The 132551-nt window shown below is 45.6% G+C and overlaps 1 protein-coding gene across 1 annotated transcript; it reads right to left on the minus strand.

Moving 5' to 3' along the window:
* Window positions 1-5045: 5045 nt before the first annotated feature.
* On the minus strand, window positions 5046-53958 carry PNPT1 (polyribonucleotide nucleotidyltransferase 1). The gene is made up of 28 exons (XM_065400983.1): window positions 53759-53958; window positions 51159-51219; window positions 50800-50874; window positions 50442-50547; window positions 47175-47224; window positions 46241-46304; window positions 46109-46156; window positions 44676-44789; window positions 43114-43300; window positions 40448-40499; window positions 39828-39885; window positions 38148-38244; window positions 37949-38051; window positions 36716-36786; window positions 34691-34727; window positions 31969-32035; window positions 31785-31874; window positions 31271-31324; window positions 31055-31164; window positions 30041-30112; window positions 29873-29936; window positions 21661-21744; window positions 20150-20233; window positions 18223-18329; window positions 18085-18140; window positions 7611-7689; window positions 6262-6309; window positions 5046-5898 (listed from the first exon to the last, which is right to left on the minus strand). Exons 1-28 carry the CDS (start codon window positions 53956-53958, stop codon window positions 5743-5745), a joined length of 2394 nt encoding a protein of 797 aa, XP_065257055.1. The 3' UTR covers window positions 5046-5742.
* Between the last annotated feature and the right edge of the window lie 78593 nt (window positions 53959-132551).

Here is a 132551-nt window from a genome sequence, read left to right on the forward strand (position 1 = left end):
ACTGGGGGCCTAACATACGGGAAGAGATGATCCAACCCCTTAAGGAATCGGCCAGTCATAGCATGGGAGAATACCATGTGGCCCTGCACCGGCGGATGGAAGCCCGATATGGCCACCAGGTGCACCTTGACTGACGAGGGCACCAGGCCCTGGGCTCTAAGGTGAAGGAGGTAGTCCAGAATAAGATGGATCGGGGCGGCCACCAGGAAAACGCCCCACTCTTTCGCCCATCTGGAAAACCGAGACCACTTTGCCAAGTAGGTTCAGTGAATGGAGGGCCGCCTGCTTTCTAGGAGGATGCACTGAACCCCTTCCGAACACGTCCTTTCCTCTCTACCTAACCATTGAGCAGTGACGCCGTGAGGTGGCGTGCTGCTAGGTTGGGGTGGAGGCGGCGGCCCTGGTCCTGGGAGAGCAGGTCCGTGCAGGATGGCAACGGCCACGGTGGGGTGACCGCCAGGCCTGTGAGGGTCCCGTACCAATGCTGCCTAGGCCATTCCGGGACAATCAGAAGGACCCGGGCCTTGTCCGTCTATCTTTTCCAGGACCTTGCCGATCAGCGGGAACGGGGAAAGGCATAGAGAAACTGGCCTGACCAGGACAGGAGGAAGGCATCGGAGATAGCGCCCCGTCCCAGCCCCCCTCAGGAGCAGAACCGGGGACAGCGACGGTTCTGCCGAGTCGCGAACAGGTCCACCTGGGGAGTTCCCCACACTTGGAAAGGTCTGTGCACCACCTCTGGGTGGAGAGAGCACTCGTGCTGAAAGGAGAAGTCCCTGCTCAAGCGATTCGCCTGTGCGTTCCGGGCGCCCAGCAGATGGAAGGCCTGTAGGCAGATGTTGTGGGCTATACAAAAGTCCCACAGCCTGAGGGCTTCGCGGCAGATGGCAAAGGATCGGGCCCCCACCTTGCCTGTTGATGAAGAACATCGAGGCCATGTTGTCCGTGAGGACTCTGACCACCCGGCCCCTCAGGTCCGAGTGGAAGGGCATGCACGCCAGCCGTACCGCCCTGAGCTTCTTGACGTTTATGTGGAGGGTCAGATCCTGAGCCGACCACAGACCTTGGGTCTGAATGTTCCCCACATGGGCCCCCCATCCCAGGTCCGACGCATTGGACACCAGTTCCAGCGACGGGGCCCTGCCCCTGAATGGGACTCCTTGTAGCATGTTTCTCGGGGAGGACCACCACCGTAGGGAGGTGATCACTGGTTCAGGCACCGTGAGGACTTTTTCCATTCTGTTCCTGGCCTGGGAGAACTCCGAGGCCAACCAGAGCTGGAGGGGTCTCATCCTGAGTCTGGTGTGAAGGACCACATACGTGTACGCCGACATGTGACCCAAGAGCTGGAGGCACACACTGGCTGTTGTCACCGGAAACCTTGTGATCATGTCGATGAGCCCCTTCAGGGTCTCGAACCTGTCCGGTGGGAGGGAGGCTCTGGCTGACAAGGCATCCAGGACCGCCCCATTAAACTCTATGCGTTGTACCGGGACTAACGTGGACTTGGTGTTGTTTACCAACAGGCTCAAAGTGGTGCATGTGGACAGAAGGAGCGCCACGTGATCCCGCATCTGCGACCGGGAGCTGCCCTTCACCAACCAGTCGTCCAAATAGGGAAAGATCTGGACCCCCCGGCGCCTGAGATAGGCCACCACCACCGACATACACTGGGGACACTGGACAGGCCAAACGGGAGGACCGTAAATTGGTAGTGTTCCTGCCCCACCATGAAACGGAGGAAGTGTCTGTGCCCCTCGACTATATGAATGTGGAAGTACGCATCCTGCAGATTGAGGGCAGCAAACCAGTCCCCGGGATCCAGAGAGGGAATGATGGAGGCCAGGGAGACCATGCGGAACTTGAGCTTCACCATGTACCAGTTCAGGCCTCACAGGTCCAAGATGGGCCTGAGCCCCCCTTTGGCCTTCGGGATAAGGAAATAGTGGGAGTAATACCCCTTGCCTTTGAACTCCCCCAGAACCGCTTCCACTGCTCCTAGGCCCAGGAGCCACCCCACCTCCTGCTTGACCAGAGCCTCGTGCGAGGGGTCCCCCAGGAGGGATGGGGGCAGGGGGTGGTTGGGCAGGGAGGAAGTAAACTGGAGGGTATAGCCCCGGGAGATGGTGTTGAGGACCCATCGGTCCGAGATCAGCTGCGACCACTCCGGGAGGAAAGCACATAACCGATTGAAGAAGGGAAGCTTTATGAGGGTGGATCCCTGATGAGAACTGGCAGGGCACCCCCAGGCGTCCTGTCAAAACTGCTTTTTCCCCGCCTGCTTGCCCTTGGAGGACCCAGGCTGGGGACAGGCCAAGACTGCCTCTGTGGGTGCCTCTTATAGTCCCGCGACTTCTTATAAGCGATCTCGTATTTTGAATGGGTGGCCTGAATGGGAGTCTGCTGTGGCTTGAACTTAGGTTTAGCCGGAGCCGGAACATAGAGACCCAGAGTCTGGAGAGTCATGCGGGAGTCTTCCAGGCCATGCAGCTTTGTATCCATTTGTTCCGCAAACAGGGCTTTGTCGTCAAACAGGAGGTCCTGGAAGGAGGTCTGCACCTTGCCTGACAGCCCAGAGAGCAAGAGACATGACGCCCTTCTCGTGGACACCGCGGAGGCCATGAACCGCGCGGCCGTGTCCCCTGCATCCGAAGTTGCCTGCAGGGTTGCCCTGGTAGCCGCTGTGCCCTCCTCCACCAGCGCTTTGTACTCCTTCCTGTCACGCTCCTGGAGGGAGTCCTCGAACTTGGGCAGGGAGCCCCACAGATTGAACTCATACCGGCCCAGGAGAGCCTGGTGGTTCGCCTCCTGCAACTGGAAGCTCAAGGACGAATGAATTTTTCTTCCAAATGAGTCCAGCCTCCGCAAATCTTTATTTTTCGGGGTAGGGGCTGGTTGGCCCTGCCGTTCCCTGTGGTTGACCGACTCGACCACCAGGGAGTTAGGAGCAGGGTGGGTGTGTAAGTATTCATGCCCCTTGGCGGGCACAAAATACTTGCGTTCCGCTCTCTTAGAGATGGGGGTCAATGAGGCTGGAGTTTGCCACAGGGCATTTGAAATTTTCGCCACCCCTTGGTGGAGAGGCAAGGCCACCCTGCCCGGTGCTGAGAAGGACAGTACATTAAACAGGGAGTCCGCCGGCGCCTCCATCTCCTCTGCTTGGAGGTGGAGGCTTGATGGCACCCTTTTTAAGAGTTCTTTTTCAGAGTATAACCACACTTCGAGGAGTTAGATGATCTACAATAGACTAACATTTCATATTAAATTAAAGCACATTAGTCCTAGCCATTCAAATGATCTAATTATTAACCTTCACAACCGGGTGAAGAATTGGATTCAGGTCAGATTCCAAACCATCAACTACACTGGACATCTAGTGGAGTGCCTTATTAAACCTCTGATGTTGAAACACAGTTCAGAGCCTTATGAACAAAATCAATATATTCACTTTAATAACCAGACTACTTTGTTGGCCAACTGTTAAAAGAAAAATGTAAAACAGAACTTCAGTGTCCATTGAACAGAGACTGTACTACGAACTGTGGGCACATTTAGACCGAGGTTATATTTCCTAAAGGAAGTCAATGAAAAGCTAAAACATTTCTCTGCTCAGATTCTGTTTAGGGCTGATCTGCGATCATTAGCATATGATACTCTAATAATATTACCCACTGAGTGTGACCTCATTGGTTACCTGTGCTGGTAATTCGTAGTAACAAAACCAGGAAGTGAAAGGGTATCTCACTGGAAATACTATAATAGTGAGAGAAGTGGACAAGCAAAAGATTGGTAGGGAAAAAATTATATTTCAAGCTTACACTGTGAGGAACAAAAGACTACAAATATAACTGGGTCAATGTTCTTTTAATATTTATTAAGAATAAAAAATAGCAAAATAATTGTGGCTGTATATTCACACTCAAGTGTTCACATTTGCCCTCCCCAAACACAAGTGTTTATTTTGTACTAAGAGATAAATATTTCCCTGTATGTTGCTCCACTTTTTTTTTTTTTTTTATTCTGGGAGCTTCAGAGCCTACTTGCCACTGACCGAAGGCTTGGTTTTCTAGTGTTAGACAAAGTTTGAGAGCAGCATGGGAATAGGTGCTTTCTTAACTGGTTTTGGAAGCCTCCACACATGGCGGCGGACAAACAGTTAATTCTTATAACCTTTTAAAAGTGTCCCTTTGAGTCTAAGAGAATCTGATGAAATCATCTTAACTGAACATTAAAAATGTTAAAACTCCTCCACTGAATTAAGACAAATTTTTTGAAAAGTATACCAGACAATGGTTTAACTCAGAGCTGGAAAAAAAATGTATCATCATCTCAATACTCCTAATTTGTTCTTATATTTGTTATATATTTTATTTTTTTTTGGGGGGGGGGGGGGGGTGGTTCATCAGCATTTAATTCTCAATTATCAGGAATGCCACATATCTTGCAGATTGCTGAAATTTTTTCCTTATGTCATTCATTATAGGGTTGTGTCCTGCAGTTGGGCTTTGACTAACAGAGGTACATTGTGCTAATTTAAGTGCTAAACTAAAAGTGGAACATCCCCAAAATCAAAAGTTGTGGAGTTTGTTTTGCCTTATGTAAGTGAAAAAGGGCTTCTCACTTTTACCATTTATGTTGGAATGCTATCAGATATTCCTGAAACATTAACTCTGAAAGTGTCTATTTTAAGGAGCTACAGAGGTCTGCTCTCCAACCTATGCAACTGGAGGTTCCTTGATTCTCACCATTCTTACTCTGAATAGCAGCATAAGATACTGATGGAATTTTAGCCAAATTTTCTAACAGCAGCTTAAAATTATGACACTTTACATTACCTCTTAGCTTTGATAGTTTCTGTTTCTACATATTTATTTGATTCACGATTGTCAGTCTATAGGTTCTAGAATAGTATGCTTTTATTAAAGTTGGATTATTTGGTACCGTGTTATGTTCCAAAGAAAATGCAAGATACCATTATTTTCCAGGGACCAACTGACAAAATATTAGTTAAATCAAAAAGGTTCCACATTCACAAATGTTTGTTAAAAATGCATTAAGTTTATTTTTGCATTCCTCTAAATCAGCATATAGCTCCACCAATCTAGAGAATAAGATTGTTCTAAACCAGTGACAATATCTTAAGTGATTATTACTAAAAAATTTGATTTGCCAATGACATGGCATGCTTTTGCCTCCACTTTATAAACAGTCACGTTTGTCTACTGTCCCATTGGCTTCTGAAGAAAAAACGCACGTAATATTCTTTTGAAAAATCTTAAACTAAGACTACAATCAAATGCATGTTAGGGAGACACAATGAAAACATTTTTGTGTAAGGGTGACAGCTTCAGGCATTCCACTGTGCAGGTCAGAACTTCCAAGAAAGCAGCAAACTTTACAGTTCTTTAAACAGGGTTTGTATCTGCTCTTTGGCATTATGAGTAAGACTTCTTAAAAATAAAGATAGTTCTTTTCTGATAGCTTACATACGGTAGCCGACCCAAAGTCTAGAATTGTCAATTTTTCCTTGGCAATTTTACATAATTTGTAACAATACTACAATGAAACTAAGCTTTTTGTGACACAGAATGAAATAGCCTATGAGATAGTGATGAAAAGTTCAATAGCAACCAGCATCAAACAGTATTTATACAAAATTAAACTGTTATCTGTACAATATTTGTTCAGTCGTTAAAAAGTTCAGTACTAATATGACCATAACAGTTCTTATGATCTTACTAGTCAACAGGATGAGCTAGATGACTCTGGAATTGCACCTCCCATTACAATACTGTTTTTGTCACTTAGAGTTTTAACTACAGTTGTGGCTGGTGACTGAAGTACTTTACGTGAAAGCCTCATTCGGCCATCAGTTGGATCACGTCCGAAGTATTTCACCTAAGAAGAAATGAGATTGCTTTCAGACTGTAACACAGTTACATTAAGTTTCAGTGTAAGAATTAACCATATCAAACTGAAATAAGTTTTCATAGTTTATTAAATCTATTTTGCACAATCAATTCCTACTCCCACTGAAGTCAATGGCTAAAACCCCATTTATTCCAAGGGAGCAGGATTAGGCTTTTAACCAGGGCACAAAGCTATCAAGTATGATGGACTGAAGTTTTTCATAGCAGATGTAGCCATATTCCTCCTATGCAAACACAAAACAAGGATGATATGCAAACTATTACACCTTCAGATAATAAACCAAAATCTACAATGATTTTTTTTCAACACTTTCAAGGTTTAAATAAATACCTGAATTTCTTGGCCAACATCTAATCCCAAGGCACTAGGATGTTTAATCTAGAACACAATATTTACATAATTAAACAAAATGTTCTTAAATTCAGAAAGTTATAGAAAGAGTTAGTTAGCTTTACTAAGAGTAATGGGTACATAAAAGCTTTTTGTAAAGCCTTCTGTTTTACTTAGAATATAGCATTGTGACTTAACAGGAATTAAATGGAGTCAAGTTTCCAAACTAGAATGGAGGATTTAAACTGATCAGGATATCCTGGCAGAATCATGTTTGTTTTACAATATGCTATGGTGAAAAAAAAAGTTAAATGCCAAACATTCAGTATCTCTGAGGGCAATACACTTCTCTCAGTAACAGGTGATCTCAATGGAGCTGTACTTCAGTATACAAGGTAAGAACTTGGTCCTAAATACTGAACTACCCAGTCTAAGAAGGGTATTCAGTACATACATAAAATTATTTGTTTATTGAAACATCTCTTCCACCGGGGCTGTCTCTTGTTGATGCAGCACCAGTATGCAGCATGATAGGACATTGTTGGGACCACTAATCCCTGTTGGAGCATGCAGTCAGCTCATAGAAAGTTCAGAAAAATAAGGAAACTGTTTTTCATGGTAGCCAATACAGGAGATAAGATTTTCAGCAGTATATCACACATAGGACCTGGGACTGATCTTTACCTGCCAGCTACTAACCCAAGGTACCCAAGATATATTGGTTAGGAAGAGAATAACTTTGCATCTATGCCCCAAGGTACACCACATGCAATTAAATGAAATAAAATCGTAATGTACAGTTTATCATATTATACTGATTTTTAATATTGTTAATTTTATATTATATAATCCTTTAAAATTCTATTTACTACGTCTGTTTTTGTTAAACACGCTTTTCCCTCATACACAAAACCTACAGGTCAAGACCAGCATGAAGGACAGGGAAGGAGCTTTACTATCCAAGGGCAATGCCAGCCTCCGCCACCCATACATACCCATGCATAGGTAAAAGTCAGATTGCTGGGATTCTTACCAGGATGATGACCCTGGACCTTGGCTGTGCCTCTTTCTTTCTGATGAGCTTCCGGCTAGTAAGTGTCTGAAATTTGAAGCCCTTACCCTCTTCATCTCCACATACATTTCCTTATATCTGATTGCTATTAGGAAGGGCAATATAATCTCCCTTTAACGCTACAGACCGGCGCTGCAATGAAGATAGATTGCTACACTATCCCCTCTCCCAGCTCACTTGAACAACTTAATTAAAAACAACAGGAGGAAATCTTGATTGGACACCCAGAAGTACTTTGCCTCCTTGTTTTCCTATTAATTTGAACAACTTTTATTACCTTTCTTTGATCAAGTTGTGAATTATGAAGTAGCACTGGAGACATATTCGGATACAGTTTTACCATCACTCCAATATCTCTGCATCATAAAAGAGTTTGGTTATTTCAAAATAACATGTCTAGACAGCTGTACATTTATTCTGGCTCATGGTTCCAATGGAAATATAAATTGAATTTCCTTAGTAAGATTTTACTGGTCCTTTTATTTTCTTGTTTACCTACCAAAGGAGGTGCACACATTTATTTAAACTGTCTGTCCTGAAATGCAAGCTTCATTTTCAATAACAAATGACTAGTACGTATTTTTCTAGGTTTATCTTTTAAATGGATATATACCATTGTAGTAAACGAAAGGGCACTCTGATGTAGTGGGAGTTTGCAAGTGTTAGAGGCCTTAAAAATACATAAGACAGATACAGCAAAGTGTACAGAAAAGCTCTGTTGAGAAAAGGAGAAGAGGATAATTTTTTCAATAGAAAAATACTAGGAGAGGAGCTGACGGCAATCTCACCAGCAGCACAGTGATTTTCTACATAAGTCTTGGAGGGTAGTACATCTGTCCTGCAGTGGTTTTACAACTTTTTTTTTTTTTTTTGAACTTTGTCAGAAAGGAAATATATATTATCAAACAGTATCTAGTTTTATAAGGGTTCCCACTTATAAAAGGGTCTGCTCCTCTACATTCTTAATACCGCCTAACAATCTTCTGCAATGAGTCTACATAGATGAACCGGCACTAAGTTACTCTACATTCACGTCTGCCTGGCTCGCCTGCTCCTTGGGAAGAGAGTCCCCTTCTGGTGGTATCACCAGAAGATGTATACAAGGTAGGACTTGAAATCTCCTTTCCTAAAGAATTAGTAGACAGTCCAAACTCTTCCCAAACAATAATCCTTCCATGACCCCTGAGTTCTCAAGGCCAATGCCTCACCGAACCTTTCAGTTTCATGTAGCTGTAAGGCCTGGTCTACACTACGAGTTTAGGTCGAATTTAGCAGCATTAAATCTAATTAAGCCTGGACACGTCCACACGACAGAGCCCTTTTTTTCGACTTAAAGGGCCCTTTAAACCGGTTTCTTTACTCCACCTCCGACGAGGGGATTAGCGCTGAAATCGGCCTTTCCGGGTCGGATTTGGGGTAGTGTGGACGGAATTCAACCGTATTGGCCTCCGGGAGCTATCCCAGAGTGCTTCATTGTGACCGCTTTGGACAGCAATCTCAACTCAGATGCACTGACCAGGTAGACAGGAAAAGCCCCGCGAACTTTTGAATTTAATTTCCTGTTTGCCCAGCATGGAGAGCACAGGTGACCACGCAGAGCTCATCAGCACAGGTAACCATGATGGAGTCCCAGGATCGCAAAAGAGCTCCAGCATGGACCGAACAGGAGGTACGGGATCTGCTCGCCATATGGGGAGACGAATCAGTGGTAGGTGAACTCCGTAGCAGTAAACGAAATGGCAAAATATTAGAAAAAGTCTCAAAGGCCATGAAGGACAGAGGCCATAACAGGGACGCACAGCAGTGCCGCGTGAAAATTAAGGAGCTAAGGCAAGCCTACCACAAAGCCAGAGAGGCAAACGGAAGGTCCGGGGCAGAGCCGCAGACATGCCGCTTCTATGCGGAGCTGCATGCTATGCTAGGGGGTGCAGCCACCACTACCCCAACCGTGTGCTTTGACTCCATCAATGGAGAATCACGCAACAGGGAAGCGGGTTCGGGGTACGACGAAGATGATGATGAAAACAATGAAGATAGCTCACAGCAAGGAAGCGGAGAAACCGGTTTCCCTAACAGCCAGGATATGTTTATCACCCTGGACCTGGAACCAGTAATCCCCGAACTCACCCAAGGCGTGCTCCCAGACCCTGAGGGTGCACAAGGGACCTCTGGTGAGTGTACCTTTGTAAATATTACACATGATTTAAAAGCAAGCGTGTTTAATTATTAATTTGCCCTGGCAATCGCGGTCAGTACAGCTACTGGAAAAGTCTGTTAACGTGTATGGGGATGGAGCGGAAATCCTCCAGGGACATCTCCAGAAAGCTCTCCTTGATGTACACCCAAAGACTTTGCAAAAGGTTTCTGGGGAGGGCTGCCTTATCCCATCCGCCATGGTAGGACACTTTACCATGCCAGGCCAGTAGCACGTAGTCTGGAATCATTGCATAACAAAGCATGGCAGCGTATGGTCCCGGTTTTTGCTGGCATGCAGACAACATCCATTCCTTATCTCTCTTTGTTATCCTCAGGAGAGTGATATCATTCACGGTCACCTGGTTGAAATGGGGTGATTTTATTAAGGAGACATTCAGAGGTGCCCGTTCCTGCTCGGCTGAACAAAAATATTCCCCGCTGTTAGCCACGCGGTGGGGGGGAGGGGTGAAGTGATCATCCCAGAGAATTGGGTGTGTGGGGGGGAGGGGGGTTAGTTGGGTTTGTGCTGCATGTTAACCCGGAAACCGCAGCCCCTCCTTTTACATTGCAAACCCATTTTAAATGGCCAACCCAACGGGTGCTTGGTATGGGAAATGAGGGCGCTGCTGTTTGAAACCATTCCCACACGTTAGGAAGGTTAAAAAAGCCAAAAGACTGTGGCTTACCATGGCTGCCTGCAAGCCGAATTCTGTTGCCTGGCACTGCGTGAGTGATCTCTCACACCAAACCGGCAGGCCCGCAATATAAGAGGAAAAATGCGACCTTGTAACGAAAGCACACGTGCTGTGTAATGTGAACAGCAAAATTTAACGTGAAAGAGTGTACCCATTGTTCTCTAAAATGTGTCTTTTTTTAACCACCTCACCCTTCTCCTCCACCAGCTGCAAATGTTTCTCCTTTGCAGAGGCTAGTGAAGATTAGAAGGAGAAAACGGCGGACTCGGGATGATATGTTCTTGGAGCTCCAGATGTCCTCCCACGCTGACACAGCACAGCAGAATGCGCGGAGGCAGTCAATGTCAGAGTGCAAAAAAGCACAAGATGAACGAGAGGAGAGGTGGCGGGCTGAATCGCGGGCTGAAGAGAGCAAGTGGCGGGCTGAAGAGGATAGGTGGCGTCAGCTTGCTGACAGAAGGCAAGAGTCGATGCTCCGGCTGCTGGAGCATCAAACTGATATGCTCCAGCGTATGGTTGAGCTGCAGGAAAGGCAGCAGGAGCAGAGACTGCCACTACAGCCCCTGTGTAACCAACAGCCCTCCTCGCCAAGTTCTATAGCCTCCTCACCCAGACGCCCAAGAACGCGGCGGGGGGGCCTCCGGCCCCAGATGATTGCCCAAGCATCAGAAGGCTGGCCTTCAATAACAGTTAAAGTTTTAAACTGCAGTGTGTCCTTGTCCTTCCCTCCTCCCCCACCCCTCCTGGGCTACCTTGGCAGTTATCCCCCTAGTTGTGTGATGAATTAATAAAGAATGCATGAATGTGAAGTAACAATGACTTTATTGCCTCTGCAAGCGGTGCTCGAAGGGGGGAGGGGAGGGTAGTTAGCTCACAGGGAAGTAGAGTGAACCGGGGAGAGAGGTTCATCAAGGAGAAACAAACAGAAGTTTCACACCGTAGCCTGGCCAGTCACAAAACTGGTTTTCAAAGCTTCTCTGACGCGCACCGCGCCCTGCTGTACTCTTCTAACCGCCCTGGTGTCTGGCTGCACGTAATCAGCGGCCAGGCGATTTGCCTCAACCTCCCACCCCGCCATAAATGTCTCCCCCTTACTCTCTCAGATATTGTGGAGCGCACAGCAAGCAGCAATAACAATGGGGATATTGGTTTCGCTGAGGTCTATCCGAGTCAGTAAACTGCGCCAGCGTGCTTTTAAACGTCCAAATGCACATTCTACTACCATTCTGCACTTGCTCAGCCTATAGTTTAACAGGTCCTGACTACTGTCCAGGCTGCCTGTGTACAGCTTCATGAGCCATGGCATTAAGGGGTAGGTTGGGTCCCCAAGGATAACGATAGGCATTTCAACATCCCCAACGGTTATTTTCTGGTCCGGGAAGAAAGTCCCTTCCTCCAGCTTTTGAAACAGACCAGAGTTCCTGAAGACGCGAGCATCATGTAACTTTCCCGGCCATCCCACGTTGATGTTAGTGAAACGTCCCTTGTGATCCACCAGGGTTTGCAGCAGCATTGAAAAGTACCCTTTTCGGTTTATGTACTCGGTGGCTTGGTGCTCCGGTGACAAGATAAGGATATGGGTTCCGTCTATCGCCCCACCACAGTTAGGGAATCCCATTGCAGAGTCACTACCCTTGATATCAGCAGGTCTTTGATTGCGTTGGCTACTTGGATCACAGCAGCCCCCACAGTAGATTTGCCCACTCCAAATTGATTCCCGACTGACCGGTAGCTGTCTGGAGTTGCAAGCTTCCACAGGGCTATTGCCACTCGCTTCTCAACTGTGAGGGCTGCTCTCATCCTGGTATTCTGGCGCTTCAGGGCAGGGGAAAGCAAGTCACAAAGTTCCATGAAAGTGCCCTTACGCATGCGAAAGTTTCGCGGCCACTGGGAATCGTCCCACACCTGCAACGAACCAGCTGAGCGGTGAACAGCAGAGGCTAACAGAGGGAGTTTGCCTGGGAGCTGTCCAAGAGGAGGTACGCTAAGTGCTGCATTAGGGGGGCTGTGTTGGTGAGTATCTGAGTGTCTGTTGCTGGGACAGTTTGTCAGTTTGACCGTGTGCTTGATTGCTTGCTTGCTTGTTTGTTTGAAAAGTGTGAATTGGGAGTGCTTTGTTCCAGGTGGGCCTTGAGTGGGCCTGACTGGTATATAAGGGCAGTCAGCAGCGAACCAGCTGAGCGGCGAACAGCAGAGGCTAACAGAGGGAGTTCGCCTGGGGAGAGCTCACTGAGGCTTTCATCTGCAGGTTTCTCTGAGTAGTTCCTGCAACAGCTGAGGAAGCTCTTAAGAGGAAGGTGATATGGAAGGTGAGCGATCAGCTGTTGTAACCTGCACAGGTTGTGCCATGTTTGTCTTTCTTCCACAGGACAGAAGCGACTTTGTACAAAGTGCAAGCTGGTCTCCATATTGGAAGAGAAGGTTCGAGGTCTGGAGAAACGAGTATCGACTCTGCGTTGCATAAGGGAAAATAAAGAGTTCCTGGACAGACGTCAGGAGATGCTTCTACGGCCACAATGTTCTGAAGATTCAGAGCAGCCGCAGCAGGGACAGAAGGATGGTGAAGAAGTTTGGCAGCATGTGACCTCCAGAAGGAGAAAGAGGAGCGTCCACGTACCAGCAATGTAGAAACAGGTGAGCAATCGTTTCCATGTTCTCTCTACAGGTACTAATGCGGAGAGTGGACTAGATGACCCATCTGAGGGAAGGGAGCAGAAGGAGACTCCACCGATTGGAAGGCAAAAGATGCACTGTCCTAGGGATGGGGGTTCCACGACCACCATTCCCAAGAGGAGGAGGAGGGTGGTGGTGGTCGGGGACTCCCTCCTCAGGGGTACTGAGTCATCTATCTGCCGCCCCGACCGGGAAAACCGAGAGGTCTGCTGCTTGCCAGGAGCTAGGATACACGATGTGACGGAGAGACTGTCGAGACTCATCAAGCCCTCGGATCGTTACCCCTTCCTGCTTCTCCACGTGGGCACCAATGATACTGCCAAGAATGACCTTGAGCGGATCACTGCAGACTATGTGGCTCTGGGAAGAAGGATAAAGGAGTTTGAGGCGCAAGTGGTGTTCTCGTCCATCCTCCCTGTGCAAGGAAAAGGCCGGGGTAGAGACCGTCAAATCGTGGAAGTCAATGAATGGCTACGCAGGTGGTGTCTGAGAGAAGGCTTTGGATTCTTCGACCATGGGATGGTGTTCCAAGGAGGAGGAGTGCTAGGCAGAGACGGGCTCCACCTAACGAAGAGAGGGAAGAGCATCTTTGCCAGCAGGCTGGCTAACCTAGTGAGGAGGGCTTTAAACTAGGTTCACCGGGGGAAGGAGACCAAAGCCCTGAGTTAAGTGGGGAAATGGGATCCTGGGAGGAAGCACAAGCAGGAAAGAGCAAGAGGGGAGGACTCCTGTCTCATACTGAGAAAGAGGGATGATCGATGAGTTATCTTAAGTGCCTATACACAAATGCAAGAAGCCTGGGAAACAAGCAGGGAGAACTGGAAGTCCTGGCACAGTCAGGGAACTATGATGCGATTGGAATAACAGAGACTTGGTGGGATAACTCACATGACTGGAGTACTGTCATGGATGGATATAAACTGTTCAGGAAGGACAGGCAGGGCAGAAAAGGTGGGGGAGTTGCGTTGTATGTAAGAGAGGAGTATGACTGCTCAGAGCTCCGGTATGAAACTGCAGAAAAACCTGAGAGTCTCTGGATAAAGTTGAGAAGTGTGAGCAACAAGGGTGATGTCGTGGTCGGAGTCTGCTATAGACCACCAGACCAGGGGGATGAGGTGGACGAGGCTTTCTTCTGGCAACTAGCAGAAGTTGCTAGATCGCAGGCCCTGGTTCTCATGGGAGACTTTAATCACCCTGATATCTGCTGGGAGAGCAATACAGCAGTGCACAGACAATCCAGGAAGTTTTTGGAAAGTGTAGGGGACAATTTCCTGGTGCAAATGCTGGAGGAACCAACTAGGGGCAGAGCTTTTCTTGACCTGCTGCTCACAAACAGGGAAGAATTAGTAGGGGAAGCAAAAGTGGATGGGAACCTGGGAGGCAGTGACCATGAGATGATCGAGTTCAGGATCCTGACACAAGGAAGAAAGGAGAGCAGTAGAATACGGACCCTGGACTTCAGAAAAGCAGACTTTGACTCCCTCAGGGAACAGATGGGCAGGATCCCCTGGGAGAATAACATGAAGGGCAAAGGGGTCCAGGAGAGCTGACTGTATTTTAAAGAATCCTTATTGCGGTTGCAGGAACAAACCATCCCGATGTGTAGAAAGAATAGTAAATATGGCAGGTGACCAGCTTGGCTAAACAGTGAAATCCTTGCTGATCTTAAACGCAAAAAAGAAGCTTACAAGAAGTGGAAGATTGGACAAATGACCAGGGAGGAGTATAAAAATATTGCTCAGGCATGCAGGAGTGAAATCAGGAAGGCCAAATCACACTTGGAGTTGCAGCTAGCAAGAGATGTTAAGAGTAACAAGAAGGGTTTCTTCAGGTATGTTAGCAACAAGAAGAAAGTCAAGGAAAGTGTGGGCCCCTTACTGAATGAGGGAGGCAACCTAGTGACCGAGGATGTGGAAAAAGCTAATGTACTCAATGATTTTTTTGCCTCTGTCTTCACGAACAAGGTCAGCTCCCAGACTACTGCACTGAGCAGCACAGTATGGGGAGAAGGTGACCAGCCCTCTGTGGAGAAAGAAGTGGTTCGGGACTATTTAGAAAAACTGGACGTGCACAAGTCCATGGGGCCGGATGCGCTGCATCCGAGGGTGCTAAAGGAGTTGGCGGATGAGATTGCAGAGCCATTAGCCATTATTTTTGAAAACTCATGGCGATCGGGGGAGGTCCCGGATGACTGGAAAAAGGCTAATGTAGTGCCCATCTTTAAAAAAGGGAAGGAGGAGGATCCGGGGAACTACAGGCCAGTCAGCCTCACCTCAGTCCTTGGAAAAATCATGGAGCAGGTCCTCAAGGAATCAATTATGAAACACTTAGAGGAGAGGAAAGTGATCAGGAACAGTCAGCATGGATTCACCAAGGGCAAGTCATACCTGACTAACCTAATTGCCTTCTATGATGAGATAACTGGCTCTGTGGATGAGGGGAAAGCAGTGGATGTGTTATTTCTTGACTTTAGCAAAGCTTTTGATATGGTCTCCCACAGTATTCTTGCCGCCAAGTTAAAGAAGTATGGGCTGGATGAATGGACTGTAAGGTGGATAGAAATCTGGCTAGATCGTCGGGCTCAACGGATAGTGATCAATGGCTCCATGTCTAGTTGGCAGCCGGTTTCAAGCGGAGTGCCCCAAGGGTCGGTCCTGGGGCCGGTTTTATTTAATATCTTTATTAATGATCTGGAGGATGGTGTGGACTGCACTCTCAGCAAGTTTGCAGATGACTCTAAACTGGGAGACGTGGTAGATACACTAGAGGGTAGGGATCGGATACAGAGGGACCTAGACAAATTGGAGGATTGGGCCAAAAAAAACCTGATGAGGTTCAACAAGGACAAGTGCAGAGTCCTGCACTTAGGATGGAAGAATCCCATGCACTGCTACAGACTAGGGACCGAATGGCTGGGTATCAGTTCTGCAGAAAAGGACCTAGGGGTCACAGTGGACGAGAAGCTGGATATGAGTCAACAGTGTGCTCTTGTTGCCAAGAAGGCTAACGGCATTTTGGGCTGTATAAGTAGGGACATTGCCAGCAGATCGAGGAACGTGATCGTTCCCCTTTATTCGACATTAGTGAGGCCTCATCTGGAATACTGTGTCCAGTTTTGGGCCCCACACTACAAGAAGGATGTGGAAAAATTGGAAAGAATTGCCCAGCGGAGGGCAACAAAAATGATTAGGGGTCTGGAGCACATGACTTATGAGGAGAGGCTGAGGGAACTGGGATTATTTAGTCTCCAGAAGAGAAGACTGAGGGGGGATTTGATAGCTGCTTTCAACTACCTGAGGGGGGGTTCCAAAGAGGATGGAGCTCGGCTGTTCTCAGTGGTGGCAGATGACTGAACAAGGAGCAATGTTCTCAAGTTGCAGTGAGGGAGGTCTAGGTTGGATATTAGGAAAAACTTTTTCACTAGGAGGGTGGTGAAGCACTGGAATGCGTTACCTAGGGAGGTGGTGGAGTCTCCTCCTTTGGAGGTTTTTAAGGCCCGGCTTGACAAAGCCCTGGCTGGGATGATTTAGTTGGGAATTGGTCCTGCTTTGAGCAGGGGGTTGGACTAGATGACCTCCTGAGGTCCCTTCCAACCCTGATATTCTATGTTTCTATGATTCTATGAACACGATGCGGTCCCACCAGTCTGTGCTTGTTTCCCGGGCCCAGAATCGGCGTTCCACGGCATGAACCTGCCCCAGTAACACCATGATTTGCACATTGCTGGGGCCCGTACTTTGTGAGAGGTCTATGTCCATGTCAATTTCTTCATTACTCTCATCGCCGCGCTGCAACCGCCTCCTCGCCTGGTTTCGCTTTGGCATGTTCTGGCTCTGCATATACTCCAGGACAATGCGCATGGTGTTCATAGTGCTCATAATTGCCGCGGTGATCTGAGCGGGCTCCATGATCCCAGTGCTATGGTGTCTGGGCTGAAAAAAGGCACGAAACTATTGTCTGACGGAGGGAGGGAGGGCGAGTGACGACATGGCTTACAGGGAATTAAAATCAACAAAGGTGGCTGTGCATCAGGGAGAAACACAAACAACTGTCACACAGAATGGCCCCCCCCAAAGACTGAACTCAAAACCCTGGGTTTAGCAGGCCGTTGATTTCACAGAGGGAGGGGGAAGCAAATGAATACAGAACAAATCTGGTCCAACTATCTGTTACATCTTAGGCTGGCAGCAGATGGTGCAGCATGACTGATAGCCATCGGCATCTTCTGGGTGCTTGGCAGAAGATGCTGCATTACGATTGCTAGCCATCATCGTCAAGACGGTGCAATAGGACTACTGGCAGGACTGAGTCTCCAAGAGACAAAACATGTCTGCCCAGGCGCCGGACCGAACTCACTGAGGAGTACGACGACGATGGATACCAGTCGTAATACAGCATCTGCTGCCAAAAGGCAAGGAGCTGCTGCTGTATAGCAATGCAGTCCCACGTCTGCCAGCACCCAGATAGCCGATGACGGCTACCAGTCATACTGCACAGTCTACTGCCAAAAGGCAATTAGCTGCTGCTGTGCAGCAATGCAGTACCACGTCTGCCGGCACCCAGATGACATATGGTGACGGTGAGCTGAGCTGAGCGGGCTCCATGCTTGCCGTGGTATGTCGTCTGCACAGGTAACCCAGGAAAAAAGGCGCGAAACGATTGTCTGCCGTTGCTCTCACAGGGGAGGTGGGGGGGGGGCTTTACGACATGTACCCAGAATCCCCCGCAACACTGTTTTTGCCTCATCAGGCATTGGGATCTCAACCCAGAATTCCAATGGGCGGCGGAGACTGCGGGAACTGTGGGATAGCTACCCACAGTGCAACGTTCCGGAAGTAGACGCTAGCCTCGGTACTGTGGACGCGGTCCGCCGACTTAATGCACTTAGAGCATTTTATGTAGGGACACACACAATCGACTGTATAAAAACGATTTCTATAAAACCGGCTTCTATAAATTCGACTTAATTTCGTAGTGTAGACATACCCTAAGATAACCCTAGAACCTGGATTTCTGGTTTCTAAAGGGATATATATATATGTAATGAGTTAACATAAGTCTCTCTAATTATATTGTAAGTGACCATTTAAAAAAATATTCCAGGTATCAATTAGACTTCCTGATATAATAAAATGTATGTACATATGTATGAGTTCATCTCTACTTCAGAAGACAAGTATATCTTACCTAATTTCAGTTATTATGGCTGTATAAACTGCTCCAAATTCCAACTGATGCTCCTGCTGCAGGAAAAAAAAAAAAGGTATAAGACACAGGTTCATTAAATAAAGAAATACAAAGCAAATAATGGAAGTCTGTCCTTACATCATCTTTGCAGATTTCGTTAATAAACTCTCGTGCTTCATGCATAGCATTAGGCGTTGGGGCAAACACAGAAAATGTCTCTTCATCCAACTGACTCACTGTTACCCCTTAAAAATAAAAATGCACATGGGATTAAACACTGATGAGAAACATGAAATTAGAATTTCCTCTACAGCTAACCCAATAAAAAGGAAATTCATACCACTGCAGACCCATATTAAGACTTATGGGAGCATGTGACCTTGTGTGGGGGCATGGTGTTTTATAGCGAATTTTACCTGAAGGCTTCACTTACACCAAAACTGTAAATCATGTCAATGTACTGTCATCAGAATATTAACACCCTAATCAGGGCTTACACTCATTTGTTTATATTGTGGCTAGACAACATTGTATAGAACTGCTCTGTTGAAGCAACAGATTTCCAGGCAGGCTGTAGTCACAGTAACTGGGTGGCTCAAAGTGTTATGCTGTGGTCATAGAACCCAAGCTGTACCCAGGGACTGAGCCCTAGATGTATGCTATCCTGCAACACAATCTAAATTCTGTCCTGTTTCAGCAACACCTAATATGTCAACACCATCCATAGTAGCATTCTGCCCTTACAGATGCTACAGAACATTTTAGGAACACAGCACATGACCACTGAAGGACACAGTAACAAATTCTCTTTGCTACAGCAAAATCGGGCTTAGGTCAGGTCTAGCAAACAGGAGCTGCTTACATGTAAAACACTGAGGCCTCGTCTACACTAGAGTTAGGTAGATGTAAGGCAGCTTATGTCAACCTAATTGTGTCAGTGTCTACGCTACAGCCTTGCTCCAGGCGATGTTAGCGCCCTACTACACTGACATAACTCCACCTCCACAAGAAACATAGGGCTTATGTCAGTGTAGGGAGTAGAGCTGAGAGCCCAGGCAGCAGCCAGTCTCCCTGCACCTAGCTCCACGCAGAGTTGGGAGCCCGGGCTCTCAGCCCCCAACAGTGCCTCCATTTAAGTTGGTGGAAGTGCTCCTGACAAGCACACCACTGATATAAGGAGGGTAGTGTGGACATGAAAAACTGCAGTAATTACTGCAGTGGTTGTAAGCTGAACTGAACATAGGTTGACTTAATTTTGTAGTCAATACATGCCCTGAACCTACTAAATACACCCCACCCCAAACCTGCTAAATTTTATCTTCCCGTCAACCTTGTTCCAAAGATTTCTTCTGTGACGCTGCCTTCAATTATCCCCCAGTGAGCCTGGGAGTCCATTGGCATGTATGCTGCTGGACTGCTGACAATCCCCATAGCAAAAAGACACCCTCGTGTACCTCTGTAGACACAACATACAAATCTCAGCACTGAAATAAGGCACACTTGATCCTTCAAAGTACACATGCACCTCTCCTCTCACAGTCCGAGTTCTGCCACGTTGCTCCAACTCATCCCTCCACCATTCAATTCAGTTACACATAACAGTGAAGGCAGTTGGAATGTGCACAGACAAATGCTGAAATTCAAATCTTGGAAGCATAACACTATAGAACATTCTCTTAGAACTTCATCGTGTCTACTTATAATGACAAAACACCCCACATCCCACTCCATTTACTGAACCATTCCCAGAGACTATTGCCAGCTTCAGGGACAGAGTTAAGGTTGCCTGGTGGGGGAGAAGCTTACCTTCACTATATTTCCTGGTTTTCTGAGGTTTACCTTTAGCCACTCCCAGATATCAGAAGGGCACAAGACATCACTGGGCAATGTTAACTCTGCATTAACAAAGTCTTTAGGCATTTAATAATCTAGTGTGCAACTACTGTCAATAAAATGAAATCCCACAGAGTAAGGGTTTCCCATACACTGAAGAGAGCCAATATCACATCTATACAATTTCAATAAAAAAAAATAAATAATAAAAAAAAATAACACATTCTCTTACCAGTTTCAGCTTGAAGTTTTTTTAAGTTATAGCCACCTGGGCCAACAAACCTCACTCTTTTTGATAGGGGTACCTGAACAGTTTCTGAAAAATAGCATGTAAGTCACAGTCTGAAATGCAGAGTTTATAAATTCTTGTGGTATTTCTAAAATCAAGTGATACTCATTTATATTTTAATTTTAGTGGCCTGGTTTGTAAAGATTTGCTAAATATGCTAATGAAATATGTTTCTCTCTCAATGACTGAATGAAGTTTAACTACAAAGAAAATCAGAACCTGGGTCAGTATAAGTTTTTGATCAGGAATTCTAAGATATAAAACACACAAAAGGTCAAAGCCAGCACTCATATACATGTACATCTCACTCACTAAATCTGTGTAAGTTAACAAACAGATAGAACTGGGAGTTTAAAGTTCCCACCCTCAAAACAACTTTTGAAATCCTTAAATTTAACCAAGTTTCACAAATCTTGGGGGGAGAGAAGGAAACACTGAGCCAACAAAAACAAAACCACCTACATATAACTGAGGACCATTATAACAAAATATTTTAAACAGAAGCTTATTTCAAATATCTCAACTTAAAAGTTAGCAATACACAATTATGTACAGTAAATCCCCACTTAATGTTGTTTCGATGTTACGTCCCTGCTCCATTACAGAACATGGTCGTTTAAAGTTGTGCAATGCTCCCCTATAACGTCGTCTGGTCGCCTGCTTTGTCCACAGCTGGCAGCCCCCCTATCAGCTCCCTTATGCCGCCCCCCGCCCCCAACGCCTCCCACCCGCCAGTGGACCCAGCGGACCAGCGCCTTCTCCCTGCTGCCCCCGCCTCCTGCCCGCGGCAATCAACTGTCTTGAGGCATTCAGGAGGCTGGAGGGAGGAGCGAGGACATGGCAGGCAGCCTCCCCCGTCCCTCCCCTGCCTCCTGCCCGCGGCAATCAGCTGGTTTGCGGCGTTCAGGAGTCTGGGGGGAGGGGGAAGGCTGCGTGCTGCATCCTCGCTCCTCCCCCCAGCCTCCTGAACGCCGCAAACCAGCTGATTGCCGCGGGCAGGAAACTGGGGGGAGAGGGGAGGAGCGAGGACGCGGCGCAGAGTATGGGGTGGTGGGAGAGAAGAGGTGGAGTGGATGGGCCGAGGGTTGAGCCCCCCGCCCCCGGCAAAGTCGATGCCTGTGCTTGCAAGAACAGCAAGAGGAGCAGCCGGACAATCCACCCTCTTCCACTCTCTGACTCCACCACCTCAACCAAGCTTCATACTCAGCAATGATAATTGTAGTATTGTTTCTTTAAAATTGTTTAAATCTTATACCTGTATTAAATTGCTTGTTTTAAAATGTATATAAATGCCTTTTGTCTGAAAAAAAAAATTTCCCTGGAACCTAAGCCTCCCATTTATAGTAATTCTTATGGGAAAATTGGATTCACTTAACATTGTTTCACTTAAAGTGGCATTTTTCAGGAACATAACTACAACGTTAAGTGAGGAGTTATTGTAAATGCAATATTACCTACAACTGGTCCATTTTCTTTTCTGTTTGGTCTGGGTTTCGCAATTGTTTTGTTCATAATTTGCAAGATTTCTCTCTTTGCAACTGTGGAAAAAAAGACAGTACTATGTTTAAAGTGAATATAAACTTACATTATGTTTGCTTTTAAATTTGAGAGGTAGGATACAAGGAGGCTGTCTAACCTAATGTGAGCATCTAGCATGACAAATGTAGTATTTGCCATTGATGTGGCATAAATTATAGAGATATTATAGGCTCCATAATGACCTCTTATTCTAGAGGGATTTTTCTGTAGTCTCTCTTCTTTATAAGAGCCCTGCACCTTCAGCACAATTTATTGGTACACAGCTTCAAATCTGAAGTGTCCAAAACAGCACAGTGTGCTAAAAATTATATAAAGATCCTCAGGTCAAAGGAATTAGAAACCTTCAAAGATTATAGAAGCTCTGGTGTACCACAAAAATAATGTTCTTGTTTGATTCTCTTCATGTTATTTGTGTAACACTTCCCCCGCCATTTTTTCTTTATATTATCTATTAATAAAATGTTTCAATGATATTTTTAAAATGTACTTTTTTGTTTAATCCAAGCTACTAGTTAGGAAGGATAAGCTACTCTATTTGGGAGAGGCAGTACCATGCTTTTAACTTTTATGATCTACATAAAGATGCTCTAAAAAAATTCCTTTCACAGAAAGCAATTTAGTTTAATAAAGATGTTCTCTCAGCATTAGTCACACCTTTAGGCCAAAGCAAACATTTCTGTTTAGACAATGTATTTTCCAAAAAACTATCCATCCAAAGCAGAGTAGTGAAGGTTTCCACAAGGAGGTTGGGAGAGTCCTGGCTACATGCTTTAGGAAGAAGGAAGGCTGCGTGGCACAGTTGACAGGCCATGTGTAACAGTTAACATGATTTAGTCACTTCCTGTGAAGTGTTTGGTTAACAGCTTTAAAAGCAGATTCTCAAAACCTTGAGTTAGCAGTTTCAGTCAAAAATGCAAGTATCCTTGTAAAGGGGCATGAACCATCCCTGTCTTATGATGCCCAGAAACATCTCAGGCTCTCCACTGAATGGCATCTTCGTGTTATTTATATTCCCACTGCCAACATCAATACAGTCTTGTGCAGCAAAGTATTTAGAGAGCTTCTTTGCCCTGTCTCATATGGCCAAAGAAGTCCAAACACAGGTGATGGCCCCTAGGATCAGGGCAGCACGGCCTAGCGACCAAAGTTCAATAGAGCCACCCTTGGAATGCAGGGCAGCGTGACCTAGCGGCCGGAGGCCAATGGGGGGGGGCGTGCCCACCAAGGGGTGTGGCAGCCCCAGTAGGGGGGCCCGGGCCCACCCGACTCCACCAGACCCCAACCCAGGGCCCGAACAGTGGTGGAGCAATTTGCCACTGACTCAGCGGGGGGATTCTACCAAAACATGCTGAGGTTTCCTGGGCAGGAGGTACTGCTCCGTCACCCTCCCTGGGTCACTTCCTACCAGTCTCTGCGTTGAGGTCTTGCATGAGACTTCGGCTTCTCTGTGGTCTGTTGTGCCGGTCGCCTCCTGTGGCTCCTCCAGTAGCAGGGGTTCAAGCGGGCCCGGGAGGGCTCTGGTTCCCGGCGCAGACAGGGGCTGTGGCTGTTCCTCCGCTGGAGCTTCCCAGACAGGTCCTTCCCCTGCAGCCTCCAGCCCAGAATGAGCTGGGCTTCCCCCCTTTATACTGCTAGAGCATTTGGAGCATGCCCAGTCCCGCCTGGGAGGCGAGACTTCCACTATCAATAATATAACCCTGTCTGGGCTAGTGCGGAGTAAGCAGACCCCGTCACAGTGTACATAAGTGAGGTGTCCCACTGGATTAGAAAGGCATCCCCTAGAGATCGGGGGCCGAGTCCTGCTCTGGAACAGAACCCAGTACATTTGCGGTTCTGGGACATGGCAAATAAGTTGATGGAAGGGAACCTCCAATGTCTGAATATTCTGTGGACGGTTGTGGGGTTCATTTCCCATTCGTGTTCCCATGAGAAGTTTGTGCTGAGGGTGTCTGTGGTGGTGTTTTGGCATCCAGAAAGGTAAGAGGCTAAGAGGTCTATATTATAGCAGATGCACCAGTTCCATAGCATCATGGCTTCGGTGCAGAGGGAGTGGGATCGGGCCCCCCCTTGTCTGTTGATGTAGAACATACATGCTACGTTGTCTGTCATGACTCAGATGGATTTGTTCCTTATTAGAGGGAGGAAGTGACAGCAGGCATTTCTCACTGCTCTAAGTTCCAGGAGATTTACGTGTAGGTGTGGTTCGGCTGGTGACCACTTGCCTTGTGCTGTGTGGTGTCTAAGTGTGCTCCCCAGCCCAACAGAGATGCGTCTGTTGCGATCAGTACTGAGGTTGGGGGTTGTTGGAAGGGAATACCCATCGTTAGATTTGCCGATGTCGTCCTCCACCTGAGAGAATCCAGGATCTTGGGGGGTGGTTTGACTAGCCTGTGTATGTTGTGTTTGGTGGGTCTGTACATTGAGTTCAGCCAGCTTTGAAGGCACCACATGTGTAGCCTGGCGTGCTTTACCATGTATGTGTTAACAGCCATGTGTCCTAATAGCTGTAGACAAATTCTTGTTTCGACTTGGGGACAGAAGGAGATTGTGTCTACCAGATGTTTTATGGTTAGAACTCTGGTGTTCGGAAGAAACGCTCTGCCTTGTACTGAGTCGAGGCATGCCCCGAAGAATTCCAGGTGTTCCGTCAATATTAGTGTGGACTTTTTTATGTTTATTTGGAGTCCCTGGTTCTGGAAAAGATCAAAGGTGAGCGAGTGAATGTCTCTGTCTCTGCGTATGTGCGTCCTTTGAGAAGGCAGTCGTCGAGGTAGGGGAAGATTATGATCACACATTTGTGTAAGTGTGCTGTGACAACCGCTAGGGTCTTGAACATCCTCGGTGCTGTGGAAAGGCCAAATGGGAGTACACGGTATTGGAAATGTTCGTGTCCGACTGTAAATCAGAGGACTCGTCTGTGGGCTGGATGAATTGTGATGTGGAAACATGCGTCTTGTAGGTCGAAGAATGAAAACCAGTCCCCCTGTTCCAGCGTAGGAATTATCATGCCTAGAGTGATCATCTTGAACTTTTCGGAGTGAACGAATTTGTTGAGTTTTCGGAGGTCTAGAACTGGGCGCCATCCCCCACTTTTCTTCTCTGTCAAAAAATAATGAGAGTAAAACTCCTTTCCCCTGTATTCCATTCGTACGGGTTCCACGGCTCCTAACTGTAGTAGGTGCTCTTCTTCCAGTCTGAGAAGGTGCTTGTGACAGAGGTCCCTGAAGAGGGATGGGGAGGGTATGGGGACAAGAAGTAAAGGGGATGGAATAGCCCGATTTTATTATCTCCAAAACATAACGGTCTTGGGTAATGAGCTCCCAGGCTTGTTGGAAATGCTGTAGATGATGGCCAAATACGGTGGTATGCGCTGGAGTCGTGGGGAGGTCGTTCAGGCCCTCGACCAAACCTTAAAAATTGCGGCTTGTTACCTGAAGGTTGGGACGCTGCGTGTTGTGGCTGCGTCTGTCTCCAGCGTGGCGGTCTGTTTTTCTGTCTGTTCGCCTCAGAAGGTCTGGATTGCAGGCGATTAAATTGGGTGTTGGTATGACTGGTACCTCCTCTTTTTGTGGGGAGGAGTATAAATGCCTAACGTGCATAGTGTGGCACGAGAGTCTTTCATTGTGTGAAGAACTTTTTCCGTTTTCACCAAGAAAAGTTTGTCTGTCTTTCTCGAATGGTAAGTCCTCCACTTTTAATTGCATCTCTTTAGGTATGCCGGATGCTTGGAGCCATGATGCTCTCCACATTGTGATGGCCATCGCAGTCGTACGTGCAGCGGTATCGGCCATGTCCAGGGTAGCTTGTAATGCCGTCCTGGAAACTAACTGACCTTCTGCAAGTATGGTCTTTAGTTCCGCTCTCTTGTCCTCAGGAAGTTCCGAGGCAAATTCAAAGAGCTTATTATAATTATCGTGATCATATTTAGTGAGAAGGGCACTATAGTTCGCAATGCGGAACTGTAGCATGGATGAGGTGTATATCTTCCTGCCCAGTAAATTCTGTCATGTGTGTGTTTCGCCCTGTGGGTTGCGGCGTCCACTACCAATGAGTTAGGTTGTGGGTGGGTGTATAGGAGGTCCATGCCCTTGGCTAGTACATAGTACTTCCTTTCTGCACGTTTGCATGTTGGAGGGGTAGATGCCGGTGTTTGCCATACTGTGTCAGCAGGTTCGAGAATCGCATCGTTTATAGGGAAATTTATCTTAGAGGTGGCTGATGGCTTTATGATTTGCAGTAGTTTGTGCTGGTTTTCCTGGACTTCCTCCAGGGGGATGTCCTGACTGGCTGCTACCCTTTTAAACAATTCTTGGAATTGTTTGAAGTCATCTGCCATCATTGGTGGAGGTGGCATGATGGCTTCATCCGGAGAGGAGGATGAGTTATGTGCAGGTGAGGCGTCTTCATTGCCCATGTTCCCCTTGGGTTCTTGTGTTGTGTCGTCTGGTCCCAGTGATGTAGCAGGAACTGGTGATCCTGGTGGGGACCGTAACTCTCCCCTTTGTGGTGAGGAGGGTGCGGTGTATTGGGCCTTATATGCTGCCCATGGGTTCCACGCAGGCCACTGAAAGGGGAAAGGTATGGGGGGCACATACCATGGAAAGGGTGGTTTCACTTGTTGTGTTTTGGTCTTCAGTGAGCTCCGCACCTCTTTCCCTTGGGATATGGGCGAGAGGTGTGGCGAGAAGACTCCTTCCTCTTGCTCATCTGACTCACTATCCGTAAGGGCTGTTGGAGAGGTTGGCTGCGTTAAAACTGGCGATCCCTCGGTGCCAAGGGTTGTCTGTGGTAGCGATGGTATGGTGATGTCAGTGTGCATGAGGAAGTACTGCGGTACTGATGGTGTCGGCACTGTCGTATTGCTTTGTCGACTGGGAGGCTTGTGGTTCGATTTGGGCAGTGCCAGCCATGGATGTCAGTGCCAAGGTAAATGTCAATAGTAACAACGTGGACAGTACCGGGGGCGGCGGCATGGTCCGTGCTGGCTCAGTTGTCGGTGCCATATGCGTCGGTGCCATGAAGGAGACGTGGTGGTTTAGGTCTCAACTCCTCCTTTTTGTCTTTCGGTTCCGCGGCATGGCTGGTGCCGGGAGAGTCATATGTACTCACTCTCTTAGCCATCAGCACCGGAGGGAGAGACCACCCAGGGGACCGTTTCTTTTTCTGTGGTTCCTGCTGCAAGAGAGATCGAGGCTCTCTTCCTCTTTTCTGAGGAGGATGGAGCCGTGCTCATTGATGATTTAGACCGCGTTGGTGAGCACTTTCCTGAGGAGCTGTGGTCGTCCTTGTCTGATCCTGGGAGAAGCGATTTCTCCATTAGGATCATCTTCAGGTGGAGGTCCTGGTCTCAGCGGGCTCATGTCTTCAAGTTGCTGCAATGAATGCACTTAGAAGGAATGTGCATCTCTCCAAGGCACCTCACACATTGAACCTGGCATAGTCGTTAACATGAGTTTGCGTGGCCTGAGGGGGAACTATGAACTAGAGAGAACTAACAAAGCTAAGAATACATTTTTTTTTTAAACGAACTAACTATGCCTTCAAGTTGCTGCAATGAATGCACAGTACGATTATATACAGTAAGATTATTTAACTACTAATTTATATTTTTTTAAACTCTAGAGGGCTATTGAACTGCGGAGAGCTCCATCTTCAGCTGAGGACGGTTAAGAAGGAACTGAGGGGGGTGGGCTGTGCACGCGTGCTCAACAGGACAGATGCCGCAAGACAGCTAAGCATGCGCACAGCCCAACTGAGCACTGCTATGGAAAAGCCTCCGATCAACGGCGCCGGGACGCACCGTCATCTGAAGTGGAGCACCCACAGGGACAGCACTCAAAGAAGAACTGGGGAGCTGGTGAAATGAGGGTGCTAGTACTGCTGGGGTGGGAGAGCCTGGTGCTCCCACAAGGGAATTGCCTAGGTGCTGCTGAGACAGATGGGGTTACTCCCTTTCCTCTCCTTGTGGCTCTGTCTGACCAATGCTCTACTCCAGGGTAGGGGCAATGCGGCTTCAAGGGGCTGAGAGGCTGGCTGCTTAGTGGCCAAGTGGAGCACAAGTGTTGCTGTGTAACTAGATGAAGGACAGAGGCGGGGGGGGGGGGGCGCACGGGGGGGGGGCAGCAAACTGCCACTCCTTCCTTTTCTCTCCCAATGGGTGCAATCAACTGAGACCTTCTAAAAATAAAACTTTTTTTGTCAGTAGTGTATATGAACTTTCCATACAAGCTTACATACAGTAAGGCCTGGTCTACACTGGGGGAGGGGTGCGAGCTAAGTCGGTCTAAGTTACGCAACTTCAGCTATGAAAATAGCGTAGCTGAAGTCGACGTACTTAGGGCTACTTACCGCGGTGTCTTCACTGTCATAGGTCGACTGCTGCCGCTCCCCCGTCGGCTCCGCCTACGCTTCTCACTCCGGTGGAGTACAGGAGTCGACGGGAGAGCGCTCAGCGGTCGACTTATCGCGTCTTCACTAGACGCGATAAATCGACCCCAGCTGGATCAATCGCTCCGGAGGTAAGTGTAGACATGCCCATACTTTCCATACACATACTTTCCATGTACTGTATGTGTCACCTTCAAAAGATCCATGTGTGTTTGGTCACCTTTTACTATATATTTATTTGTTCAAATTCCAAAAATGATAACCATACATTATGAAATCTACTTGATCCTGATATAAAGCTGTCTGTCCATTAAAAGGATTTTCCATACCTTGTTTTGAACACCACTAATTTTTGGAGTGGGGATCTGTCTTTTTCCAAAAACTAAGCCATCACACACCTGGTTGTTCATAGTAACTGTGTCATCAATAGGTCCTTCCCAAAATAAATAATCTCCTTCAGACTGTAACCTAACAGAATCACTATGGGTTCTACATGTAGCCTAATTTTAGTTACCTTGAATATTCTATTTATTTTCCTCCAAATTATCATCTTAGGGCATTCCCATCATAAAGGTCCCTATTCATCCACATTCTCTTCAGCATTTATTAGTCCAATTTTCCTTAGCTTAAATGGAATAAGGTATTTTGTAACAAATTTCCTTAACATTTACAGAAATAGATGAAGTTTTGTCCTTTCTTCAGATATCTTCCATTGCTCCAAAGTGGTATCTGTTTTCAGATCCTTTGCCCATTGCCCCAATGGTAACCTTCTAGGTCAATCAGGAAGAATTTGTTGCATCATTTAGTGATCAGGACCTCTGAGTTAGCCCTTCCTGTAATTAGCATCTCTATCCTTCTTAATTGTCTCCTGAAACTTGGGTTTACTACATATGATTTGATATAATGCTCTGGGAGTTGATATAATGATTTAGTTGCAAATAAGCTAAAACTGGAGTATCAATATTCCACCTTTCAGAGTGGGTCCACAGAGTTTTCTTATTTACTCTTGGGAACCTATTTTCACACAATTTTTATTTGAAATTCCTTTAGAGTTCCTTTTGGTATCTGGGTGATAGGGTCTGAAATGGGATTGGCTGCCAAAAATTTCATTTTTCCCAATGATATATGGCCAACTCAAGACAAATTCAGTTTTTTTCTGATCCAACAAGTCATTTTTCAGTTTTGAAATAAAGGGAGGAAAGTTCATTTCATATAGCCAATTGAGAGTAGGAGAAATATTGATTCCTAAATCCTTTGTTTAGACCAGCCAAACTCAAATGTAGGCTGCAATTGTTTAATTATAGATCTTCCAGTTAAATATTTAATATTTCAAATTTAGTATTAGTTTAATAGTCTGATATATCATTGAATTTCTGCCACAATATATGATTTATATTGTGATGGATTGGTAACCATTAGTATCCCATTGTCTGCATGCAGTACACTTTTACATTCCGCTTTATTAATTGCAGCCTATGTGAGTGAGTAACAAACATTTTCCCTAGCTCTTGACAGGATTTGGAATTTATAACAGTGCTGGGAACTGCCTGACTTTCTTGAGATAGTATGGGAGTTCAAATATTTAACTCTTTTTATACAGGAGCATGTACAGAAGTTAAGTCTTAACAATCCACAGCACACTGATCGTTCAGATAGGATGGGAGCTTTGTATGCAACAAAATATTAAAAAGTTAGGAATTAGTCTGTTAAAATTGGTACAACATATAAATATGAACTTACCTGTGGCTTGTTGGACGGCGTCCATTACAATTTTTAGTGGTATCCCTGGTAGTTTTATATCAGCCTAATGTGGGGAAAGAGTTAAGTGACATCAATATGTAAGGAAGGGCTGCTGTCTAGTGATATTTTCTATATTTCATTTTAAGGGGATTTAATAAATTAAGATACCTGCAGAGCAGTTATTCCTTTATTAGTACCAGACATTTTGAAGTCCATATCACCATTGTAATCTTCAATTCCCTATAGGGGTACATGAAAGAAAGTATTTTAAACAAGCCAAATTAAATCCACATTTGATACTGCAGTAAAGGGCCATGCTAAACATTTCCTAGGTCACACCCTTATACCTAAAAGCCACAGAGTTTTTTGTTTGCTAGATTCAAAGTTGCTTCTCGTAAGACTTCAATGCCTTTCTTTAGTACTATTTCACTGTTCTTTATTAACTCTGAACGTTTCCCCCTTGGATTCTATGAGCTATTGCAGACTCACTGAATAACCAGCTATTTGGGGAGAAGAAAAGGTAGAAGCCTTACTCAAAATACATTGCTTATCAGTCAACAAACAGATACCTACCTTCAGTGCCACCCTAAAGCCATGTCTACACTTACAAGCTTATAATGGCACAGCTGTACCAATACAGCTGTGCCACTGCAAGATTGCTCATGTAGCTGCGTTATGCCGACAGAAGAGAGCTCTCTTGTCAACATAATAAAACCAGCTCAATGAACGGGAGTAGCTATGTCACGGGAGAGCATCTCCTGCCGACATAGCACTGTACACATGAGCACTTATGTCAGCAAAACTTATGTCACTCAGGGGTGTGTTTTCTTACACCCCTGAGTGACAGAAGTTTTGTTGACGTAAGTGCTAGTGTAGGCATGGCCTAAGTTGTGCCTCTTCTTCCCCCAAATAGAAGAGGCAAACTCACTAGAAGTGAAGAAGTTAATTGAGCTTAAAGGAAACACATAAAATTAAAATATGGTTAATAGATATGCTTAAGGAGATCTTCCCCCAAAAGGGCAGGGGAAACCCCAAAATCAGAAAATATATCCATAACTATTCAGTAATTCGGTATTACATGTTCCCAAAGTATTCTGGAGAAATACTGCAAGAGAGAAATTGGAAGCCTTATCTGACAAGAGGAAACAAATTGAGGGGGGGAAACCTACTATAAACACTCACTAGGATGTCTGTCAGCAAACGATAATCCTCAATTTCTCCATTTTTCTCAGGATGACATCTGGTAACCAGTCCTACTGCAACACCTGCCACAGCAGCTGATATTGGAACTCCTAATAGAAATAAATTAAAATATTTGTATTATCCTGTCATGCCCAAATGTATAGCCATTTAATGAATAAATGAATTTATCCTTTGTATGCATTTTACATATTGTACCTGCATCCATTAATGCCAAACTTCCACCACATACTGAAGCCATTGAAGAAGATCCTACAGAGAGTCAGAGAATGGAGATGTATCAATCAAAAGTAACAAGCAAAACTAGCTAGAGAAGTTCTTCAGTAATTCTAAAATTAAACCCCTTACTGGCCAGGTAACAGGGTTCCCCAGAAATTCAATGGACTACACTTGCTATCACAAAGGGTTTAGAATAGTGAACTTCATCAGAAAAATTTGTGGGAAATATGCCATTTATTAATCTTCAGTTTATGTCTTCCCCTTTTATTTCAGGTCTACTGCTTTGCAAGTTAAAGCAATTCTCTAACAACCATAACTGAGGTTCAGAAACATGCACATCCTTGTCATTTTCAGAATTTCAACTAGCACCATTAAATAGCAAACCAAATTAATTAGCTAGTACTGCTAGCATAGTTTATCTAATACAAGGAATTTAAAGAAGCATATTTGGTCTTTGCCATTAGGTAAAAAAATGAAAATGAAATTTTAATACCATTTGACTCCAAGACTTCTGAAGTAACCCTTATTGTGAAAGGGAAATCTTGGGGAATAACTGGCTTCAAAGCTTTCTCTGCAAGCGCACCTGCATTTAAAGGTGCAAAATACTCTATCAATACAAAAAGTGATTAAATGAAGTACTAGAATAATAATGTTTAACTTCTCTAGGTATCACTCACCATGTCCAAGTTCTCTTCTGTTGACACCAGTAACTTTGCCAATCTCATTAGTTGCATAAGGAGGAAACTAGAAAAATGCAATTTTCATATAGCAAGTAAAGCAGCATGTGGTACCCTTTCCTTCTTTGATTGCTTGTTTTGAAGCAAACAAGCATCAATACCCTCCCAAAAGCACGAGTATCAAGAAAAAAAAATACATTAGTCACTTGTATAAAGCAAACGTACAGTTGTGCAACTGCATTTGCTCCAATCCCTCAGACAGAGATAAACACCTACAAGATCTTTATCAAGTGTTCTTAAAACTACAATAACCACCAGGGGAAGTGAGCAAACAGATTGACAGAGTGAGACGGGTACCCAGAAGTCACCTACTACAGGAGGGGCCCAACAAGGAAAACAGAACACCCCTGGCCATCACATACAGCCCCCAGCTAAAACCTTTCCAGCTCATCATCAACGATCTACAACCTATCCTGGAAAACGATCCCTCACTCTCACAGACCTTGGGAGGCAGGCCAGTCCTCAATTACAGACAGCCTCCCCCCCTCCCCCAACCTGAAGCAAATACTCACCAGCAACTACACACCAAACCACAGAAACACTAACCTAGGAACCAATCCCTGTAACAAACCCCGTTGCCTACTCTGTCCCCATATCTACTCTAGCAACACCATCAGAGGACCCAACCACATCAGCCACACCATCAGGGGCTCATTCACCTGCACATCTACTAATGTGATATATGCCGTCACGTGCCAGCAATGCCCCTCTCCCATGTACACTGGCCAAACCGAACAGTCTCTACGTAAAAGAATAAATGGACACAAATCAGACATCAGGAATGGTAACATACAAAAGCCAGTAGGAGAACACTTTAATCTCCCTGGACATTCAATAACAGATTTAAAAGTAGCCATCCTTCAACAAAAAACCTTCAAAAATAGACTTCAAACAGAAACTGCAGAGCTACAATTCATTTGCAAACTTAACACCGTTAATTTAGGCTTGAATAGGGACTGGCTGGCTCACTACAAAAGCAATTTTCCCTCTCTTGGTATTGACATCTCCTCATCAATTATTGGGAGAGGACCACATCCACCCTGACCGAATTAGCCTTGTCAACACTGGTTCTCCACTTGTAAGGTAACTCCCTTCTCTTCACGTGCCAGTATATTTATGCCTGCATCTGTAATTTTCACTCCATGCATCTGAAGAAGTGGGGATTTTTACTCACGAAAGCTTATGCCCAAATAAATCTGTTAGTCTTTAAGGTGCCACCGGACTCCTCATTTTTGTATAAACTTTAAAAGTCATCAGCCGTAAAATTCTTTATCAACTAAAATTCCATTTTATACATTTTCTATTTGGGGGATTTTTGCACTTTCCTCTGAAGTGTCTGATACTAGACATTGTTGGAGACACAATAATGAACTAATAAATATTAAAAAAAGTAAAATATGGAGATATACCTATCTCATAGAACTGGAAGGGACCTTGAAAGATCATTGAGTCCAGTCCCCTGCCTTCACTAGCAGGACCTAGTACTGTCCCTGACAGTCCCCCCCCAATCCCTAAATGGCCCCCTCAAGGATTGAGCTCACAACCCTGGGTTTAGCAGGCCAATGCTCAAACCACTGAACTATCCAATTTATGTTCCATAGCTTTAGTTAGCAGGGGTAATCTGATTTACTTCATAGTGATCTAGTTTGCTGTCAATTTCACTCCACCAAGCAAATGATACTAATTTTCTGAAATACACAAACTTTAATTTATTATGTATGATCATCAGTGTTTAATGCCTTAACTGTTATGTCCTCCATTCCTGTGTTTGCCTTTTCTTGTTGTCTCTACATCAGTCTTGTTTCTTCCCATCTATAGACTTTTTGGGTTGTTGTTTTTTTTAAACTTCCTGCACCTTCTTTTTCTTTCTTTCTTTTCTGCAATCTCTCTACTTTTAATAGTATGTGCTAGAAAGAGGCAGTGAGAATTCAGCCAACGCATTTCCTCTCCGGCACCATTACTCCCTGATAGTTGACCACCCCAGTTGTATCCTGGATTTGCATTTAATAAATGCAAAACAACATTTGTAGTGAGAGAACATAGTAGAACCTCAGAGTTATGAACGGACAAGTCAACCATACACCTCATTTGGAATGGAAAGTACACAATCAAGCAGCAGCACAGGGGAAAAAGAGGCAAACACAGTACAGCACTGTGTTAACCATAAACTACTAAAAATTAAGGAAAGCAGCATTTTTCTTCTGCATAGTAGTTTCAAAGCTGTATTAAGTCAATGTTCAGTTGTAAACTTTTGAAAGAACAACCATAACATTTTGTTCAGAGTTACAAACATTTCAGAGTTACAAACAACCTCCATTCCCAAGGTGTTCATAACTCTGAAGTTCTACTGTAATGCAGTTGCAAGATAACAGAGGACCAGGGGAGGCAAGCTAACCACAAGTAAACTTGTGGAACTATATCTTCATTTCTCTATCATACAATCACAAACTTGTTCATAAAGCAAAAATCACCAAAGGTACTTGTAATATAACAGATTTGGAAATTATATCTGCTTTGTGAAATATTTTGAGCAAATCACAAAGAATGAGAAATGCTTATGGTATAAGAGAGCTTGCTTAAAATTTTATTAATAAACTCTTAGGCATATTCATGTTTGTGAAAGATGCAACAAAACATGTGGAACACAGAAAAGCTATCTTACCTCATAATGCAGCATAAAGTTTTTATCTTTTATTCCACTAGAAAGTAAAAATAAGACATCATCATACAGGAGCAACTGAAGATCAGTTTCCATTTAGAGTAGGATTAAAAGGTTACAAAGCTCCATTATCACTAAATACAGGTGTCTATAAAGCAGGAGAAGTGTTTCAATGAACCAGCTGGACAGCAAGACCGTTTTCTATTGCTATTTCCCTGTAGTACATGAATTCAAGACCTTGTCTACACACAAAAATTGTATCATTTAAACTACACTGCTATAGTTAAAACAGTACAAGCCCCTGCGGGGGGGGGGGAGGGAGAGTGGGGTTGGAAGGAAGGAATCTGTGAGGGATGTGAATTCTGTGTGCACGCAGTGGCGCAGAATTCCCCGAGGAGTAAGCTCTACCATGGGGAAGGGGAATAAACTATATCAGTATAAGGCACCACTATACCAATATAACTGTATCCACACTAAGGGTTATACCAATTTGTATACCGGTTTAACTTTCAGTTAGGGACGCAACTTTTCTGTTAAAATAATCAAACTGTGTATAATCAAAGTCTTAAAGATTCAAATCCAGTGCAATAGTAGAGACTAGTAGGAGGAGCTAACCTATAAGTGACAACCTTTCAATCAATCTCACATGTAATTCCACACATGGACCCTCTCTTCACTTTTGCAGTGGCCTACTGCACACTAATGTGAGAACTGTGGGTGAATGCACAAATTAATTTGCAAGATGAATGAAATGAGGTTGTTAAATATCTCTGGGCAGAAAATAGTGTTAGCTGAAGCAAAGTTGAGAGAGCAAAATGCATGAAGAGGAGATGACTGCATGCAAGCCTGAAGGGAAGAATATTTACCACCTAATAAGACAATCGTTACCAATAAAGATTAGTAAATCAGCAAGAGGACTTAGCTTGATAGAATAATTACTAGTTTTAAAGAGACTCAGTGCTGGTCCACATGGTGGGGTAATGCACACTAAAGGGGTATGATTTCTAAAGCGCATTGCTTTGTTTGCACTTGCAGGCCCTGTGTTAAAGTGTACTAGGGAACATTTAGTGTGGATAAGCAAGGTTTACATGGACCAATTAATATACAGCAAGTTAGTGCATTTTAGAAATCACACCCCTGTAGTACACATTTCCCCACTGTGTAGACTAACTCTTAGTTCATTTCAGTGAGTGGGGTTTCCAACCCTCCAAGATTGTCCTGGAATCTCAAGTAATTAAAGATTAATCTTTAATTAAAGATCATGTTGTGCTGAAACCTGCAACCAAAACTGGCAACCCTATCAGTGAGGTAATTAAAATTGAAGTATGACCAACTTCTCAACCAGCTAAAGATTTTTCTTCTGACAAATTATGGTCTTTGGAATAGATTACTTGAAGTTGGAAAAACTATCACTCATCTGACAATTTTACTTATTCTGGGTGAGTCAAAACTACATTATGCTTGGCTAGCGCCACCTAAAGTCACTGGAGAGGTAGTTGCTAACATGGTACAAATCTGTTACTCCATGTGTTGCATGTACTGAATCTACACAACAGCACATTACTGCACAAATCTGTGGAGAACATACATTGAAAGTGTAAAATGTGTACACTGTTTTCATTATAATATTAATACTTGGAAAAAATTATAAGTCTGTTTTTTAAAATGCTATAATTTGGCACATTTATATAGAGTTTTTAGTCATTTCGGAATCTTTTTACATGGTCTCATTATTTAAAAGAGTGAATATTTTCTTGCAATATTTTCTGATTTATTGTTTGTAACTACTGAGCCACTATAACCATAACCAACACTAAAGGCAATTCCAAAGAGCTGCTGGGCATTTGGCACTTTTGAAAATCAGGCCACTTATTTAGAAGCCTAATTTTAGACATCCATTTTTGAAAATTTTGATGAATATATATATATATATATATTCAATTCAAGTACCATTTATTAACTGTTTAAATTACCCATGCTTCTTTATTATAAAGGTAACGAAGCAATAGAAGATAAGAGGGCACATACCTCACAGCTGTTGTGATAAGATCAGATTTTACACTTGATTCTAGTGAATCAAATGTAACTGTACAGAGAACCTAGAATTAAAAAGGGACAATGAAAACCTCACACAGTTTAAGATCATTTAAAGCGATTTATATTGGGCACAAAGATTTAAGGAGAGTTGATTCAGAAAGTTTGTATCATGATTTTTGTCAAACATCAATTCTCAATGAGTTTCTTTGCAATAAAGATGTTGACAGAATCAGAATTCGGTCTTGTAAATGTCCACCAGTCCGTAAGGAAACAGACTGATTCCTGGTTCTCTCTCCCTGGCCTGGCAAAAGTATGGAGTACTACAAAGGTAGCATCTTCACCTTAAGAGATAGGAATTATCTCAGTTAATGACTCCCCTATTAACCAGTTAAAGAGCTAGACAGATGATAATCAATCCATCCCCAGAAGAAAGATGGCAGTGAAACTGAGGTCTAATAAGAGGTCTTAGATCAGAAACTCAACAGGCAGATGCTCTAGCCTGTTTTAGAAAGGATTCCCTCTCCCCTCCACATCACTCTGAACTTTGATATAAAATGTATCTGAATACATAACTTTCTTTTAAAAAGATTTACAGAAAAACTGCTTGGCAATCTTCTATATAGTAGTAGTTCAGATAAATTAGACAATTTTATTTTAAGTGAACCTGGTCATTGAACTAAACAATGCATAAACAGTGCTGTTTTTCGGCAAACAATAGTTTTAATGTAAAACTCACATACTTTCTTTTTTATAAGTAATGCATAGAGGGGGTTAAAATAAATACTTATGTATTTAGGCAAGTAATAAGCAGTATTATTGTGAACCACTCTGAAAGGAAATTACAACTTATTAAATGAAATTACAGAAAAGCATGTTTGTAGGCCCAAGTTTTGGTTACTGGGCCTTCTTCAGGAATTTTAAAAAGGCTGAAAGTGGACATGTGATTCTGTTTAACGGAATACTTCTAGGCAACTATGTTTTGCAATGTTATTTTGAAGTTTCCACTGGAACAGCAAACAGTTTAGTTCTGTACATTGTTTCTTCTAATGGGAGCCAGGCAATATTAAACTGAACCTGAATAGCACGCAATGTATTTATACTTTCTTACACTGGAAGGTATGCAAGGTGTTTTCAATAATTACTTGATTGAGAAATAACAAATGTCATGGTTAATGGAAACTTTCAGCTTATGACAACTACAACTCTGATCTTTGAAAGTATTACCTGTGTTTGACCTCTCTGAAACAATGCTGATCCATGAAGTGTTTTAAACACGTCCACTTCACAACTGATATTTCTGAGAGCAGTCAAGTCTCTGCCATCACACCTATAGTAATAAAATATGAACTATAAAGTCAAGAAAACCATAATTATGGGGAAATATTTGCGAAGAGTTTATTCAAAAAGGATTCTATGCATTTACCTTCTGTATTCATTCAGAATAAAGCTTCTAAAAATGTCCTTTGAAACAACATTAAAGGATTCCATAATTTCATAAGACTCAGCCTCTGGAAATTTCTCTAGAGATACCAAACACAAATTAGAACTCCAAGCTTCTAAAGTTGGAAAACAAGCTCCATAACAGTTATCAACTAACAAGCACTGTGGCCAGCATTAGAGTACAACAGAAGCCCGTTGTATTGCTATACATGTTATTCACAATTGGGAGCACTCTCCAAACTGTTAGAAATTCTTCTAATTAACACATAAAACAGTAATACTGGCAGCTACAGAAGTCGGTGCTCCACTACTCTCAGACTGGTAGGACCAAAAGGAATAAGAAGACTTGTTTTCTATTGCTGCTGAAACAAACATTTCAAAAGAGTAAAAACTAATGGACTGAAATGGTGCCAATCCTGAACTGTGCGGGGCCTAAGTCAGTAAGATGTGCAAGATACAACCTTAGACTTCCATACCCCGTGCACCCTGGGGTTTGGAGGATTTCACAGTTGGCTGGACCGCTTACAGAGACACATAGCTTTATTTTTTTTTTCCCAGGGGAAAGTGGGGAGGGGGAGGCGAGAACCTGAGGTACATCCTCAACTCCCTTCACATACATTAGTTTTTTCTTGTGCTCCTTTACAACGTGAAGGTAGGCCAGGAGGAGGAGTAAGCCTTTTTTCTATCACATCCCCCTCCCAGCATGTGGAAAAGGAGTGTTCAGTGGCAATATCTTTCCTCCTGACCATTAGGAGTTTGAGGAGGTAGACACAGGCTGATTACTGCAGTGATATAGCTTCCAACTACCTCAGCAATAACTGCTATCTCCCAGGCAAAGGGAGCAGACTTGATAAGAGTCTTTCCTTTCTCAACTATTTATGCAAAAGTGAGCAGAAGCACCCTAATAAACTCAAATGGGACTGTGCATTCATGTGGTAGACTGGAGGTATAAAGACACTATAATAGACCTGTTGAATAGGTGAATGGCAATCCCCTTCTTTCCCCTACATGCTAAGAACACATATTTTCAGGTAAACAGGCCAGAGCTAAGCCAAAGCATACACACAAAGTACTAGGCCCCATGCTGTGTTATATACTACACATGACCATTTCATGCAATGCAGTATTATTTCAGTGTTAGTTCTTATAATTCAGTATTTTGTATCACGTTATTTTAAATTAGAACTTCCGTAACAAAATACTATGCTCATCTGTGCGCTATACCAGTGGTTTTTAACCTGGGGTCCAAAGACAATTTAAAACAGGTTTTCTTAAAACTTATTTAACTTATGACTAATTAACATTTTGGATAAAGGAAGCCTTTGTTCAAGATTCAGCACCCTTATGTCCCTTCAATGAAGATGTAAGGGCTTACAATAAACATCCGAGACCTCAAACAGGCATTCCAGCAAAACCAAGGAACACCAAAGCAGAAATTTCTGGTAACCAAAAAATGTTCAGGCCCACTTTATACATCATAAAAAAGGGCACAAGACCAATCTAAAAAAGTTACATCCTTTGCAGGTTTCCATAAACAGCAATCTTTCTTTTCAAAATAATGTTACAGGACTGTATATATATATTATGGTAGTGAATATTGGCCTCAAGTTCAGTGCCCAATTTTATTAAAATTGTACAAATATTACACAAAGTAGTACAATACCTTTCAACTGTTCTTCTGTTTCAAGTCTTATCTTGTTAACTGCTTCATCTCTAGAAATCTAGATAAGATTTACATCTATTACCACTGATAGTGCAGACTAACAATAAAGCAACAATCTTGAAGTTCTTCTGCACAGCTGTCTAGCAGATAGACATGATAATCAGAGCAATGAATCTAAGCACAAGGAATCATTACATACTGAAACAAGAATCTCCAAGAGAAGAGCCTCTGATAACTTATTTATATTACTGCACTGTAACTGTAGCCATGTCGGTCCCAGGATATTACAGAGACAAGGTGGGCGATGTAATATCTTTTATTGGACCAACTTCTGTTGGTGAGAGAGACAAGCTTTCAAGCCTGAAGAAGAGCTCTCTGTGGCTCGGAAGCCCATCTCTCTCACCAATAAAAGGAATTACCTCACCCACCTTGTCTCTCTTACACTTGCAGAATGGGAGGAAATACAGTCAAGTGTTAGTGGCTCTTTAAAGAAATGTCATGGGGATAGCAGTACAACTAAATCTAAACATGGACTAATTCAGAGAACTAAAACAAATTCAGAGAACTGACTCAAATATGACATAAAAAACAACAACACAGATTTTGATGGCAACACTTACTTTGTCATGGCTAAAATCTGCAAATACTGCACAGACCTTATCAGAGGCAAGCCTTTTTGAAGAGAAAAAAGTAATTAACCTGATTAGTATTTGTTTACCTGTACAAAGTTTGAACAAGTCAACATCATAAATGCATTTAGTGTTCTAAAGAAAATGGTGACTTTAAAAAGGTTGCTAGATTATTTAAGAATTAAATACATCTCAAATTCATTTTAGTATTATAGCAATACTCATAAGCAGCATTATATAGAATAAAAAGTTTAACTTGTTCTGATACAAAACCCTATATTCAAGAGTTTACTATGGCCAGAAAAATACTGTTCCATGTTGAAACTTAGTACATAAAGTCTATTCTTTAGAAAATGGTTTGACATTTTGTTGAAATAAAATTTAAAAGCAGTTATGTTCAGATCCACCTTGTATTTCATTAAATGGCTTTTAATGACATTTTCAAGGGGATTCATCTATAAAGATTGGAGCAAACACAAAACTGGTAGAATTCTTATTTAGCCATGAACTGCACACTTTAAGTTTCACTAAGATTAATTTTAAGTGACAATTTATTTGCACTGACAGTTATAACATATTATCAATCCACAAAACCCACATAGACTGCCTGATGCATCAAGCAATTAAGGAACCTTCACATAGTACTACTATAAAAGAACTTTTATGGTGCAATGTATATTGAGCCAGACACTGCAAGCATAAAATGGGGAGAGCTTTTGTTATTGACATTTTTTAAAGACATTTAGAATTTTCTGCTATAAAGGAAATGTACAAAAAATTAATAAGCACCTGACTGAAAGCCAACAGGACTCAAGACATTTAGATTTAAGCAAACACAGTCTTCAGCTCATGCCAAAGAAAGAATTATACATCTTGATACACTAAAAAGCATTATTAAATTATCTTTCATCCTTGATCGCCCAATTTAATGCTTTTATTTCCTATACTTGTGCTATCACTATCAATGTAGTTTTTTGAATTCTGCTCTCATGTGTACAATCATTTTCTGATTTTTCTCTCTCTCTTAATTGTTGAAACACTCAGAGTTTGTTGGTTGCATTCCATTAGTTCTCAGTTATAATGCTTATGAGAGCTCCCTTCAAAGCATGCATTGAGGGTGAATGGGAAGAAAAGGGGGAGGTTTCAGTTAATTAGTCTTACATTAAGTATACCATTGTTAATACTTAGGTTGCTTGCTGCAATAGATTGTCTAAAAATGAAATTAGTGCCCAAGAAATTCTCCTCTCCCCAGCAATCACACACATAGCATTCGTTTATGTTATTGGCAGTTGGGCCTCATTGACAGATCCATAAGCCTGTCTGCTTAAAACTTACAAAGCAATTCTACACAAAGACGTCACCTTTATATAAAAAAAAATGAGGGGATGCCAGCAAGCGGTCAATTTGGATCTCTCTAAAGATATATATTTCTATGGTTTTGGATGTTTAGTGGCCCCAGACTGATGCTCTCCTTCATTTTTCTCTTTTACAGACAGAAGCCCTGTCCCCCCTGCCTGTAACTGGGGGAAAATTTTGTACATCAACATGGGGTAGAACAGTAGAGATTACATGGAGAGAAGTTACAGTTGCTTCTTCAAAAGAGCAGCAATCCCAAAGTCCTCAGAGATGGGGCTAGAGAAAAGAACCATGTGCCCTCCTCCCTGAATACACAGTAGTTAGGGGGTAAGATGACTCCTTTTCCTTCCCATCAAAGATATGTGAGAGTGCTGAACGGACAGGAAAACTTATGTCTCCCACTATGTATGGGTCAATCTTTGGGGAACCTCACCCAGATGGCAGAGAGAACTGAGAGACAATAACATTCTAAACTGGGGAGAGGAAGAGGAGAATGCATGCTGGGAGAGCACTACAAGGAAGCTCAGTGGGTCAATTACATTTAAGCTAGTCTTGAGCACCAAGTTCCCTATTCCCTTACAAAGCAGCCAGTGGGCCCACTGGTATTCCCCTCCTCAGTAGTTCTGATGTGCTGCTGTTAGGCAGAAGAGAGACATGGCCTTGTGCATTTCCCACCCCAGCCCTCTTTCATAGGGAGGCATTTGCCCCCACTTGCTGGCTTTCCCTCCCAGCAGGGACAGATGAAAGAATTGCTAGGAGGGTTGTACAGATGCATAGGGTAACAGCTCTCTAAACACCAGGAGGAGAGTGGGAAGCCATGCAGCATTTCCCCAGTATTGATCTGTCTCATCCTCACCTTGAATTCTCTCTGCTACCTCCCGTTAGAGTTTCCCTCACTCAAGATTGCTCCATTTCCCCCCAATTTTCTTTTCTAAAAAGGGGGGACCACAGGTGCTTCAGCCTCAAGATGCTTCCTCTATCTGGAGGAGATAAGAACCTTTCTCGCTTCTTATTTTTTGTGGGAGAGGAGGGCCTGAGATGGGTTCTCTGACTCCTCCTTTCCCATCCTCATGTCTTCAGGCTACTACAGTAGCATTGCCCTTGTGACTAAGCAAAGGAGGGGTACAGTGTCAGGGCTTCTGACTATCAAAAGGAAGAAAAAGCAGAGGATAAGTCAGGGACTCAAATGTTTAAAAACAAACAATATTTTGTATGAAAAAAGCCCAGAAGTGAGGGTCAGTTAGTGACAGAAGTTGGTCACACTAATGCACTTTAGTAGAACCATTTATTTTTGTACTTACTGCTTTGCACATTCAACAATCTCTGCTGGAGCACTAAATAACTTCTGAACAGTTCTCTTGGCAGCACCTTGTTCTTTTACCAGTTGTTGTATACACTGAATTATTTGTTGGGTATGCTTCACTCCCACTTTGATGGCATGGCAGAAATCTTGCTGCAATATATTCTCGGCTGCTGCTTCCAACATGACTATTAATTCAGAGTCAAATAGTAAGTCAGTTACCATCATGGTTTTCAACTGATATAGAACAAGTTGTTAAAATATATCTATCACAAAGGAAACCTGAAGACCCGTGTAGTTTTGGTAAAATTAAGATCTCTGCCAGGCTGATTTTATTATTTCAAAGGTCATAGAGTCACAGAAACAGTTTCAAAATGCAAACTGAAGAGCTGGACTTATGGAAGAAAAATTAATTGGGAGGATTTCAGAATAATTTTTCAAATATAAGTTAGTAAGGAGAAATTTCACAAGATGCAACTGAAAGTCAAACGAATGCCTTCAAAATAGGTTAATGGTTAGAATATGCATTTAAATATAGATGTGCCACAGACTGAATACAATACGTTATATACTTCCTCAACCAGTAAGATTACATTAATATGGAATAGGAAATTCAACTTATAAACAAGTATACGATGAATCTTGTGGCCACCCATGAATTGGTCCCTATCAATTCCACAGCCATGAAAAATACGTCACAGACCGTGAAATAAGTCCTTTCCCATGAAATCTAATCTCCCAAAAATTTGCTAGTTCAGCCGGGTTGGGGAGGGACAGGATTGTCCTTCCCCTGCATGGCTGTTATGGGGGGAGATCAGACCCCCACCTCCACAGGCAGTGCAGAAGTGCCCCGTAGCTCCCATCCCACCCACCCCGGTTCTGCCTGGGCTCAAGGCTCGCTCACACACACACACACGCTCGCAGCTCCTGCCTAGGCTTCGGCCGCCTAGGTTGAGGGCTTCCACCCCCGCGGCTCCTGACCAGGCTTGGGGCGCCCGGGCTCGGGGCTTCTGCCCCTGTGGCTCCTGCCGGAGTTCAGGGCTTCCATCCCATGGCTCCTGCCAGGGCTCGGGAAATTAATTTAACCGGTTTAAGAAAAATTCTCTCTCTTTTAAACAGCTTTATAACTTAAGGTTTCCAGTGCTTTTAAATAGGAGCTAAATTCTCTCAAAACAACTCTGCATCACAAAGCTGGATCCTGTGGGGACTAAAATTTTACTGGCTGTTAGGACACATGACAATTAACTCAAGTTTCAATGTATTACAATAAAACATTTAGACTTTATTTATTGATACTGTATTCCAAAGTTTCAGGGAGCACAACATAAGTTTTATCTAAATGATATTGAATCTCATTAAAACAGTAAAGAAATTCCAATATATATATATATTAATGACTTTGAAAGAAATCAAACTAGAAAAAAATACTTCCTTACTATTTGTTTCTATCTAGTCTTGATTACAAAGGTAGTATTTCAAGAGAATTATGATTAAAGGTGGCTCATATGAGAAAATGCTCGATTTTTAACTAAACATCAAAGTTGAATAATTTTAACCACTTACCAATTTGACTATGAGGAGCTCCAGTGACCAATAAGTTCAAGGTACTAGAAGACATTTCTTTTCGAGTTGGGTTAATAACAACTTCTCCATCAACCATTCCTACCCTTACTGCACCTAAGAAGAAACTCCAGAAGTTCATTTTTGCATCTAAGTAGGAGTTCATTCAAAGGATCATTTTGACTTGGTTTGCTTTCAGAGGTAATTATTAAAATTACTAATTCTATTTAAATAGTGGGATGTGTGTGTGTTTGTGCCAGATGACCTTTTGACAATTATAAAATTAAAATAAACTTGTTTATTCAAACAATGCAGATAATTTGCAAGTCAAGTTAATTACACTTGAAAAATTCTGGCTTATTGGGGTAGTGCTGTTATTGCAGTGTCACTGATAGTAATGTTATGCCCCTAAGGTTGTAAGCTTGCTGGCCACCGCTTCCCGCAGATCCCATTGGCGGGGAAAGGCGAACCGCGGCCACTGGGAGCTGTGGGGGGGCTGTGTCTGTGAACAGTCAACATAAACAAAACGTCTCTTGTCCGCCAGCAGATTACCCTGATGGGCCACGTGCTGAAAGTTGCCGACCCCTGCCTTAGAATAAGAAAATAAATGATTGTAGCATGTGTGCCCTCCCCACCAAAACCTTGAAGAAAATTGTTTTAATATCTCCAGTAAATGAAAGAAACACTTTAGAGGTAATCTGAAGTAGTGATACAGGAGAAGAAGCTTTCACAGAAGTGTATTAACTTGCTAAATAAAATTAAATGAACGAGACACTTTTTAAAAGTATTTTTTCCATATACTTCATAGTCATGGGGATATTTCCTCAGAATATGAAAATTAGAAGGTATTTTCCTGATCACTAATTTCACTTTGTCTGCAGATAAAGTCTATTTAAAAACAAAAGTATCTGACCTGAGCACTACGCCTTGTTTTTAGACAATTGTTGCAATGCTATCATGTATTCTTACAATTTTGTTTAAACTTCTGTAACAATTACTGGATGTTAAGGGAAGCCATTTTATCGATCATACATCTGTCTGTAGTTCTGTAGCTACTATTGTTAAAAGTACACAGAAGATCAGAAAAAAAATCTATTCTATTTTTCAGTTTTACTTTGTACATTTGCAACTTTTTGTGTAGTTTCACTATTTGCTCTATATAATCAGTTTTCCTTGTTTGTGTGGAGCTTAACACAGCATGAGAGAAGAGAAAAACAAAACATGACGGTAAAACCATACAAATTGGCAGTGGAATCTGGGACAGATGTAGTACCTGAAACTGCCTTTAATTTTAAAATGACTAAATTTCAAGTTATATGCAGTATTGTTGTATTGTGTTGGTCCCATGATATTAGAGACAAGGTGGGTAACAGATTTTATTGGACCAACATCTGCTGGTAAGAGAGACAAGCTTTCGAGCTAAAATATTTACTTACCAATGGGACCATTCCATGGGATATCCGATAACGCAAGTGCTGCAGATGCTAAAATTGTAAGACATATTTTTTAAATGATTACATAAATACAAACATTAAAAAAAGTTAAAAAATATTTAAAGTTACTTTTACCTCCATTAATTGCCAGGACATCGGGATCATTAATACCATCTACTGCTAAAAGATTACAAAGGATCTGGTATAATATAAAAGACAATGGAAGAATTTTGAGCTATATGTGTTTGTTTTTTTTAATCAAAACACCTGCAAGGAACAATAAATACAATGACCTAAAAATTATATGAATTCATATGAAGAGAAAAAAATGTTCACGTACCTAAATCAATAAACTGATGGAGAAAAATGATATTTAACACCAAGTACCACCAAATTAGGGGCAAACACAGGCCCTTAAAATGTGACAAAGTTATCTTTATCTATACTTTGCATACTTCAGAAATATTAATAATGAGATAAATCTATGAGGTAACAAATGTGAGAAAGAAAATTCCACAGTGAAACAACCTTAATATATTCACAGGAAATAGATTGAGAGGTTCTTGGGTTTTAAGGATTATTTTTATTCTGTTGCACAAATATGCAGAGTTTGAGCTTTTTTCCCCACCTTCTACAAGAGAAAATGGAGCATGAACTTGCAATGAAAATCTTTTGGGACACTGACTTAAGGTTGTTGAATAGCCTATTCTACTTGACATGCAACATAAACATTGATCATAGTTTCATCTAAAATTACTGAGCAGGAATGACAGCTCCTAGCTAGTTAAATTACTTACTCCCAGAGAATAAATCCCACTCCTTTCTTTGTGATAGAGAGTCTGAATTCAGACCAGTTCCAACGAATAGCTTTCTTTGTAGCAATGAGTAGTTGGTCTGTGTTAAGCAATATTATTTACTGAACAATTAAAGAAGGCTGCTGTTAAGCCTTCAACTGCACCAACAGTTAACACTATTTTGCAAAACATTAACCCAATTTGGAAGCTTGCCCAAAACAGTATTCTTTTGGCTCCCACAGAACTATGACTATCACTAAAAATAATGAACCCACCTGTGTATCATAATAGTAGCCTGCTGGGAAGAGCGGCCTAATTGATCGATCTGTAAAAAACATTTCAGAACTTTCATACATGGAGAGATTAAGATTATGGCTGTTTATAGGAGAGAGTGGATGAAGGAAGTAAATGATTGTCATTTATTATTGCATATGTGTCTAAAATAAATTTAGGTAATCCTTATTTTCCTCTCATAATAAAAAACAAAAGAGTTATCTAAAGAAACTGACAACCAACACATTTAAAATTTTTAGAAACACAAAGGCTAATTAACTTGTGGAACTCTTTGCCAAAAGATATTGAGTCTAAGACCTGAGTAGCATTCAAAAAAGGATTAGACATGTACATGGATAGTGAGAATATTCACTGTCATATTAGATAAAATAAAATGTAAGGGACATAATCCTTCATGCTTCAAGATACACGCCAGCCACTAAGCAATGGGAATTAGGAAGAAGCTTCCTTTGTGAGCAGGTTATTTCACAGTTGTCCAGTATAGGGAATTCTAGTGTCTTCCTCCAAAGCATATATCAACTGCCACTAACAAGGGCAGGATACCTGACAATGTACCAGTGGTCTGATCTACTATGCTATTCCTGCGCGCCAAGTCACACTTAGTAATAAACTTTGTACATAGCTAAGCTTCCCCTTATATAAAATAATAAATACATGTCAATGGTTTAAATTATAACACTTCAGATTAGAACCAAATTGACCTGCCTAAAAATTGTTATACTTGGAAGTCTCCCTAGATTACCTTTTTATTTTTTAAAACTAACCAAGAAAAATAAACTGTTTATAAAGAAATAACCCTACAATATCCTTGCTCTGCCACTTTAGGGTCAGCATAAAGTAAATCTTATTCCAGAAACTGCATCAAGGACCCAGGCAACAATAATGAAAAACAAGCCACTAAAACAACATCAATATGAAAAATTGCCATTTTTATCCAGTTAGAACTGCCTCTGTGGATTTCTATTTAAGAGCATGAACCTCAGTACCATGGGCCTTGAAAACACAAAAAAATCAGTAACCATGCACATGTCCAAACTGACTTTTAAAGGATGGAAGTATAAGGAGCTCAGTAATGCTCTCATGGTTCTTTTCCTGCTGCTGAAAAGAACACGTTTTGAAAATTTGAGTATTTATTAGTAGCAGCATAAATGTGTCGGATACAGACATAAACAAAGACAAAGTGCTAGCTCCAGAGAGCTTGTAATAAGATGACATGTAATGAAAAGCAATGCAACTGAATGATGAAGTTAAGCAAATGTTGCATTTTTAAAAAAAATTTGATTTTCAACCTGATTTATTAATACACCTCTGCACACTGACTAGGGCTTAGTCCAGGGGTGGGCAAACTATGGCCCGCGGGCCGCATCCAGCCCGTGAGCCGTTTTAAGCCGGCCCACAAGCTGCACCATGCGGCTCGGCCCCTCTCCGGCACTCCAGCCGGGGGCTGCACCAGCGGCTCAGCCCCGTTCCAGCCGGGGTGCTGGATCGGGGACCGCAGCTCCCGGAAGCCGTGGCATGGCCCCGGTCCGGCTCCTACACGCTCCAAAGGGAGCTGCAGGGGTGGTGCCTGCAGATAGGGCAGCGTGCAGAGGCACCTGGCTGCGCAGGAGCCAAAGAAGGGACATGCCACTGTTTCCAGGAGCTGCTTGAGGTAAGCGCCGCTTGGAGCCTGCACCCCTGAGCCTCTTCCCACATCCCAACCCCAGCCCTTATCCCCCCCTCACGCCCTCCGAACCCCTCGATCCCAGCCAAGAGCACCCTCCTACACCCCAAACTCCTCATCCCTAGCCCCACCCCAGAGCCCGCACCCCCACCCCAATTTTGTGAGCATTCATGGCCTGCCATAAAATTTCTATTCCCTGACGTGGCCTCGGGCCAAAAAGTTTGCCCACCCCGGCTTAGTCTGTTCAGAACCCTATCCCCTCTTCAGATTGTCTATTAAGTCCTGCTAGTTTTAGCAAACATTGAGCCTCAAGGTGCCATTATCTCATTCAAGAGACAAGTTTTGGGCATCTTGGATACTATTTTTCAGACAATGAGGAAGGTGCGAGGAGGATACATTTGGGCCAAACAGTCTGTCTCCTTTTTTCCCTACCTTTCCAGAAAACAATTTGGTTGCCTCTTCTTTCCTCTCTCCTGACAAATGATTAGCTCCAAGAGATGATGTCCCTCTAGGCTGAGGCACGAGAAATCCCAATTTCAAGAGCAAAGAAGAAATCTCACAAGCTATTAGATACAGTAAAAGCTGTGTTATCATGCCCTGTACCAACTGGAAAGCTCTATAAACCGGCATTTCTAATCTTCATAGAAAGTCCGGTTTATAGTCAGGTTGGCATGGGACCTGCAGGCTCCCTACCTGGCTCCCCAGAAGTGGTGACATGTCCCTGCTGCTCCCTAGGTGGAGGAATGGCTATGAGGGGTTACGATTGCGGGAGAGGGTGTAGGGCTGGAGTTGGGGCCGGGGGGCTGGGTGCGGGTTCTGGGAGGGAGTTTGGGTGCAGGAGGGGGCTTGGGGCAGGGGGTTGGGGCATGGGAGGGGGCTCGGGGTACCGGATACGGGGGGCGCTTACCTCAGGTGGGTCCCTGCAAGTGTCGACTTGACCTGGCTGCTCCTAGGCGGAGGCGGCTCTGCACGCTGCCTCCACTCGCAGGCGTCGCCCCCACAGTTCCCATTGGCCACAGTTCCCAGACAAGGGGAGCTGCAGAGCCAGCACTCAGGGCAGGGCGGGGGCAGTGCGCAGACCCACCTGCTGCGCCTCTGCCTAGGAGCAGCCAGGACAGGTCGCCGCTTGCGGAGAGCTGCCGGAGGTGAATGCCCCCAGGATCCACCACCCTGAGTCCACTCCCGGGCCCCAACCTCCTGCCCCAAGCCCCTTCCCACACCCAAACTCCCTCCCAGAACCCGCACCCACCCCTCCTCCCGCACCCAAACTCCATCCCTCTTAGTTAACCAGCATTTTTCACTTACTGGCACCCCCCATTCCCGCAACATGCCGGATAAAACAGCTTTTACTGTATTTTGGGCTTTCATATAGGGAACGTGTATGCAGCCCCAATGGACATTGGTTTTAAATGGTTCTGAAATTTGCAGCACTTTAAGGCATGCACTTCTCCCAAAACTGCTGAAGAGGCAATATTAGCTGAAAACGATGGTTACAGGTAGCCCTCTCTTTTCCATCTTTCAATGAGGATATCACAAACAACAAAAAGAAAGTACTGGACACTGTTTTCTCAGTCTTCTGTCATACCTATTACTCTGCTTGTAAGAATTTCTTTATCAGTGGAACCAAGTTCTCTTCTAAGATAGTTTGTGGGAATCCTTCCTGCTGCAGCAGCTTTCTGGCGATAGTCAACCTTATATAACAAAACAGGGATTTGTAAACAAAACTGTAATTACTGCTCTTTCTTAAATATACCTATAAAAAAAGGTAAGAGATGACAATACATCGGAATTTAATAGCTAAATATTCTATTTGCTGTAGCCACAGAGACAAAACAATGTATATTAAAAAACAACTGAAATGTCTGAGGACTCAAGTTCTACATCTCTACTATTATTTATAGTTATCAATTTGGGCAGTTTGTGTAATTACAATTAGTACTCACCACCAATGGCATGAACTGAGATGGAGAAGGCTTTGTTTTACTGACTGCTGTGACCATCACTGATGTATCACCTAACTTGATTTAAAAACAGTGAAATTACTTTTAGAAAATATATTTTCATAAATGTATCATTTAGTTTCATTTCTCAGTAGAGAATTTTCCAAGTGAAGAGAAAACACATGAATCCACAGTGTACTGGTGAGGCTTCTGGAAACCTTATAAAGTTTTTTTTCTATGCTGTAACTAGCTGTGGATCCAGTCGGGAGTCCAATTACCATATATGGTTGAGACATCTCAACAAAAACCAGTACATTTATCGAAGTTGACTTACACATTTTGAGTTTGCATAGATTTTTTACCTGCACTACAGCACACCCATCAGCAAATCTGGCCAGTTTTCCTGAGGAAATTTCCAACTTTCTGTTAAAAAAAAAGAGGATATCTGCCATTAGTGACAACTGAGGATCAGTTTATCAACACCTCTCTATCCAACTACTATACATTTATATTTTATGTTTCATATTTTTAGAAAATATTGATTATATTTACTATTCATGATAGAAACTGGCTTTGACAAGTCTGGATGTTGAAGCCCTAGATCTATCCACAGAATAGGAAACAAGAGTACAAACTTCCCTACTGTTCAGCAATTTTGCCTCAATTCCAAAGTGACCGCCTTCTAAGATGAAAGGAAAATTGAAGCTACATCTACACTGTCCTGTAGTTTGGACAGTGGGGTGGGGTGTGAATAGCAGTGTGCACCGAAGTGCTGTGCTGTAACTGTCCTGTGTTGATGCTGTGGGCATGAACTAAGAGGTTCCTAGCCTGCATTAATGTAATCCTGTTTGAAGTAAGCTACATTAACACGAACTAGGAACCTTTTAGTTCACGCCACATACCCACATGGGGGACTTACAGCACATTTTGGGGTGCACTTCTTTCTCCCCACCCTCCTCCAAACTACAGGGGAGTGTAGACAAACCCTTAATCTCCAAACTAATTCCATCCCATACTTCTCTGCTGTGACTGCCATCTGCAACAGTTAGTAAGTCATGTGGAACAAGACAGATCAGCACCCAGTTTTCATATCTGCAAAGTAAGAGCCAGACAGTAACATCTTTGTCAGTACAGAATTTGGCTAGATTTGAACCAGTTACCTAGAGGTGAAAGGCTCTATATTCTTTTGGAAACCAGCAAGTCTCCCCTACACTTCAGAGTTTTAAGTCCTATTAATGGCTATTATTCTCAATGGTGTATGTATTAAATGTTTAAAAAAAATCAACACAAAATGAGATGGTGTATATACGCAAGGCAAAAAGTACCACCATTTACACCCCACACAAACACTTTTTCTCAGTGACAGTAGATAGTACTTTAATGGAAAAAGTGCAGTGGAAGATCTGATGCACACACTTTTACATTTAGAGGCAAGACTATGCCCATTATTTGGCTGCTATGTATGTCAGAGTGTAGTGGAAAAAAAGTTCAAATGACATTCAGTTTTCTTATTTACTTCAACTGATTTAGGGCCTGATCTAACACCCAGTGAAGTCAACTGGAGCTTTTCCACTGACTTCCATGGACTTTAGATCAGGCCCCTAATTATTTCTAAAACTTTCAAACAGCTCCTCTGATGAAATTTATCAATAAAAACCATCAAAAAGGGAGGCAGCCACTAGATCTTAAAATGCAGGAAGAGTCCACATCTGGATGGTTATTTCTGAGGCCTGGTCCACACTAACCCCCCACTTCGAACTAAGGTACGCAAATTCAGCTACGTTAATAACGTAGTAAGTCATGTGGAACAAGACAGATCAACACCCAGTTAATAACGTAGCTGAATTCGAAGTACCTTAGTTCGAACTTACCGCGGGTCCCAGACGTGGCAGGCAGGCTCCCCCGTCGACTCCGCGTACTCCTCTCGCCGAGCTGGAGTACCAGCGTCGACGGCGAGCACTTCCGGGATCAATCCGGGATCGATTTATCGCGTCTAGACAAGACGCGATAAATCGATCCCAGAAGATCGATTGCTTACGGCCGGACCAGGAAGTAAGTGTAGACCTGCCCTGAGATACTTTAACCTTAAATGGCTTGTGTATTAATACTTTTCTACTTTATAAACGTATCAGCACAACTCAGCACCAAAACCACCATGACATAAACCACCTTAGTCATCATGATGGGAGAATTTTAATTTCAGATCACTTTATCACCATGACAAGGTATTGCAAGGGCTACTGAAAAGCAGTGCATCAACTGTATGCAATAAGACCAGGCATAAAAAGAAAAGGAGGCCAGTGGATTTTAAACAATGTGTTTAGCAATTATTGTCCAGCTCTGGCTCCACTAGCAACATATTGGAAGATCATGGATTGGAAAAGGGATGGCTGAAGCAAAGCTACACAGACCCCCGCCTCCCCACCAACACACACTTCTCAGCAGATACTGGACATGAATGGGCAGTGGGGAGCAGAGATCAAGGAGACATACTCAGATGGGAAACGACCCTGGGGTCAGAGGAAGAAGAAAGTAACAAACCATGGTGGGGGGTGGGAGAGGAAGAAATGTTGAGGGGAGAACACCGGCAGGAGAAATTGCTCTGGGAGGGGGCAGGGCAATGAAGGGGAGATGTTCTGGAAGAGGACAGGGGGCGGGGCGCGCAGGGCAGCGAGGAGGAATTTTCTGAGGGAGGGCGGAAGACACAAGGCAGCGAGGAGGGCTGTTTTGAGAAGGGGCTGGGGGCTCGGGATGGGAGGCCGCAGCGCAGCAAGGGGAGCTGCTCTGGGAGGGAGCAGAGGGCTCTGGGGCAGCGGGAAGACGTGGCAGGCGCGGGGACCAGGCACAAGCCCCGGGATACAGGGAGAAAGGAGACGGGAGACGTTCCCCGGTCCGGTGGAGGGGGGGGGGGACTGAGTCCCCCCGGGCGGACGCTGCTTTCTCCCGGCGGCCCCCTCGTTACCTGCTCCCCACGTCCACCGACGCCGCCTTGTAGGCCCCGGCGCCGCCCTGCAAGCCTCGGGTCTGGGCCAGCTGCACCAGCCGAGCGGCCGGCTCCAACCAACGCCTCATGCTGCCGGGCAGCGGGCGGAAACTGCCGGCCGCGGCCAGCTCCCTAAGCCCAGCGCGGCAGCAAGCCTGGCATCCCGTGCAGGCGGCCATGACACCAGGGTCACGGCCTGGCAGCCGCGCTACAAAACCCCAGCCAATTGGCTCAGAGGCTGAGCTCTCTCTGAACAAAGCCGAGCTCCATTGGCTCCCATGAGCGCGGGGCCGCCAGCCGCAGTCGGTTGAGCTTCGAGTCCGCTCTCTGAGCTAATCCCGGGCTCCAGGGCCCCCTGGTGGCAGCACCTTGCTATGGCGGCCAGCGAGGGACACAACCTTGAGGGCGGGCTCAGCAACCACAGTCCCCTCCGGACCTGGGGCCTGGGCTGTTGGCATCGGGTAGCGTGTCACTGATCCCTGGTACTATGCGCACACCCACTGCCAAACACTGACCTCCCACCACAGACCCCCACTGACTTTCCCCAGTCAGGGTTGCCAACTTTCTAATTACAAAAAACTGAACATCCTTGTCCCACCTGGTCTCCGTTCACTCCATCCCCCTCCTTCCATCTTGCATCTTCCCTCACTCGCTCTACCTCACTCACTCTCACTTGCTCATTTTCGCTGGCCTGAGGCAGAGGGTGCAGGAGGGGGCTCCGAGCTGGGAGGTGGAGCCAAGGGATTTGGAGTATGGGAGGGGGCTCCGAGCTGGGGCAGGGAGTGAGGGTGTGGGAGGGGGTACGGGCTCTGGGCTGAGAGTGTGGACTCCAGGGTGGGACTAGGGATGAGGGGATTGGGGTGTGGGAAGTGGCTCAGGGCTGGGGGTGCAAGCTCCAGAAGGGAGTTTGGGATGCAGGATGGGGCTCCGGGCTGGGGCAGGGGTGCTGGAGGGGTTGCGGGGTGCAGGCTCTGGGAGGGAGCTGACCCTTTTGGAAAATCCCCCATATGCCCAAAACACAGACACCCCGCAGAAAAATCACCCATCCATCTCCATTCAGTATAGAGACTACTGTTAACTTTCACTGTTCTTTTAAAGGGATACTGGAGTGAGATGAATTATATGTACATGGGGCTTATTACTAATGAGGTTATTTCCCTGATTTAGCATTTGGGGTGAAAGAGGTTTTTTCCTTCCTGTCTAATCATCCTGAAGTGTTACAGGATTTTTAAGTGTCAAGGCTGATTCCCCACTCTGGCACTTCGAGTGCAGAAGGTGCAGCAAGGATTCTAAAAATTAATACAATAACGCCTCACTTAACGTTGTAGTTATGTTCCTGAAAAATGCAACTTTAAGTGAAACGATGTTAAGCGAATCCAATTTCCCCATAAGAATTAATGTAAATGGGGGGGTTAGGTTCCAGGGCAGCTTCCCCTACTCTGCAAGCACTAGAGGCGGGGGCTTCAACCTTCAGCCCGCCCACTCCACTCCTTCCCCCAAGCCCCCACCCTTGACCCGCCTCTTCTCCCCCCACCTCCTCCCCCTTTACTTCGCTCGCTGCGTCCTGGCTCCTCCCCCTTCCCTCCCCTCCCTTCTAAATGCCGCAAGCCAGCTGATTGCCGCGTAGGGGAGGGAGGGGGGAGGCGCACCGAGTCCTCGCTCCTCCCCCCTGCCTTCTGCCTGGGGCAATCAGCTGGCTTGCTGTGTTCGGGAGGCAGGGGAGCAGAGGTGAAAGTAAGCCAGTACGGTACAGCGTACCAGCAAGAGCCAGTATGCCATGCCGGACCGCACCGGCTTCCGAGGCTGGGATTAAAAGGGCTCTGGGCTCCCCGCAGTGGTGGGAAGCTCCGAGCCCTTTAAATCCCGCCCGCAGCTCCGGCGGCAGGGCTGAGGCCGGGATTTAAAGGGCTCGGAGCTCCCCGCTGCTCTTTGGAACCCGCCCCCAGGTAGTTGAAAGCAGCTATCAAATCCCCCCTCATTCTTCTCTTCTGGAGACTAAACAATCCCAGTTCCCTCAGCCTCTCCTCATAAGTCATGTGCTCCAGACCCCTAATCATTTTGGTTGCCCTCCGCTGGCCTCTTTCCAATATTTCCACATCCTTCTTGTAGTGTGGGGCCCAAAACTGGACACAGTACTCCAGATGAGGCCTCACCAATGTCGCATAAAGGGGAACGATCACGTCCCTCGATCTGCTGGCAATGCCCCTACTTAAACAGCCCAAAATGCCATTAGCCTTCTTGGCAACAAGAGCACACTGTTGACTCATATCCAGCTTCTTGTCCACTGTGACCCCTAGGTCCTTTTCTGCAGAACTGCTACCTAGCCATTCGGTCCCTAGTCTGTAGCAGTGCATAGGATTCTTCCGTCCTAAGTGCAGGACTCTGCACTTGTCCTTGTTGAACCTCATCAGGTTTTTTTTGGCCCAATCCTCCAATTTGTCTAGGTCCCTCTGTATCTGATCCCTACCCTCCAGCGTATCTACCACGCCTCCCAGTTTAGTGTCATCTGCAAACTTGCTGAGAGTGCAGTCCACACCATCCTCCAGATCATTAATAAAGATATTAAACAAAACCGGCCCCAGGACTGACCCTTGGGGCACTCCGCTTGAAACCGGCTGCCAACTAGACATGGAGCCATTGGTCACTACCCGTTGAGCCCGACGATTTAGCCAGATTTCTATCCACCTTACAGTCCATTCATCCAGCCCATACTTCTTTAACTTGGCGGCAAGAATACTGTGGGAGACCGTATCAAAAGCTTTGCTAAAGTCAAGAAATAACACATCCACTGCTTTCCCCTCATCCACAGAGCCAGTTATCTCCTCATAGAAGGCAATTAGGTTAGTCAGGCACGACTTCCCCTTGGTGAATCCATGCTGACTGTTCCTGATCACTTTCCTCTCCTTTAAGTGTTTCATAATTGATTCCTTGAGGACCTGCTCCATGATTTTTCCAAGGACTGAGGTGAGGCTGACTGGCCTGTAGTTCCCCGGATCCTCCTTCTTCCCTTTCTTAAAGATGGGCACTACATTAGCCTTTTTCCAGTCATCCGGGACCTCCCCCGATCGCCATAAGTTTTCAAAGATGATGGCCAATGGCTCCGCAATCACATCCGCCAACTCCTTTAGCACCCTCGGATGCAGCGCATCCGGCCCCATGGATTTGTGCTCATCCAGTTTTTCTAAATAGTCCCGAACCACTTCTTTCTCCACGGAGGGCTGGTCACCTCCTCCCCATACTGTGCTGCCCAGTCCAGCAGTCTGGGAGCTGACCTTGTTTGTGAAGACAGAGGCAAAAAAAGCATTGAGTACATTAGCTTTTTCCACATCCTCTGTCACTAGGTTGCCTCCCTCATTCAGTAAGGGGCCCACACTTTCCTTGACTTTCTTCTTGTTGCTAACATACCTGAAGAAACCCTTCTTGTTACTCTTAACATCTCTTGCTAGCTGCAACTCCAAGTGCGATTTGGCCTTCCTGATTTCACTCTTGCATGCCTGAGCGATATTTTTATACTCCTCCCTGGTCATTTGTCCAATCTTCCACTTCTTGTAAGCTTCTTTTTTGCATTTAAGGTCAGCAAGGATTTCACTGTTAAGCCAAGCTGGTCGCCTGCCATATTTACTATTCTTTCTACACGTCGGGATGGTTTGTTCCTGCAACCACAATAAGGATTCTTTAAAATACAGCCAGCTCTCCTGGACCCCTTTGCCCTTCATGTTATTCTCCCAGGGGATCCTGCCCATCTGTTCCCTGAGGGAGTCAAAGTCTGCTTTTCTGAAGTCCAGGGTCCGTATTCTGCTGCTCTCCTTTCTTCCTTGTGTCAGGGTCCTGAACTCGACCATCTCATGGTCACTGCCTCCCAGGTTCCCATCCACTTTTGCTTCCCCTACTAATTCTTCCCTGTTTGTGAGCAGCAGGTCAAGAAAAGCTCTGCCCCTAGTTGGTTCCTCCAGCACTTGCACCAGGAAATTGTCCCCTACACTTTCCAAAAACTTCTTGGATTTTCTGTGCACCGCTGTATTGCTCTCCCAGCAGATATCAGGGTGATTAAAGTCTCCCATGAGAACCAGGGCCTGCGATCTAGCAACTTCTGTTAATTGCCGGAAGAACGCCTCGTCCACCTCATCCCCCTGGTCTGGTGGTCTATAGCAGACTCCCACCACGACATCACCCTTGTTGCTCACACTTCTTAACTTTATCCAGAGACTCTCAGGTTTTTCTGCAGTTTCATACCGGAGCTCTGAGCAGTCATACTCCTCTCTTACATACAACGCAACTCCCCCACCTTTTTTGCCCTGCCTGTCCTTCCTGAACAGTTTATATCCATCCATGACAGTACTCCAGTCATGTGAGTTATCCCACCAAGTCTCTGTTATTCCAATCGCATCATAGGCACAAACCTCTTAGGACACAAAAAACCCAATCCTGTTCTTAAAAAAGGTAAATTTTATTAATAACAAAATGAAAGAAAATATATCTGGAATTTGGGCTATTGCTAGATTTAAAAGGAGCAAATATAATAATTAAGCATCAAGAATGGTTTTCTTGAGGTCCAGCTTAATGGTTACAAGCAAAACAAAAGCATTTGGGGGTTAGCACAGAGGTGTCCACAAGCCATAAAGAAATAAAAGAGAGAAACCTAATCACATCTTTCTAGACATTTCTTCATCTACTTACATATCTGGGGTTTCAAACTGAGCAGTTTCTAGGTATGATCTGGTGATTTTCATACCTGGTTTACAGCTTTTTGCAGCATAGCTCCAGCCCTGTCTCTGCTCTCCGAGAGAACAAACACAGACAGATAAAGGGAAAGTTTTTTTTCCTAATTTAAAAAGTTCTAGCCCTCCCATTGGCTCTTTAGGTCAGGTGTCCACTTCCTTCCTTTTACCTATGGGCTTTTTTTTAACCCTTTACAGGTAAAGCAAGTAGTGAACAGCTACTAACAGGGATTTTATAGCTAACTGGCTGTCTGGGTGTCCATAAAAGGGAGCTACTCCCCCCCTTCATTTATCACATTAAGTTTAAACCACTCCATGTAGCACATTTTAAAGTTACATTTTATTAAATATTTTTTTCCAAATTACTAGGTAAATAATAAGAGCTTTTGCCCATTACCAAGAGGTACAACAAGTGTCACCACCACCATTAAATTGTATCTCAGCCAGTCTCAAAGGTGCCACAAGAACTCCTCGTTTTTTTAGCCAAGATAGAAGCATTCTTCTATGAATAGGGCGGCTCTCCCCATGACGTCTCAAGTAACCTTAATTTCTAAAGAAATTATTACTGTATTTTCACAAAGGAAAATTACTTCTGAGCGGACAGAATCTTCTTTGTCTTTGTCACTTAGGGCTCATACACTCAGAGTTTTTGTATAGAATCATAGAATCATAGAATATCAGGGTTGGAAGGGACCTCAGGATGTCATCTAGTCCAACCCCCTGCTCAAAGCAGGACCAATTCCCAACTAAATCATCCCAGCCAGGGCTTTGTCAAGCCGGGCCTTAAAAACCTCCAAGGAAGGAGATTCCACCACCTCCCTAGGTAAAGCATTCCAGTGCTTCACCACCCTCCTAGTGAAATAGTGTTTCCTAATATCCAACCTAGACCTCCCCCACTGCAACTTGAGACCATTGCTCCTTGTTCTGTCATCTGCCACCACTGAGAACAGCCGAGCTCCTTCCTCTTTGGAACCCGCCCCCAGGTAGTTGAAAGCAGCTATCAAATCCCCCCTCAGTCTTCTCTTCTGGAGACTAAACAATCCCAGTTCCCTCAGCCTCTCCTCATAAGTCATGTGCTCCAGACCCCTAATCATTTTGGTTGCCCTCCGCTGGCCTCTTTCCAATTTTTCCACATCCTTCTTGTAGTGTGGGGCCCAAAACTGGACACAGTACTCCAGATGAGGCCTCACCAATGTCGAATTAAGGGGAACAATCACATTCCTCGATCTGCTGGCAATGCCCCTACTTATACAGCCCAAAATGCCATTAGCCTTCTTGGCAACAAGAGCACACTGTTGACTCATATCCAGCTTCTCGTCCACTGTGACCCCTAGGTCCTTTTCTGCAGAACTGCTACCTAGCCATTCGGTCCCTAGTCTGTAGCAGTGCATAGGATTCTTCCGTCCTAAGTGCAGGACTCTGCACTTGTCCTTGTTGAACCTCATCAGGTTTTTTTTGGCCCAATCCTCCAATTTGTCTAGGTCCCTCTGTATCCGATCCCTACCCTCCAGTGTATCTACCATGCCTCCCAGTTTAGTGTCATCTGCAAACTTGCTAAGAGTGCAGTCCACACCATCCTCCAGATAATTAATAAAGATATTAAACAAAACCGGCCCCAGGACCGACCCTTGGGGCACTCAGCTTGAAACTGGCTGCCAACTAGACATGGAGCCATTGATCACTACCCGTTGAGCCCGACGATCTAGCCAGCTTTCTATCCACCTTACAGTCCATTCATCCAGCCCATACTTCTTTAACTTGGCGGCAAGAATACTGTGGGAGACCGTATCAAAAGCTTTGCTAAAGTCAAGGAATAACACATCCACTGCTTTCCCCTCATCCACAGAGCCAGTTATAGCTGTAATTTGTCTGATTTAGAAACCAATATACAGTAGAACCTCAGAGTTATGAACACCTTGGGAATTGAGGTTGTTCGTAACTCTGAAATGTTTGTAACTCTGAACAAAACGTTATTCTTTCAAAAGTTCTTTCAAAAGTTTACAACTAATCATTGATTTAATACGGCTTTGAAACTTTACTATGCAGAAGAAAAATGCTGCTTTCCCTTTATTTTTTTAGTAGTTTACATTTGACACAGTACTGTACTGTATTTGCTTTTTTTTTTTGGTCTTGTCTCTGCTGCTGCCTGATTGCGTACTTCCAGTTCCAAATGAGGTGTGTGGTTGACTGGTCAGTTTGTAACTCTGGTGTTCGTAACTCTGAGGTTTTAGTGTAGTTCAAGCAGTACAACCTCCTAGCGTGAATGCAATTTTACCAATCTAAAAGTGCGTATAATGGTATAGCTTATATCCTTATAGCTGTCCTTCCTGAACAGTTTATATCCGTCCATGACAGTACTCCAGTCATGTGAGTTATCCCACCAAGTCTCTGTTATTCCAATCGCATCATAGTTCCCTGACTGTGCCAGGACTTCCAGTTCTCCCTGCTTGTTTCCCAGGCTTCTTGCATTTGTGTATAGGCACTTAAGATAACTCATCGATCGTCCCTCTTTCTTAGTATGAGACAGGAGTCCTCCCCTCTTGCACTCTCCTGCTTGTGCTTCCTCCCAGGATCCCATTTCCCCACTTACCTCAGGGCTTTGGTCTCCTTCCCCCGCTGAACCTAGTTTAAAGCCCTCCTCACTAGGTTAGCCAGCCTGCTGGCGAAGATGCTCTTCCCTCTCTTCGTTAGGTGGAGCCCGTCTCTGCCTAGCACTCCTCCTTCTTGGAACACCATCCCATGGTCGAAGAATCCAAAGCCTTCTTTCCGACACCACCTGCGTAGCCATTCGTTGACTTCCACGATTCGACGGTCTCTACCCAGGCCTTTTCCTTGCACAGGGAGGATGGACGAGAACACCACTTGTGCCTCAAACTCCTTTATCCTTCTTCCCAGAGCCACGTAGTCTGCAGTAATCCACTCAAGGTCATTCTTAGCAGTATCATTGGTGCCCACGTGGAGAAGCAGGAAGGGGTAGCGATCCGAGGGCTTGATGAGTCTCGGCAGTCTCTCCGTCACATCGTGTATCCTAGCTCCTGGCAAGCAGCAGACCTCTCGGTTTTCCCGGTCGGGGCGGCAGATAGATGACTCAGTCCCCCTGAGGAGGGAGTCCCCGACCACCACCACCCTCCTCCTCCTCTTGGCTAACTGGGAGTGGATTAACAATTTTCTGTTCCCTAACTGACCAGAGCAGGGGCTGCTCCAGGCTAATGAGAACACCTGACTCCAATTAACCTGCAAAGAGTCAGGTGAGGCCATTAAGCTAATGTGACCACCTGACTCTAATTAAGGCCCCGCTGATACTATAAAAAGGGCTCACTCCAGTCAGGCAGAGGAGAGCCAGGGGAGAGGAAGTGCGGCTGAAGGGCTGGTTAATGAAGACACCCTCAAGTTATTGATAAGGGAGCCCTAAGATAAGGGTGAAGAAGGGAGAAGCAGGAGAGCTGTGGGGAAGTGGCCCAGGGAATTGTAGCAACTCTGGCAGTGAAAGGTTGGCTGCCAACAGCTGCTGCCATTAGGGTCCCTGGGCCAGAACCTGGAGTAGAGGGTGGGCCCGGGTTCCCCCCAACCCACCACTACAGGAACACCTCCTGGGAGGGGAAGTCAGGCCCCTGTCAGGACAGGAAGCTAAACTGTTCTAAAACAAGCCCTAGGGACAACAGAGACTGTGGGAGTTCTCTCATCAACCTCCTTGCTGGCTTATGATGAAAAGGGCTCAGTAGACTGTAACCCTGGCCCTAGAGAGAGAAGGGCTATGTGGAGGGTCACAGAGAGCCACTGAGACTAGCATATACCGCCTAGAAGTGCAGGACCCATGGGGACAAGGTCAGAGCTCTGCCACAATATGTATCATCTTTGTATTGTGAATTATAAATATGTACAGTATATTTATATTTCAAACTTGTGCTGTGTTTCTGGATGAGACTCCCTGACAGATTGTACTCCTGGGGGAATTCTGCGCCACCACACTTGTGCAGAATTCATGTCCCCCACAGATTTATTTGCTTCCCCACAGAAAAATGGGGAAGCAAAGGGAAGCTGCAAGAGCAGTCATGTACCACTCCCTAGCAGCGCAGGTACATTGTTTCAGGCACGTGGAGCAGCCGGCAGAGAGGTAAATCACCACGGGGCTAGGGATACCTAAGCCAGTGGCTACTACCCTGAGCTGGGATTAGCTGCTAGTCCCGGCTGGGCTGGAGGCAGGAGAGGATGGGACTTCCTCTTCCCCTGCAAGGAGAGGCTGGCGCTGTGTCAGAACCACCCTCAGAAACCTCCCGCAGCTGCAGGAAGCTCAGCATCCTCCCCTACTTCCTACCCCCATTGCTCCTCAGCTGTGGGGGAAGGGGTAACTGTAAGGGGAGCTGCTTCCTCATCCACCCAACCCCTGTGCATCCGGACCCCTGCCAAGCATCACCTGGTACATCCAGAACTCCCTAGGCCTCCATACCCGAACCCCACCCCTGCATCTGGAGCCTTCCTGCCTCTGGAGACCCCCTGCACCCAGCCCTCTTGCCTCTGGACCCTCACCCTTTCACCCAGACCCCCTCCCCCTGAGCTCCCTTCACTCAAGCCCCCACCCTGATGCCCCACCCCCTGCACAACCCTGAGCCCCCACATCCAGACCCCCACACCACTGACACCGAACTAGCTTCACCCAAAGTGTTATACCAATAGAATAAAAACCAGCAGGATCTTATTAAGAAGGATAAGGCAAAGATGCCACGTTTATTGTAAATATAATGATAAAGCAAAAGATAAAAGTAAACAACATTGTTTTGACTACTTATTCCTATCACTACTTATTCCTTATACACACACACACACACACACACACACATTATATATATATATATATATATATTTAGAGATTCATTCACTCAATCATTCATTTAAGTTCTGTATAGGTGTTATAGTTACCAGGCTAGAAGTTGCTCATGCCAAGTTACTGGCCAGGTATCTTGGTCATGAAGATGGAGCCGAGTCTGTGTCAGGTGCACCTGATGCTCCTGGAGGTTGGCAGCAGAACCAGAGACTCAAAGTCATCAGTCTTTAGAGTCCATTCTTATAGGAATTAATTCCTATGTTAGTCTATGGGAGCTGTTTCATCCTGCTGTTGCTGACTCAATCATAGAATATCGAGGTTGCAAGGGACCTCAGGAGGTCATCTAGTCCAACCCCCTGCTCAAAGCAGAACCAATCCCCAACTATTTTTTTTGCCCCAGAGCCCTAGCTGGCCCCCTCAAGGATTGAACTCACAACCCTGGGTTTAGCAGGCCAATGCTCAAACCACTGAGCTATCCCTCCCCCCAACCATTTAGACAGGAATGTGCCATCTGTGCAATCAGCAGATGGCACATTCCTGTCCAAAGTGGCACATTCCTGGTGGCTCCACACTGTCCAAAGTTTGTGTTTCTCATCCTTCCAGGTGATGGGGTGGATCCCAGTTTACCCTCCGGGGGTTTTCTGGTCATCCACTTGACACATTCTTCGGCCGATGGATACTCCCTTTCTAGGCTGGCACCTCCCTAACCATTCATGTATATCAAGCATTCATCAGCATACATTCCATATCTTAACCATATTTTAATTTACTGTCTCCACCACTTTCAGGGTGTGTGCTAATTCATTTGAGACTTCCGGCCCTTTAATCACAGAGGGTGGGGGTCTGTCCTAGGAGCCGCTGAATGAAGTGAAAGTCACTTAACGGCTTATAGTGTTTGTCTGCGTTGTATCAATTACTTCAAGAACAAAGTCAGTTAACTTGTTTGTAAGTTTTACATAGTAGTAAAGTATCTTTCACAGGATAGATATAATCAATGGTTTCTACAGACAGTAGCTTACAAGTTTTAACAGAAGACCCAAGAGATTTTTGTACTTGGTGAAACTGTTGGATTTTAAAGTGTGGGGGCCAAATTATGAGGGGGTCACTGTCACTTGGGGGAATCACTGTTAGTACCTTCTTTAATAGCCCTACATAATCCCCCTTTTGACACTACGATATTTATATAATCGTTAGTGTCACTTTCTTTTTAACCTGTTTAAGAGAAGGTACTGTGAGGCAACATGTGTTTGTGATTCCAATTTAGCGCACATTCTTTTTATCTGAAAACACATGCCACACGTACCAATTATACAAATACAATTTAATATCAAGACTACTATCAAGGGGTGTAGCATTACTGATCGGATGCCAGTGGTAGTCGGGGACCATCCAGAGAATATATCATACCAGTGGTAGGTTGTAATTTGTTTCTCTGCAGTGGCAATTCGTAACATGTTCCCATTGGCATGTATAATATGAATAGTCTGATTTCCTACTTGTTCATTTGTCTGTTCTAAAAATTTGGTCACTTCTTTGCTTTTAATGAGGCTATCAGTAAGGTCTTGCCATCTAATTTCAAGGTCAATTGAGAAGTCGGCCAGCTCAGCGGTTAGTGTTAGCTGGGACCTTTTTGGCCGCGGTAAATAGTAAGTGTGATTTCTAGTAAAAAAACAGTAGTGACATTGCATTTACATTTATCTACTGGGGGGTTGCTAACACTCCCATCCTCCCAAAATACTTCCTCCCACGAGTGGATACATACTCATTGTCCATTGTACAATACTTTGGTATCATTATCCAATTCATCCCACATACATGATCCCAATGAAACATCTTTGCTACAAGGCTCTGGGGCAACAGGTAAGGTGAGGCATACCCACTTTTGAGGAGTCCATTTGGTACAACCTTTAGTGTCCAATAGTTTTCCTCCCTCCCCAGCCCACTGGCTTGAGGTCCGAGGCAGCCAGAATGATCCCATGTGTAATATGGGGAGTGGGCTAACCTTTTATACCTTTGCCTCCAGAGACTATTGATGTGCTATTTTTACAATTATTTCCCCGATTAACAAGTCTGATTTCACAGTGCTGGAAACATACTGCATCCAGTCATATTGGTAAGTATCAAACAGAGATTATTTCCTTTGTTTTAACAAATGCATTAAAACCTTAATATTACCCAAAATTACCCAAAACATTTTGTGTTTCAAAGTAGACAGGGCAAGTATCTGCATGTCAGTGCATTTCATAGCTATAGCCGTTTGCATACAGATTACTGCTGCTCCTACAACACTCCGCCCCTTGATCTATGATCATTACAGTACAGTAGTTGTTGTCGTTGTAGGGCACAGGTGATCTGTTGTAAACAAACCAAACAATTATAACCAGGTGAGTATAACTAAAATCATTACAATTGACTAAACACCAGATATAATATAAACAGAAATGCAAACAATTACAATTATAATAATTGGGAATACAATAAAACCATTACCATTACAATAATTGGGTACATTGACTAACAAAGTGAGGCATAGCCATTAAACAATAAATGTCAACCCTAACCCTTAAATACACACAAGAAATAAGATTTGTAGGAGTACCAGTATCAATAACAAAACTTAACAACAAAATGCTTATTAGAGAACCTAACAAAAATAAACCTGATTGCACTGGGGACCAAAGTCTTTTGGACACAAGTGGTGATTGATAAGTTGGATGGACATGGGGGAAGTAGAGAGAGGAAAAGACATTTGCCCTGTCTAGCGTAGTATCCCCTCTTTCTCTGGACCCAATGCTAGCACAGGACACCACTAGAGACAGACACAGAACATGCAACACAGAACACTGAACACAGACTTTGTCGCGACACTATAACCATGGTATTTTATAACTCTTCAGCTGGTACCAGCTCTCCTGATGTTCTGGTTCAGAGCCTGAAAGATAGAAGCTTGGAAACAAATTAGCACAGTGCTCCCACCATGGCAGAACCTGCTTAGTCTCTGCCACAGTGTGTTTGGTACTCAGGGCTGCACAAATGCTAATTAAGTGGTGCATTTCTTTGTGAGTTAAATTTTTTTCCATTTTAAAATTCCCAGCCACTTTGCCATGGCCTGGAGGTCTGAGGCAGAAGCAGGCACTGTTACTGTTGCAATGGCATTCTGGCCCTGGGAGGAGGAATTTACCCAAATATCTCCTTTCCCAATCTCCAGAGGGGTCCCAAAAATCTGCCCCTTCTGGGGTCTTAAATGTTTCTTCTTCTGATGTTACTGCTGCTGTAAGATTTGAGAGAGCTGTTTTAACTCTCTGTACCCAACCTTAAGGACATCTAACTGGGTTTGGGTAGTAATGGACACACATTTTATTTCTCTGCTTTTGCAGCAGAGGCTTGTAAATCTTGGTGCAGTTTTTCATTTTTGCATTTAGCCAATTGAAGGAATACCTTGTTACAGGTCTTCCATAGAAGCCAAACTGCAGCTGCTTCCTTTTGTTTTTACAGAGTTTTCATGTACCCTTGTCAAAGTGACAGTCTGATTACACAGAGCCATCTTAAGGCTCAGTGTTTCTAGCAGTGCTTCTTTTTGTTTTGTGCACCTCACCCCTGCTGTTGCTTCAGAGGGGCACTGTTAATTTCTTATTCTTTTACTACAGCTCTCATCTGCTATTTTGTTAAACACACACAAAAAAACCCAACCAAACAAACAAAAAGAATCCAGAATCTCTCCCTATTCTCCTGATTTTGATTGCCATGCTGCAGTCACAACTTTGGTTTTTATTAAAACCATTTTAAATTTTGTAAAGCACCGAGTTACCCCTTAAGGGTTAAATGCCAAATTCCAAAAGCCAGCCAATACTACCTGTGTCTGGCAAAAAAGTCTGTCAGTTTTGCAACTTTGAATTAAATAGTTAAAAGGATTTTTAGTGGCATTATTAAAAACAAAACAAAATGAATTTATCTTAAACCTACAAAACAGGAGTTTTACAAACCAGATGTGTTGGTTTAGGTTCTTAGAACCTTACATATTTCCACAGACAAATAGATACATACACATTTTCTTTTCCTTAACATCTTTTCTATATTGCTGTTTTTACATAGCTGTACATAGATTATATTCCCTTCATACATTTGGGTCAGTTAAGTTTCAATAGAATCCCCTCATGTTTTTGACAAATTTGACTAAATTGTTCATAGTCAAATGATTTCAAATACCTGGATTATTTACAGACATTCCTTTGGAAAAGGGCCCATTTTCCCTTCAGAATGGCTGCAAAGAAACCAAGAATTCCTTTTCTCTTTAACATGGTACTTTTTAACATTTTCACAAAGTTTAACTGCTTAATTCTTTTCAGCCTCTGTAGAGTTAACTTTTCAGGGTCTTTCCTTAAATTACTGTTTATTTCCCAAAATGACACCTTTATCAATTAGATTTTACCATTTTAAGTATTGTTTCAGGGATTCATGCCTGCACTGCTTTCTTACTCTTGCCACTATGCCCTTAAGGCTTCCAACCAATTTTTTAATTTCTTTATCTGTTACTTGCCTGCTTGTCTGGGCCTGATCCTGCTTTTTCCAATGAACCTTTCCTTTCCATGGGCACAAGCTTTGTTCCACTACCAATTTAGCAAGGAGGGTGGGCTTCTTAACCAGCCCCCCCCCCCTTCCTGGTCCCTTTCCTTAAACATTTCTTTCAAAATTGTGAAATGACCATAATATCACTCACAAACAAAACAAAACAACCACACTACACTGCCCAAACTCCTATATTCTTCAGAGTTTGGTTTAACAGAAGAAGATTTGTATCTTATGATTTTAACCCACTCTGGGCCAGAGGGAGAGACGCTAAGCTTCCCTCTGTATTGCTCGGGCTTCTACCACCGAGGGTTCATACACCAAATATAAAAACCCTTTCCAGGGGCAGAACGAGAAACCCTAAGTTCTCCTCTTATGCTCAGTCATGCTACGACTAAGGGTGTATGCACCTTTTCTTGAACATTTTTAAAAGCTTGTTCAAACCTTCCTGTCGCTCCTGACATCGTTCAGCGAGCGACACAGCCTAGATTGTGAAATCGTAGCTTATATTTGTTATTTTCCTGCTACCTATCCGGAGGCCAGCAGGTTTGGTTAACCAGAAATAGAACCGCTCTCTATAGAGCCGGCTGAGTGCACACCAATGTTTACAATAACTGAGGCATTTTACCAATATTCCCCCTTTCGCAATTCTCCACCAAAATGTTATACCAATAGAATAAAAACCAGCAGGATCTTATTAAGAGGGATAAGGCAAAGATGCCACATTTATTGTAAATATAATGATAAAGCAAAAGATAAAAGTAAACAATGTTGTTTTGACTACTTATTCCTATCACTACTTATTCCTTATACACACACACACATTATATATATATATATATTTAGAGATTCATTCACACAATCATTCATTTAAGTTCTGTATAGGTGTTATAGTTACCAGCCTAGAAGTTGCTCATGCCAAGTTACTGGCCAGGTATCTTGGTCATGAAGATGGAGCCGAGTCTGTGTCAGGTGCACCTGATGCTCCTGGAGGTTGGCAGCAGAACCAGAGACTCAAAGTCATCAGTCTTTAGAGTCCATTCTTATAGGAATTAATTCCTATGTTAGTCTATGGGAGCTGTTTCATCCTGCTGTTGCTGACTCAATCATAGAATATCGAGGTTGCAAGGGACCTCAGGAGGTCATCTAGTCCAACCCCCTGCTCAAAGCAGAACCAATCCCCAACTATTTTTTTTGCCCCAGAGCCCTAGCTGGCCCCCTCAAGGATTGAACTCACAACCCTGGGTTTAGCAGGCCAATGCTCAAACCACTGAGCTATCCCTCCCCCCAACCATTTAGACAGGAATGTGCCATCTGTGCAATCAGCAGATGGCACATTCCTGTCCAAAGTGGCACATTTCTGGTGGCTCCACACTGTCCAAAGTTTGTGTTTCTCATCCTTCCAGGTGATGGGGTGGATCCCAGTTTACTCTCCGGGGGTTTTCTGGTCATCCACTTGACACATTCTTCGGCCGATGGATACTCCCTTTCTAGGCTGGCACCTCCCTAACCATTCATGTATATCAAGCATTCATCAGCATACATTCCATATCTTAACCATATTTTAATTTACTGTCTCCACCACTTTCAGGGTGTGTGCTAATTCATTTGAGACTTCCGGCCTTTTAATCACAGAGGGTGGGGGTCTGTCCTAGGAGCCGTTGAATGAAGTGAAAGTCACTTAACGGCTTATAGTGTTTGTCTGCGTTGTATCAATTACTTCAAGAACAAAGTCAGTTAACTTGTTTGTAAGTTTTACATAGTAGTAAAGTATCTTTCACAGGATAGATATAATCAATGGTTTCTACAGACAGTAGCTTACAAGTTTTAACAGAAGACCCAAGAGATTTTTGTACTTGGTGAAACTGTTGGATTTTAAAGTGTGGGGGCCAAATTATGAGGGGGTCACTGTCACTTGGGGGAATCACTGTTAGTACCTTCTTTAATAGCCCTACAAAAGCCCCATCCCACCAACCCAATTCCCCAGCACCCAGACACCCCCGCTGAGCCCCTCACAAGCAGACCCCTCTGCTCAGCCCCAACCACCTTCTTCCGGAAGCCCCTGCAAAGTCCCATTCCCCCTGCACGAGCCTCTGTGCATCCAGATCCCCCTACACCTAGACCCTCCCCACTGAGCTGCCTGCTCATAGATTGTCCCATACAGAATCCTCTCACCCCACACCCGGATTCCCCCACAATGAGCTCCTCCACACTTGGATCCTGCCTGGTTGAGTCTGCCTGCCCCACACCTGGTGCAGAGGGGCAGGGCCCCAGGTGTTTCTGGGGCAGGCCTAGGCCTTGTGCTGTGTCAGGGACAGGTGCAGCCTCACCACTGAGTCCATGTCTCAGGGTGGGAGGGCTGCATGGTGATCTCCCACCTTCGTGCAGCCAGTGGCCTGTGCTCCCCACTGCCATGCTGGAGCCTGTGCATTTATTTATTGACAAATGAAACTTGCAGAATTTTAAAATATTGTGCGCAGAATTTTTAATTTTTTGGCGCAGATTTTTTAATTTTTTGGCGCAGAATGCCCTCATGAGTAAGATTGGCATCCAGCCTGCTTGATGGCCTATCAAAGGCAATCAGCTATACAATTAACCCATGGAGAGGAGGCACTGAACAAAGGACTGAATGACCCATCCAAGCTTTGGATGTGTTCCAGAGGGACTCTACAAGCCAGCAAACTCACTAATACTACTAAAAACCTGATATATGGACTTTGAAATCTTATGTATGTATCTGATAGGATTGGCAGGTAGTGTGGCTTTTTCAGTAAGATCCAAACTAATATTGACCTGGTAATGTGGCTGACCCTTTGTGGATCTGAAGACCATTTTGTATAGTCAGCCACTTTACTGGACCTATGTGCTGATTGGGAGCCAGAGAACTAGAATGCAATAAAGGGGGCTGTGTGATTTCTTTTTTCAGCTTCTTGATAACCAATGTGGGCGATCAGCAGCACAGTTTGTGACTGGTTGGTAAGTCTAACTTCAGTGTTAACCACCAGTGTTGGGGGAATCTGCTCTTCTTTTTGCGAGCCTACCCTAACCTTGACATTTTCAGTGAGGGCTACTCTAGACACCCCTGGGTCACACAGCACTTGTGATGGTCACAGTCTGTTTATTTGGAACGTTGGAGGCTCATGCTTTCAGCATGGGTAACCCACACTCTCTGGCTGGGTAAATTCAGCCTGAGCATTAGTGGCCCACAGCAGTTCAATTCCCCATATGCATCTGTGGAGACTGAACCTGGGACCTTTGGATCCAATAGCATGAGCATTTACTGGTTGTTGGTGGTGGTTATTTAAAAATAATTATTCATTTGTGGTAGCAGCTATAACATGTTATCGACTTTCCAAACACTCAAGGATGATGCTGGCTCTAAGGTGCACATATTCTAAAAATAATGTCAACAAATAACTTAATTAAACTCTCACCTCAGGATACAGCTCTTTACAGACTATATCCAACTAATCTCCTCCTCCCGGTAAAAGCCCAAGTATGGCAAATAGATGGGCCATATACCAGGCCCTGAATGCATTTCACTCTATTTTAGCAACAGAAACAATATGTTCCAGCGCCAAGGACCCTCTACTGTGAATGCCTTATGCACAGATGTTCACATACAGCTGTGGTGACAAGCACATAGGGAGACAGATTTCTCTTGTTTTATTATTTAAAATATGTCCACCTGAAATTCTGGAGGCATGTGCTATCTTCTGTGAGGGGCTAGTAATAAGTTGCAGGCCATGGCTTACCCAGCACATACAGAAATGTATACTTAATAGCACATAACTGATATGCTTCTGCTGCACTCTGGGGAAAGGAGACAAGATTTCCATTTAACTACAGTGCACTTCCTAAATTCAGTTTGGCAGAAGGCATATTTTAGTAAGGCTGGGGCTGCAAATTATGACAGTATATTAGTAATGACTATTCTTTACCATGTATGCTTATGCTGTATATGCATACTTGTACATTGTTCTTCCCAAATCCTTAATTTTATGATCAATCTGGATTCCCTCCCTCAAAAGCCTCTCAGAATGAGTGTGTAGGTGGTTGTATCACAAATAATAGTTGGGGGGTGATGAGTAACTAAAACTAAAACTTTAGATCAGAGGGGTAGCCGTGTTAATCTGTATCCACAAAAACAATGAGGAGTCCGGTGGCACCTTAAAGACTAAAAGATTTATTTGGGCATAAGCTTTTGTGGGTAAAAAACCCCACTTCTTCAGATGCATGGAGTGAAAATTACAGATGCAGGCATAAATATACTGACACATGAAGAGAAGGGAGTTACCTTACAAGTGGAGAACCAGTGTTCACAAGGCCAATTCAGTCAGGGTGGATATGGTCCACTCCCAATAATTGATGAGGAGGTGTCAATACCAAGAGAGGGAAAATTGCTTTTGTAGTGAGCCAGCCACTCCCAGTCCCTATTCAAGCCCAAATTAATGGTGTTAAATTTGCAAATGAATTGTAGCTCTGCAGTTTCTCTTTGAAGTCTGTTTTTGAAGTTTTTTTGTTGAAGGATGGCTACTTTTAAATCTGTTATTGAATGTTCAGGGAGATTGAAGTGTTCTCCTACTGGCTTTTGTATGTTACCATTCCTGATGTCTGGTTTGTGTCCATTTATTCTTTTAGATAGAGACTGTCTGGTTTGACCAATGTACATGGGAGAGGGGCATTGCTGGCACATGATGGCATATATCACATCACATTAGTAGTATTAGCCCACACCATCAGAGGCTCATTCACCTGCACATCTACTAATGTGATATATGCCATCATTTCTGTAAATAACAGAAAATAATTGTAATTTTAAAGAGTTTTTCATTTGTTTGTTTTACTTTTACTGGGACAACTACTCACATCTAAGATGATAAAATTCAGAGATGAACTCTGATTTGTCAGTACATCTAAACAAAGTAAACTGGATATTTGTATTAATTATAATAAATAGTATTACTACAATATAGTCTCAATTTTCTCTTTTAGACTTGACTATCTCCCTCATTAGATCTGTGCTGACATGTCACAAACACCTAAACTGATAGATTGTAAACCCTTTGGGGCAGAACCCTAAGAAGATGAAAAAACAGATGAAAAGTACGGAGAAGGAAGACAAGACATTTTATATATTGTGACAGACCCAGACTAGTGGGGTACAGGAGTCTGGTAGAGGGCAAATATACTGGTCACTGGATGAGTAGTTTTCTGTTCCCTGAGTGACCAGACCTATTGGGATCCAGGAAGTGGGCGGGTGAAGCCTGCCCACTGCTAAAGGATCCCCCCCAGCCTAAGGGGGGGGGTCCACAGGACCTGGAGACCAAAAAATTACGGGGGACAACTAATAAAAGAACAGGGACAGGAGTGAGGTCAAAGGGTCAAACGAAACGAACCAGACGGGGACACCGAGCAGAGAACCCCGGACAGCACCCACTGCTCCTCGAAGGCGTCAAGGGAGCCAGTGGACGCCGCCCAGAGGAACTCTGCCCGGATACGTGAAAGAACGGAGGACCTGAAATATGCCCCACAGTCACAGGAAACTCCATCGGCCAACCTCCTCACTCTGGTTTTATAGATGGCCAGTTTCGCTAGGACCAGAAGGAGGTTGACCAGGAGATCCCGCGACTTTGTGGGGCGACGGATAGGGAGTGCATAAATAAAAAGGTGAGGAGAAAAGTGCAACCAAAATCTTAACAAAATATCCGTGAGGAGCCGGAATAGGGGCTTCAGCCTGGCGCACTCCAGGTAAACATGCGCCAGGGTCTCCCTCACGCCGCAAAAGGGGCAGGTGTCTGGGATAGGGGTAAACCGTGCCAAGTACACGCCCGTGCTCACGGCTCCGTGAAGGGGCTGCCAACTGATGTCCCCGGTGGGCTTCGGGATCAGAGCAGAATAAAGGCTGGCCCACCGGGGCTCCTCACCCTCCAGAGGTGGCAGAAGGTCCCGCCACTTCGTATCGGGGCGGGACACGAGGGTGAGGACATGAAGAACATGGAGCACGAGCGTGTATAGATGTTTCCTTGGCGCGGTCCGGAACAGAACCGGCTGCAGATGGTGCAGCCGGCTCATGGCGAATGGACGGGGAGGGGGCTGGTTGGGTCCACGGGGCAGGGGCCCGATGAAAAAGTCTGGAGGGCTCGGAGTGGAGGGTGGGCGGGGCGTGCCCTCTCGCAGGACCCGGTCGAGATAGTCCCGAGCAGCGGGCGGCAAAGCGGCCCTCACCTCCTGAAGTACGCGCCGGGGAGTACGAGGTCTGTAGAGCCCCATGCGCTGAGCGAGCGTCAGGGGATCCAGCCAGTCTCCCCGGTCGTAGTCCAGGAGGTCTCCGACTTTGGTGACTTCTGCTAGGACCAACCTCTGGCGCACCATGGGGGACTCCGCCACCTGCACACGAAGCTGGGGGTTGTGTAACTGGGGTTCCGCGAGGAGATATGCCCCCACGGTGGCCGCCATGGACCTGGTCACTGAAAACAGTTTCCAGGTCCGGAGGAGGTCGTGGTAGAAGACCGGCAGCTCGGAGAGGCCTCGCGGAAGATCTCTCGGATGGAGACAAAGGAGCTTCCGGTCATATCGGAGCCCTCTGAAGCGGCGCAGGAAGGCGTGCGCCAATACGCTCCATGCCGGACTACCTGCACCATAAAGGAGCCTCTGCAGGGCCTGGAGGCGGAAGACGTGGACCTGAGCGTGCAGACACTTCAGGCCCTGCCCTCCCTCCTCCAGGGGTAGATGGAGAACCCCCGCAGAGACCCAGTGCAGTCCTGACCAAAAGAACTCCAGAATCAACGTCCGGAGGGTGGTCAGGAAGCCCGGGGCAGGGACCAGGGTGTTGAGCCGGTACCAGAGCATGGACAGGACTAGTTGATTGAGCACCAGTGCTCTTCCTCGAAGGGAGAGACACCGGAGCAGTCCTGTCCATTTCCGGAGCCGCTCCGACACCCTGCCCTCTAAACCTAGCCAGTTCTCCGGCGGACACGGATGCGTGGCAGAAAGGTAAACGCTGAGATAGAGCAGCGGACCCGTGCTCCACCGGATGGCCTGAAGCGCGGGTGGGAGGGAGCTCGCCTGCCACCCGTCCCCTACCACCAGGCCAGAGCTCTTGACCCAGTTGACCCGGGCGGAGGAGGCAGCCGAATAGATGGTCTGGCAAGCCTCCACCCGCACCAAGTTGCCCGGGTCCTGGACCACGAGGAGCACGTCGTCGGCGTACACCGACAGGACCAGCCACAGCTCCGGCTCCCCCAGCACCAACCCTGCCAACCTCCTACGGAGGAGACAGAGGAAGGGCTCAATCGCCAGAGCATACAGCTGGCCTGAGAGGGGGCACCCTTGACGTACTCCTCGCCCGAAGCTGACCGGTTCGGTCAGGGTCCAGTTGAGCCTGACCAAACACTCTGCAGAGGCATACAGCACCTGGAGAAAACCCACAAACTGGGGCCCGAAGCCAAACGCTCGCAGAGTGCCCAGGAGATACCCGTGGTCCACCCTGTCGAACGCCTTCTCCTGATCCAGGGACAGGAGGGCGAACGACAGACCATCCCTACATCCGAGTTCCAAGAGGTCCCGGACCAGATACAAGTTGTCAAAGATGGTGCGGCCCGGGATGGTGTAGGTCTGGTCTGGGTGGATCACGTCCGCCAGCACGGACCCTAGCCGCAGCGAGATGGCCTTCGCTACGATTTTATAGTCCGTGCTGAGGAGCGAGATGGGACGCCAATTCCGTAAATCGCGGAGGTCCCCCTTCTTCGGCAATAAGGCGAGCACGGCTCGCCTGCACGAAAGAGGGAGGACCCCGCCCTGCAAGGACGGCTAGAACGGCTCACAGGTCGGTGAGCGGAGCGGAGCAGCTTGTAGAGCGGAGCAGTTCGTGGGATGGCAGGAAAGTGGACTGGCTCGTGGTGAAGGCTGCGGCGGAACCCCCACGGAGAAACAGACGGCTGGCCAGCCTCGGATCACGTAAGGTGCCCCTTAACACCCTGCGTGCCCCCCCCCTTTTACTCTGGGGCTGCACTGACCAGGGACAGAGACTTTGGGTGGTTGCTGGACCCAAGAGACTTTGGGGGTGTTGGACTTTGGGGACTCTGGGTGATTTTTGGGTTGTTGGATTCAAGAGACAAAGGGAAAGGACACAGCCCAATTTGCTGGGGTGGGTTTTGCTCATGGTTTGTGTTATGAATCTTGTTTGTGGTGTTTTTCCAATTTTATGCTGATGTCGTTTACCTCATGTTATTAAACATTTTCTGCTACACTCAGACTCCGTGCTTGCGAGAGGGGAAGTATTGCCTCTTAGAGGTACCCAGGGGGGTGGTATGTAATTGTCCCAGGTCACTGGGTGGGGGCTCGAGCCGGTTTTGCATTCCGTTATTGAAACGGAACCCCTAGATACAGAACCCGGCCCTTGTTGCTGCCAACTTAGATGGGCAGAAGGGTTACATTTTTGGGGGCTCGTCCGGGATTCCCTGGGTCAGTACCCCTCGCAAGCACCTGTTGAGTGTTCCACTGCATTGGGAAACAATTGTGGTTATATTTTGAGGAAATTACTGTTTGTATAATGGCTAATATGTCAGGTTTGTTGGGCCCCGGCCCTGCAGCCTCCAGCTCAGGGGCCGCAGCCTCAGCCAATGATTGGGCAAAAGCACTGGGGCAAATATTGGAAAAGGTTGTGCTGTCCCAGGCTATGTTAAACTCTTGTCGTGAGTTAAGATTATTTGCTGGGGCAGAGGAGTTTGAACCCTGGTTGGAGCATACCACTGAAATGCTGCAGGAGTGGGCCGTACCTGATGCAGAAAAGCGAAGATGTCTAATAGAGAGCCTTAGTGGCCCAGCATTAGATGTGATTCGCATCCTGAAGCTCATTGACCCTGGGGTCAGTGTGAAGGACTGCCTAGAGGCCCTTGATCATACCTTTGGGAGCGTAGAGGGCCCTGAAGACAGTTACTGTAAGTTCCTTAATTCCCGACAGCAAATTGGCGAGAAGATTTCAGCCTATATACAGAGGCTGGAGAGACTGCTTCAGAGAGCTGTCATGAGGGGAGCAGTAACTGCTGAACAGATGGATCGGACCAGACTGGCTCAAATTGTAAGAGGAGCTCAGTATCAGAACCCGATTCTACTCCATCTCCGGCTAAGAGAACGACGGGAACATCCCCCAAGTTATTCCCAGCTGATAAAGGAGGTCAGAGAAGAGGAAGGAAGGCAGGCTGCCAGCGAGTTTTGGGAAGCCCAAACATTGGAGCCAGCCGGCACAACACCACTGCAAACGGCCAGTGTACTGATGGTGAGCACCACAGAGGAACTTGCCCAACAAATGCAGGTCCTGACAGAACGGATAGCTGAACTGCAAAGCACCATTGACCGAGCTAAGACTTCCAGGAATAAGGCGCCTCTGACTGTGGCGATGGAGAAGTCAGCATTTAGAGCCACCATCCCACCTGGGCGAAGGGGGAAAGGACAATTCTTCTGCTACCGATGTGGTCAGGATGGACACAGTGCTGGCAAGTGCCATAATGAAGAAAACCCCTCCTTAGTGTATGGAAAGCTAAGGATCAGTTGGGAGAGATCCGGTAGCTGCCAGAGAGTCCGGGGACGGGGACCACCCAGGCCTGCAGGATTTGAAGATTCCCCCAGAAGCGACCGTCCAGCTGGGATCCCCGCAGGACTGATAGGGCCTCGAGCAGAGGTCATGGTGAAGATTGAAGGGGCGGAGTGTAAAGCCGTGCTTGACACTGGATCTCAAGTGACTATTATATTTCAGTCATTCTACCAACAGATGCTTAGGCACCTGCCTATACAGCCACTGACTGGCGTTGGTCTGTGTGGCCTCAGCATGGATGAATACCCCTACCAAGGGTATGTCATAGTGCACCTGGAATTCCCAGAGGAGGTTGCTGGGGTAAGAGAAGAGGTGGACACAGCTGCATTAATATGCCCTGACCCTAAAGGGACCTCTGATGTGTCTGTGCTGATAGGGACCAACTCCAGTCTCTTCAAGGTGCTCGCGGATTACTGCAGACGATGGGCTGGGGACCAGTACCTGAATACCCTGATGATCCATACGCTTTGTGCTGAAGCCTATAGGAAGATTGAGGGTGCTAAAAAGGAGACATCTGAGCTACCGATTGGGGCGCTGAAGTACATGGGCACAACCCCCTTAGTAGTGCCTGCAAGGACAGAGCAGGAAGTGCTTGTCATGAGTACCCGGCTGAAAGGCAGTAAAGGGGCATTAGCAATGGTAGAGCAGCCAGTTGAAGGAGAGCTCCCGGAAGGAGTGCTGGTCCCCAGTGGAGTCATAACCCTACCTGCTGAAGCCCAGGAAAAGGTGACTATACTGATTGCTAATGAAACAAGTCGAGATGTTGTTGTGAAGCAAGGACAAAAGATAGCAGACCTCTTCGAGCCTGAATCAATTGTAAAACCCCAGTGTGAGACTCAAGTTCCGACAATAGACCCGGCAAAGTTTGACTTTGGAGATTCACCGTTGTCCGAGGAGTGGAAAGATCGCCTGAGGAGGAAACTTTGTGAAAGATCCAAGGTGTTCTCATTGCATGAGTGGGATGTGGGATGTGCAAAAGGAGTAGAGCACAACATCAGATTACATGACTCTCGACCTTTCAGGGAGAGATCTAGGAGGATTGCCCTCTCCGAGATGGAAGATGTGCGACAACATCTTCAGGAGCTGGCTGCGAATGGCATCATTACAGAGTCCCGCAGCCCATACGCCTCACCCATTGTGGTGGTCCGTAAAAAGAATGGGAAAATCCGGATGTGTATTGACTACCGCACCCTAAACCGCCGTACTGTGGTTGACCAGTACACAATGCCCCGAGTCCAAGATGCCTTAGACTGTTTGCTAGGAAGCCAGTGGTTCTCTGTGTTGGATCTTCGGAGTGGATACTACCAGATCCCTCTGGGTGAAGAAGATAAGGAGAAGACAGCCTTCATCTGCCCATTAGGGTTTTATCAGTTTGAACGCATGCCCCAAGGGATTTCTGGAGCACCTGCCACATTTCAACGTCTTATGGAGAAAGTTGTGGGAGACATGAATTTACTGCAAGTGTTAGTTTATTTGGATGACCTGATTGTGTTTGGAAGAACCTTGGAGGAGCATGAAGAAAGACTTCTTAAAGTGCTTGATAGGTTAGAGGATTATGGTTTGAAGCTTTCAATTGACAAATGCCAGTTCTGCAGGACCTCAGTGAAGTATGTGGGTCACATCGTGTCCCAAGAGGGTGTGAGTACTGATCCCGATAAAATAGAAGCACTCACTACATGGCCATGTCCAAGTAACTACAGAGAACTCAAGACCTTTCTTGGGTTTAGTGGCTACTACCGCAGATTTGTGAAAAACTATGCTACGATTGTAAAACCTCTGAATGATCTTACCAGGGGATACCAGTCCAGCAGGAACAAATCTAAGACCAAGAATAAGGGGAGGTCCCCAAAGCCTCCTGTGCAGAGACACTATGGCCCCTTCGAACCATTTGGGCCACGGTGGGATGAGAGATGTGAAAGGGCTTTTCGAGAAATCATTACTTGCCTAACTCATGCTCCAGTCCTAGTCTTTGCTGACCCAAGCAAACCATTTATCCTGCATACTGATGCCAGTTTGGAGGGTCTGGGAGCAGTACTGTACCAGGAACTGGAAGGAAAACGTAAACCTGTAGCCTTTGCCAGCCGAGGACTGTCTGATAGTGAAACTCGCTATCCCACCCACAAGCTGGAGTTCTTGGCCTTGAAATGGGCCATCACTGAGAAATTTCGAGACTACTTATATGGTGCTCAGTTCCAGGTGTGGACAGACAACAACCCACTGACCTATGTGTTAACAAGTGCTAAGCTGGATGCTACAGGGCAAAGATGGGTGGCCGCTTTGGCTAGCTATGACTTCAGCATTCAATACCGATCAGGGAGAAGCAATGTAGATGCAGATGCATTGTCCAGGCGTCCACAGGCACCAGGAGTTGCTGTGATACCCACAGATGGAGTGAGGGCTATTTGCAGTGTGAGTCGCCGGGAGCCAGAGTCCCATGAAAGTCTTCATGGATGTGCTGCCGAAGCTTTGGGCCTGCCCCCTGAATGCGTGCCTTCTGCTTCAGTGAACTATATTGCGTTGGACCAATCTCCTTTGCCCATGCTCAATGCGGCTGACTGGCAGGAAGCCCAGCTGCAAGATATTGACATTCGTGATACACTACTTGCCAAAAGGGAGGGGCGAAGCCCAGCTGTGGTTGTCCCAACTAACCCGGAGGGTAAACTACTATTGAGAGAATGGACCAAACTAAAACTGATTCAGGGAGTGCTACACCGAGTGACCACAGACCCTTTACAAAAGCAACGAGCACAGCTAGTGCTGCCAAAAGAGTACAGAGCCCTGGCCATGAGGGCCCTGCATGATGACTTTGGCCATTTAGGGATGGAGAGGACCCTGGAACTTATTCGTAGTAGGTTCTATTGGCCTCGGATGGCTGAAGATGTTCGCAGGAAATGTGAGACCTGCGCTCGATGTGTTCAAAGGAAAACTCTGCCCACGAGGGCGGCATATCTGAAGAACATCACCAGCAACAAACCTCTGGAGCTGGTATGCATTGATTTCTTGTCTTTAGAAGTAGACAAGAGAAATATTGGGAACATTCTAGTAGTGACTGACCATTATACGCGATATGCGCAGGCATATCCCACACGTGATCAGAGGGCCATCACTGTTGCTCGAGTACTGTGGGAGAAATATTTCTCAGTTTATGGATTTCCAGCCCGGATACACTCGGATCAGAGGCGGGACTTTGAGAGTCACCTTCTGAAGGAGGTGCTGAGGATAGCGGGAATTAAAAAGTCTAGGACAATGCCTTATCACCCTCAAGGTGATCCACAGCCAGAGAGGTTCAACCGAACCCTATTAGATATGTTGGGGACTTTGCGGCCAGAGCAGAAGGCAACCTGGAGCCAACATGTCGCATTTCTGGTGCACGCCTACAATGCCACAAAGAATGATGCTACAGGAGTCACCCCATATCTCTTAATGTTTGGGCGAGAACCAAGATTACCCATAGACCTGTGCTTTGGTGTATCAGAGGATGGAGATAGCTATGAAACTCATCAGCAATATGTATCCCGACTAAGAGAAAAGCTGCGGGATGCTTATCACTTAGCTACATCTGCGGCTCGGAAGAATGCAGACCGGAACAAACATCGATATGATGCTAGGGTACGTCTGCAAGAACTCCAGCCGGGGGACAGAGTCCTGCTGCGAAATTTGGGTATTACTGGCAAACACAAGATAGCTGACAGATGGAAGGCAATACCTTACTTGGTGATGGAAAAGCTAGGAGATCTGCCGGTCTACAAGATCAAACCTGAAGATGGTCCAGGGCAGACAAAGACAGTGCATAGAAACCTTTTGCTCCCTGTGGGGGAATTGGTAGACACCCCGTATGAGATGGGCCACAACAGGGCAATCGGGCGGAACGAAGGTGCTGGACCAAAGCTGCCCTCCAACGTGGACAGCCAGCCCCCTGCAGCTAACCTACCCCTATGCAGCACATGCGAGAGTGAGTCTGAGGAGGAAGACACAACCATGGTGTATCCTGGGATGGAGACAAGATTTCAGTCTCGATCAGCATCAAAAGAGAGCTCCTCCTCTTCCGCCCTAAACCCCATGGCAGAAGTATTTAGGCCCATTCCTGACACCACTGGGTGACTGGTGGGACCCCCATGTGATGACACACACAGGTTATTGGACAGTGGAGACATACAGGTGGAGGATGTCCTGGGCACCTTGGACCCTCCACTGTTAGAACTAGAACTGCAGGGGCCTATGCCAGTAGCCGAGGGGCCCTCAAAGGAAACCTCCCCATCTGTCGTTCAAGACGCTGTCCACTCTACCATGGTAACAGAGAGTCTCAATAGACGAGACAGGGTAATAAGACCAGTAAAACGGTTGACTTATGATGCACCTGGGGTGACTAGTGAGGAACCAATATGTTTAGCACACAGGCTTGTGGAAGCTAAAGTGGGCTATCTGAGGCCCTTTGGAGGGAACCAGTGAGTTGGTATATAGGGTGTGATTTGTCGGGACGACAAATTCTCGGCTGGGGGGAGGATGTAAGCAGAGTCAGGATGAGCTCTACCCTGACATCTGGTGGTGAATTATGGCGAGTGTGGAAAAGAACTCCAGGGGCTGATCTTGTTTGCATAGGCACACCCACTCGCCTGGCATGGAACAACAGCAACTGAAAGTGGTTACTTTGGCTGGTGTGGGATCCCCAGTTTCTCTACTATTGGGGCAGGAAGAATAAAGTTTTGTTACCCTGATTCTGTGAATCAAGGCCAGTGGAACTGTTGTATGACAGAAGGACTGAGTGAGTCCTTCACCATTACCTAAGTAGCACTTGCTTGACAAGGGGCATGGGTTACAAAACCCAGTGAATTGAGAGAGGATGGGGATAGGTATTTGTACCTGATGGTATGGGCCCCCTCTGAGGGTTTGAAACACCAATTGCACCATCTCCTCTCTTCACTGTTGAATGTCAGAGTTAACTTTGATTCCATTAGGAGTCTAGTTACAGGCTGCTGAGCTGAATTCACTTTGGGCCAATGGTGCACCAGCACTAGGGCTCCCCTACTATTGAGCTGAAATCACTAAGACCTGAAATCACAAAAGAGCTAAAGTTATTAAGAGCTGAGATCACTGAGTGCTGTGTTAACTAGTGCGGGAGCCTGAAGCTATATTGCTCAGCAGCTGGTGGAGCAATTTGTGGGGACGACTGGAGGAGCGGCGTGGAGCCTTGCGGGGCCGGTTGGAGTGGCCCAAGGAACGGCGAGCGGAGCTGTTTGCGGGGATGGCTGGAACGGCTCACAGGTCGGTGAGCGGAGCGGAGCAGCTTGTAGAGCGGAGCAGTTCGTGGGATGGCAGGAAAGTGGACTGGCTCGTGGTGAAGGCTGCGGCGGAACCCCCACGGAGAAACAGACGGCTGGCCAGCCTCGGATCACGTAAGGTGCCCCTTAACACCCTGCGTGCCCCCCCCTTTTATTCTGGGGCTGCACTGACCAGGGACAGAGACTTTGGGGGTTGTTGGACTTTTGGGACTTTGGGTGGTTGCTGGACCCAAGAGACTTTGGGGGTGTTGGACTTTGGGGACTCTGGGTGATTTTTGGGTTGTTGGATTCAAGAGACAAAGGGAAAGGACACAGCCCAATTTGCTGGGGTGGGTTTTGCTCATGGTTTGTGTTATGAATCTTGTTTGTGGTGTTTTTCCAATTTTATGCTGATGTCGTTTACCTCATGTTATTAAACATTTTCTGCTACACTCAGACTCCGTGCTTGCGAGAGGGGAAGTATTGCCTCTTAGAGGTACCCAGGGGGGTGGTATGTAATTGTCCCAGGTCACTGGGTGGGGGCTCGAGCCGGTTTTGCATTCCGTTATTGAAACGGAACCCCTAGATACAGAACCCGGCCCTTGTTGCTGCCAACTTAGATGGGCAGAAGGGTTACATGGGGAAAGGGGGGCTGAGGCGAGGTCGCTCAGATCGAGGCCCGCTGGCAGAGGGTCGTCCTCCCCCTGGGTAACCGGGGTCAGACCCAGGGCCTCGATCTCCTCATAAATGGAGGGGAGATCACCTTCCACCACCCCAGGGCTCTCCCCGCCTGCACCCGAAGCGACGCTCGCCTTGGTGCTTGCAGGGGCTTCAGATTGTAAGGGGGCGAGAGGGGCTCCATCAGGGGCTTCCATAGGAAGGGACACCAGAGGAGGGGTAGTGCTTACCTCCGATGCTGCCACGTCTTCCCTAGCCGGTAATGGTGGACAAAACCCATCCGGGGGCAAAGCGGAAGGCTCAGCATCGGTGCCCCCCTTCCTGGTCTTCCGGGGGGTTACTGCATCATATGGAAGAAGCGGAGCTCGAGCCTTCCGCTTGCCCCGCTTCCCCTGTACTAAGGACCAGCCCTCCATGGCATCATCCGGGGGTTGGCTAACAGGGGTCGGGTCAGGGAGCAAGGGCGAAGGCTCAGGGACTCGGGGAGGCAATGGTGGGGCAGCATGTAGGAGGGGGGAGGAGCCACCCTGGGGCATGCCCTTTTCTATGCCTGGCGGTATCCCTACCTCACCCTCCTCCACAGGCCCCGCCAGATTGCAGGCGGCAGAGGCAGGGCCCTCCTGCTCGTCTGGGCACACTAGGGGAGATACCCCTTGGGCCCGAGCGGGAGCGTTGTTGGGCCGGAAAGGAGGAGGGGCGGCTTCGGGTGCCGGGCAGCCAGGGGCGCCGGCGATGACGGGGCCAGTGCCCTGCTGGGGCTCGGGGGTCCCGGATGCCCCTCCGTGCCGGGCCAAGGGGCAGTCCCTCCGGACGTGCCCCATCGCCCGGCAGAGGTAGCACCGGGCCTCCCCCATTGAATAATGCACCCGGTAGCGGGCCCCCTGGTAGGGGACCAAGAAGGACCCCTCGAGCGCCTCACCGTCACGTGCCGCTGGCGGCAGTTGTAACTGTACCTGCCGGCGGAACGAGAGGACGTGACGGAGGGCGGGGTCTTTGCAGCCCAATGGGAGAGGCCAACCACAGAGATCGGCCTCCCCAGGGTAGAGAGGGCAGGTAACAGGGCGGCATTTGGAAGGAAGGGAGGGACAGAAGTCAGGACCAGTCGGGCGCCCAGGTCTTCTAGCGGCTCCAGGGGGACGTACACGCCCCCCACCGCCAGGCCCTTCTCCACTGCCTCCTGGGCGGCGGCCTCCGATGCTAGGAAGAAGACGACCTTTCCGTACATCTTGGAGGCCGCCACAATGGCCGTGGGCCCCACCACCCTCGCCAACGCCCGCACGTAGGTCTCCACGTGGGGCGAAGCGGGTACCAGGAGGCAACGGACGCCGTGCTTCCTGGTCAAGGTGGGGAAGGGGCCCCGGCCGCTATAGATGGTAGCAGAGGCGGTGGATGGGGGAGATGACGTAGCGGCAGGCGGGGGGGCCGCCGCCACCTGGGCGTATGCCCTGGGGGCCGGGGGAGGGACACCCACAGAACTGGTGGAGGGAACAGCAGGGAGGGACGCCGTGGCTGGTTGCAGGGCCGCAGCAGTGGGGGCACCCCCTGCCATGGAGGGCCTGGCTTTTTTAGCGGGGCCTTTACCCTTCTTTGTGCCCTGGCCCTTCCTGCCAGTTGGAGGGACTCCCCCAGAGTCAGAGGGGGCGAGGGACGTGGCAGCAGCGGAGGTCACCTCGTTACCCACCGCCGCCGGTGCTCCAGCAGGGGTGGTAGTAGGTGGCTCGGCAGTGGCGGTTGAGGTAGAGGCTAGGGGGGGACGATGGTGGGGCGGGTGGAGGAGGGGCAGCAGGGTCTGCCCGAGAGGTCCCACTCGCCTCGTCCCCTGCCATAATGAGGACGGGGGCAGAACAAACACCGGAGGGGGCAGGGAGAGGGGAAGCAGGTCGACCACTCCTCCCCGCTAGGCTGCAAGCAGGGGAGGAGGGCGCCAAAAAGGGGTGGGCTGGATGGGAGTGGGACTATCAAGGGCTAGGGGTCAGTCACTGACTCGGGGAGGGTTTCCGGCTCCTCTAGTCACACCAAGGAAGGGGGAATATAACAGCATTGGGGGGTGCAGTGAGACAAGGTCAAACTAAAACGGGAAGGGGCACAAGCGCAAGGGAGGGGACATGGGCGCACGAGGGGAGGGGCTAATCAGGGCAAGGGGACCGCAGGGGGAAGGGAGCAACCAGGCGGGTAATGGGGCAGAGGAACCACGGGGCTAGCTTCAGAGGCTGGGGCGGGTCAAACAAACAAAGGCTGCAGAGGGAAAGGGCGGGGCAGGCAAACAAATTGGAGCTAGCAAGGGGCTGGGGCAAAAGGCAGCAAGGGGCAAATGGGTAGGCAGCAGGGGCAAAGCTGGGGGCTTGCTGCAGGGGAGAAGGGGTCAGTCCAAAAGGGGGGGGAACGTGCACCCACGTGCGCTTGTAACAAAAGGAAAGTCTTTGGAAGCTGGCTGCTGTATCAGGCCCAATGGTGGCAACAGGGCATAGCAAGCCTAGGTGAGCAGCTGAAATCCCAGAGGCAGGAGCTCAAGGTAGATGGTAAGTAGCCAGTGGGGGTGGTGGAGGGGGCAACGATAATGGTGGTGGTGGGGATTGGGGGGGGGACACAGATGGACCAGGGGGCAGGCTCCACGCCACACCCCCTGTGTCCCCACAAACACAGTCTAGATCCCCACCACAAGAGCACAGTTCAAAAGTTACTCAGTCCAGGAGGGCCCCTCCACTGTGGTCTGTAGAATTCCTACACGCTCCCCCACTGGCAGATGGTCCTCTTCTTCTCCTCAGGGCTCCAGCAGCTCCCCAGCAGCAAACGCAGCAGCTCCAGGCGGCAGTCTGGTGGCCAGCAGGAAGGACCCTTCTCAGGTGGAGGTGGTGGTGGTATCCCCAGCAGCAGGAGCAATGGCTGGGGTCTCTCCCTCCCCTTCTCTGGGGAGTAGGCCAGCAGCCCCCCCCCAAGGGGCTGTAGCAGCAGCAACCAAGGGTGTGGGTGGGTCTAGCAGCCAGCCAGCAAGCAGGTAGCAGAGAAAGAGGAGGAGCAGCCCCCTACCTCTCTTCCTCCCTCCAGGCCAGAGGGCTACAGGAGAGTGATCTATTAGTCCCAGGTCAGACAGGGTTTCTGTTCCCTGAGTGACCAGAACAGGGGCTGCACTAGAGTAATCAGGAACCTGCTAGAACCAATTAAGACAGGCAGGATACTTAAGACACCTGGAGCCAATTAAGAAACTGCTAGAATCAATTAGGACAGGCTAGCTAATCAGGGCACCTGAGTTTAAAAAGGACCTCACTGCAGTTTGTGGTGTGCATGCGAGGAGCTGGGAGCAAGAGGAGCTGAGAGTGAGAAGACATATTGTTGGAAGACTGAGGAGTACAAGCATTATCAAACACCAGGAGAAAGGTCCTGTGGTGAGGAAAAAGAAGGTGTTGGGAGGAGGCTATGGGGAAGTAGCCCAGGGAGTTATAGCTGTTGCGCAGCTGTACCAGGAGGCACTCTAGACAGCTGCAGTCCACAGGTCCCTGGGCTGGAACCCGGAATAGAGGGTGGGCCCGGGTTCCCCCCCAAACCTCCCAACCCCTGATCAGACACAGGAGGAATTGACCTGGACTGTGGCTTATACCAGAGGGGAAGGTCTCTGGGCTGTTTCCCGACCCACATGGTGAATCTGTGAGGTGAGAAAATCTGCCAATAAGCGCAGGACCCACCAAGGTAGAGGAGGAACTTTGTCACAATATTTTTTCCTAAAATGGAACCAAACACTAATAAAATATGCAGGTTTCATAGTACAAGTATTACAGTTGACTTGAAAACTCCTCCTGTAAACATGATCTTGTCCCAACAAGACAGTCAGTTTAGAGAATACTCATTCCCAGAGTAGGCCAGGACTCCTTATGGAATTCAGGCTTGGAGATACATCACATAGATACTTCTTACACTGTGGCTAAAATCTAAACTCCACTATGGCATTAAACAGGGGCAGCTGGTTGTTACAGATTTGTGGGGATAAGTCTCACCAATAATATCCAGTAGTAAACCACACTATACATACCTATTAGTGTATCTGCTGCACTTAGAGTTGCCAGCTGTCTGGTTTTGTACCGGAACACCCTGTTGAAAAGGGACCCTGGCGGCTCCAGTCAGCACTGCCAACTGGACCGTTAAAGGTCTGGTTGGTGGTGCTGTTGTGCTAAGGCAGGCTAGTCTTTACCTGTCCTGGGGCACCGTGCTGCACCCTGGAAGCGGCCAGCAGGTCCGGCACCTAGGTGGTGGTGGTGGTGGGGAGCGCGATGGGGTTTCGTGTGCTGCCCCCGCCCAGAGCACGGCTCTGCGCTCTCATTGGCCAGTTCCCAGCCAATTGGAGCTGGGGGGGCCTTGCCTGCGGGCGAGAGCAGCGCGCGTGTGGCCTCCTGTCCCCCCTCCACTAATGCTGGACCTGCTGGCTGCTTCCGGCGCATGCGCAGCACGGTGCCAGGACAGGCAGGCAGCCTGCCTTAGCCCGTGCCCCAACCCTGAGCCCCAACCCTCTGCCCCAGCCTTCAGCCCCCCCAAACCTGGAGCCCTCTCCTGCACCCTAAAGCCCTCATACCTGCCTCCCCAGAGCTTGCCTCCCCAACCCAGATCCCTCACCCCCCCACACTCCCCAACCTCCTGCCCCAGCCCTAAGCCTCCCCAAACCTGGACCCCCCTCCTGCACCTCAAACCCCTCATCCCACTCCAGAGCCCGTACCCCCAGCCCAGAGCCCATACCCCCTTCCAACCCCCTGCCTCAACCTGCAACCTCCTCCCACATTCCGAATCCCTCAACTCCGCCCCCCCAGCCTGGAACCCCCTCCTGCACTCCAAACCCCTCATCCCCAGCCAGAGCCCTCACCCCCTCCCAAACCCCAGCCCAGTGAAAGTGAGTGAGGGTCAGGGAGAGCGAGCCACGGAGGGAGGGGGAATGTAGTGAGTGGGGGCGGGGCCTCATGGAAGGGGCATGGCCTCAGGGAAGGGGCGGGGGTAGGGTGTTCGGTTTTGTGTGATTCGAAAGTTGGCAACCCTAGCTGCTCTCATCAAGAGTGCCTACAACATATGGGATGCAGACTTCAGAGGGAGCAGGTGCAGAATAAGTAGTTTTAGGCTTCAGAAAGGCTAATTCAGGTGCAAGGTGGTTTCTGAGCAGGGGAGGGTTTCCAAGCAGTTGGAGAAGGGTGGGTGGGAGGAAGGGTGGCAGCTGGAAAGATACATTCTCAACCTTGTGGGAGATGGGTGTGTGTGGGAGGGGGAGCAATGACCCGTCACTTAATTTGGGCACTATCTACCACTGGCAATGAATCATTTTGGGTAAAACTTTCACAAAGTGCTGAAGTGATTTAGGAGCCAATGTCCCATTTTCAGAAAAAACGTAAGCATTGTCTACATCAGTGGTTCTCAACCAGGGGCCCGGGGCCACTGAGGGGGTGAGGTGGGGGGTGGGTGGGCGCAAGCAGGTTTCAGAGGGTCCTCCAAGCGGGGCCAGCATTAGACTTGCTGGGGCCCAGGGCAGAAAGCCGAAGCCCCACCACATGGGGCTGAAGCCCAGGGCCCTGAGCCCCACTACCTGGGGCTGAAGGCAAAGCCTGAGCAACTTAGCTTCGTGGGGGCCCTGTGGTGTGGGGCCTAAGTGCCTACATCACTTTTGAAAATAGGATTTGGGAGCTTAAATCACTTTGGCACTTTTGAAAGTGTTACCCTCATCTATTGTTACCCCAAAATTTTAGACGCCAATGAAATTAGCCTACAATAGCGCTTCTAATTTAATAAAAGGGTAACAAGGTTGTGGCCTGCCCTAAAGGAATTTCCAGGGGGCTAGTCTACTACCTGCAGAGGGATCCCCAGAGTAAGCTAATCTTGATAACCCCTGAAAGGAAACGGATACAGCCTTCCGCTCAAGGATTGACACACACACAAGCAGAAATTCTTTGAAAATAAATAATATTTATTTAAAAGAAATAAGTAGTTACAATGTATCTAACAAAGCAAGAAAGAATACATAAGGATTAGTAAAACACAATAGAATTACAATTAAAATAATATAATAAAGTGGCACAACAAAATAAAAAAAAACATAATACACAGAATATACAGACCATATAGGCATACAATGTAATAGGCGTATAGAGATCCTGCATACACAAAGGCCTTAATTTTAATGTTACAATACTTAATTCAATGTAATATGCATGATCTTTACACGCATGTAGGGCTGCCCAGAGGGGGGGGCAAGTGGGGCAATTTGTCCCGGGCCCCACAGGGGCCCCCACGAGAATATAGTATTCTATGGTATTGCAACTTTTTTTTATGGAAGGGGCCCCCAAAATTGCTTTGCCCCAGGCCCCCTGAATCCTCTGGGCGGCCCTGCATGCACGTACAAGAGACTATTACAATGTTACAGATTTAATGAAAACATCTGCTTAACACTAACCTTAACCTATTAACATTTAACATTTAAAATCTAGCATTTAATATCTAACACTTTTAACATCTAACATCCTGTGAGCGGTTGGTTGCAGGATGGGTGGGGTAGATCTCACTCAAGATACAGGCACCCAACTTTATTGATAGACACATCCAGGCACGCCTTAACAAACGGTAGAAAAATCAGACTTACTTCTATTCTTCTTTGAGCTTTCTGACTCATCTCAAAAGGAAAGGTGGTATTAACCGGCTTTGTCAAGGTGGTATTAACGTCGGAGATGATGGTTGCTATTGTTGCCTGTGCAGGTCACAGGAACTGCCCATTCAAGAACTGCAGGGCTGCTCTGGTAGTGGTGGTTAGCTGCCTTGCAGCTGCCTCACAAGCTGCTGCCTTCCGGAATCTTCGGTTGTCACTGCTGTTGTCATAGATACGGAGGCCTGCTTGATCTTGTCCTTTCCCTTCTCCTCAGCTCATACTCACAAACCCCCCACAAATAAACCTGCTGGCTGTCAGCCTCATATAATGGTTGCTCTCTCAAGGTTTGCTCATTAACATAATTTATTAGCCTGGCTCAGCCAATCAGCTTCCAGATATTAGCATAACTCCTTTTTCTATTTAGATCCTCCCCTTTTTATTAGCGTATTTGTACTTACTGTCTAGCTCCTCGCCTCTTATGTCATCCTATTTTCAGATAGCTAAGCTCCTCCCTATGAGTTGCTGGAACTTTCCATACCCTAACCCTGTGTCTTTCATAGAGGATTATTGCATTTGCCGTTTTGGATTTCTAACTTTAAACTATCGCCAATTACTATTTATTTAAAGCCTTAGTCTTAGAACTAATTATTATTTTATGTAAATCAAAGTGTCCGGATACTGTCACCACCTTAATTAGATCAATGGGGAGAAGTGAAATTTTTACAATATTTAAACCCCTTTTTTCAGGTTTTCTCTTCAAGGTATTGCAAGATTTTTTCAAAACAGCTAAAAGCAAAATCTCTCATTACACTATTGATTTGATTCCATATTCATCTGGAAATCAAATATCTAAAATAATCCACTACTGATTAATTTCTTTCCTAGCTAAAATATTACAATATTTGAACTGCAGTAGATAATAATGATATATTGATGTTAAACAAAGCTTGGATTTGGTGCTTTTTCAAATCCTGACTGACATACAGCCAAGAAACGGATGGCATCTTTGTTAGTAAATGCAGCAATTAACTAGATTATTTTTCAGTTTTTACAGAGATTCAAAGCTTTATAAAACAATTGCAAACATGACAGACCTAGAGTTTAGAAAGGAATGTGATACTATCCATGTTCAGAAATAAAAAGCAAAACAGAAAGAAGAACTCTTCCCACAATTGTTTCAGCAGAGGGACTTTGAATCAGCTCTGTCCTTAGCTTGCTTATATTGGCACACACTCTGGTACTTCTTCTTTCTCCTCCTGTTACATTGAAGTTTATAGTATGTAAAAATGGCAGAATTGTAGATATTGCCAGGAAACAGGATTTTGGGCAGGTGATGGGCTCTGCTTACTAGCAACAAGAGCCAGCAGAGGGTAGCCAACAGCTACATTCAGGATGTCAGGGTGATTAGTCTTTTACACTCTATGGGGAAAACAAGCCGAGAGAGAGATCTGTGAACTTCCAGGTCTGAGATATGAAAGTTGAAGGGCAATCATACCTCACATTTATACAGTACTTTATATGTTCAAAGCACTATATAGACACTAATCAATTTATTCTGACAACACCCTAGAGTAAATATTATTCTCATATTACAGATGGAAAACTAAAGCAGAAAAGTGGCCACATAGTGAGTCAACAACAGAGCCAGGATTAGAATCCACGATCTCCTGATTTCCAAACCTGTATTCATTCATCTAGATCACAATGGCAAGCAGCCCATGTTAAAAAGATATTGCCAGAAAGTTCCAAAAAGAGAATGAGTGTTTTTAAAGTTGCCCAGTAGGATCTTAGTATTTCAGATTTTGTTGAGCCCTCTAAAATAAGTAATAAGCTATTAAAATCAGACTCGCTGCTCATGTTTTGTATAAAGAGTATCTAACCCTCAATCAGTTACGGCCTGATCCAAAGGGAGTCTTGGAAGTCAAAGGGAGTCTTTTCAATGAGTTCAATAGGTCTTGGATCAGACCCTTATTGTGCCTCCAGCTCTACACAGGATTTCAGTGGGAGTAGAAACAGGTCAATACGTACATTTTTCAATGTAATATTTTTAGTACATATAACTATACCTTAAAGTCTAGTTGAAAATATTTATCAAACTGTCCTTATGCAAACACATTAATAATAGGCCAAAATCCTATTTTGTCTGCTAAATATTTCTCTGTCTGTTCTTAATTTTAAATCTTTTCCAGGGGTACATAACTTGGCATATGAAGCCAATAAGTGTCTTTTCTTCTTTTGGCTACCATTAAGCTATAGGAATGCAAAAAAAAATAAAAAAATAAAAAAAAAATTGATGTTCTTCTGAGCTTCTATTTATTACAGCAAATTTGTTACTCAACTGACATTTTAAATCATGTTTTGCTTCATTCATGCAAATAGTCCCATTGAGATGCCTGGTCAAACCGCATCTGGCCCATTATAGACTGTTCAAAATCCTGCAGTCTTTACTCACAAACAAGCTTGTCGATCATTTGCAAAACTGTAAAACAAAAATTACATATGAACAAGAACAGGACAAATATTGATACTCCCTTTAGAAGTGTATGAAGTGAATTTCATTTGGAAATACATCTTCATTTTCATGCTCTTGCAGAGGGGGCTTAAGGCTCAAATTCTCAGGACTTGTGCCAAGTGCTCTTGGGCCATACAGGCAAACTGTGCATTTTTGTCAAAGTAGGGGAGTTTACAGACAAGTAAGTGACATAGGATTTTTTTTTTTAAATGGATTTCATTTCCTCACAACTTGTTTTAAATATATTTGAAAGACATGACTTCTTTTGTATAAATGGAAATAAAAAGTAATCCTTCCTCCCCCCAATTCCTCCCTTTAAAAAACAAAACAAAAAACAAAACAAAACCCCAAACTAAAAAACAAACCCTAATGAAATTTGATCTGGATTTCTTTTGATTTTTGTGCTAAGAAGCATTTGTCAAAACAACCTGACTGCTTGTAGAACCTGGCTAAAACATGAGCCTTTAACTGTGTCTTGCAGCATGCTGATTTTTCTGGATACCTGTTATCAGTGATAATAGATATATGGTGTGTGCCTTCCCTGTCTTGTATCTGCCTTCATGCATTGTAGTGCTTTTCCAATAGATACTGGAATACATATTGCTTAACTGCTTAGAGTTCCTTAAAACTGCAACATTTACTTCAGATGATATTTGAAATAAATTGTTCTTCTGCAGCTTATAGTGGGTGGGGGAGATTTCAGAGATCTGTTTCTCTAGTGCATCTTATGGCCCCAATCTTCAACATGGTGCATCCATGACCTTCACCCCATCATGGAGCCTCATGGCTTCAATAGGGCTCTGCATGGAGACAGGGGTATATTTGTATGCATCAGATTGCAGAATTTGAGCCTATATTCCTGTATTTTATTACTGCCATAAGAACATCTTTTGATTCCTTGTGGGAGGTTTCCATCTTATTTTTAAGTTCCTCTGAGCCACCTTTTATTTCTTCCCAGCCTGCTTTAATTTCTGCTCATATGACAGCTATATATACTGTTCCAGCAAGAGGCATACATCTTCACCCATTTTAAGTGTCTCTCCCTAGAATTGTTCACTTCCTCATTTACCAAGCCCTTTTTCCCTGATGGCAGAACTGTGAGGAAGATTTGTACTCCAGCAGCCAGAGTCAGCCCTGAAATAAGCAGGTACAACACCGACTGATTTCCAAAACTGAAAATGCACAGACCTTGCACCTGCTTGCTTCAAATTGCTTGAATTTGACTACGTTAATGATTTATCTCTTTGCTGGGTGAGAAAAGATTTGATACTGATACAAGAGCCTGTATCTTAATCTAATTTATTTACATGTGGGTACACGCTTGAACAGGGATATTAGATAGCAAATGCTGAGTGAAATTTATAATTCACACATCTCTGCCCTGATCTCCAGCCACACTGCATTCCTAGAGTACTTCTCTTACAAAACACTGTTACAATGGATTCAAAACCTCCCAGTCCTAGGGTATGTCTACACTACGAAATTAGGTTGAATTTATAGAAGCCGGTTTTATAGAAATCGGTTGTATACAGCCGATTGTGTGTGTCCCCACATAAAATGCTCTAAGTGCATTAAGTCGGTGGACCGCGTCCACAGTACCAAGGCTAGCGTCGACTTCCGGAGCGTTGCACTGTGGGTAGCTATCCCACAGTTCCCGCAGTCTCCGCCGCCCATTGGAATTCTGGGTTGAGATCCCAATGCCTGAATGATGCAAAACAGTGTCACGGGGGGTTCTGGGTACATGTCATCAGGCACCTCCCCCTCCGTCAGAGCAACGGCAGACAATCGATTCGCGCCTTTTTACCTGGGTTACCTGTGCAGACAACATACCACGCCAAGCATGGAGCCCGCCCAGCTCAGCTCAGCGTCACCATATGTCCTCTGGGTGCCGGCAGACGTGGTACTGCATTGCTACACAGCAGCAGCTAATTGCCTTTTGGCAGTAGACGGTGCAGTATGACTGGTAGCCTTCATCGGCAATCTGGGGGCTGGCAGACGTGGGGCTGCATTGCACACAGCAGCAGCCCCTTGCCTTTTGGTAGAAGATGGTATATTACGACTGGTATCCGTTGTCATCGTACTGCAGTGGCTGTCAATCATGGGCACCTGGGCAGACATGCTCAGTCCTATCGAACTGTCTTGACGATGATGGCTATCAGTCGTAGTATGCTATTTTCTGCCAAGCGCCCAGTATTTTCTGCCAAGCACCCAGAAAATGCCGAGGGCTATCAGTCATGCTGCACCGTCGTCTGCCAGCTTAAGATGTAAAAAATAGATTTGTTCTGTATTCATTTGCTTCCCCCTCCCTCCGTGAAATCAACGGCCTGCTAAACCCAGGGTTTTGAGTTCAATCTTTGGGGGGGGCCATTCTGTGTGACAGTTGTTTGTGTTTCTCCCTGATGCACAGCCACCTTTGTTGATTTTAATTCCCTGTACCTGTACGCCATGTCGTCACTCGCCCCTCCCTCCCTCCCTCCGTCAGATACTAGTTTCGCGCCTTTTTTCAGACCAGATGCCATAGCACTGGGATCATGGAGCCCGCTCAGATCACTGTGGCAATTATGAGCACTATGAACACCACGCGCATTGTCCTGGAGTATATGCAGAGCCAGGACATGCCAAAGCAAAACCAGGACCAGCCAAGGAGGCGATTGCAGCGCGGCGACGAGAGTGATGAGGAAATTGACATGGACATAGACCTTTCACAAGGCACAGGCCCCAGCAATGTGCAAATCATGGTGTTACTGAGGCAGGTTCATGCCGTGGAACGCCGATTCTGGGCACGGGAAACAAGCACAAACTGGTGGGACCGCATCGTGCTGCAGGTGTGGGACGATTCCCAGTGGCTGCGAAACTTTCGCATGCGTAAGGGCACTTTCATGGAACTTTGTGACTTGCTTTCCCCTGCCCTGAAGCACCAGAATACCAGGATGAGAGCAGCCCTCACAGTTGAGAAGTGAGTGGCGATAGCCCTGTGGAAGCTTGCAACGCCAGACAGCTACCGGTCAGTCGGGAATCAATTTGGAGTGGGCAAATCTACTGTGGGGGCTGCTGTGATCCAAGTTGCCAGGGCAATCAAAGACCTGGTGATATCAAGGGTAGTGACTCTGGGAAACGTGCAGGCCATAGTGGATGGCTTTGCTGCAATGGGATTCCCAAACTGTGGTGGGGCGATAGGGATATGGGTTCCATCTATCTTGGCACCAGAGCACCAAGCAACCGAGTACATAAACCGAAAAGGGTACTTTTCAATGCTGCTGCAAGCCCTGGTGGATCACAAGGGACGTTTCACCAACATCAACGTGGGATGGCCAGGAAAGGTACATGATGCTCGCGTCTTCAGGCACTCTGGTCTGTTTCGAAAGCTGGAGGAAGGGACTTTCTTCCCGGACCAGAAAATAACCATTGGGGATGTTGAAATGCCTATTATGATCCTTGGGGACCCAGCCTACCCCTTAATGCGATGGCTCATGAAGCCGTACACGGGCAGCCTGGACAGTAGTCAGGACCTGTTCAACTACAGGCTGAGCAAGTGCCGAATGGTGGTGGAATGTGCATTTGGACGTTTAAAAGCGCGCTGGCACAGCTTACTGACTCGCTCAGACCTCAGCGAAAAGAATATCCCCATTGTTATTGCTGCTTGCTGTGCGCTCCACAATATCTGTGAGAGTAAGGGGGAGACATTTATGGCGGGGTGGGAGGTTGAGGCAAATCACCTGGCCGCTGATTACGCGCAGCCAGACACCAGGGCGGTTAGAAGAGCACAGCAGGGTGCGGTGCGCATCAGAGAAGCTTTGAAAACGAGTTTTGTGACTGGCCAGGCTACGGTGTGAAACTTCTGTTTTTCTCCTTGATGAATCCTCCCCCCCCCCCCCGTTCACTCTACTTCCCTGTAAACCAACCACCCCACCCTCCCCTCCCCCTTCGAGCACCACTTGCAGAGGCAATAAAGTCATTGTTACTTCACATTCATGCATTCTTTATTAATTCATTACACAACTAGGGGGATAATTGCCAAGGTAGCACGGGATGGGTGGGGGAGGAGGGAAGGAAAAGGACACACTGCAGTTTAAAACTTTAACTCTTATTGAAGGCCAGCCTTCTGATGCTCGGGCAATCATCTGGGGTGGAGTGACTGGGTGGCCGGAGGCCCCCCCACCGTGTTCTTGGGCGTCTGGGTGAGGAGGCTATGGAACTAGGGGAGGAGGGCTGTTGGTTACAAAGGGGCTGTAGCGGTGGTCTCTGCTCCTGCTGCCTTTCCTGCAGCTCAACCATACACTGGAGCATATCAGTTTGATGCTCCAGCAGCCGGAGCATCGACTCTTGCCTTCTGTCTGCAAGCTGACGCCACCTATCATCTTCAGCCCGCCACTTGCTCTGTTCATCCCGCGATTGAGCCCGCCACCTCTCCTCTCGTTCATACTGTGCTTTTCTGTAGTCTGACATTGACTGCCTCCACGCATTCTGCTGTGCTCTGTCAGCGTGGGAGGACATCTGGAGCTCCGGGAACATATCATCCCGAGTCCGCTGTTTTCTCCTTCTAATCTTCACTAGCCTCTGTGAAGGAGAAACATTTGCAGCTGGTGGAGGAGAAGGGAGAGGTGGTTAAAAAAGACACATTTTAGAGAACAATGGGTACACTCTTTCACGTTAAATTTTGCTGTTCACATTACACAGCACATGTGCTTTCGTTACAAGGTCGCATTTTTCCGCTTATATTGCGGGCCTGCCGGTTTGGTGTGAGAGATCACTCACGCAGTGCCAGGCAACAGTTTTCAGCTTGCAGGCAGCCATGGTAAGCCATAGTCTTTTGGCTTTTTTAACCTTCTTAACATGTGGGAATGGTTTCAAACAGTAGCGCCCTCATTTCCCATACCAAGCACCCGTTGGGTTGGCCATTTAAAATGGGTTTGCAATGTAAAAGGAGGGGCTGCGGTTTCTGGGTTAACACAAACCCAACTAACCCCTCTCCCCCCCACACACCCAATTATCGGGGATGATCACTTCACCCCTCCCCCCCACCGCGTGGCTAACAGCGGGGAACATTTCTGTTCAGCAGAGCAGGAAGGGGCACCTCTGAATGTCTCCTTAATAAAATCACCCTATTTCAACCAGGTGACCGTGAATGATATCACTCTCCTGAGGATAACAAAGAGAGATAAGGAATGGATGTTGTCTGCATGCCAGCAAAAACCGGGACCATACGCTGCCATGCTTTGTTATGCAATGATTCCAGACTACGTGCTACTGGCCTGGCGTGGTAAAGTGTCCTACCATGGCGGATGGGATAAGGCAGCCCTCCCCAGAAACCTTTTGCAAAGGCTTTGGGAGTACATCAAGGAGAGCTTTCTGGAGATGTCCCTGGAGGATTTCCGCTCCATCCCCAGACACGTTAACAGACTTTTCCAGTAGCTGTACTGGCTGCGATTGCCAGGGCAAATTAATCATTAATCATTAAACACGCTTGCTTTTAAACCATGTGTAATATTTACAAAGGTACACTCACCAGAGGTCCCCTGTGTGCCCTCAGGGTCTGGGAGCACGCCTTGGGTGAGTTCGGGGGTTACTGGTTCCAGGTCCAGGGTGATAAACATATCCTGGCTGTTGGGGAAACCGGTTTCTCCGCTTCCTTGCGGCTGTGAGCTATCTACATTATCTTCATCCTCATCTTCCTCGTACCCCGAACCCGCTTCCCTGTGTGTTTCTCCAGTGAGGGAGTCATAGCACACGGTTGGGGTAGTGGTGGCTGCACCCCCTAGCATGGCATGCAGCTCCACGTAGAAGCGGCATGTTTGCGGCTCTGCCCCGGACCTTCCGTTTGCCTCTATGGCTTTGTGGTAGGCTTGCCTTAGCTCCTTAATTTTCACGCGGCACTGCTGTGCGTCCCTGTTATGGCCTCTGTCCTTCATGGCCTTGGAGACCTTTTCTAATATTTTGCCATTTCGTTTACTGCTACGGAGTTCAGCTAGCATTGATTCATCTCCCCATATGGCGAGCAGATCCCGTACCTCCCGTTCGGTCCATGATGGGGCTCTTTTGCGATCCTGGGACTCCATCACGGTTACCTGTGCTGATGAGCTCTGCGTGGTCACCTGTGCTCTCCACGCTGAGCAAACAGGAAATGAAATTCAAACATTCGCGGGGCTTTTCCTGTCTACCTGGTCAGTGCATCTGAGTTGAGAGCGCTGTCCAGAGCGGTCACAATGAAGCACTGTGGGATAGCTCCCGGAGGCCAATAACGTCGAATTCCGTCCACGCTACCCCAATTCCGACCCGCTAAGGCCGATTTTATCGCTAATCCCCTCTTCGGAGGTGGAGTAAAGAAACCGGTTTAAAGGGCCCTTTAAGTCGAAAGAAAGGGTTTCGTCGTGTGAACGTGTCCAGGCTTAATTCGATTTAACGCTGCTAAAGTCAACCTAAACTCATAGTGTAGACCAGGCCCTAGACCAGATCACCTAATACCTTCTTTAGCCACATTTTTCTGGGTGCTGGGCAGTCCTTGTCTTTACTTAAATTCAACCAAGTTTCTTTTGTGTTTGTGAAACAACCCTGTGGTAAACACACATCAAATTCAAAGGCACCTAATTGATTTCAATAGTTTTAATAAGTATTGGGCCATTACCCTCTCTCACTAGTGAGATGGCAGCTTCTGGAAGGGTTTTAACCCTTTCTCTGGAGAGTCATTTACATCTCTCAATACAGTAGTAAATATGTTTAATCTTTTGCTCTGTATGAATATGTTGAATGAATCTTAATGTTATGTGTCCCAAGCTTAGTCACTTATATGAGTTGACTGCCCTGTTTTATGTTTTTTCCCCACCACACCTAGAATTAAGTGACTAGTATGAAATTCCACAGGATGCCAAACTACGTGTTAGTGGCTGGAGAGCCTTCCACATATAAAACAAGAGGCTGATTCTGGTTCATCCTGATATATAGCTAGCACATGATTAGGGTGATAGGCAAGATTCATTTCACCTGTTCTAGCTAAATGCAGTGACCTGGATTCAATAAGAAACAGTTTGAAATTCTGACCTTGGAATGTAAATGCCACTCTAGAAATTTGAAAGAGAATCATTCCAAATATCATGTTTTTAGGTGAAATGTGGCTCTTTGAGGAAAATTGCCTAAGGGAGTCTGCAAAGTATTTATTTAGTTTGAAAGCAAGGGTACTTAGAGCAGTGTAGTCTAATAGACAGAGCGCTAGGAGAGTTAGGTTCTAGTACTGACTCAGCTCCTGCCCTACTGGGTGGCCTGAGGCAAGTCACTTCATGCCTCAGTTTCCACATCTGTAAAATGGGGATAATGATACTGACCTCGTTTGTAAAGCACTTTGAGATCTACAGATGAAAGGTGCTTTATAAAAGCTATATATAATTATTAAGAACAGCCATTCAAGCTCAGACCAATGGTTCATCTAGCCCAGTATCCTATCTTCTAACAGTGGCCAGTCCCAGATGCTTCAGAGGGAATGAACAGAACAGAGCAATTTCAAGTGATCCCTATTGTCCAGTCCCAGCTTCTAGCAGTTGGAGGTTTAGGGACTCCTGGCCATCTTGGCTAATAGCCATTGATGGACCTATTCTCCATCAACTTATCTAATTCTTTTTTGAACCCAGTTATATTTTTGCCCTTCCCCACATCCCATGGCAATGAGTTCCATAGGTTGATTGTGCATTCTTTGAAGTATGTCCTTTTGTTTGTTTTAAACCTGCTGCCTATTAATTTAATCAGGTGATGCCTAGTTCTTGTGTTATGTGAAGAGGTAAATAACACTTCCCTATTCACTTGGTCCATACCATTAATGATTTTATAGACCCCTATCATATCCCCCCTTAGTTGTCTCTTTTCTAAACTGAACAGCCCCAGTCTTTTTATCTTTCTTTGTATAGAAGCTTGTCCATAAGCCTAATCTGCACCTTTTCCAATTCTAATATATCTTTTTTGAGATGGGGTGACCAGACTGCATACAGTATTCAAGGTGTGGGTGTATCATGGATTTATATAGTGTCATTATGATATTTTCTGTTTTTATTATCTATTCCTTTCCTATGGTTCCTAACATTCTGTTAGCTTTTTTGACTGCACTGCCACTGTACATTGAGCAGATATTTTCAGAGAACTATCCAAATGACTCCAAAATCTCTTTCTTGAGTGGTAATAGCTAATTTAGACCCCATCATTTTGTATGCATAATATGGAAAAATAATCCCATGTGCATTATGTTGTGCTTGTCAACATTAAATTTCATCTGCCATTTTGTCACCAGTTTAGTGAGATCCTTTTATAACTCTTCACTGTCAGCTATGGACTTAACTATCTTGAGTAATTTTGTATCACCTGGAAATTTTGCAATCTCACTGTTCATCCCCTTTTCCAGATCATTTATGAATATGTTGAACAGCACAACCCCAGTACAGATCCTTGTGGGAGGCTGCTATTTACCAATGTCAATTGTGAAAACCGACCCTTTATTTCTACCCTTTGTTTCCTATCTTTTAACCAATTACTGATTCATATTCCTGAAATGTAGCCAGTAGCTGCCCTCTCTATTATTGTAGGGAAAGGACAATGCTGATCAGCTGCAGATTTATATTACTGATGAGCTCAAACAAGTAATTTCTAGCCTGATATAAAGGAAGAGAGAAACAAGTGCAAAAATTATGGCTGTACACATTAATTTTGATGATAAATGTATAATTTTAACTTTTATGCAAATTAAGTCCAGCTTTTGGGCTCCCAGCCCACTGCTGATGCAGCTCCCAGTGTCACAACATATGGCTACCCCAAAGAATGTTCTGCCAAAAGCCCCAAACAACCCCTACCCATAAACCTGAACAATCGCCACCAAGTTCAATGAAGTAGAAATGCAACATGTTTTAGCTGATGCTAGAATATAGATATGCAGGCCTGCCTGTAAAGGCCTATACTTTAAGAACGTGGGTATATTTTTATCACTTAGCTAGTAATAGAGGTATAAAACAAAGAATCAAAATCACAGTCCGCCTGTGTATGGGCCTTCTCTCACTAGGATAGTCTGAGGCCTGGTTCTTATCTAAGGCCTCTAGCTAAGCAGCAGAGGCAGCCATAAACTGGGAAGCCTACAGGTCACATCCTCAGATTCCAAACCAGTCACATTGAAATAAGGTGGTATTGGGCTGTTAGGCATGTATATCACCACCAGATAAAGATGGTTAAAAAAAGCTTAGTTTGATAGCATCCTGTCTGGCAAGAAATCACTTCTCAATAGTTGTGGTTGTGAAACCCTCATTTCTGTATGTTTTATCTTTATGACCCCCGCTTTTCTATTGTTAATCTGTCTGGTTCTCTAATTGTTTCTGTCTGATATATAATTAATTTTGCTAGGTGTAAGTTAATTAGGGTAGTGGGATATAATTGGTTAGAGAATTATGTTACAATATGTTAGGATTGGTTAGATAGATTTCAGTAAACTGATTGGTTAAGGTATAGCTAAGAATATTACTATATAAACTGGGGTCAAACAGGAAGTGGAAGGGGAAATTGGAATCATGCTTGCTGTGGGGGGGAACGGGAATAGGGAACGGGGACACAGGCAAGGCTCTGCGGCGTCAGAGGTGGGAAGGGGGACATGGGGTAAATGCTCTGCGATATCAGAGCTGGGAAGGGGGATACAGGGTAAATGCTTGGCGGCGTCAGAGCTGGGAAGGGAACACGGGGGAACAGGCTCTATCGGCATATAGAAATAAGCCCAACTGGTGTGAGATGCTTCAGAATATGTTTTCTTGGAAATTAACCCCAATAAACATGGTGTCGTCTGCACTTTGGACTTCTGATCTTTTGCTGCTAGCTATCTGTGTGACAAGAACCAGGGAAGCAGAAGGGTTGAGGGAAAGCCCTCTAACAGCTGACAGCACCACAGAGTGGAACCCTATTGCAGTGAAGTCAGAATCAATCCACTGGCATAGTAAACATTTCCTAATGTCACAGTTTCCCCCCCCCCCCCAATAAAACCCTGTAATCAAATGAGTCCCCTGGTATAGTGATGAGTCTCCGGGATATATTAATGGACACATCACTTAAGGCTGTGTTCACCATCTGTTCTGCCATCTAATTATTAAAGCAAAAAGATAATTTAAAATTTCATCATAAAAGAGTCATTAGTGATTTAAGTGCATATGTATTTTCTTTGTTCAGAAGATCATGCAGCTGTTCCATGGTTCTCATGTTGAAGCTACAGTCTAGGAGGACATTACTACCCTACTCACCCCTGTCTTCCTCACCCCAATATAGGAACTGATTTTCAGAAGTGCTGAGCACTTGCAACTGTCAGTGATTTCAGGTGGAGTTTTGGATGCTCAGCACCTCTGAAAATCCGGTCCTTAATTACTTTATCATGACAGCGATTCTCCCCTCCGTGCCATATAGGAATTCAATATGAGGACATAAGGACATCCCTCTGCAGTCCGTGATCAAAAATTTAATTCAATTGTCATTTCCTTTCACATGCCCTGGCAGTTTTCATGTAGTGCATTCTGGCTGGAAGTGCCCCCATGGGAGGTGTAAGTTAGAGCATCCCTTACGGCTGCTCTAACCTGCTCTGGGTGCTTATCTGGTTCCCAGGAGCCCCAGGAGAGAGGAGGCACAAGGGCCCAGATCCTCAGAAGTATCTAGGTGCCTAATTCCCACTGAAATCCTAAATATCTTTGAGGATCTTGGCTGGGCTGCTTGTCCTTTGTACCTAAGCCAGAAACAGTACTGGTGCAGGGATGAAGTGTGGCCCCTAAGACCTGATTTTCAGAGATGCTGCACACCTGCAGCTCCCATTGACTTTAATAGGGTTGTGGGTGCTTACACCATCACACTACTGCCCCGTACAAAACAAAGGTTAGAAATTCAACATGCTGACTTCACTGCTCTTAAAAGGGAGGAAACAAGTTGTGTGTGGAGTGACCCATGTGACATGACTGGGACTAGGTAATAAAGATCAGAACCTTAGCTGCACCCTGTGTGTCTCACCCACAGTGAGTATTCTATTGACTTTTTAAACAGATTACCTTCAGTTGCCTTTGTAGCTGCCTTGTTTTCACTTTCCAATAATGCTCCAGCAAACTGGCCGAGTGAAATTCACTGAAAGAGTGAATTTTAAACAAATACTATCCCCTCTATTACACGTCATCAGGGCCAAATATTCAGGACTCCCATTCCTTTTGCAACTACCCATCAGAACCCTTCCCCCTCATTTGCATCTCAGGTGTTGCTCACTTTTCCTAACCTTGTATTTTCCAAAAATAATTCAGGATTTAGGATGTTAAAGACCAGATGGGAATTATAAAAATAACTGAATGTATTAAGAGACACTAATTCAGCTGATTTAATTGAAACTGCATGAGTGTTACCCAGTTCTTTCAACCCATAGCTCTTGGTAACTTTTACTCTGTGCGAGGTGGTGTCAGGAAATAAATCAGGGGAGACACGGCTGTCCGACCGATATCTGGCTGGCACAAACAGGACAACACGAGTGCTTTCACTTAAAGCTAAACTTTACTTAGTCTCAAGCACTTACACACATCTGCAACAGGTTAATAAAACACCCCCAATCCCCGATAATTACCAAAGCTGAGTGTGGCTCTCGAGTGACACAGTGGCAGCCTTCCGGTGGCCAAATCTTTCGTCTGCCAGTGGGGACCGCAAGATGTATCCAGAGGGAGAGTCCAAACAAGTCCCAAACGAGTCCAACTACCTCAAACTTTCCCCCCTTATTTATACATTAGTAATAGAATGACATGTCCCTTAAAGAAAACTTGTTAAGTAAGCAGTTTCAATGGTCAAGCAAGAGGTTCCTTCTGATTATTGATTAACCAGGTGTGGGTTTTTCCAGAGTTTGCAGCCTTGAGGCCCCAATAGACATTCCTGGGGCACATCCTGCTCTCCTAAAATGCAAGTATCAGCAACTTCAACACAATTCTTATCAGGAAGGACGTGGGGTCAAGCTGCCCTTTCTGTGGCACCCAACCCCTCCCCTTCCCTCCTGCCTTGGTTAAGCTGAGACTGCTGACTATGGCTTATTGCTAAAAGCAGCCTAGTGGTTTCAGGCACTTTACTGGTTTGCCAAAATCTCCCCATACATGAGCAAGTGACAGAGAATTCCAGTTACTTTTGAGGCCTTAATACTTCCCGTGGATCAAAGCTCTCTAGCTAGATAGCAGGTGGCAAACTTTATATTGTCAGAACAAACTCTGGCTGGCTGAACACTGAGGACAGGCCAGGATGTCTAGCTGTTTCTGGGTCTTTTGGAAAGCAGCCTTTTAATGGGCGTCATATACACAAACACTTGGTTAAATAACATTATTTATTTATTTTATTTTAATTTTTTATCTTAAAATAAATGCATTGTGATGGACGATACTAGCTCTTCTAGTCACTCCATCCTGATGCATTATGTCCAACTGTTCGGCCTAGGAGGCCTCTAGGAAAAGTTTGGACCCAGGAGAGTTCTTTGCTTAGCTGGGGGAGTGAAGGGAATAACTGGATCCCTTGGGAATCTGATCTACCTCAGGCGGCTAGCTAATGTTAGGAATTGAGTTCCATAAAGAATGGACAAGGCCCAGGAGAGGAAGGCTGCCTCTCTCTGTTTCCCCAGGAAGCTTATTTGAATCAAGCCTCAGTAGTAGTTTGTATGTATTCTGCTTTTGAGTAGTGAGCCCAGAGGCACTGGTCAAGGCATCTGATATGGGATTCCTTTGTTCTGGTGAACCCTAAAACTAGTAAAAGAGGACTCTCTGAAAAGAAGGTTTTTTTCCTCTTGGTGGAGAAAAACAATTGGTGGCTTGTGTTGGGAAATTAGAACTGGAGCCTAGTCACATGCACCCATCCTGACAACTGAGCACATTCAAATTTAAAATTAATTGAACAAAAGTAGATTCCTCACATGATCTAACTAAGTATTACCTTCCTCCCCCCTCCACCCCACCTTCATGTAATGTATTGGGATGAGAACAGAGCTTTCCCATATAGCAAATGACAGGATATTCTTGAGCAAGGTGGGTGAGATAATATCTTTTATTGGGAAAACTTCCAAAAGAGCCAAATCATCAGCTAGTGTAATTCAAAGTAGGTCCATTGAAGTCGACCAGCTGTTTTGCATTGATGTTGTCCAGTCAAATGGAGACTAGCTATGTGTGTGTGCGCCTCAGATGGCAACTTTTCATCAAGAATGAAAGAAGATGCTATGCTTTAGGCAAAGGCCTGAACAAAAATAAGCCATTCACCATGCCCTGAAGGCTTAAAAAATGAGGATTAGTGAGTTTTCAGAGTTGAGAGCATGCAGTGAAAACTCTGTCAGCAACCACTGGATATTCAAATACAGGGACTGTTAGTGAGAGCTCAACAGCTGTGATGGTGTGTGTGGGAAAGAGGCAATATCTGGGGTAGCGAGGACACAATCAGATTTAGCTTTGAAGTTCAATTGCAACAGCTTGAATTGTATGCAAGTATGAAGCCAATGGGGTCTACGGTACACTAGTGCAATGTGCTCCCTGTAGCCGTCTACTGCAGCAGTCTGGCCAATACAGGCTACAATAGCTGCAGTCTGAGTGGTCTTTAAGGGTAGCCCCATGTTTCTGTTCACCCTGCACCCTGTTAGAAATGTTGGTATAGCCGGAGGGATACGTGTGTATGTGTGCATATATATATTTAAGTGCGTGTATGTATATGGCCATGTAAAGAATTATCTTAAATAAAATACCTCTTGATAGTTTTGTAGTTTACTACATCCCTTGCCCTCAAATCAAACCCAGGTTTGATCAACTGAGCTCATCATAGCTTGCAATGTCCACTTCCATTAATGGAGATTACGTGGGTTTTGCTAGGGATATACATACAGTGTTTTGGAGGGGCTTCAATGGAGCTTCTTTGATTGACATTAGCTGATGATCTGGCTCTGTTGGCAATTTTAATAACTGAAAGTTGTCTATCTCCATTGGTAATCTGATATGTTTTAAATATAGTGTTTATTAAAATACTAACACATATTCCCACCCACAGTATAACCAGACAATATTAAGTTCCTTCCTTTTTGTTATTCAGTATAATAAAGTTTCTAATCTCAAGGGAGCTACTGTAATAATTTATGCCACTTTCAACTGAGCTGCTTTCCCAGTTATTTAAACCCTCTGGAACAAAAAAAATAAATAAAAAAATTAAGGTCAATAATTGGAATAAGTGGGGTTATTTTATGTGGTGTTCCCATTTTCATTTTTAGTAAAGTCCTGTAATTCCTAGTGTTGTCATAATCTAGGAACACTGATTACCTACCTTCAGTCATGGAAAAGCATGGAAAGGTTACAAATGGACAATCTTTCCCCGTCTAAAGCCCATGAGAATCAGTTTTTCCATTATTTTACACTTCAATCGTTCTTCTGTTAGCTGCCCAATAATATTGTTTAAAGTTTGGGAGGTCAGTGCCTCCCTGTTCTGAGGGCAACTGCAGAATTTTCTTTTTAACTCAATGGGATTTTTAAGATCACAGGAGTCTAGTAGCACCCTCCATCTCTTCAGAGTTGAAAGCTGCTCTAATTTACACTGAAAGCAGATAACTCTAAGGGGCTGATATAATAGCAGCACTGCCTCATGCCCTCCAGTGACCACAGGAGGAGAAGTGGTGAAGGACTCTATGGCACCAGAAGATCCCTCTAACTGATCCTCCTGTGGTGGGATATGTTGGTCTTAGGGCCTTTTGTGCCGGTAGACTGATACCAAACAGCTCCAATGCAGCCAAAGACCAGGGTCAGGATCTCCTGACTCCTAGTCCCTTCCTTACCTTTTTTTTTTTTTTTTTTTTTTTTGAAAAGGCATTTTGTGTGTCACACTGTCTGCAGTGGCTCACAACCATGAATGCCAGCCTCAAGGCAGATTGTCAAAAGGCAGAGCAGAAGCCCCCAATTGGCTGTATGTTCTAATTAGATTTCACCAATCCAGTAACAAATGTGAACTCCTAAATCACTATAATAATCTTACCATGAAGTCACAGACATTCCACTCTATCTTGCCACCCAAGCAAGATGGACTGTGTGATAGATGGTCACTTTACACCAAAAATCACATCAATATTCAGGTTACTCCCAGTCCCAAAGGACCAGTCATTTATCCCAGGTCAATTGTACTTAGATCTCAAACCAAAGACAATGCTTGTAGCCAATCCTGTAATAAACTAACTAAAGATTTATTAACTAAGAAAAGAAATAAGAGTTATTTACAAGATTAAAGTAGATAAGCATACACACACAAATGAGGTAAAATCTTAAATTGAAAAAGTAATAGAAGCCTCTGTAATAAACAAGCTTTTATGTCCTTTAGGGCTAATCCAAGTCAAGCAGCTTGGGGATCTCTTGCTTATTTCTAGGAATTTTTGCCCCTCAGAATTCAGACAGCATAAAGAGACCTCAGTTTCTTCTGGTTAGGGATTTTTATCAACCCCTGCCTCTAGAATCCAAGCTGATGGGACAAATGCTCCTGCACATAACCTCTCCATGGATGGGTGAGGGGAAGCAATCAACAAAGTCTTTGTTCCACAATGGCCTATTTGGATTCAGTAGTGCTTCCTGATGAGTAGGAGATAACACCTCTTCGGGTAAACTAATATATCATATTTGGTAAGGCTTCCTCCTTGACTGTGGGGAATTTACAGTCTTAACAAACATTTGTATAGTTACAGAGCAAATATTTAAACATTACCTTATAACCAGAGATACAGAAAATATAAGTAGGATTAATACATGCAGCATCCTACAAGCATTCCATAAAGTTAAAATACAACACATCATTATAATTCTAATGTCTATTTTAATAATGCTGACACACAGGTAAGCAAGACTGGTTTCCAGTTATGCATTTGTAAGTGTTCGGTGAGGCCTAGGGACCTTGGCATGAGCTGGCACCTGGTCTGCCAGTGTCACAGTCAGGGGGTATACAAACCCCACACTAGGCAACCCAGGGTTAATGAGCTATTGTGGGCTCAGCTAGGGCTGCCACGCCACACTTGTGAGAGATGTCAGACTTGGAGGGAGGAGTTTAAAAGGGGAGAAAACAGACCAGGGAGAAAAGTAGGCCTCTTCTCCTAGAGATGGACTGGGTGAAGGTAGGTGGTTCTCGAATAACCACTGCCCTATGGCCCCCTCTCTGAAGGAAGGGTGAGCTCAATGATGAACCCCTGGTTTTTTACTTGATTATAGACTAAACTTATGAGCCTCAGGGCACGTCTTCACTACCCGCCGGATCGGCGGGTAGCAATCGGTCTATCGGGGATCGACTTATCGCGTCTAGTGAAGATGCGATAAAATCGATCCCCGATGGCTCTGCCGTCGACTCCGGAAATCCACCGCGGCAAGAGGCGGTAGCGGAGTCGACGGCGGCGCGGCAGCGGTCGACTTGCCGCCGTCCTCACAGCCAGGTAAGTCGACCTAAAATACGCCACTTCAGCTACTCTATTCACGTAGCTGAAGTTGCGTATCTTAGGTCGACCCCCCACTGTAGTGTAGACCTAGCCTCAGTGTGACTATGGTTTATCAGGGACTCTCTGAGAAAAGGGAGTCCTCCCATATCTGTATGACAGTTCATTTGTGTCCGTCTCCTTTGGTTCATTGACAACCCCAGAAGGGGTTGACTCTTATGGACCCAGCTGGAGGTCTGAGTCTCCCAGGATTGGACCTCTGTGGTGGACCACCTATGTGTTGCAGACCAAAGGCTTGGTGAGTGTGAAGGCCTTGTCATGGCCCTAGAAGGCAGCCTGGGTGAGGAAACCAGTGACATGTAAACAGAAAAAAAAGCATGTGAAGAAACGTCAGTGGTACCAGATTGATAGATATGGCAATTCTAATAAATGTCTGGAAAGCTTTTACAGGCAGCATGGTTAAAATTAGTTTAAGATGCTAATCCAGTTTGCTTTGCTTCCTTATTTATATATCAGTCCCTGGAATACAACAGACTAAAATGACATAATAAGGACAGGGTAATAAAACTGGTTCTACATTTTTTCAGTGGCCTGTCAAAATAGGATAGACTGTTAGCTGGATCAGCTACAGGCTGCTATTTCTCACACCTTCACCTTTAGGCTTGCAATTCTGCTTTTGCTCTTAGATCAGCGATACTATGATGTCTGAATGCACAGCAGGAGGGTACAATAGGATCAACAAACTGTGTTTTGAGATCTCATTCTGGGACAAAACTTTGAATCTTAGGGGATGTGCATCTGCTACTGAGTAAGTAATGTTTGATTCTCAATAATTCACATGTACTTGAGTAGAGAACTGCTTTAATTGCTCAAAGGTTTAGAGTAGATCAATGAGTTCAGGTCAATCTTGTCGGTTACATTTTCTATTGAATTAGATCCAGACTGGTAAATAGACCTCTCTACACATACAGATAATTTCTGGCTATAAAATTCATTAAAGTTTTGTTTTATTGTTAAAATTCAGACTTCCAAAACCACATTATTATACATTATTATAAACTGTTTATTGGCTCTACATAATGGGGCAAATTCCTTGTGTAAGCATGTAACTTTGCTGAAGTAGATGCGTCACACCCCCTTACATCTGGTCTGCATTTGGCCTAGTATTCTGAACCAGAATTTTATGTTTCCACTCACATGGGGTTCCTAACCTTTTTCATAGTGTGTGTTTACATATTAAATTTTAATTGCTATCTCTCCCAATGGCACAGACTACTTCATCTCCCATTCACAATCACATAACATCCCAGTGGCAACTACAGTCATTGCTGACATGGTGAAGTAGTATTAGGAAATGTTTTTTGTTTTTGTGTTTTGTTTTAAAGTTGTCTCCATTTTAAAATGTGATGTTTACTGGGTGGGAACAAGGTGACTTAGCACCAGGTTACTAGCAAGTGTTTCATGGTTCACAGTTTGGAAACTGCTTTTCTAAGCATAGAGGATGCTATAAATGCTACAGTGATGTTAATTACATAAAAGGCAAAAGAATAAAGAGTTTAATGGTGACTGCAAAACCTAGGTGTATAGAATAGATACAGGCCCTAATGCTGCTTATGCACGTACTTATGCGTGTGACTAATATTTAGCCCATGTGTAAGTCTGTAAGAATTGGGGCCATAGAATGAAACTTCAGGTTTATATTTATATTAATTTTTCTTTATAAAACATCTCTCCCATGCTCTCTAAGCCTTTACATAATTTAGTTTTCATAGTCAAATGTCCTAGTAGACTGCTTATTCAACTCCAAAAGGTAGTCTACACATAGGCACCACCAGAAATAATAATATAGTCAAAAAATTGTCCTCCACTGCAGACATAATAAAATCCTCTCTGGAACCTCAGTTTACATTCTCCCCAATGCATGTGAAAAAGATGGGATTTGCATCTATTGCCTTTGCATATATGATACAGAAACATATTTACAGACTTTGTCCAAATGTGAAAGAGCGGAATACATGCTTTGTTTCTGGCCCCATAGCATAAATCAAAAAATTGACCTGCACTGCTCCTGGTTCATCACAGAGTTTCATAGCTGTTTGGTACCAGACAAAGCACTGTTTGCAATTGGGCCACTCAGATGGTCTGGAGAATTCCAGGGTTTTTTTAGGCTTGAAATTAGGCATCTTCCTGCATGCCACCTCCTTTCACAGAATGTCTGTGCAGCGCAGCTTCTTTGCAGCACAACCTCACAATTGGCTGTTTTAGAAGTTTTTATTTCTGACATCATGTCATGATCCAGTTAACTTGTGTGCAGGCCTAGTAGAAACTCACACAAACACAACCTGTCTGTAAGGAACTCGTTTTAATAATAATGCCCTATATCTGCAGATCTTTAGGTCATAGGTCAAAAAGTATAACTTCAACAAAAACTTTATTAGAGCAGCCCAATATAACAACCACATACCACACCTAGTTGGGGAGATCCAACGACTTTCTAGCCCCTTTCCGCTATGGTGTAAAGAAATGGAGTAGACCAGATTTTGGCCCAATATCTCCATCCACAGAGCCTTCAGAAACAATGCTTCACAGTCTTTGGAAACTCTGTAGCACCAGAAATTGAGCATTCAAGTTGATTTACTGTGTAGTCACTTTGCTGAAGATGTGCTGCTTTCAAAACACAGAAAATGTCACAAATATGGCATGAAACAGAGACTTCCTGCAAGGGTATGTAACTTATGCTATAGTGTGATTCCTAGAGATACCTAGAGATAAATTCCTTGATTATTCATTTTGACATTGCCAGCTGGCGTAATCATATCTTGATTTCTCCCCTTCCCCAGACCTCCATGGTTACAAATTTTAGCTAAGGGGAAAATATCCTCAAGTTTATTCATCATTTAGGAATATTTGGTTTCAAAAAGTCACAGGAGATTTGAAGGTTTCATGCTTTCAGCAGTCAGAACATTAGAACATCCTATACAATGATTGGGGCCAGATCCTTGTCTGGTGGAAGTTGGTATAGCTCCAGTGGAATCAATTGGAGGAGGAAGTGGCTGCCTAATTTTCTCCTTTTTTCCCCCTTTCTGAGCTGTTGTTGGAATAACTTACCATTTGCCTTTTCTTGTAATGATCTATGATCCTAATTACCCCTTGGCCAGAACTGAGCTGCAGCACTGACTGAATGATGTATGCAGCATGGTGATATGAGGCTCAGCCTTTGGCCCTTAGCCATTATAGCCTATATGTCTGGTATTCCAGTTCAGTGATATGTTGTGTCATGGCCTGTGTGCATGGCTACGTGTACTTTGTGTCATACATATGTTATGTTATTTTATGATTGGGCTTAGACTGCTTTATATGAGGTAAATACTGATGCAGACATACACAAGTACAGGTGTAATACTGTTTTATTATGGAAGATCTTGCAGTCTGTTGTTCACATTTACATCCTGCGCTAGTCAATACTTAATCATTAGCAGGGGTGCCAGGATAAGACAATATGGTGATCTTCAAGAGGGTTTATGTGTCTGTATTTTAAAAATCACATTAAAACTTATTTTTTTGAAAAATTTTACACTTTTTTGCATTATTTGGGGACAGGTGTGTTATCCACACTTTGGGAAACCCTGAATCAAGGTTATTTCATGTAGTATCTTGTTTCTTCATGGAAAATGTTCCACTTTCTACCATTAGATGGCACTAATTAGCTAACCAAATGCAGTATTTAAACTGTTAAGGTTTTATTCTTCTTTATTATGGTAATACCGCAAAAGGGCTAGATGCTGCCTGGAGACCTCTGCCACAAAGCTTCTTTTGAAGCTTCTGAAAACATAGGGAATATTTGTTGAATAATTATAACCAATTGTTTGCTTTAAGTGCAAAATAGGAATGGATGACTTTCACTTGAAAGGACCAAACAGAGTGATAATCAGAAACGAAGGCTTAATGCGATATTTCTTTGAAGTAAAAAGTTAGAACACCTATAAAATATCACTACTATCTTTTTTTGTTTGTTTGTTTTTACATGCAAGTAGAATTTTTAAAATTAAGGATTACTAAAGGCCATGATTTTCAAAAAAATAGAAGCCTCAGGTTAAGCCCCTAAATCAGCGGTTCTCAAACTTCATTGCACTGCGACCCTCTTCTGACAACAAAATTACTATATGACCCTGGGGGAGAGGGCAAGCTGGAGCCCTGCCGCCCCAGGTGGAGGTGGAGCTTGGGCTTCAGCTTCAACCCCACATCCCAGCAAGTCTAATGCTGGCTCTGGTGACCCCATTAAAATGGGGTTGCGACCACTTTTGGGGTCTCAACCTACAGTTTGAGAAGCGCTGCCCTAAGTCCATATTTAGGCACCTAAGTAAGTGACCTCAGTGTGAGCTGTTGGGCGTTCAGCATTCTCTAAAATCAGGCTATGGTATGAGGGGCCTAATTTTAGGCTTCTATTTTTGAAAGTCTTGGTGTATGTTTTTTCACTTTGTGCTTATATTTTTAACCTCTTGCTTTAGAATGGGCCACTGTCTTAAAATTCGTCTATCTTCATGGCTAGTCAAGTCCTTTTAAGTTTAAGATGATACTTGCATCTCCTTTAGTTAATTATGATCATCTTCACAAATTAAGAGTCATAAAAGTTCTTTAAATGTAAAAGATCATATGGCCAGAGATGTAAAGAATTATAATACTTAGCCCTTACATACAACTTTTGATCCATAATCTTGAAGTGCTTTATAAAGATGAGTAAACATAACTATCCCCATTATACAGATGGGGAAGGCCAAAATTTTCAAACATATCTGCTCATTTGCTATCCTTCAGTTTTTGGGTGCCCATCTTGATGATGACTATTTATAATCTGGTATCGCATAAAGGGCACCATCATGGTAAGGGTCTAATAATGCTGGGCACTCTGTGGTGCAAGTAGATTTTAACTCTTACTGGTTCGGCGACTCATGGGAGGGACACAAAGGGGGCAGTAGCTACAAGGGGGGTATATGACCTCCCCCTGTGACCTCCCCACATGACTCCTCCTCAGCCCAGGACCCCCGCACTCTCCCAGTCCCCTCACCATCCCACGTTACCTGGGGGGTGGCCCTCTGTCCTCCCCCCATCATTTGGCTGCTCTTCCTGGCAGCCAGGCCTGGAGCCACTCCCGGATGCTGCCCGGTGCAGCACAGCAGCTGCCTGGGGGAGTGCGTGGCTCTCCCAGGCAGCTGCTGCGCTGCATTGGGCAGCGTCCTAGGCAGTGTTGCTGGAAGAGGAGAGGCTATGGCCTTCTGGCTCTGGCCCCTTCCTCTCCTTGCCCGGGCCGGTGGGGGCACTTAAGCCTGGGGAGGGTCACTTGACCCTTTGTGCCTCTCCCACCAGCCACCCCCACTCACAAACAATGTTTTGTTATTAGAGGCCTGCATGGATATAAATTTATACCCGCGGATGCAGATATCTGCAGATAGAAATTGGTATCCGTCGAACTGCAGGTCTCTCCCGGGAACTGCAGCAGCGAAAGGAGCAGAATGTGGGGTCGCCGGGTGGCCCCATGCCAGCAGCTCCTCCGGTACGGATGTACCATCCTCAGCCCCACCCCCAGCCCTTCCACACAACTGCATCTCCTGTCTGGGGTCTGTACAGCCCCTCCAGAGAACAGGGCTGGGGGCAGTACAGCTGCACCGCAGGAGCTGCTGAGGTGGGGCTGCCCGGTGGCCCCACGTTCTGCTCCTTTCACCGGGATATAACTAAGGACTGATTTTCAGAGGTGGGGAGGACCGGCTGCTCCCATGGACTTCAAGTGAAGTTGTATCAACCTGGATATCCAAAAGTTGAGGCACTTATGATTAGTGGACACTTGGAAGTTTTGACCTAAGTGACCTACTCAAGATCCAAAACTGAGTTAGTAGCAGAGCCAGGATTCAAAGCCAGATCACCTGACTTGCAGATTGGTACCCTATCCAAGTTACTGTACTTCATGACTGAAGCTAAAGGGGTTTTTAATGACTTAACTTTCTGGATGATTAATGACCAGCTGGATGAGGTAAAGGCTTCAGGTGAAGCCAAGGGTCCTTCATTTAGTTGGTCAATAATTAAGTGACCAAGTGATCATTAAGGCCATTGTATATTATGAAAATCTAAAAATGTAAAGTGAAAAATTCATTTGTCTATGAATTTAAAAGTTGAACCAGTCATTGCCTTGAATGTGGCGCTCTGCCTCTTTTCCTAGAATATGTAAGCGAATGTTCCCTTAGATTTCTGATGAATATTAAAGATAATTACAAAAAATGTAGTCTGGCCTATTTTTATATTGTACATGTTTTCTTCAACTCTCTTCTCTCGTGAATGGGAGAAAAATATTGATAGATGGCTATTGCTGATAATGTTAAAGAATTATTGTTGTCCAATCAAAACCTGTTTGGGAATGGTTTTGTTAAAGAACAAGGAAATGTGGAGTCTGACCAGTCATTCCTTCACTGGAAATGGGATGTGTACCTTTTGTATTATCAGTCTCACTCCTAATTTATTCAGAAGTATTGTCACTTGTTGTTCCAGGGCCAAAACACTTATGGAAGGGCTTTTGTTTTGGGGTTAAGGTACCAGATGAATTAGTAACGGAGATGGTAATTAAACAACATGATAGGACATGCATGTGCAGTAATAATGATTAATGACATGATTCAGGTTGTTTGTGAGGCATGAGGTAAAGACCAGTGATTCCAATGCACCAAAGAAGTGTAATTAATCAGCATTACATCCTGGTCTGGGTGAGATTATGAAAAAGGACCTTTAAAGTAAAAGTTGTTGTTTTAAATATTTGAAATAAGTTTGTGGCAGTGTCAGGCCAGAATTATTCAACCATAGAAATGTGTTTAAAAATAGTTACACAGTACTTAAAGTAACCAATTGACTTGGCTGCTGATATTATTTTTAATTTTCCTGATATTTTATTTTAAAAAGCTTTAAAAATAAACAGTGGGCAAGGAGGCAAAACAACACATATATACAACAGGTCCCACTAATCACGGGGTGAGCTTGCATAGAATTTGGTGGAAACTTCTATAGTAGAACATCCATCAAAGAAAGAAGGATGGTCCAGTGGTGAGGGTGCTTGTCTGGGAGTGTGGAAACCTGGGTTTAATTCCCTCCTCTGCCACAGACTTTCTGGGTGAGTCTGACAGTGGGTAAGTCAATTAGCCCCTCAGTTTCATATCTATAAAATGAAGATAATAGCTCTTTACTAGGTGTTGTGATGATAAAGAGTATGAGGTCCTCAGATACTGCAATGGGGGGCATATACCTAAATAGACAGGTATGGGAAAGCTATGGTGGCAGAAAGTGACTGCAATCTCCTCTCACAGCAGGCAGTAATTTTGTGGGGTGCAGGACGGGAGTGAACAGTGCAGGCTGTGAGTGGGGTATATTCAGTGCATCCCCTCTGACAGGGTCTCTATGAAGCATCAGCTAAACGTTAAAGCTGCTTCCTTGCAGAACCTTGATTGGAACCCCTGAGGGCAAACGGAACAACCTGAGCCTGAAAAGGAGCCAGAATTTACCAACCTACATTGCCAAAGACCCAGAGTAATACATCATCAGCCCCCCCATCAGTCCTTTCCCCTCCCCCTGCATACCCCCCTCCAAGCGCCTCCCGCCCACCGACAGCCTTACCGGTGAGTGCCTCCCCCTCCCTCACCGTACCTCCTGATCAGCTGTTTCATGTCGTGCAGGAGGCTCTGGGGGGGAGGGGGAGGAGCTAGGGCAAGGCAGGCTATGGGGAGTGGGTGGGAAGGGGGTGTGTGGGGCAGGGCCTGTGGCAGAGCCAGGGGTTGAGCAGTGAGGATCCCCCGGCACATTGGAAAGTCGGTGCCTCTACATCCATGTGAATGCCCTGGCTATGGGGTTCTGGAAAGGAGTGATTTTGGGACCCAGTTAAGAAAATTGTTAACTAGTAAAAGAAATGAGGAATATAAACCTTTAACAAGAGTGAATGTTGTATAGCATGGACATTACCTGAGGGACTATAACAGGATCTCAGCCTTTGCAACTTCACACTTTAAACTTTTTAAAATCACAATTAAGAAAAGTAAAACCTTTTTGATTTTAGTGGAATAAATAGCAGAACTTAAAAGTCTTGTTGGTTTTAAAATCTGCATTGGAAGCAATACTATGGGGGTAATGCACAACGGGATTGAAATAAGGAAAATAATAATTTAAAAAGAAGGTTTAGAAATTCTTTAGACTTTTTATAGTCAATATTTTCCCCTTTTAGCATGAACATTTATGTATTTTTTTTAAATGTTGAAGTTAACCTATAAATAGTAGTTCCAAACCATGTGGATGTGATGATTTACATAGGGCAATATAATAAAGGGGCTAGAGCCAGGAAATTCCAGCTGGGAGACCTTACACCTCCCCAGCTCAGAGAGCAAGCTCCTGGCCAAATGGCAGGGCCTGTAGAAAGTACTCAGTTAGGTGGGACTGATAGATTATGAAATTTACTGCCTGGACCAGTGAAAACAAAAGCAGATTTATCATGTAAATCTGTTTAAAACCCCGGAAAGAACAGCAAAGACTCTTCATATACCCAGTGAAGGAAAAAGAGGATCTGGAGCCTCAGCTTCCTAAACCAGCTGAAATTGGGATAAAGGAGGTGCAACTTGGAGAGGAGCTGTCTAATCTGTAGCAAATGCAAATAAACAACCTTGTGAGAGCTTACAAAGAGGTGTTCTCCCCACTATTGAGACAAACCTCCTCGGTGACTCGCCAGGGCTGAGCCTATTTGGAAGTCCTATCAAATCCCGTAACCTGTGGTGTAGTGTGGTGCTTTTGGTACCAAAGCTAGATGTGACCATCTGATTTTGTGTAGATTTCCATTAGATAAATACCATTTCTGACTTTGAGGCATATCTGATCCAAGTCGATGATCTGCTGTATTGTCTCGGTCAAGTTCACTTTACACAGGATTAGTTCTAAATAAGGGCTATTGAAAATTATGCTTACTCCTGACTCCCAAGAAAAAACTGCGTTTTCTACACTGGTGGACGTATTCCAGTTTGTTACCATGCTCTTTGGGTTGCATGGGACCCTGGCCACCTTTCAAAGTCTGATTGCCCAGGTGTTATGGCCCTACCATTGCTACGCCATGGCCTACTTTGATGATGTAGTGGTCTACAGTCAGGCCTGGGCCACACACCTTCAGAACCTAGTAGCCGTCCTTCAAACTATATGGGAGGCCCATTCAACAGCAAACCAAAGAAGTGCAAGAGGGGAAAAGAGAAATGAAACATCTCGGGTATCTAGCAGGGAACGGTAAGAGTACAACACCTAGTGAACAAAGATGAGGCCCTAGCAAACACCCCCATCCCAACAACAAAAGAGCAGGTCTGGTCCTTCCTACACCTAGCAGGGTACTATAGAAGATTTGTGCCTGACTTTGCCTTATTAGCCACACCTTAACAAGACACATGATCCCTCCAGTGTAATTAAGCATTTCAGAAAATTAAGCAGATTCTTTGTAGTATTCCGGTATTGCACAGATCTAATTTCTCTCGAATTCATTCTTCAAACACATGCCTTGTACTGTGCCATGGGTGCAGTGCTGTCCTAAACTTTCCAAGGACAAGAGCACCGTATCCTTTACATAAGTAGAAAACTCATAGACTGGGAAACCTAGTAGTCTGTCCCTGACAAGGAATGCCTGGCCATACAATGGGCCATAAAGACACTGAGATGCTACCTGTTAGCAACCAAGACAAAAGGTGTTCCAGAGCAGGCAGCACTAAGGTGGCTCCAAACCATGAAGGACTCAAATGACTGTGTGACACATTGGTACTTGGCCTTACAACTCTTTCAATTTCAAATAGAGTATTGGCCTGGGAAGGACCATCGGAGTGCAGACTTCCTTTAAGAACTACAGAAGTCAGGAGGGCCAATGGTAAGTGCCCTGGCAGACCCACCTTGGGAGGGGGGAGGGGTATGTGAAGGCATAAGGGATACCATTCCTCTGGTGTCAGAGGCCTGCAGGTGGTTGGCTGGCTGGCTGCTTAACACTGCTCACTGCACCAAAGAAAGGGCTGGAACTTAATTAGCTGACCTTTAGAGGACAGTAGGAAATTGAGTGGGTAAAACTACAGTACCCTCCAGAAAGCTGAGGGGCCAGGGGTTATGCTCCCAATGGACTGCTCCAGAGGAATTGCTCCAGAAACCAAACAGACAGAAGGGAGACTGTGTGGAGTCCTTTATTGCTGAGGCTCTGAGGTAATGGAAGTTACTGGCATGAGGGACAGGCTTGGGGAAGGGACTACTTGGCTTGCACAGCCTCCCTCCTTCCTGCTGATCATCCTATATTTCCTTCCCCACAGGGCCGGCTCCAGGTTTTCTGCCGCCCCAAGCGGAAAAAAAAAAAAAAAAAAAAAGCCGGGGCAGCGCAATTGCGCTGCTCCACTCTGTGGCGGCAATTCAGCAGCAGGTCCTTCGCTCTGAGAGGGACTGGGGGACTCGCCACAGAATTGCCGGAAGACCCGGACGTGCTGCCCCTTGGTATTGGCCACCCCAAGCACCTGCTTCTTTAGCTGGTGCCTGGAGCCAGCCCTGCTTCCCCAACAGCCCCTCCTTTGTCCTCGGTCCCAGGCAAACCGGTCACCTGGGTCCTCTCTCCTCAGCCCTTTGTCCTCCCACTGGCCAGAACTGGCTGACTTCCAAGATGGGGTGGGCCTCCCAGTCACCAGTTGCTAGGGTAGGTTGCTAGGGTACCCAGTCTTCAGGCTGTTGTTGGGAGTCCCGCAACTGGTTCTCTGCAACAACAAACACCCTTTCCCACCACCTTGTTAAACATGCAGCACACAGGGGAAACGGAGACACACATAATATTCATGCAAAATCCTAAGAAAATCCCCCACTTCATCACACATCATTTGAAATAACTTCTCAATAAGCCTGTGTGGCTGGGCTAAGGTTGGGGAATATTAGGGTATGTCTACATTGACCTTGGGAGTGTGCCTCCCAGCTCTGGAGACAGACACATGTTAGCTCTGCTTGAGCTAGTGCACTAAAAATAGCAGTGTGGATGTTGCGGCATGGATGGTGGCACGGGCTAGTCACCCAAGTATGGGCCCAGGGGTCAGGGAATATGTTTTTTTGCTGGTGCCCTTGGATCAATTGAACGTGTGTATATACAGAATGCATGATGGCAATATCCCATGTGATAAGCATATCTGTTGCGTTCCTTTGACCACTTCACCTGCCTTCTATCTACTAATCTTTCTCCTTTGGGACTGTCACCATTCCTAACCTTTAAGCACATTTCAGATAGCTGCCACTTTAAAAAGAACACCACTAACAGGAAACCATCAGCCATGAAAATGTCTCTCTCTTTACCTACGCTTCCCCCTGCAAAATTATCCTGGCTTGCTGTGCTTAGCTATTTGAGGAAGTAGTTTTAAACGTGTGCTAATAAAACCTTTATACTACATCAAGCGTGTATGCCACCCAAAACTTATAATCTAATTCTGCAATTCACAGCATGGCTATCATCTTCACATATATTGAATATATATATTGTATGGAATATTATATGTATACACACACACAATTCCATTCAAAATTACACTAAGAATATTAAGGTTAAGCACTCAAAAGTCAGAAAATCCAAACATAAATTAAGGTTACAGGTGTAAACTTATCTTTGTCTCCTTGCATATACATTATGATATAGTCTTGAATTGCATGGTCACAAACTATTTCATTAATGCAGTATAATAGTATTTTCTAAAACCTTAGCTACACATGTGTAGCATCTTTTACATCTGTGTTACTCAGTGCATGCCAGACTGAGGCCATGAATGTTGTCTGTATCAGAAGTACACAGTACTCACTCTCATGGTCCCTGTGCAGATTGCCCTGGCTGAGACCCCTTTTCGGCTCCTGTGAGTGCACCCCTTTCAAGTGGCAGTCCTGTGCCTCCACTTCTCTTTGCAGTGGGGCCTCACAGATGAATCACTCCTCGACTGGGTCTTTGGGTTACACCTCCCTCCCTTCACCCAGTTGCCAACTGTGTTACTTAGAAGGCCCAATGGGCTTGGTACTGCAAGAGTTTCCCTGTGGGAGCCTGTGGACTGTAACAGTTTGCAGTGACACAGAAGCAGCTTCTCCAAAATAGTGTGATTTATTTTTCCAGAAGGTACACCACAGTGCTTAGAGAAGTGGACTTAAGACAACACAGATATAGACACATCTATCAATATCTGGCATTCCCTTGGAGCCCCTAAGTAGACCTGACTTAGCCCTGGTGCCTCTTTGCTCCCCCTGGGCACCAAATTATAGCCTGCTAGCTGTAGATCCTAGCTTTCAATCCACCTGTGTCAGTCTGCAGCAGCTGACAAGCCCCCCCCCCCCACCTCCGTTCCTTTCTCTAGGGCAGATCCTTTTTACAGACCAGTGTCTTTTGATCTCCAGATTCTCAGTCTTGGCATACAGCTCTGCCATCAGAACTCGGGCTGAGAAGCCCCTCTTCACAGCTATAAAGCTGAGGCTACACTATAGCTTATGTTGGCATAACTTATGAATAAATCACCCCCACCCCCCGAGCAACATAAGTTACACCAACATAAGCGCTAGTGTGGACAGCACTATGTCAGTGGGAGAGCTTCTCCTGCCGACATAGCGACCGCCTCTTGCGGGGGCTGGAGTAGTTAAGCCCATGAGAGAGCTCTCTCCCGTCCGCTTAGCATGGCTACATTAGAGAGTTTACAGCGGCGCACCTCTCTAGTGTAGCCATGCCCTGACTATTGTTTGAGGGAATGCTTCTTATCTAGGCTTGTTTTACCTCTCCTGCCTGGTTTCTTTTAACAAATCCTTTTGATCTATGAACTGCAGCAGAGGGGCATGTGGTATTTATAAAAAAAAATACAACTATTTCCAAGTTCTCCATGCTCACACAACATACTACTGATTAAGTGTAACACAGCATTATGATGAAAGGTGCTAGTGGCTTGTATGCTGAGGGGTCACTGATGTAATAGTCCAGATCTCCTTTGAGGAGACTGTGTAGATTACGATACTTTTCTTTGGTTGGAGGTTAAACCTCTGAGGTACCTTTGTATTGGAAGGTGGCTGCACTTAGAAGGGTTGAGGCCAAAGTTCATCTTTTAGGGCCATATGGTCCCAGGTGAAGAGCCATGAGCTAGATGGAGTTTCCCCAGGTGAAAATCTCAGGGGCTGAAGCAGGAAGAGGGAACTGTTTGTTAAGCATTAAGATATTAATAGGAGTCCAAGAGCGAGGCAGAGACTTAAGACAGCTGCTTCTTAAGGCAGGGCAGTGGTGTTGTAGCTAATGTTTTTGTGAGAAGGAGATGTCTGTGCGCAGTTTATGACCACCAGTATTCAAGGGACCAGGATGTGTGTACATTGGCTGAACTTGCAAAGCCCGACATTCAACTTGATGGCATTCCTCTGTTTGTATGAAATGTGACAATTTTTAAACACCATTTCAGGGAATGTTCTAGGCATCAATGGCTAGCATCCCATTGATTCTGATGAAAATTGGAAAAGCAAAAGGGAGAAATGGAGAGACACATAGGCCAGGTCTACACTACAGATCTATATTGGTATAACTACATCACTCAGGTAGTGTGAAAAAGCCACACCCCTGAGCAACGCAGTTATATCGACCTAGCCCCTCGTGTAGACAATGCTATGTTGACAGGAGAGCTTCTCCCATCGACATAGCTAATGCCTCGTGGGGAGGTGGATTAATTATCTTGACGGGCACAGGCACTGACTTTCCATTGTGCAGGGCAGTGCTTACCCCTGGCTCTTCCCCAGGCCCCGCCCCCAATGTCCCCTTCCCTCAAGGCCACACCCCTCCCTGCACCCTTCCCACCTCTTCTCACCTCCGGTCCACTCCCACCCCGCCTCTTCCAACCCCCTACCTGGAGCGTGCTGCATCCTTGCTCCTCCACCCAAGCCTCCTGCATGCCATGAAACAGCTGATTGTGGCCGCGGGGAGGGAGGGGGAACATATTGATCCGTGGGGACCGCCAGGGGTCAGGCGGCACTGTGGGGAGGGAGAAGTGCTGATAGTGGGGCTGCCGGTGGATGCCCAGCACCCACCATATTTTCCCTGTGGGTACTTCAGCCCCAGAGCACCCACAGAGTCGGTGCCTATGTTGATGGGAGATCTTCTCCTGTTGGCATAGTAGTGTCTTCACTAAAGCGCTACAGCTGCTGTTGCACTGTATGTGAAGAAAGCCCACAGAAACTGGTTAGCAGATTTAGTCACTTCAACCATCTCTGTAATTGCTGGCTAATTGCAACTATCAACACATTCCAGCATAACAATACCCCTCATTTTAGCTCTGCCTATTCTCCTAATATAATTTTAAAAACGTTGACATCCTGAAAGAGGAAGAAAGGTGAATAAAAAGGGTGAGGGGATGGGTTTCTTACAGAGCTCCTGCCGTGGGGGGCACACCAAACCCCTGCTGGGGAGGAGAATGGTGGGATACTGGTATTTGGGGAAAAGGGGAACTAGGACATATACAGAGCTCTGGTCTGAAAGGGAAGGGGGCATGAGTGAAAGTTGAAATGAGGGGTACACAGCCTGTGGCATGTGGGGAGAATGGGGTATTCTGGCATGGAGAGGAGGGGGAGGATGGGGGACACACACAGCCCCTGGCATGGAGACAGGGAGGGCAGGGGGTACACAGAATGTGTGCATGTGCAGCAAAAGCAATAAAGTGTGCAACCCCTAGTAAACAAATCACACTAAAGAAATAACCTGACTCTGTGTCACTGATTTCTGATCCAAAGGGGTAAAAGACATATAAGGCTCCCAGATCTGTTACCACTCGGCAAAAGCACATCAAGAAATACATTTGGCATATTATATCTGGGGGAAAAAAAAGTAAACTGTCAGTGGGTTTCATCCTGGCTTAGAATATTGTATATGCAGTTATCACATTTGTACATGCACAGATGGTGATTAGACAGGGGCTAGATCATCTGGTCCAGAGAGAACAAAAGTGTCCTTACATGCATTCCCTTGATTATGGAGCTAGCTGGGGGATAAATTGGTCTCTGGCACAGCTTAAAATAGCCCCAGGATGACTTTGAGGGCATGGCTACACTTGCGAGTTAGAGCACATTAAAGCAGCCCTGGGCGCCCTAACTCATGACACGTCCACACTGGCAAGGCATGTAGAGCGCCTGGACTCTGCGACTGGAGCGCTCCTGGTAATCCACCTCGACAAAAAGCATAACGCTTGATGCACCCCGGCTGAAGCGCCGCAGTGCCAGTGTGGACACTCTGGTCTATTCTAGCTCTGATCGGCCTCCAGGAGTGTCCCACAATGCCTGTTCTAGCCATCCTGGTCATCACTTTCAACTCTATTGCCCTGCCCTCAGGTGACCAACCATCAGACCCGCCCTTTAAATTCTCTGGGAATTTTGAAAATCCCCTTCCTGTTTGGTCAGCAAGGCGTATAGTGCTCTCAGCGAATCTTTCCAGGTGACCATGCCTCCACATGCCAGGCGATCCCCAATATGGAGCAATGGTGATGCGCTGGACCTCATCAGTGTTTGGGGGGAGGAAGCTGTCCAGTCCCAGCTGCACTCCAGCTGTAGGAATTATGGTACCTTCGGGCAGATATCAAGGGACATGACGGAAAGGGGCCATGACCGGGACACACGGCAGTGCAGGGTTAAAGTGAAGGAGCTGCGGAATGCCTACCGCAAAGCCCACGAGGCAAACCGCCACTCCGGTGCTGCCCCCACGACCTGCCGTTTCTACAAAGAGCTGGACGCAATACTTGGGGGCGACCCCACCTCCACTCTGAAGACCACCATGGACACTTCAGAGCCCAGTTCAACAAGGCAGGAGGAGGAGGAGGAGGAAAGCGGGAGTGAGGGTGCTGAGGAGGAGGGAGACACCCCGGCATCCCTAGATGCATGCAGCCAGGAGCTGTTTTCAAGCCAGGAGGAAGGTAGCCAGTTGTAGCGGCCGGTGCTTGGGGAAAGACAAACACCAGAGGAGGTTCCCGGTAAGCAGCTTTTATTTTGGGAAGGAAGTTGTTCGGTGCGGGCTCTTGGGGCGAGGAGGGTTAGGGCTGCACGCATGCCTAGATGCGGAATAGGGCGTTGATGTGCTCTCTCACATCGCGGTAATCGGCCTCAGTGATCTCTTCAAAGGTCTCATGCAGAAGCTGGGCAATCTGCTTGCGCAGGTTCCTTGGCAGAGCTACTGTGCTCCTTGTCCCAGTAAGGCTAACATGTCCCCGCCACTGTGCCATGAGGTGCGGGGGGACCATTGCTGCACACAGGCAAGCTGCATATGGGCCAGGGAGGAAGCCACATTGTAGTAGAAGACCCTCCCTTGCTTCCCAGGTCACCCTCAGCAGCGAGATATCTTCCAGGACGAACTCCTGTGGAAAATGTGGGGACAGTGTTCAGTATACGGGCCCCCTGCAGCTGTTGGCTCTCCCCAAGGCACGGAACTCCAGAGACAGTATGGCTGTGAAACAATCAGTCCCCCTTGCCTCTGTGCTTACTCACCATTTTGGAGCTCCTGTGGGTTAGATGCGCTTGCTTTGGGACGGGCAATTTCTGCTATTGTGTAGACTGTGCTTGTCTTTAAGTATGGCCGAATCATTGCTCTGTCTGTTAAGTGTTATCAATGGCCGAAAGACTCCAAAGAATTAGGAAGCGGCCACGTAGAAGCAAAGAGGACATGCTGCATGAAGTCATGCAGCAATTCTTTAATGAAAATCAAAAAGTGCAGGAGTGGCGGGGGAGTGAAAGGAGGGTCTGCTAGCAGAATGTGGATCGCCGGCACCAAAGCATGGAGCGGCTGCTAAGCATTATGGAGCGCCAAGCAGACTTGATACAGGCGCTCGTAGCAATGCAGGCAGAGCACTTCCACGCCCGCCCCCCCGGCTCCCCACAGCCCTTGTCCCAAAACTCTTTCTCCTGTGCCCCCATGTCACCTCCAACCCACTTTCCCCAACATCCGGGTTCTTATCGCCACCAGCTGCCTCCAACACTTGTAGCTTCACCACCCAGACTTGCAAACTACGATCCTTACCCGCTGCACTCAACCCCCATCGCCATGCATTTTAGCTAGCCAGAAGTGCAGCACTCATTGCACAGCACTCCAGACAGGAAGGCTGAGTATGGTAACAGGACATACGCAAATCTGTGATTGTACCATTCCCCACCCCACCCACTTGCCCTTTCTGTTTCCCAAGCAGTTGTGTTTCTTTTCAATAAATGAATTTTATTTTCAATAAATGGATTTTTTGGCTTTGAAAACATTCATTATTATTGAATTAAGTAAAAGATACCTTAGCCCAGGAAAGCACTGCAAGTTAGTGTAGCAAACACAGATTCCTACTAACATTGGAACCACTGCACTTCACTCCCGTGCAGGGCACCAAACAGTACTGGTGGCTTTCAGCCTCAAATTGCTCCCTCAAGGCATCCCTAATTCTTGCAGCCCCGTGCTGGGCCCCTCTAATAGCCCTACTCTCTGGCTGTTCAAATTCAGCCTTCAGGTGTTGAACCTCCGAGGTCCATGCCTGAGTGAATCTCTCATCCTTCCTTTCACAAAAATTATGGAGGGTACAGTCCGTGGATATAACCGTGGGGATGTTGTCATCGGCCAGCTCCAGCATCCCATACAGACAGCGCCAGCGGCCCTTTAAACGGCCAAAAGCACACTCAACAGTCATTCTGCACTGACTCAGCCTGTTGTTGAACCGCTCCTTGCTGCTGTCAAGGCTCCCTGTGTAGGGTTTCATGAGCCACGGCATTAAAGGGTAAGTGGGGTCTCCAAGGATCACAATGGGTATTTCGATTTCCCATAGGGTGATCTTCTGGTCTGGGAAGAAAGTCCCGACTTGCAGCTTCCTGAATAGGTCTGTGTTCTGAAAGATGCATGCGTCATGCACCTTTCCGGACCAACCTGCATTAAGGTCAATGAAACGCCCACAGTGATCCACAAGCGCCTGGAGAACCATAAAGAAATACACCTTCTGATTAACGTACTCGGAGGCTAAGTGGGCTGGTGCCAGAATTGGAATATGTGTCCCATCTATCGCCCATCCAGTTAGGGAAACCCATTTGTGCAAAGCCAGCCACAATGTCATGCACGTTACCCAGAGTCACGGTTCTTCTGAGCAGGATGCGATTAATGGCCCTGCAAACTTGCATCAACGCGATTTCAATGGTCGACTTTCCCACTCCAAACTGGTTAGCGACTGATTGGTAGCTGTCTGGAGTTGCCAGTTTCCAGATTGCAATAGCCACCCGCTTCTCCACCGGGAGGACAGCTCTCAATCTCGTGTCCCTGCACTGGAGGTTGGGGGCGAGCTTATCACACAGTCCCATGAAAGTGACTTTTCTCATCCAAAAGTTCTGCAGCCACTGCTCGTCATCCCAGACTTGCATGACAATGTGATCCCACCACTCAATTCTTGTTTCCTGAGCCCAAAAGTGGCGTTCCACTGCAGTGAGCATGTCCGTGAATGCCACAAGCAATCTCGTGTCATATGCATTATGCGAGTCGACATCATTGTTGGATTCCTCACTGTCAGTTTGTAGCTTAAGGAATAACTCGACTGCCATTTGTGATGTGCTGACGAGACCCATCAGCATATTCCTGAGCACTTCGGGATCCATTCCCGCAGACCGAAAGGGAAGACAGAGCGCGCAGTACAAAAAACATTGAAAGATGGTGCCAAATGTGGACAGAAGCACAGGGATTGCTGGATGCAAAGTGATGCATCACGGGGCGTTGGGACAGGATGCCCTGCAACCCCCTGCCCCCTTCCCACAAGCCACAGCGCCAGAATGGGAAGAGGTGCTCTGTAGGATAACTGCCCATAATGCACTGCTCCCAATGCAAGTGTGGCCACGCTACTGCACTTGCAGCTGACAGTGTGAACACACTGCAGCACTTTCCCTACTGCACTCTCCGAGGGCTGGTTTAACTCACAGAGCTCTACATCTGCATGTGTAGCCATGCCCGGAGTTGCAATCAGCTGTCCATGGTTCCTAAGGGCTGTTCTGGCAGCTGTGGATCAGTAGTGCACATGGATACTCTGGCCACACCTTTTTCTTTGGGAACACTCAGCATAGAATATCAGGGTTGGAAGGAACCTCAGGAGGTCATCTAGTCCAATCCCCTGCTCAAAGCAGGACCAATCCCCAGTCAGATTATTTGCACCAGATCCCTAAATGGCCCCCTCAAGGATTGAACTCACAATCTTGGGTTTAGCAGGACAATGCTCAAACCACTGAGCTATCCCTCCCCCCCAGGTGCTGAGATGGGGGTGGCATAAAGCCACTTGGTTGGTTCTACCACACCTGGGGATTCCAGACTTACACAGGTGAACTTTTCAGGAGGTTGGTTAAATCTCTTTAATGGCTCCTTTGTGCTGCTGTAGTTATGCCAAGTGTCTGTAGCAGATAGAGAGAGAGAGTCTTGCTGCAGATTACCTGCTTGTGAAAATGTTTACCTGTGTACATTTGGCATGTGCAAAATTAAAAAAACAATTTAGAGTGAGGTAATACACAAAGCAGATTTATCTATAAGTATTAACGAAAATAAGTGTTTTACATTCAGTTTTGTCATTTAAAACATAGGCTCAGATCAAATAAATATTCAGAGAACTTGTTAAGTGACAATGAGTGTCTCGTTCATAACACATTAGTTGGAAGAGATGTGCAGAATGCAACATACTCTCATGTAGACTGGAGGAGAGTTTGGTTCGAGTCATGTGACTGAGAACAAAATTAGTCATATGAGAAGTTTAATCCTGAATACCTGAATGAGATTCTATTGCGGTTTGTCTAATTCAATGTGTTTTATTTAGTTAATTTAATTATGCAGAACTCTCAAGTGTTGTGTTATACTGAAATTCACTGCTTCAAGTACATTATTTTATAAGTTTACATTAACACATTTAATGCATGAAAATTAGTTTATCCTGTACTACAGTATGTAGACTTAATTTATGACCTCAGATAGGGGTTATGCATTACTGAGGATTTTGGAAGAGAATTTGAACATTCAATGATTTTTATGTTTTGTAATGAACATGCTGGTTAGGTTAGAAATAAGACGATGTATGACAAATCACTCCACAAATTGCTTGTGAATAGTTTGCTGCATGGGCGATTACATAACTATGTTTGAGTTAAAACAAAACCAGGGACCTATGCTTTGTGACTATAGAGGAATTTCAGGTGTGGCATAAGAGCTAAGGTGGTCCTTTCAGAGACAGATGTTTTGCGAATCTCAAAGTTTATTTTAGGGTTTACAAAATTAATCTGAGGTAACTAAGCTAACTGGTAAATATACTGTCTACCCCAAGTTTAGATTCAATTTAAAATGTTTTTCTAAAGGGAAACCTGTACTATTAGAGATAGAGACCATCCTTCCCCATGCCTCCAAAATTTAGAGAGGCATGAATGGATAACCTAGACATAATTTACATCAAATCTATTCTTTCTTCATAATTTTTGCCTCTCTCTTTCTTTCTGCTGTTTGTTTTAATAGTCTTTCTTAAGAAGGATGCAGAACCAACAACATTCAAGTTGAGACTGAATATTTGAATGTTTGAGTGGGTTTGAAATCAGGTAAAATGAGTTCACCCATCACTAATGAGAACAATGCCCAACCCTCAGGAGGACAGGTTTTTCCATTTATTTGATATATTTCATTTATTTTTTTTCTTGCCTTGTTTGTAACCTTGTTATATAGTTGGATTTTGATTGAATAGTGTCATGTAATTTTTGGAAAAGTAAAGCAAGATACTGAATTTTGCAATAGAATGTGCACTGAATTTTAATTGTCACTTTGTGCACACATGTACCTTATTTCAGTGCACACACATCCGGTAGCTGCATACATAAGGTTCACGTAAATGTATGTGTGTAGTCATGCATAATGAAGTTGGAAAACCTGGGGTAAATCCTGGTTCCACAGCAGTTCATGGCACAACTCTAATTGAATTTTACCTCCGATGCAAAAAGTTTAATAATTGTAATTAATTATATTACTTTCTAGTTAGCTATGTTCATCAATTAATTTTATTCATAACTTGTCTAACTAGTAATATATTAGCAAAATAGTTGTTTTTTGAGGGTCACAAGTGAAGATTGAAAGCAATGATCTTTATCTTTTATGTTATTTAATTCTGCAAAAAGTTAGATAACTATGTTAGCCAGTTTAGATTTACATAGCATATAACTTGAACTGTGTACCTGCCTTTAATGGGACATGCTTGCAAACAAGATCTGGCATCTCAACAGGCCTGTGCTAGATTCAAATTGTTCATATGCAATTAGATAAGTAAACAAATAAGGAATTTAGGGAACTTTTAAATTCTCTATCTCTCTCACACCCACATACCTATCTATGGACCTGCTTTTTTATCTATAGAGCTGTCTCAGATGATAAGTATATTCATTTATTTGTTTCTAGGTCATTACCAGTGTTGTTCATCGTTGTAATAAATTAACAGGACTTAATAGACCCAAGCACGGTATGCAAGGTTCATGACTGGGAGGAAATACCACACAGATGGAACTTTCATGCAATATGGTAGTTCATTTAATTAAATAGGTTCCTATACAGGGTGACTATATTTTCCAAAGGGAAAATGGGACACTGCGCGAGGCTGGTCCGAGTTGCTCGCCTGAGCCCCCTCCCAAGCAGGCTGGCCTGAGCTGCTCACCTGAGGCCCCCCCCCACGGAGCTGGCCCGAGCCACTCGCCCAAGCCCTGCTCCCCACACTGGGGGCAGGCAGGGCTCGGGTGAGCAGCAACACACATACTAGATAAGGTGACCATATTTCCCAAAGGCTGGGGCCGGCTGCTGGCTCAAGCCCTGCTTTCCTCCTGCCAGACCCCTGCCTCCTCCTCCCCCCCCCCCACGGGGCTGGCATCGCTGCTTGCCCCCCCCGCACCCCACTTTTTTGATGAAAGTCGGCATTTATCCCATTTGCTCTTGCCAACTGATCAAGTAGGCGAGAGCAAATGGGACAAATGCGCACTTTTGCCAAAAAAGTTGGGATGGCTGGGACTGTCCCAGCGAAAATGGGACGTATGGTCACCCTATCCCTATATTCTTCTCAAAGAATTAATGCTCTTGCGAAGAGCGACTTGTCATGTTAGTTACACAAGTTGCTCAGCTTAGCTCTTTTATGAAATGCCATTCATCTGTATAATCTTGGATATTTCATTTCAAAGTCCTAGGAAAGCCTGGTGAACACTAAGTAGGCATGCAGTTTCAAGGGAGACATGATAAAAGGAGACTAGCCACAAAAAGCATGTTATGATGATTCCTAAATGTAAAGCACTGAATGTGTTTGAAATATCAGATATTCAAGTTTAAGTTGCCCCAAGGCAGCTTTATCTTAGATGAGTGAAATTTACATCATGTATAAACCAAGCAGAAAATGACCTTTGCAGTTTTACAGAAATAATAGCTTCACTAGGACAAATTGTTCTTGAACATTTTATCATGTGTGTTAAGAGCAAACCTGCTTTTCTTTTGCATTGGATAATGTCTTCATGTCATACCTCCTATTGACACTGACCAGAATGGGATAATCTCACCCCTTATTCAAGTCTGAGTTCCACTTTGTCCTTTTCTTTCTCTTTTTTCTTTACGCCTTTGGCAATGGATATGGATGCAGCCGCTTTTTCAGCACATCATAAAAGACATAATCAAGAATAGACTGTGTTGCGATTGCTGTGCCATGTGGTACCCTGAAATCAAATGGGTTCTTTGCACGATGTAGTGACAGAGGGTACCTCTCTGATTCACATGCAAAAATGTTAATTTCATTAAATGTCTTGAATTGCTAATAGCCTTTGGAGCTTGAAGTAAGTGATAGCTGTTGATGATAAAAGTGGTGGTATGCATCTCAAGAAGCATCATGTGCCTTTCCCATGTGTTTCCACTGGGACTTTGCATGCCAGTTTGCACAAGCCAAGCATCTTGATAGTCAACTAAACCTGAATATTTTGGCATAATTGGGCTTGGTTCTATTCTCATAGTGGTTTTACATTGATGACTTGCAACAGTGCAAGTCAGAAGAGAATTGGATCCTGGTTTATTTTTTGTTTACCTCTTGAAGATTTAAAAAGATCTAGGGGTCAGTCCTGCAGAACTGAAATACCATCAAAGCACCAGTTCTAATTTTGGCTCCAGACATACCTCCCTGAGATATTAAAAAAAACTTGTAACAGATACAAATGTTACATTATATACAAGAATGCTGACATGAATTTTTTTACAGGTGTTACAGTAGCCCACGATTTATATAGTCATCAAGGGAGCTGCCATAGCCTGTTGCAGAAATCTACTTTTAAAAACCTGTAGATAGGTTAGTTCCTTATCAATAGTCCCAGGCCAGCTGCACTTTTCTTGCTCCAATTTTTATTTGAGGAAATCTGTGATCCACCCAGATCAACTAAAAATCTACTATGTGAGCTTGAACACCCTGAAAGTCACCTGAACTGAAGACTAGGGCCTGGTCTACACTACCCGCCGGAATCGGCGGGTAGAAATCGACCTCTCGGGGATCGATTTATCGCGTCC

Source organism: Emys orbicularis, chromosome 3 (genome assembly GCF_028017835.1).
Source record: "Emys orbicularis isolate rEmyOrb1 chromosome 3, rEmyOrb1.hap1, whole genome shotgun sequence".
In the NCBI taxonomy this organism is placed as follows: Eukaryota; Metazoa; Chordata; order Testudines; family Emydidae; genus Emys; species Emys orbicularis.

What these genes read in the sequence shown, in the direction of transcription:
- PNPT1 (XM_065400983.1), bottom strand. Translation starts at nt 53,958, where the DNA reads ATGGCCGCCTGCACGGGATGCCAGGCTTGCTGCCGCGCTGGGCTTAGG. An exon ending in GTTTGCTGACAGACATCCTA is followed by an intron (nt 30,113 to 31,054) that starts GTGAGTGTTTAT and finishes GTACCCCTATAG; the next exon opens with GGAATTGAAGATTACAATGG. An exon ending in ACGAAATCTGCAAAGATGAT is followed by an intron (nt 18,141 to 18,222) that starts GTAAGGACAGAC and finishes TTTTTCCTGCAG; the next exon opens with CAGGAGCATCAGTTGGAATT.